The sequence below is a fragment of the Trichosurus vulpecula genome, chromosome 6, assembly GCF_011100635.1.
Source record: "Trichosurus vulpecula isolate mTriVul1 chromosome 6, mTriVul1.pri, whole genome shotgun sequence".
NCBI lineage: Eukaryota > Metazoa > Chordata > Mammalia > Diprotodontia > Phalangeridae > Trichosurus > Trichosurus vulpecula.
This window is the reverse complement of record NC_050578.1, coordinates 11,568,272-11,712,450: the sequence shown is the minus strand read 5'-3', so window position 1 is coordinate 11,712,450 and position 144,179 is coordinate 11,568,272. Positions and strand designations below refer to the sequence as shown.

At 37.0% G+C, this 144,179-nt stretch overlaps 1 pseudogene; it reads left to right on the top strand.

Annotated features, from left to right (window-relative positions):
• The first annotated feature begins 75,269 nt into the window (after positions 1-75,269).
• Positions 75,270-75,912, top strand: LOC118853312 (annotated as a pseudogene).
• Positions 75,913-144,179: the final 68,267 nt, after the last annotated feature.

Sequence of the window (144,179 nt, the reverse complement as noted above, 5' to 3'; positions counted from 1 at the left end):
ATCTCTTTTCTGGAGGTAAAAAAATCGTAATTGAGAGGATGCCCATCAATTATGGAATGGCTAACAAATTGTAGTGTGTGATTATGATGAAATAGTATTGTGCTTTAAGAAATAATGAGCAGGATGCTCTCAGAAAAACCAGGAAAAATTTGCATTACCTGATGAAAAGCAAAATGTATTATGTACAAAGTAACAACACTATTGTAAGATGATCAGCTGTGAATGACTTAGCTATTTTGAGCAATACAATGATCCAAGAGAACTCTGAAGGACTTATGATGAAAAGTGCTATCCATCCCCAGAGAAAGAATTGATGGTGTCTGAATACAGATTGAAGCATACTTTTGTTTTTACTTTCTTTATTCTTGAGGTTTTTTTGTCTGTTTTCTTTCATAACAAGACTATTATGGGTATGTTTTGACTACAATGTGTAATCTATATGGAATTGCTTGCTGTCTCAATAAAGGGGGGATGCAAGACAGGGGAAGGGAGAGAATTTGGAATTCAGTTTTAAAAACAAATGTTAAAAATTGTTTTTACATTTAACTTGGGAAAAATAAAATACTAAATGAATGTCATTTAACAATAATAAAAAAGAAGTCAAGCAGTTCTTAAAAGGTTCTGAACCTTTGATAGGTAGTGAAGGTCAGACCCGGCTTGTGGTGGATCTTCCTCACCTGGCTAGATCTCTAAATTGTGACACATGAAATTAACGCAATCCTTCAGATATAATCTGACCAGGGCAGAATTCATTAAGATTCTCCCTTCTCTCATCCTAGACACTTATGTATATATCAGACTTCTGTCTGATACTGCTTCCAAAATTGGTATTTATTGGAAATAAGTAATGATTTTATTGGCAAAGAAATAGGACAGATTTATGGAATGGAAAAGAGGTGGCAGACCCATATGGAATGAATTTCTTTGTGAAAATGTTGAAATCCATGGCATCTGGCATTACTTTCAGACATCTTATCAAGTGTTACCAAAACTAGGATTAACAATACGACATTTACCCACAGCTCCGTATTAGGAGCTTAATAAAGTGAGGTCAACAGTGGTTAGTAATGGTCTTTGTTTTCTGGTAGCTCATTGTCTGAATCAGTACCAACATATATAAAATACAAAAGAAACAAACTACTTACTATATGGCAGAAAGATACAGCTGCTGATTCCCCTCAACTCCGCATATGACAGGAAGAGGTTTGATAAGTAGCAGGACTACAGGTACTTAGGGTAAGAAGATTTATCCATCTCTCATTGGGAACACAGATACAGAGGTGTTGTATCAGGGCGCTGAATAGGAAGGAGAATAGCAACAAAGTGGTATACTTGAAGTGGGGGAGAGGGAATGATAGGAAGCAATAAGAAGCACAGCTTCTAGGTGTCTTATTCAAACAATAGCCTCCTCTACCTCTACCTGTTTCTGCTAAGCCAATCAGAGGCAACTGGAGCTGTAGTTTAGGACTGATAACATGATATAGTCTTTCTCTTACTGAGATGGGTCATCATTCATATTTGAGATCCAGTGATCTTCTCCAAAAAAACTTTCATGGGATTCAATGACTCAGTAATCACCATCCTCAGAGTTGGGAGATCTAGTGCCTTATCAATTCTCATGAGTCATGGTTCTTTGTTAAGAACCTGCCATGCATAGTTTTGGATACCAGAGTGTGAAAGTCATGCTTTCATATTTCCCTGCTCAAAGTGCAGGCAATTTAGATGTGAAGAATTGTGGAATTGACTTCAGTTAGTCATATTCTGAGGGGAAACTGTTGTGGATAAAACTGACTAGAGAATATGTGCAGCCACTTGTGTGAGAGAGCAGCTCTGATGCCTCTCTTAAAGTCCAATACTCATAAAGCCCCTGGAAAAGAGGGAAGCAGACTTACATGAGATGTGACACTGTATGCATTTCTAACTAACTGTACATATCTTCTCAAAGATTTTCCAAATTATTAGATGGTTGCGTTGTATATTTAATAGACAAGGAATCAAGACTACTTTTCTTCTGTCATGGAGTATGTGTAGTGAAAATGGAAGAGAGATGCCTGGTAGAATACACATCCACAGGAGTTTCTCCTTGCATATTCCATTTTATCAATTGCATTAAGTCTTAGAATAAATAACATCTTAATGACTCATGCAGTTTGGCTTATTGGAAAACAGAGGGGAACAATGGACAAACAAGTGCACGAAGAATGTGTATTATACCAACTAATATATGCAATTAGAAGGGCATATCCTAGATCTTGTCCAACAGCATGGTTATTTTGGACAGAATACTGCAGATTTGCAATGAGTTGGGCCAAAAATTAAATAAGAGGAAGAGAACAGTCTGAATTGCATCTGGGAAATTACCCAGTGCTTTCAATGCTGTGCTCCCTTGGAACACAATTCGTTAGCTAACACTGATATTCTTCTGGGATATCATGTAGTTGCAAGTTATGAAGCACTGTGATCTTCAAATAGGGAAAATATCTGGTTACCTACAGAGCAATAGAGAGACACAGAGTGGTCATGAATAAGCTGAAGCATTTACAGAGATCATGGAGGTTGGCAAGAACCAAAACTTTTACTCTCAAAATACTGTGCTTTGTTTCCTGAAAGCTGAATAGGCAGCAAAACCCTTATATACAAAATTAATTCATGTCATTCATTTTTACATGACTTTAGTGTTTTTCTATCCTTTAAAAATCTGATTTCATTTTCAACATCTCAAATATTTTTCTATACTTTCCCAATTATTTTTCTTTTTTCTTTTTTTAAATTTCTTTAATACATTTAGTTTTCAGCATTGATATTTACAAAAGTTTGAATTACAAATTTTTTCCCCATTTCTACCCTACCCCCCCAGTCCAAGATGGCATATATTCTGGTTGCCCCATTCACCAGTCAGCCCAACCATCTGTCACCCCACACCCCTCCCATTCCCCTTTCCCTTCTTCTCTTGTAGGGCAAAATAAATTTCTATGCCCCATTGCCTGTGTATCTTGTTGTATGCAAAAACATTTTGTTGTTGTTGTTGTTGTTTTCGAACGTCTGTTTTTAAAACTTTGAGTTCCAAATTCTCTCCCCTTTTCCCTCCCCACCCACCCTCCCTAAGAAGGCAAGCAATTCAACATAGGCCACATGTGTATCGTTATGTAAAACCCTTCCACAATACTCATGTTGTGAAAGATGAACTATGTTTTGCTCCTTCCTAACCTATCCCCCTTTATTGAATTTTCTCCCTTGACCTAGTCCCTTTTCAAAAGTGTTTGGTTTTGATTACCTCTTCCCCCCGTCTGCCCTCCCTTCTATCATCCCCCCTTTTTTATCTTCTTCCTCCTTCTTTCCTGTGGGGTAAGATACTCAATTGAGTGTGTGTGGTATTAACTCCTCAGGTCAAATCCTATAAGACCAAGATATACTGATTTCCCCTCACCTGCCCCCTCTTCCCTTCCTACAGAACCACTTTTTCTTGCCACTTTTATGCGAGATAATTTACCCCATTCTATCTCTCCCTTTCTCCCTCTCTCAGTATATTCGTCTATTATCCCTTAAATTGATTTTATTTTTTTAGATATCATCCCTTCATTTTCAACTCAACCTGTGCCCTTTCTGTGTGTGTGTGTATGTATGTATGTATATATATATATACACCTACATATATACATACATAGACACACATATATGTATATGTGTACACACACACACACACACACACACACACACATATATATATATATATATATACATATATATATTTGCATATTCCTTTCAGCTACAATGATATTGAGGTCTTGTGAATCATACACATCATCTTTCTGTGTAGGAATGTAAACAAAACAGTTCAACTTTAGTTTATTTTTTTTTTTGCTTTTTAAAATCATGTATTTATTTGTTTATTTTTAGTTTTCAAGCTTCACTTCAATAAGATTTTAAGTTTTAAATTTTCTCCATCTCTTTTTCCTCCTCCCTCCCTAATACAGCATGCAATCTGCTGTAGGCTCTACATATGCATTCATACTAAACATATTTTCACATTAATCATGATGTAAAGAAGAATTAGAAACAATGGTAGTAACTATGAGAAAGAAGAAAACAAACAAAACAACAAAAGAAAAAGCAAGCAAATAGTATGCTTCCATCTACATTCAAACTCCAAAGTTCTTTCTCTGAATGTGGATAGCATTTGCCATCATGAGTCTTTTGGAGTTGCCTTACATCCTTGCATTGCTAAGAAAAGCTAAGTCTATTACAGTTAGTCATTGCACAATGTGGCTGTAACTGTGTGTGATGTTCTGCTGGTTCTGCTCATTTCACTCATTTCATGTAAGTCTCTCCAGGTTTTTCTGAAGTCTGCCTGCTCATCATTTTTTAAAAATTATTTATTTATTTATTTAACATATTTAGTTTTCAGCATTGATTTTAACAAGAGTTTGAATTACAAATTTTCTCCCCATTTCTACCCTCCCCCCCACTCCAAGATGGCGTATATTCTGGTTGCCCTGTTCCCCAGTCAGCGCTCCCCTCTGTCACCCCACTCCCCTCCCATCCCCTTTTCCCTTTCTTTCTTGTAGGGCAAGATAAATTTCTACGCCTCATTGTCTGTGTATCTTATTTTCTAGTTGCATGCAAAAACATTTTTGTTTGTTTTTGAACATCTGTTTTTAAAACTTTGAGTTCCAAATTCTCTCCCCTCTTCCCTTCCCACCCACCCTCCCTAAGAAGTCAAGCAACTCAGCACAGGCCACATGTGTATCATTATGTATAACCCTTCCACAATACTCATGTTGTGAAAGACTAACTATATTTTGCTCCTTCCCATCCCATCCCCCTTGACTGAATTTTCTCCCTTGACAATGTCCCCTTTTGAAAGTGTTTGTTTTTGACTACCTCCACCCCCATCAGCCCTCCCCTCCATCCTCCCACCCATTTATTTTTATCTTCTTCCCTCTTCTTTCTGGTGGGGTTAGATATCCAATTGGGTATGTATAGTATTCCCTCTTTAGGCCAAATCTGATGAGAGCCATGTTCACTCATTCCCCCCTCCTCCGCCCTCTCCCCTCCTCCCACAGAACTGCTTCCTCTTGCCACCTTTATTCGAGATAATCCACCCCATTCTATCTCTCCTTATCTCCCTTTCTCAGTATATTCCCCTCTCATCACTTAATTTGATTTTATTTCTTTTAAATATCTTCCCTTCATCTTCAACTCACCCTGTGTCCGCTCTCTCTCTCTCTCTCTCTCTCTCTCTCTCTCTCTCTCTCTCTCTTCTCTCTCTCTCTCTCTCTCTCTCTCTCTATATATATATATATATATATATGTATACACACACACACACACACATATATATACATATATATACACACAAACATAGATATATACACACATACACATTCACCCATATACATACATAAACATATATGTATGCATATTCCCTTCAGCTACCCTAATACTACTGAGGTTTCATGAATCATACTTGTCATCTTTCCATGTCGGAATGTCAACAAAACAGTTCACCTTTAGTAAGTCCCTTGCAATTTATTTTTCTTGTTCTTTTTCTTGATTACCTTTTCATGCTTCTCTTCATTCTTGTGTTTGAAAGTCAAATTTTCTATTCAGCTCTGATCTTTTCACTGAGAAAGCTTGAAAGTCCTCTATGTTTTTGAAAATTCATATTTTGCCTTGGAGCATGATACTCAGTTTTGCTGGGTAGGTGATTCTTGGTTTTAATCTTAGCTCCATTTATCTGTGGAATATATTCCAAGCCCTTCGTTCCCTTAATATGGAAGCTGTCAGATACTGTATTATCCTAATTGTTTTTCCACAATATATAAATTGTTTCTGCCTGGCTGCTTGCAGTATTTTCTCCTTGACATGGGAGCTCTGGAATTTTGCGACAATGTTCCTAGGAGTTTTCTTTTTGGGATCTATTTGAGGAGGTGATCTGTGGATTCTTGCAATTTCTATTTTACCCTCTGGCTCTGGAACATTAGGCCAATTCTCCTTGATAATTTCTTGAAAGATGCTATCTAGGCTCTTTTTTTATCATGGCTTTCAGGTAGTCCAATAATTTTAAAAGTATCTCTCTTGGATCTATTTTCTAGGTCAGTGGTTTTTCCAATGAGATATTTGACATTGTCTTCCCTTTTTTCATTCCTTTGGTTCTGTTTTATAATATCTTGATTTCTCATCAAGTCACTAGCTTCCACTTGTTCCAATCTCATTTTTAAGGTAGTATTTTCTTCAGTGGTCTTTTGGACCTCCTTTTCCATTTGGCTAATTCTGCCTTTCAAGGCATTCTTCTCCTCATTGGCTTTTTGGAGCTCTTTTGCCATTTGAGTTAGTCTGTTTTTTACGATGTTGTTTTCTTCAATATTTTTTTCAGTATTTTTTTGAGTCTCCTTTAGCAAGTCATTGACTTGCTTTTCATGGTTTTTTCGCATGCTTCTCATTTCTTTTCCCAATTTTTCCTCTACTTCTCTAACTTGCTTTTCCAAATCCTTTTTGGGCTCGTCCATGGCCTGAGACCAGTTCATGTTTTTCTTGGAGGCTTTTGTTGTAGGCTCTTGGACTTTGTTGACTTCTTTAGGCTGTATATTTTCGTTTTCTTTGTCACCAAAGAAAAATTCCAAAGTCTGATACTGAAATCTTGGTGCATTTTCACTGCCTGGCCATGTTCCTAGCCAACTTACTTGACCCTTGAGTTTTTCCTCGGGGTATGACTGCTTGTAGAGCAAGGAGTACTTTGTTCCAAGCTTGAGGGGATGTGCCGTTGATTTCAGAGCTATTTCTATACATCCAGCTCTGTCACCCCAGCACTCCTCCTTCCTCAAGAACCACCAACCCGGACCTGATGCAAATCTTCAGCAGGCTCTGCCCTCCTGCTCTGATCCGCCACTTAATTCCTCCCACCACGTGGGCCTGGGGCCAGAAGTAACTGCAGCCATAGTTCTGTAGCTGCATCTCCCCCGCTGCCCCTGGGGCAGTGGCCAAACCCTCATTCTGTCTCCACAGCTTTTCCCACTAACCTTCTCTGTTGTCTTTGATGTTTGTGGGTTGAGAAGTCTGGTAACTGCCACAGCTCACTGATTCAGCGTGCTAGAGCCTGTTCTGCCCGACTCCTGGTCTGCCTGGTCCTGCTGCTTCTCATGCTGAGCTCTGTTCCCCTCCACTTTGTGCACGATAGACCTCATCCAGTGACCATCCAAGCTGTCCTGGGCTGGATCCCTGCTTTGCTCTGCTATTTTGTGGGTTCTGCTGTTCTAGAATTTGTTCAGAGCCATTTTTATAGGTTTTTGGAGGGCTGTGGTGGGGTACTCATGCAAGTCCCTGCTTTCCAGATGCCATCTTGGCTCCACCTCCCAATTATTTTTCTAGCTCCTGTTATCAGAAAATGTTAGTTAGGCATGGATATAGCAGCAGTAGTAACTAGCACTAATATAGCTTTTTAAGATGAGCAGTGTGCTTTTATGTTATTTATATCATGATCCAAACATAAAAGTAGAACAAATGTGGAATCTCAGAACTGTTCCAGGCACAACAATAAGGCATGAAATATATACCAAGGCACATGTGATGCTAATGATGCTGATGCTCACATTAATAGACATTTATAGTGCTAAACTTTGAGTCAGGAAGACTTGAGTTCATGTTCAGCATTTACATCATAAATTGTATAAAAATTGGTATCTCACTTAGCTTTTCTGAGCCTCAGTTTTCTCACTTGTGAAATGAAATAATAATGCTAGAAATATGTACCTCATTGATATGTTGTGAGTCCTAAATGAAGTAATTTATATAAAGATCTTTTCAAACTTTTAAATTACGTATAGATACATAACTATTTTATTATTAGTGAATAAATGAATTTTTTTTCATTTTACTGTTATTACATGGAACAAAATATTTACCTTTTGGAAAATGTTTTCTAACTTACTCCAACATTCAAAATAAAATGACTTTGGCCAGTGAAATGGTGACTTTAGCACCAAATGAGATTGAAAGTAAAATGCCTTTGTCAGATCTCTGGCCATTACAATGAATGATCAATTATGTCAGTAGAATACTGTTGTGAATTATGTTTCCAGTTCTTTATTGTCAAGCCAGGCCAGTGACTGCAATGTTAGATCTCTATCCCCAAAACATCACATAGAGTGATTCTTTTTAAACCAATATAGATGTGGAAAAAATATTTCAGCTGTGAAAGAAGCAACAAGGTTTACATAATCCCATAAAATGGCTGAATCAGTTATTGTTTATTATTGTATCATACAAAGGATAAACATGAACCATACAAGGAAGTGTACATGGAAGGACTTATATATGGAATGCAGAGTGAAATCAGAACTGGATCTCCCTACAGATTCATGATACTTCTATTTTTAAAAAGAAAAGAAAACAGAGGGAATGAGCGCTCTAGTTGGAGTCAGAAGACCTAGGTTTAAGACCTGATTCTGCCACTTATGTAACCTTGGTAAGTCAAGTCAATAAGGGCTTAATAATTACTTAATATGTGTCAGGCATTGTGCTAAGTTCTGGGGATGCAAAGCAAGGTAGAATTGTTGTTCAGTCATTTCTGACTCTTTGTGGCCTCATTTGCATTTTCTCGGCAAACATGCTGAAGTGGTTTGCCATTTCCTTCTCCAGCTAATTTTACAGATGAGGTCACTGAGGCAAACAAGGTTAAGTGATTTGATCACCATCACACAGTGAGTAAGTGCTTGAGGTTATCAGATATTAATTTAGGATAAATTTTTAACCGTGGCCTATCTTACTTAAATTTACATAAAATTTCCCATTTTTAGTGTCTTTGGGACATAGACAAAACTTTAAAAAATGTTCAAAATGTTTAACATGAACTTGGGGGAAAGTCATATAAAAAAATGCTATAAATCACTGTGCATTAGAAATTTGCAAATCTAAACAACTTCAAGGTACCACATCACACCTATCACATCAGCTAACGTGACAAAAGAGGAAAATGATAAATGCTGGAGGAGATGTAGGAAAATAGGTACACTGTTAGGTTGTTGGAGTTATGAACTGATCTAGCCATTCTGGAGAGCAATTTGGAACTATGCCAAAGGCCTAAAAAAAGTGCATATCCTTTGACCCAGCAATATCACTTCTAGGTCTGTATCCCAAAGAGATCATACAAATAGGAAAAGGACCCACACGTACCAAAAAATATTTATAGCAGCTCTCTTTGTGGTGGCAAAGAATTGGAAATTGAAGGGATACCCATCAGTTGGGGAATGGCTGAACAAATTGTTGTATATGAATGTAATGGGACACTATTGTGCTATATGAGTTGAGGAGGAGGCAGACTTCTGGAAAATCTAGAAAGACTTGAATGAACTGATACTGAGTAAAGTGAGCAGAATGAGGTTAACATTGTATACAGTAACTGCTATAATGTGGGATGAGTAACTTTGATAGACTTATCTTTTCCTAGCAATGCAAGGATCCAAGACAACTCCAAAAGACTTATGATAGAAAATGCTTCCCAGATCCAGAAAAAGAACTATCTAGTCTGAATTTAGATCAAAGCACATTATTTGATTTCTATCTCTTTTTTTGTTTCTTCTTTTTCTTGATTTCTCCCATTGGTTCTAATTCTTCTTTACATATTACATGCCATCTTGGGGTGGGGGGAAGGGAGAGATGCAAAGAAAATTCAAAACTCATAAGCCTATGGAAGTGAATGTCGAAACTAAAAGAAAAAAATAGAATATATAAAAATTACCATACACACACATACACACACACACACACATACACACATATATATTTTATTTTTTATTTTATATTATTTTTAATTTATTTTTTTTAATTTACAGTACCCAGTTACCCCAAATTTTTGAGTTCCAAAATTTCTCTCCCTCCATCTCCTCCCCCTTTTCCCCCTAAGATGTGATCATTATGATATAGGTTCTACATATAACTTCACATTAAAATTATTTTCACAATGGTCAAGTTGTAAAGAAGAATTATAACTAATGGAATGAACCATGAAAAAGAAGAAAGAGAGAGCAAATGTTTGCCTCAATCTGCATTCAGACTCCATAGTTCTTTCTCTGGATCTGGACAGCTCTTTCTATTAGGAGTCCTTTGGTGCTGTCTTAGAACCTTGCTGAGAGGAGCCGTCTGTCAAAGTTAGTCATCACACATATGGTGCGTATAATGTTCTCCTAGTTCTGTTTCCCTCACTTAGCATCAGATCATGTCTGCTCATCATTTCTTACAGCACAATAGTATTCCATTATGTTCATATACTACAACTTGTTTAACCATCCTCCAATTGCTGGGCATCCTCTTGATTTCCAATTCTTTGCCACCATGAAAAGAGCCGCTAAAAATATTTCTATGCATTTGGGTCCTTCTCCCACTTGTATAATCTCTTTGAGATACAGACCCAGAAGAGGTATTGCTGGGTCAAAGGGTATGCACAACTTTTTAGCTTTTTGGGCATAGTTCCAAATTGCTCTCCATAATGGCTGGATCAGTTCACAAGTCCACAAACAATGTAACAGTGTTCCTATTTTGCCGCATCTACTCCAGCATTTATCATTTTCCTGTTTTGTCACATTAGCCAATTTGACAGGAAAGATATGGTACCTAAGAGTCATTTTGATTTGCATTTCTCTGGTCTATTGTGATTTAGAGCATTTTTCATATGATTATAGATATCTTAATTTCTTCATCTGAAAACTGCCTGTCCATATCCTTTGATCATTTATTAATTGGGAAATAACTTATATTCAATTAAATTTGACTCAGTTCCCTGTATATTTTATAGATGAGGCCTTTATAAGAGACATTGGATGTAAAAATTCTTTCCCAATTTTCTGCTTCCTTCCTAATCTTGTTGGCATTGGTTTTGTTTGTACAGAAACTTTTCAATTTAATGCAACCAAAATTATCCATTTTGCATTTCGTAATGTTGACTATCTCTTTGGCTTTATTTTTGTATATGGTGTAAGATATTGGACTATGCTCAGTTTCTGCCATACTGTTTTCAAGCTTTCACTTCAGTTTTTTTTTTTCTGAAATAGTGAGTTCTTATCCCAGAAGCTGGACTTTTTGAGTTTAAAAAAATATTAGATTTTTATAGTTGTTTACAATTGCATTTTGTGTACCTATCATATTCCCCTGTCCCACCACTCCATTTCTTGGCCAGTCCCAAGAAATCATTTTGATGATTGCTGCTTTATAAAACAGTTTAAGAGCTGGTATGGCTAGGCCAGCTTCCCTAGCAACTCTTTTCATTAACTCCCTTGATAATATGGACCGTTTGTTCTTTCAGACGAATTTTGTTATTATTTTATCTTACTCTATGAAATATTTTTCTGGTAATTTGATTGGTATGACATTAAATAAGTAAAATTATTTAGGTAAAATTGTCATTTTTATTATATTAGCTCAACCTAACCATGAGCATCTGATGTTTTTTTTTTTTCCATTTATTTAGATTTAATTTTATTTGTGTGAAAAGTGTTTTCTGGGGGGGGGGGGGGTGTAGCCAAGATGGTGGCTGGAAAGCAGGGAATATCATAAGCTCCCCACCAAGTCCCTCCAAAAACCTATAAAAATGGCTCTGAACCAATTCTAGAACTGCAGAACCCACAAAAGAGCAGAGGGAAGCAGGGCTCTAGCCCAGGACGGCCTGGATGGTTGCTGGGTGAGTTCTATCACACATGGAGCTAGGAGGGGAGTGGAGCAGAGAAGAGCAGAGCCCAGCATGGGCTGCGTGGACCAACCAGACCAGAAGCTGGGCGGAGCATGCCCTAGAGCCCTGAATCAGTGAGCTGCAGCAGTTACCAGACTTCTCAAGCCACAAAAACCAAAGACAACGGAGAAGATTAGTGGGAAAAGCTTCTGGGGACAGGGGGGATAGAGTTCCGCATACAGCTATCACCCCAGGGGCAGCAGAGGTGGGGCAGTTACAGAACTACAGCGGCAGTTGCTTCAGGCCAAAGGCCCACCTGGTGGGAAAAATTAAGTGGCAGATCAGAGCAGGAGTACAGAGCCTGCTGATGATCTAAGTCCAGTCCGGGTTGGGGGCTCTTGGGGAAGGAGGAGTGCTAGTGTGGCAGAGCTGGCACATCCCCCCACAAACGTGGAACATAGAACTCATTAGTCTACAAGCAGTCACACTCCGCAAAAACTCAGGTAAGTTGGCTGGGAACATGGCCAGGCAGTGAAAACGCACCCACATTCAGTCTCAGACTTTGGAATCTTTCTTTGGTGACAAAGAAGACCAAAACATACAGCCAGAAGAAGTCAACAAAGTCCAAGGGCTTGGAATGCGATATTCCAGAGGTCAGTGGAACTAGGATTAAAACCAAGAATTACCTACCCAGCAAAGCTGAGTATCATGCTCCAAGGCAAAATATGGATTTTCAATAAAATAGAGGACTTTCAAGCTTTCTCTGTGAAAAGACCAGAGCTGAATAAAAAATTTGACTTTCAAACACATGAATCAAAAGAAGCATGAAAAGGTAATCAAGAAAAAGAAATCACAAGGGACTAACTAAAGTTGAACTGTTTTGTTTACATTCCCACATGGAAAGATGATGTTTATGATTCATGAGACCTCAGTATTAAGGTAGCTGAAGGGAATATGCATATATATATGTGGGTGTATGTGTGTATATATGTATGTGTGTATATATATACACACACACTCATATATATATGTATATATATACATATATATGTGTATATGTATATGTATATATGTACATACATACACACACACACACACACACACACACACACTATATATATATATATATATATATATATATATATATATATATACATATATACAGAGAGAGAGAGAGAGAGAGCACAGGGTGAGTTGAAGATGAAGAGATGATATCTAAAAGAAATGAAATCAAATTAAGGGATGAGAGAAGAATATATTCAGAGAGGGAGAAAGGGAGAGATAGAATAGGGTAAATTATCACACATAAAATGGGCAAGAAAAAGCAGTTCTGTAGGAAGAGAAAAAAAGGCAGGTGAGGGGGAATGAGTGAATCTTGCTCTCATCAGATTTGACCTGAGGAGGGAATACCATACACACTCAATTGTGTATCTTACCCCACAGGAAAGAAGGAAGAAGAAGATAAAAAAGGGGGGATCATAGAAGGGAGGGCAGATGGGGGAGGAGGTAATCAAAACCAAATACTTTTGAAAAGGGACAGGATCAAGGGAAAAAATTAGATAAAGCGGGGTTAGGAAGGAACAAAATATAGTTAGTCTTTCCCAACATGAATATTGTGGAAGGATTATACATAATGATACATATGTGGCCTATGTTGAAATGCTTGACTTCTTAGGGAGGGTGGGTGGGAAGGGAAGAGGGGATAGAATTTGGAACTCAAAGTTTTAAAAACAGATTTTCAAAAACAAAAAAAAAAAACTTTTTGCATGCAACTAGAAAATAAGATACACAGGCAATGGGGCACAGAAATTTATCTTGTCCTACAAGAAAGGAAGGGAAAAGGAGATGGGAGGGGAATGGGGTGACAGAAGGGAGGGCTGACTGGGGAACAGGGCAACCAGAATATACGCCATCTTGGAGTGGGGGGGGGCTGGGTAGAAATGGGGAGAAAATTTGTAATTCAAACTCTTGTGAAAATCAATGCTGAAAACTAAATATACTAAATAAATTAAATTTTTAAAAAAGAAGAGTGTTTTCTAATTGTGTTTATATAGTGGTTTTCTTGTTGCCTTGGCAGGTAGACTCCCAAATATTTTATGATGTCTACTGTAACTTTAAATTCAATTTCTCTTCCTATCTCTTGCTGTTGGAATTTGTTAGTAGTATATAGGAATGCCAAGGATTTACATAGGTTTATTTTATATCCTGTAACCTTGCTAAAGTTATTTCTTATTTCAAGTAGTTTTTTACTTGATTCTCTAAGTAAATCACCCTATCGTATGCAAACAGTGATAACTTAGTTTCTTCTTTGCCTATTTTAATTCCTTCAATTTCTTTTTCTTCTCTTATTGCGAAAGCTAACATTTCTAGTGCCAAAGTGAATAACAGTTAATGGACATCCTTGTTTCACCCCTGACCTTACTGGAAATGGATCTAACTTATTTCCATTACACATAATGCTTGCTGATGGTTTTAGGTAGATGCTTGTATTGGTAATTAAGATGGGCTTTTAGCACTCCAATCAAGTGTGATTGTTGTTTCTTTTTTTAAATTAGGAGTCCTTGATGACCTCCTTGCCTCAAGGGAAAGCCTAGATTACATGGGTTTGAGTGTCATGTTTGTGACATCAGAGGCTTTTAGACCACTTGGATTTAAGTTGAATTTTTGTGACAATTTTAGGTCACATGGGTGAGTCACACATGTGTCTCACCTTTGACCCTGAACAAGATATATAAACCCAGAGTTTGGTGTTCTCCCTCGGGGCTCTCACTCTTGGAGGTATATGATGTGGAGGCTCTGGGCAGCTATAGTTAAGAGCCCTCCAGTTTGTAAACCCAGATGTTGGGACTTTGTTAAATCCTGGTAAGTATGCACTGAGATTTGAATCAGACAAGGTCTGTATGCTAATGTTTGTAATTTTTTTGTATTTGCCCTAAAGTTCAGGGTGCTGGCTTTTTTCCCCTGAACTAAGTGAATGATATTTGTATGTTTGATTAAAGTTAAATTGTTAACCCCTTAACGTTACTTTCCTTAATAAAGCAGATCAAAGAACCTGTGCTGGCAGCCTTCTTGTTATTGGGCTTGTGTTGGTCTTTTACCCCCACAACAACTGCTAGCCAGAATTGTTGCAACAATGCTACTTATCATTTTAAGGAAGACTCTTGTATTCCTATGCTTTGTAGTATTTTTAACAGGAATGGGTATTTTGTTTTTTCAAAAGCTTTTTCTGCATCTATTGAGATAATCCACAGTGTCTAAAGAATAAAGCTTGCAAGTCTTTTAATGGCCAAAAGAAATACTCATGGTAATTATAAGGAGATTTAAGCATATTTCTAATGATGACCTATACAAAATATCAGAAGGGATGCCTTTGGGGAAAATGATTAGAAAAGGAGCTTAGAAAATCATAAAGGGGGGGGGGCGAGCCAAGATGGCAGCTGGAAAGCAGGGACCAGCATGAGCTCCCTGCCGAGTCCTTCCAAAAACTTATAAAAATGGCTCTGAACCAATTCTAGAACGGCAGAACCCACAAAATAGCAGAGGGAAACAGGGCTCCAACCCAGGACAGACTGGATGATCTCTGGGTGAGGTCTATCCCACACGGAGCTGGGAGTTGGGAACGGAACAGAGCAGAGCCTAGCTTGAGCGGTGCGGACCAAGCAGACCAGGAGCCGGGCGCAGCAGGCCCTAGCGCCCCAAAGTAGCAAGCTGCAGCAGTCACCAGACTTCTCAACCCACAAACACCAAAGACAGCGGAGAAGAAGACCAAAACATACAGACAGAAGAAGTTAACAAAGTCAAAGAGCCTACAACAGAAACCTCCAAGAAAAACATGAACTGGTCCGAGGCCATGGAAGAGATCAAAAAGGATTTGGAAAAGCAAGTTAGAGAAGTAGAGGAAAAATTGGGAAGAGAAATGAGATGGATGCAAGAAAACCATGAAAAACAAATCAATGACTTGCTAAAGGAGATCAAAAAAATACTGAAAAATACACTGAAGAAAACAACACCTTAAAAATTAGACTAACTCAAATGGCAAAAGAGCTCCAAAAAGCCAATGAGGAGAAGAATGCCTTGAAAGGCAGAATTAGCCAAATGGAAAAGGAGGTCCAAAAGACCACTGAAGAAAATACTACTTTAAAAATTAGATTGGAGCAAGTGGAAGCTAGTGACTTTATGAGAAATCAAGATATTATAAAACAGAACCAAAGGAATGAAAAAATGGAAGACAGTGTGAATTATCTCATTGGAAAAACCACTGACCTGGAAAATAGATCCAGGAGAGATAATTTAAAAATTATTGGACTACCTGAAAGCCATGATCCAAAAAAGAGCCTAGATATCATCTTTCAAGAAATTATGAAGGAGAACTGCCCTGATATTCTAGAGTCACAGGGCAAAATAGAAATTGAAAGAATCCATCGATCGCCTTCCTCAAATAGATCCCAAAGAGAAATGTCCTAGGAATATTGTCGCCAAATTCCAGAGCTCCCAGATCAAGGAGAAAATACTGCAAGCAGCCAGAAAGAAACAATTTGAGTATTGTGGAAACCCAGTCAGAATAACCCAATATCTTGCAGCCTCTACATTAATAGATCGAAGGGCTTGGAATACGATATTCTGGAGGTCAATGGAGCTAGGATTAAAACCTAGAATCACCTACCCAGCAAAACTGAGTATCATGCTCCAAGGCAAAATGTGGATTTTCAATAAAATTGAGGACTTTCAAGCTTTCTCAGTGAAAAGACCAGAACTGAATAGAAAATTTGACTTTCAAACCCAAGAATCAAGAGAAGCATGAAAAGGCAATCAAGAAACAGAAATCGCAAGGGACTTACTAAAGTTAAACTGTTTTGTTTACATTCCTACGTGGAAAGATGACATATATGATTCATGAGACCTCAGTATTTTGGTAGCTGAAGGGAATATGCATATATATACATATACATATATACATATATACACACACATATATATGTTTATGTATATATATATAAGTGAATGTGTATGTATGTATATATTTATATGTGTATATGTACATATATATATATATATATATATATATATATATATATATATAATAATAGAGAGAGAGAGCAGACACAGGGTGAGTTGAAGATGAAGGGAAGATATCTAAAAGAAATAAAATCAAATTAAGGGATGGGAGAGGAACATACTGAGAGAGGGAGATAGGGAGAGATAGAATGGGGTGGATTATCTCGCATAAAGGTGTCAAGAGGAAGCAGTTCTCTGGGAGGAGGGGAGAGGGCAGGTGAGGGGGGAATGAGTGAACCTTGCTCTCATCAGATTTGGCCTGAGGAGGGAATACCATACAGACCCAATTGGGTATCTTACCCCACAGGAAAGAAGAGGGAGGAAGATAAAAAAGGGGGGGATGATGGAGGGGAGGGCAGATGTGGGTGGATGTAATCCAAAACAAACACTTTTGAAAGGGGACAGGGTCAAGGGAGAAAATTCATTCAAGGGGGATGGGATGGGAAGGAGCAAAATATAGTTAGTCTTTCACAACATGAGTATTGTGGAAGCATTATACATAATGATACACATGTGGCCTATGTTGAATTGCTTGACTTCTTAGGGAGGGTGGGTGGGAAGGGAAGAGGGGAGAGAATTTAGAACTCAAAGTTTTAAAAACAGATGTTCAAAAACAAAAGAAAAGTTTTTGCATGCAACCAGAAAATAAGATACAGAGGCAAAGGGGCATAGAAATTTATCTTGCCCTGCACGAAAGGAAGGGAAAAGGGAATGGGAGGGGAGTGGGGTAATAGAGGGGAGCGCTGACTGGCGAACAGGGCAACCAGAATATACGCCATCTTGGAGTGGAGGGGAGGGTAGAAATTGGGAGAATATTTGTCATTCAAACCCTTGTGAAAATCAATGCTGAAAACTAAATATGTTTAATAAATAAATTTAAATTAAAAAAAGATAAAAGAAGAAAATCATAAAGGTTGAAAGAGAAATTGAATAATGCACTTTGACCCTTGAATGCTAAAAACCTTAGAGAGAGGCCTCCATTTTATTGGGCAGATATTTAGGGAGGATTTGAGAGGGAGTGTGAGGAAAAACAATTGACATGGATGGCTTGTAATTTGTACTGAAAGAGGAAACTAACATGTCTAGGAGATTATGGAATCATTTCATTATTGATAAGTGAAATGATAGTAATGCCTTGCATTTTTTACCAGAAAAGTTGTTGGGATGGTATTTGTGAAAATGCACCACTATATATACTAAGTTCAGTGGTATAAGAGTTACTCTTTAAAATCAAGTTCAGACAGCAAAGACCTCAAATAGAGTCCAACTATTTTTTTTTTAATGTGGAGATAATTAGGTATCTACTTGATAAGTCAAACTATTTGCATTCTCCATGTCTGAAGAATGGAAAGGAAAAACTAGAATTTGAACTTGACTAAGCATGTAGTAAAATCCTACATTAGTGTTTGAATATAAGTAATGAACTTCTGTATGATAAACTATTCCTGGTGATACTGTTTTTGTTGATGACAATGATATGAACAAACAAGTAGATTTTTTTTCAAAATTTGGAGTACTGTCTCATTTCTCCACCCCTAACACATATTAGCCTATATAGCCATGCTGCAATAAGGGTTTTTGTTATTGTTGTTGTTGTTTGTTTGTTTTATTTCAGTGGATTCACAATGCTGACTGAGAATATTGCAGTTGCTTACAATAAGCTTTTTTTCCACTAATATCTTTCTTACTGAAATGGCTATGGGTTTTCATATGAAACAACAGTTAAGGATGAGTCATGGGTGGTAGGTCCTACCAAGCTAATATGTCTCTGCATGTGGGACCCTTAATAGAACATGCATCTGTGTTCCAACAATCATTTTATCTCAGCAAAGAGAGACATAATCACTAGAAGATTGTCACAAAAATGATGCATGTTTCTTCCATGACAACTCATGAAATTTGGTGAGACTGATTCCTTTTACTGGTACAAAAAAGTACAGAGATAAAAATCATATATATTTTAAATTAGGAAGGTAGTATAAAAATGGACAAAAGAAAAAGGAAAACCACAAGAAAAAATGAAGGATTATTCATTTATCCCGGAAATTAAATAGCTAGTGCTGCATAAACCAGTGCTTATTAATAGCAAACGTAACTGGATACATGCAGTTATATCTCATAATTTTTCTGGTAACAGTGAAAAAAATCAAAACACTTTGGTGAAAGGATACAAAGAATGTCTGTTAAGAAAAATGTGCAAGGGGAAATAAAAAATGAGCAAAATAAAGGAAATCATATGATTATATGTCTAGATGAAATTAAATTTCTACCACCTTCATAAAAGTTGGATATTAGTCTGCTGGGAAGAAAGACAAAATGAGGAGTGGGGGAGATGGGGTTTATTCAGACAAGTAAAAGGGAAAGACAAGGCATGCATGGAACTCAAGATAATTTATGCTCTCTCGAAATCAAAATCTAAAAATGAAGTTTCTAAACAATAATTTTCAAATGCTTTAGTAGTAAGGACTAATAGTGGATGGGGACTGTGCCTGACACCTCCATCTCCTAGAATGGCAAATAAAATTTGAATAATCCTGGCCAATTTTCCATGGGGAAAACACAGTAGAATTGGAAACAATTGAAGCAAAGTAAACTGACCTCTTGAGTCTAGAAACATGGGGAGTTTTGACATAGGCCAGAGATATAGCACTATAGAGTCTGAGGAGAAAGAATTCAAGTTGTGAGGTCATCTCTGGTCAACGTAGAATTGGAGAAAAAAACTATTTCATGAAGTTCAAGGAGAGAATTTCCCTGTAGGGTCCGAGAATCATAGATTTAGAAGCAGAGCTTCCCATAGTGAACAATTACCCCCCACCCCCATGGTTTGTGGAAAGATCAGGGGTCAGAAGTGGGGTGCCATAGTAGCCTTGGGTTCAGTTGGGGTGAATTGAATAAAAATAAAGGGGTGATGAAAGCATAAGAAAAGATGAAGATAAGAAAATTTTGAAAAACCATCAGTACATGTTTCATCTGTTGTGTAACAGAGTTAAAGTCATAGTGATTGCATTATTTTCCAAATAAACACACAAAATGCAAGTTATAACTGATCAGTGGTCAAGTCTACAGACAAGTCTTACCAAGCAAGTGTTGGCAAGAGGAAGACCATCATACATCCACAGGAATATGTGTGTGTAATGACTTGTTTACAATATGGTACTATACAGTTACATGACATAATATTAAGTCATCAAAATTTCAATGCAGGGAAAAACCCCTGCAAATTCACAATAAATTATTATATTTAAGATGCATTATCTTTTTAAAAAGTATTTTTTTATTTTTCTAAAATGACACAAATTTTAAAAAAATTAAATGAAAGATTTACAAGAGGGTGTTGAGTGAATTTTTTTTTTGAAAAGTGGGTGGTAGGCCAAATAAGTTTGGTAATCTTTGATTCAGAGTTAGAAGAAACCACTGAGGCCATTTGACAGACTAGAAAATTGAGATTCAGGGCAATTAAGTGATTTGCCTAATAGTGTGACAAGTAGTAATCATTAGAGACCAAGTTTGAACACAGGTCTTCTGATTAAAGAAGCAATGTTTTGTCCAGGATCCCTAGGAGACCTTATCCATATCTGGTGTGGGGACATGGGAATCACAGCTTAAAAGGACTTAAAAAATAGTGTAATTTACTCACTGAAAGAAAGACAAAGGAAAGCTAAAGAAGACAGTAAATAGATAGCCACTATCTGCTGGAGGCTGAAAAACATGTGAGGAGCAACTGAAATTATTTTACCATAGTAGTACAATAAAGGCACCTGAAAAAGGAAGGAATGAAAGTTCTCTGTGTATAAATGTAGATATAGATGTATATATCAATCAAATATCTTCCTATAAAAACTCAGATCTGACTATGTTACTCAAGAAGTTTCAGGGGCTAACTCTTGCCTCTATGATAAAAGACAGACTCCTCTGTTCACCATTGAAAACCCTTCACAATCTGATTATAGATTGTCCTACCTTTCTAGAATTCTCCCATTACTCGCATGTTCACATTTACTCCATTCTCCCCCAAATATTCTTTGTTTCCTCAGCTTTGTCCTTGTATCAGCATAGTGCATGGCAGATAGTAGGGGTCTAATAAATGCTTAATAATTCATTTTTTCCAAATTAATCGTTAAGCATTTATTAAACTCCTATCATCTTCGACACACTGTATTTGTGCTGGGGATGCAAATATAAAATGACATAGTACTTAGGAAGCTTATATTCTATATCCCCCCCAACACATACTTGCCCTTCTTTCATTGCACTGAGCATATTTTGTCTTGTGCTATTGGAATAAACACCCCCCCCACCTAAACTTACTAGATATCATTTCCTTGGGAGCTTGGAAGTTGTGTTATTTAAATTGCACAGTACTTAGGTCAATTCCTCATGAATAGTAGGACTACATGCTGCTTGAATGGATGCCCAGGCCAAAGATTTTGAAATCAGCTAAATATACAGTGAAAAAGAAAAAAAAGTAAGAGTATTGTTGAATATATAATTATATAATTTGGAATTTTCCTTGACTTCTAGATGAAATCTCCATGCTAAATATAATCATATACAATCAGTATAATATCCTTATGCAACCTTATTTGGTTAGAAAAAAAGACATAAGTACAGTAGATAAGGTTCCCTAAAGTCAACCAAGTATTTATTAATCATTAAATTTGCGTTAGGCACTGTGCTAAGTGCTGGGGATAAAACTAAAAGCAAAACAAAAACAAAAACCAACAAGCCAGTCCCTGCCCTCAAGAAGCTTAGATTCTAATGAGGAAAGCCCATGCATAAAAGGTAGTTGTGAAATAGGGGAGAGTGCAAAAGGAAAACATACGTGTGAGGACACATAGTGCAAAAGCATGAAGAGTAGGGAGCAAAGCTGGAAGAAGAATAAAGGATGACTGCCTGGGCATCAGTAATTCATTAATGGGAAGAGCAATAAAGGAATTAGGCGGTAGGGATCTTCCTGTGTGAGCAGGCTGGAGGAGAAGATAGCTTTGCCAGCATGAGAAGGGAGCTAAGACATGGTGACAAAGTCTGGAGAGACAGGAGTTGAGTTTATACTCATTTTCACCCAATAAAGTCCTTCAATTTCAGGTTTATACCATGTCTGCAATAGAGAATCTTTTCATCAGAAAATAGATTAGGTCATCAAGACCCTAGAAATATCTGATATTACATCATGAAGGATTTAATTTATTAATAACTTTAGATATGAAGATATCAAGGCCCAAGTACTCCCTTTTGTTTTATTTTTGGCCAGGCCATCACTGCCTTTTAAAGAAGTAAACAACAAATATTGAGGCAGACAAATATAATTATCATAGATTAGTATGATAAAGCCAGAATTGCTATAAAAACAAATTCCAGAGCATGGTGCGAAAGGGAGCAAGACTAGGCAAAAATGCCTAATGCTTAAAATGTTTTAAAACTTAGCACATGATAAAGAAATTCAGTGGAAGAATTTGGAATGTGTTTCAGTCTACAGGGGGTCTACTTGGAGAGAAAGAAACTAATGTAGAGTAGACAGGAAAATGCTGGCTAAGAAATGATGTAGAAAAAATTGGATAGCTTTTGTTTAACATGAATATGCAATGTAATGCTTCAGGCAAAAGACAAACGGGGATTCTTATTGAGATTATATTATTCATATAATAGAAATACTACATAGAGGATAAAGGAGATATTTTTTTTTCTTAAAGCATTACCAATACCACTTATATTATGTGGGCAGTTTTCTCTTTACTTTACAAAAGACATTGTAAAGTTGGAGAGAATCCAATGAAGGGCAATAAAAATGATGCAAGGTTTAGAAAACCTGACCTAAGAAGGAAGGTTAAGAAAACTGTATTTGTATAGCCTAGAGGACAAACAACATATGGCACAATAATAGCTGTTTGTAGGTACCCAAAAGGAATAAACCAAAAGAAAGCAATGGGAACTATGTCAAAAATAGTGTAAGTGAGTCAGATAATCTCAGTTAGAAGGAAGCTCACAGATGCAGGTCAATGAGCTCCTCAAAGTATGAACCTCTCCTACAATTTTCTTCTAATATCCATCCCTGAATGCCTCAAAAAATCAACCACCACCACCAACAACAAAAAAACATATACAAGCCTCTCTAGACACAACCAGGAACAGAGAATTCCATCTCCACAAGCCACTATGACCTTTTCATGCATTAGTACATTCTTCCTTTTATTGAGCTATGCCATTTCCCTGTGATTTTGACCTTAGCCAAAAGCCTGGAAAAACAATACTCTCCCTGTAATTCTTATCCACTCAAATCCTTCTTCCATAAAATGGCCCTTCAAATATTTAATAAAAATTATCAAGCCTTGGTCATGTCTACCCTTCTCCAAGTTAAATGTTCCTAGTCTCTTCAATCAATCCTGCTATTCCTTCATCATGCTGATCACTCTTCTCTGGACATTCTCCATGTGGGCAGATTTTATACTTCAAAAGATCCATGATTCCAAGAGCATCATTTCCACCTCCTCTAAACCTTAGTAGACAGTCTTCGGGAATCCATGCAATGAAAAAGTCTCCCACCTCCTGGCTAGCCTTCTGGTAATGGCCTCATCTGACCTTTGCTCAGCTGGACTTTGGACAATGGATAAACAGTCTATAGCTGGGCAGACTGTAAAGTTTTTCCAGCTCTACAGGACATTTCAGGGCTTTTGTTTACCCTTGAAATCTTTAAGACACCCCCACCCAGAAATGGAGCAGCAGTCTAGAATTTATCTCACAGTCATACAACTTTAAAAGTTCATGAAATCAGTTCTAAATTGTCTAGTTATGGATAGTTCTGAAGATTTTTGTGAGACTAAACCAATACCACATTGGCAAACAGAGAGGCAAAAAACAAACAAAATTACATTTTTGCAGTCTATTTAGGGAGGGTGTTTTGGAAATGTTTGTCTGCTGAAGTGCTCCTGTTTGTCCTAGTAGTCAGAGATATTCAGCCAAGTTCTCTTCACCCCTGCAGAGCTCCCTAGGATGTGAGGTAGCTCACTGAATTCAGTGTGCATAAAAGAACTGTACAGTGGTGAGAAAGAAGATTGAATTGGGTCTGCTAGAAAACCTCTTTATACTGTTCTGTTGACAGCAACTGAGAGACAAGAGTTTGGTCTTACATAGCCTTTCATAATTGAAAGCATTTTAGAAGGCTCACTGCCAGCACCCATACACAGAGAGGGAAGAAATAACTTGTATTTGACTTATTAAAGTTTCATGCTGATAGAATGATGAATTATGATCCCAGGCATGGAGTGGTTGCTCATGGTCTCTTTGATTGTGGAACTTGGCAGGAGAGCTACAAAACTCCCTCCACTCCCTTTTTCAGTTCACATCAGCATGAGGCTAAAGGCCAAGTGATTTCAGTCCTAAGAAAAATGTAGCTATCTGCTGGAACTGCATTTTTAAAAGACATGGTATTGCTTTCTGAAATTTGTTTTTTGATGCTCCTTTGGTTGTAGTTGGAAGAGGTTATTTGTTGCCTTGAAAAAGTATTAATAAGCTTTATGTTACAGTCAAATGCATTTCATGAGCCTGTCTTTATTTTTTTTAAGATGCATTTACATCAAAGAAAAATGATGTTTTGAAAAGATAGCCATTTGTAACCTGGCACAACTGGAGACAAACAAATGTTCATTTGTAATATTTTTCAGGGTATTTGTATAATAGAGACTTGCCCCTAGCCAAACCACCCTTATTGCATGTAGGATAGAGAGCTGGCAGGACTCTTGCAAAGCATCTGAACCCACTGTTCTTTTTTAAAGTACCTAAAGCCACTTTCCTGATTTCACACAGGTAGATGAGTCAGGATTTGGAGCAATGGTGTTCTGGCAAAGGTTTAACAGTTGGCTCTCTGAAAAAAATATCTGACATACTTTTATGTTTAATCTGCATTATTAACTTTTTTTTAATCCCAATCACTGTTTTAAGTCTACACAATCAACAACACAATAAATCAAGTACCGATTGGTAGTCTTTGCAGATTTCAACACTGTAAGTGGTCACACAGAAAATTTTAAATCAACTCTTGGTTTCTAGTTGACTCTAACATACCCCTGAATAAATTGCTTATTACTCAATAATTATTGTTCTTTTTACTCTACCATCTTGCCTCTCTTCATATATATATATATACATACGTATGTGTGTACATATATGTATGTATATGAAATTACATATCTATCTATGCGTCACTAATAAATATATTGTTTCAACAATCCAGCTAGCAGCTACTGTGGGGGTGAAAAACCAACAACAACCAGCTTACAGAACGCTGCAAGCCCAGAATCTTTTGATCTGCTTTACTAAGGAAAGCAACGTTAAGGGGTTAACTTACTTTAATCCTGCATACAAACACCATTCACTTAGTTCAGGGGAAAAAGCCAGCACCCTGAACTTCAGAGCAAATACAAACAAATTACAAACAGACCAAATACAATTCAAATACAACCATCAACATCTGAGTTCAGCCAGAAGGCCCTTACAGCAGCTGCCCAGAGTCCCGCACCTCCAGTAGTGAGAGCCTTAAGCAGATAGCTCTGTTCTCTCTTTTTATACAGTTTCAGAGTCATCAAACATCATCTGAGCAACAAGAACTTAGGCTCCTATGATTGACTCTGGTGTTAGCACCTCCCTTCATTGGCCCCACCTGGAGCCCCACCTTAGTCACCAATTCACACCTGAATAGGCTTAGCACCTAGATAGGGGTTTAGGCTTGGGGTTTAGCACCTAGCAAGACTCAATCAAAGACACTGAATTAATCAAAGGAAACAAAGGCCAGACTCTTCAAGGATCCCCAATACATACATACATATATCTGTATGTATGTATATGTATATATGTATATATATATACATAGATATACACACTATATATATATACACACACACATACATATATACACATACACACTACATATATGTTACATTCTCCAACTTCTAGGTCTAATAACAAGTTAAGTGTTGCCTTGAGAAGGTCCTTTCAGGCTATGATTTCCAATTAATTTATACTTTCAGAGAATTCAGCCTGAGCAAGTTTATACAGCTTTTGGAGTCTTAACTTGGAAAAACTTTGAAAAAAGAATAGATTAGGCAGCAAATCAAATTGCTTCAAAAAAAAGCATTTATCACTATGGTAACCTAGGAGAAGTTTGGCCTTTCAGTTACAAAGGCCTAGGTTTCATATACTTGATGGCTGTGTGATTCTGTACAAGTCACTGAGAGGCTGATCTCTAAGGTTATAAGGCTAAAGAAGGTACTTAGCATTACTGAGAGAACTTCCATATCAGAAGCTTCCTCAAACCACGAAATTACAGATGTGAACAACTGAATAAAAAGTTCCATGTAAAGTTGTGACAACATCCCAAGGCATTAGAGGATACTTCCAAATTCTTTCTCTGAATAATCAAATCTCTAAGTTTCTCTGCAGCCAGACAGGACCAATTTAGAGCCTAAGATCAAATCTATCCACACCTCTCCACCTAGGAGAGGAGAGATCCATAAGGGAATTTCCCCAGGGTAGGTATGTATTCTTAATGGCAGGCAGGTGAGGGGAAAACTTCTGAGCAGTACAGGGCCTAGGACAGAGGTGAGCGTGAAGACACGAGGAACGAGGGTTGTGATAGGAGTCACAAAATAGGGAAGGGATGCCTAAAAATGATAGAAAATATCAAAAATACATTTTGTCTTCTTCATCATCACTTCCAATTCTACTCACTTCAGAGCCAAGGAGAATAACAGCAACTATATTCAAAGGGAGGGAAAACACTGATTTGTTTTAGAATTTAACCACCCTCAAGATCATTGCAAGTCACATTATGTCAGGATGGAAATGGAAAGAAAATAAAATAACTGGTCTGAAAATTATTCCAAGGCTTTCTAGCTTCTATAAGTATTAACAGTAATAGCTTTCCAGAACGATAAATTGTTATTTCTAACTCTACTGAATTTATGAGATATCTTGTCTTTGAGGTATTATTAGTCCCTTGGTTGGTCACAAATCCAAGAAAATCCATGGGATTTTCAGTCCTCAGCAATACTAGAATATTTCCTCATTCACCTTCAATTTTTAAAATGTGTTATTGATGTCATTTGTTTTCATATCACAATCATTTCTACATACGTCAGAGGAGGGATTATTAGGGAGTAAGGCATGTAGCTTCCTAGAGTTCAACATGCAAGGAATGGAGTGTGCATATTTCAGTATTATTTTTTTAAATGCACATGTCCTTAATCCACATTATATACATTGCATAACATACACACACACACACACACACACACAGAGTATGCATGTGTGTATATACATATAGTGCATGATACTGTGTATATGTGTTTATACACACACATTAATATATACACAAACATCATAGTCTTCACAAAGTTCTTTGCTTTGCAACTCTTGAATGCACATAATAATGTTTCTAGCAGTGTGTGAGGGAGCAAGCATTTAATAAACATCTATTAAATTCCTGTCACCTTTGACCAACAAAGGAAGAATGTTAAGGGGTCCCCTGAACTTATATTTTTGAGTTGCCAAATTTTCCAGAAACACCAGACCCAGAGTATGCAACAGGTCCTGAACATGTCAAGGATGAACCCCCACACCCCACAGCTGACATTATTTGTTGTTTGCATCCCAAGCTGGACTCTCTGTGTGTCCTTGGGAGTCAAGATCAGTCAGTCTGCACCAGACTGAGAAATTGCTTGTGCAGCTGGGATCCATGTAGATAAGGAGACCATCTTATCTTCCTTGTATAGCAATTCCCAAGGGAAAAGAATATGGCTTTTGCCATCACTTAGCTCCTCCCATTGGGAAGGGTTTAATTTTTCCCACTTCCCTACTGCTCTTTTCTTCTTCAAATACCTCTTCCATTTAGGAAGAGATTTCCGTTTTCTCCTCATTCCTTTGTTGTACTCTTATAAATATGCAAGCTTCAGTTTGGATTGTGAACTCTTTGCATTTGCATGGGGTTCCACATGCATATTCATTGCTCTTGTAATAAATCCAGTGGCAACTCATGTCTCATGAACTTTTAAAATTGTTTTCTGGTTAACATTCTAGAAAATGTGCCAAGTACTTCACAAATATCAGTTCATTTGATCTTCACAGATCCTTGTGAGATGAAGGCTACTATTGTTATCGCTTGTTGTTCAGTCATTTCACTCCAGTCTGACTCTTCTTGACCTTGTTGTGGATTTTCTCGGCAAATGTATTGAAGTGCTTTGCATTTCCTTCTCCAGCTCATTTTACAGATGAGGAAACTGAGGCAAACAGGATTAAATGACTTGCTCAGGGTCACACAGTACCTATCTGGGGCCAGATGTGAACTGATTCAAGGCATGGCACTTTATCTACTGTACCACCTAACTGCCAACAAGTGCCACTGGTATTTTTATCAACAACTGAAGGGAGGGGGCGGAGCCAAGATGGCAGCCGGAAAGCAGGGACTAGTGTGAGCTCCCTGCCGAGTCTCTCCAAAACCCTATAAAAAATGGCTCTGAACCAATTCTAGAATGGCAGAACCCACAACACAGCAGAGGGAAGCAGGGCTCCAGTCCAGGACAGCCTGGATGGTCTCTGGGTGAAGTCTATCCCACACGGAGCTGGGAGTAGGGAGCTGGGAGCTGGGAGCGGAGCAGAGCAGAGCCCAGTGTGAGCAGCGCGGACCAACCAGACCAGGAGCCGGGCGAAATGTGCCCGACCAATGAGACCAGGAGCCGGGCGAAATGTGCCCTACCACCCTGAATCAGTGAGCTGCAGCAGTCACCAGACTTCTCAACCCACAAACACCAAAGACAGTGGAGAAGGTTAGTGGGAAAAGCTGCGGGAGTGGAAGGAGTGCACGGTTCTGCTACCAGCCCCGGGGGCAGCAGAAGTGGGGCAGCTGCAGCTGCAGTTGCTTCTGGCCACAGGCCCACCTGGTGAGAGGAATTAAGGGGCGGATCAGAGCAGGAGTGAAGAAGCTGCTGAAGATCTAATTCCAGTCTGGATTGGGGGTTCTTGGCGAAGGAGGAGTGTTGGTGTGACAGAGCTAGCACCTCCCCCCCAAACGTGGAACATAGAACTCTCTAGTCTACAAGAAGTCATACCCCACTGAAAAACTCAAGGGTCAAGTTAGTTGGTTGGGAATATGGCCAGGCAGTGAAAACGCACCCAGATTCATTTGCAGACTTTGGAATCTTTATTTGTTGACAAAGAAGACCAAAACATATAGACAGAAGAAGTTAACAAAGTCAAAAAGCCTACAACAGAAACCTCCAAGAAAAACATGAACTGGTCTGAGGCCATGGAAGAGCTCAAAAAGGATTTAGAAAAGCAAGTTAGAGAAGTAGAGGAAAAATTGGGAAGAGAAATGAGAAGGATGCAAGAAAGCCACAAAAAATGAGTCAATGACTTGCTAAAGGAGACCAAAAAAATACTGAAAAATACACTGAAGAAAACAACACCTTAAAAATTAGACTAACTCAAATGGCAAAAGAGCTCCAAAAAGCCAATGAGGAGAAGAATGCCTTGAAAGGCAGAATTAGCCAAATGGAAAAGGAGGTCCAAAAGACCACTGAAGAAAATACTACTTTAAAAATTAGATTGGAGCAAGTGGAAGCTAGTGACTTTATGAGAAATCAAGATATTATAAAACAGAACCAAAGGAATGAAAAAATGGAAGACAATGTGAATTATCTCATTGGAAAAACCACTGACCTGGAAAATAGATCCAGGAGAAATAATTTAAAAATTATTGGACTACCTGAAAGCCATGATCCAAAAAAGAGCCTAGATATCATCTTTCAAGAAATTATCAAGGACAACTGCCATGATATTCTAGAGTCACAGGGCAAAATAGAAATTGAAAGAATCCATCGATCGCCTGCTCAAATAGATCCCAAAGAGAAATGTCCTAGGAATATTGTCGCCAAATTCCAGAGCTCCCAGATCAAGGAGAAAATACTGCAAGCAGCCAGAAAGAAACAATTTGAGTATTGTGGAAACCATATCAGAATACCCAAGATCTGGCAGCTTCTACATTAATAGATCGAAGGGCTTGGAATACGATATTCTGGAGGTCAATGGAGCTAGGATTAAAACCTAGAATCACCTACCCAGCAAAACTGAGTATCACACTCTAAAGCAAAATATGGATTTTCAACAAAATAGAGGACGTTCAAGCTTTCTCAGTGAAAAGACCAGAACTGAATAGAAAATTTGACTTTCAAAGCCAAGTATCAAGAGAAGCATGAAAAGGTAATCAAGAAAAAGAACAAGAAAAAGAAATTGCAAGGGACTTACTAAAGTTGAAGTCTTTTGTTTACATTCCTACATGGAAAGATGACGTGTATGATTCATGACACCTCAGTATTAGGGTAGCTGAAGGGAATATGCATATATATATATATGTATATATATATATATATATGTTTATGTATATATATATGTGAATGTATATGTATGTATATATCTCTATATCTATATATATCTATATATATCTATATATCTATATATATATATATATATATATATATATACAGAGAGAGAGAGAGAGAGAGAGCGGACACAGAGTGAGTTGAAGATGAAGGGAAGATATCTAAAAGAAATAAAATCAAATTAAGAGATGAGAGAGGAACATGCTGAGAAAGGGAAATAGGGGGAGATAGAATGGGGTGGATTATCTCACATAAAGGGGGCAAGAGGAAGCAGTTCTGTGGGAGGAAGGGAGAGGGCAGGTGAGGGGGAAATGAGTGAATCTTGCTCTCATCAGATTTGGCCTGGGGAGGGAATACCATACAAACCCAATTGGGTATCTTACCCCACAGGAAGGAAGATGGAAGAAGATAAAAATGGTGGAGTTGATGGAGGGGAGAGCAGATGGGAGTGGAGGTAATTAAAAACAAACACTTTCGAAAGGGGACAGGGTCAAGGGAGAAAATTCCATAAAGAGGGATGGGTTGGGAAGCAGCAAAATATAGTTAGTCTTTCACTACCTGAGTATTGTGGAAGGGTTATACATAATGATACCCATGTGGCCTATGTTGAATTGCTTGACTTCTTAGGGAGGGTGGGTGGGAAGGGAAGAGGGGAGAGAATTTGGAACTCAAAGTTTTAAAAACAGATGTTCAAAAACAAAAAAAAAAGTTTTTGCATGCAACTAGAAAATAAGATACACAGGCAAAAGGGCGTAGAAATTTATCTTGCCCTACAGGAAAGGAAAGGAAAAGGGAATGGGAGGGGAGTGGGGTGACAGAGGTGAGGGCTGATTCGGGAAGAGGGTAACCAGAATATATGCCATCTTGGAGTGGGGGGAAGGTTAGAAATGGGGAGAAAATTTGTAATTCAAACTCTTGTGAAAATCAATGCTGAAAACTAAATATGTTAAATAAATAAATTTAAATTAATAAAAAAAAAACAATTGAAGAGATTCAGTAAATGGAAATCCAGCGATTTTCTGAAGGTCATATCTCTAGTGAGCATCTGAGACTTGATTTTAAGTCTTGTCTTCTTGACTCCAGGGCCAGGGGATAAAGGGATTAAAATCTCAACTTCCCTCTGATACTGTTTAACCTACTTGTTATAACGAATCTAGATTGGCAGTATCACAGAATGAGAAGTTATGGGCACCTAAGAAGTCCTTTAATAGAACCCCTCATTTAATAGATAAGAAAGCTTAGGAACTGGGAAGTTAAGGATTTTCTCAAGGTCATACAATAATAAGTGGCAGAATGAGGATTCAAATTCAGGTTCTCACTTTATGAAGTTCTTCATAATATATACAGAATCACAAAATTTTAGAGAAGAAAAGTTTCTCATTTTACAGATGTCTCAAAAAGGTGAGACAATAAATCCTTGGGTGAATTCTTGTTCTTGGTGTCTTTGATGCCATGGGGCTTTCAGAAGTAAACTTGAAGTGCTAAAAACAATAGAAAAAATAGATCATTTTTGTGTTATTTGCTACATTACAACTAATTGGGAAATTGTAGCCTGAAAGGTCCTGCTAGTGGGGTCTCTTAACTTGTTATTAGTCCTAAAACTTGGAGAATGTTTTACATACGTAGACATATACGTATATGTGTATGTATATATGTATACACATGTATGTATGTATATGCATATGCATGTATATGTGTTTATATGTGTATATTCATATGCATACGCACATGCATATCCACACATATAATACATGCAATTTCATGTAATACACATATTTACACATGTGTATGTGTGTATATATATATGCAGAGAGGCAAGATGGTAGACTAAAAAGAATAATAATTTACAGAGCTCTGTGTTTTCATAGGATTAGCTGTAAGGAATGCAGGAAACTCTTCTTCTGCTAATGGGAAAAGCACTGGAGAAGCAGAAAAATCCTGAGTCACCCCTGTGGGAATTTAAATATAAAAGCCACCAATTCACCAGGCCTTCACCCTACCCTAAGCATGATTCAGTACTAGTCCTAAACCTTGACCTACACCCCAGGCCGAACCTTTCTATCCCTTGCCCCCAGTGCCTGGTCCTTTCTGACCCAGATTAGCACCCTCTAAAAACTTGTATTGCATACATTAACCTTTAATTCCCTCCCAGACCCTAGTGGATTGCCCTGTGTCTATCATCTCTGACTATCCCTTCACATAATATTTCCCTCAGTAAAGCTTTCTTGCTTAGATCTCTGCCCTTTCCCAATATGGGCTAGATATTGACAGCAGTTGTTCTGTTTCCCAACTATGACAATTGTTTTTTTTTTTTTTTCCATAGAAGCATTATTCATTGCCCAGGGCTGAGCTTAACATCTCAAAAACCTATAATTCAAGCCTAGGCTTAAGAAATGGATCAAGGAAGCATGTACCCCAACCACAGGACCTCCCTTCTCCCAATAAGCAGGTCTGTGACTAGGTGCCTTCCCTCAAACCTCATAACCCTCTTCCATTAAAACTGATGACCTTCCTTCACAGGCTTCACAAAGCATTGTGCTTTGCACCTTTTAAATGCACCTAACTATATTTTATAGCTGCATATATTGTCTGTGTCTGTCTCTTGTTTGAGTATATTGCAATGGAAAGATCACTGATTTTTGAGTCAGAGGATTTGGGTGCATATCCCACCTCTGCCTTTTACTACATTTTTGACCTTGGGCATTTCACTTAATCACCCTGGGCCTCACCTTATCTATAAAATGAGAAGGTTTGGAACAGATGGCCTACAAGCATCCTTTGAGTTCTAGGTCTGTCATCCTGTAATTCATTTCAATAGTTTTTTATTTATTACTTAGTATATGTAAAGCAATGTCTTGTGGAAACAAACAAAAAAAAACAAACAAAAACCAAGAATCCATTTGGAAATATGTTAGGAGCACAAAGTATTTTATAAGGTAAACTGTGAGAGACTCAAAGGAAAGATCCAGACAAAATATTCTTGGAAAATCTGAGGGAAACAAAACAAACAAACAAACAGAAAACACTTTACATTTTACTCTAATAGGGCAATAAATGGGCAGTATCAAAATGTTCTATTTATCCCAGTTCAAGGCTCAATGCTTTGCTCACAGTATATATTTAATCATTGTTAGGTAAAGGACATGAATGGAAGGGCTCTGAAGCTTTAAAAAATAACAGTACAGTCAACTAAGTATAACAAAGTAAATGCTCTTTTTTTATTCACCCAAATCAGAATAATTTAATTTTTCTTATTATAAACTTATCGCCCAACAAAAACTTACACATACAAAGAATAAGAGAACTGTACATGAAATTGTGAAATTTTGTTATAAGCTAAATGTATTAATAAGATAAAATTAAAATTGTCCTATTTATATCTTATGACTTTATTTTTGCCTGTGAATTTTAAAATGTTTTTATTAATAATTTTCTTGCATTTTTACTTTTTTCATTTCTATCATTAGCTAGTTCACTCCTAGGAAGAGAAGTCTTCCCTTGTAAAAAATGAGTATAGTCAAGTAAAACAAATGCATTTAATTTCTCTTTTTATGTTTGTATTGTAAGAATTGATGATATGAGAAATATGAAATCACTGATGTTCATCCTGAATGGCACTCAATCTGCCTTTATAAAGTATATAATGATGCTCAATAAATAAACATCAATTGAGGGAAAAGTTGTTTTCCTAAGTACATTATCCCATTTAAAAACATCAAAATAATGTTTGAACATTTAAAATTTACTGACTGCAAATGTTAAGGAAAATGAATGATTTGTTTAGGAAATGGGGCAAGTATAGAATATCCATTTTAAAAATTTTGCTTCACTATGCAGCCCAGTATCATTTAATAGGGAGAGAATTGCAGAGTATATAAGTGCCCTATCTCTTCCTACTTCCAGCTCAGAATTTCCATGCAAACACATTTATCATGGAGTAAACATCTTCAAAATAAACTTTAAAACAGAAGACTGTGAAACATTTTGGCTTTCTCTTCCTCTCTTTAAACTACCTCCTAATATGATTGACTTTTAGCTTAAATTATGCAGTTGATTCCCAGTTCTATATCCTATGTCCACAGTTCTGATCCCCTTTCTCAGTCCCCAGATCTGTGCCTCCAAATGCAAGCAATGTTTCCAAGTGGTCAAATTTGAACTCAAGTCTTTCTGACTCCGGGGCCCATGCTCTGTCCCTTCCCTTTATTTAAAAAAAAAAATCTACTATACTACAAATTCTTGTTCATTTGATCTTTGGGATATCTCTTGCATCCTCTACCCTCTATTCTTATTGCCATCACCCCAATACAGAACTTATTATGATCTACCCAGCCAATTAGAGTGATTTCCTGACTAGTCTTTTGACCTTTACAATCTCCCCTAATAAATTTCCCAAAATTTAAGTAACTTTTTTATTGCTTGTGTATAGTTTGAAGTCTTTACTTGCCATTCATCTTCCCCATCAGACACACTCTTATGTTTCCAGGTAAACTGGATCACACTCTTTCTCTTAAACATACCCTGTTCTGGTACTTCTCTATGTGCTTGGTTATACAGTTCATTTTGACTTTAATAACATCCCTACCAATGTTGCATCTATTAAGTATTCCTCACTTTTTATTACCCAACTTAAATGCTATTTCTTCCATGAAGCCTTTCCTAATTCCCCAATGAGGAATATTCCCCACGCATCCATAGATATTAAATAAAACTATAGTACTTTATTTTGGCTGATGCACATATCACATTATTATGTACCTTTCTGTGTCTTGCTCAATGATGAGACCGTGTCATACCTAAGCTTTATATCTCTCTCATTTTTCTAGCCCCACATTCTGTATATTGTAAATACTTAACAGATAACTACTGATTTTTATTTTTAAACCAATGGAATTTCTTAGATTAGGTATACCTTTGTTGTCTGCTGCCTCTTCAACATATTAGTTTAGCTTTAAGAAAGCCTCTTGCTTAGTCCAGAATCTGATTTATTTTTTCTTCCTTTTAGTGACTTCAGTCTTCCAATAAAGGAAATGTTGTATAGTTCAACTTTTCCACAAGTAAATCACGGAAGAACAAGAGACTCCCTGTACATCAAGGAATAAATTGTTTATTTGTATGGTGAAGTAAATTGTGAAACAATATCCTACATTTAACTCATTTTCAGAACAAGTGTCAGTAACTGGATTATTTACATGGCTTTTTTTTGGTTTGTTACATGTAATCATATGTGGAAGGGTCAATCCTAGGTAAGAATTTAGTAAGGAGTAGGTTTATTCTTTGTTTCTCTAAAATCAAATCTTTCTCCTTGCCCAACCCATCCCCTTCTCCAGTTGGAGCTCTGAATATTATCCCTTCAAGTGACAGATCTTTTTGTTTTCATTTTTCCCTATCCTATCTGTCTCCTCCTCAAGCCCCACTTACCCTAACCCCAGTAAAATCATCTCTAAGGAAAGGATCTGAGAGCAAACATTTATTTCAAGTGAATTTAGGTCAATATAAATTCAAGTGATTCTGAGGTTTGTCTTTATGCATAAAAGGTTGGTTTCCTATTAAGAAAATTTGAGGCAAATTAAGTACAGATATTTTCTGAAAGGTTGAGAGCCGGACACCTCTGACGTCAAATTAAAATGGGACTACTCACTCTCCCTAAATATAAAGCCAATATTGTCTGTCCTATGCCATTTTTTCTAGCTGGAAAAGAAAATAAAAATTAGTTGAATAAAAGTATACAAAATACACTATGAACATTTTGTGGACATTTAAATTCAATTCAGTAAATAAAATAGGCCAATTACTTGGAAGACTCCACAGGCAATACACCACAAGTTCTGTTGTGAGGCAAATAGCCAACAAGTGCTCCATGTTGGACATGAGGCTATACCAATGTTTGATTTCTAATTTGTTTAATAAATTTGTCAGTTAGATAATATGAGCAAATGCAAGATTCATTATTCCAGTTTGCCTTGTACCAATTCATCTGATTAAATTTGCATCTTCATTTATCCAAATTGGATAATTAAAAAAATAGGATATGCCATTTAAATAAGTTATATTTGAATTTAGTTGATCTGCCTCCTTGATTATAAGTCTGGTTAGACAAACATAACTGTGTATATGAATCATACAATCGTGCTAGTCTCCAAAGTTATTACAATGCGCTAGAGTTACTACATCAAATAATTATTACGTTATATAAGCATAGAAACAAATGTTTATGTCAGGTTTCTCTTTATGAACTTTTAAAAATAGTATTCAGTATGTCTGGAGACAATGGCTTATTTGCCTGTAGAATTATGATTTTCCGTATTTATGAAAATGGACGTCGGCCCATCATGCCCATCTCTAACAATTCTTTCAAACAGCTTGCATAAACAATCTCCACAATGCACAGATCGACTATGTCGCACCCTTACACACAAAGCTTCAGATTTCCATAATTTTACCCAATCCTACTTTTATATCTGGAGTCATAAGATCATATTTATGTCACTCAAAGATAAAAAATTTAGAAGGCATCAAGTCCATCATTTGTTGTGCAGATGAGGAAACTCAGGCCCAGTGAGGTTAAATTGCTTCTTTAAGCTTGCATAGGATATAGTACTGGGGTCGTGAATAATATTTCTCTGCCTCCAGAAATCCATACAGGTCTCTTGCATTATACCACCTACACCACCTTACACTATATCTAACCTCTTGATAGCAGAGTCTTTTTGAGCCTAGACATAACATTAACCATCCTTCCAATCACCCATAATTGTGACTTTGGAGCAATCCTGGCCTTTCCCTACCTTCCCCAACCTTCTCCCTCTCAATCATTTGCCAAACATTGTTGATTCTATCTCCACATGTCTCACTGTCTCCTCTTTATTCGCATGATTTCTGACCATTTTCACCTCTTAGCTAGACAATTGAAATAGCTTCTTAAAGTTTCCCTGCTTCTTGTCTTCCTTTTCTCCAAATTCACCTGAAACACAAATCAGACCACCTTTCTCTCCTGTTCAAAAATCTTTAGTAGTTCCCAAGTGTTTCTATGAGAAAGTGCAAAAAATTTAGCCTCATATTGAAAAGTCCTCCAAAATCCAGCTTATTTTACTTTACTGGTAAAATATAATATTATCTCCTTTTGTGACCTCTGTTTCAATCTAGCTGGCCTTTGAACTGTTCCCAATTGGAAGTGTTCCATCTCCAACCACTTTGCCTTTCTTGAGGGTTCTCTCCAAAATCTAGAATGTATTACCGTCTCACCTCAGCCGCTGATCATTTCTTCAAAATAGTGCCCTTTCTCTTGCTCTCTCTCTTTCCCTCTCCCTCTCCTTCTCCCTCCCTGTATATATACATATGCGTATGCATATGTATCTGCATGTATGTGTGTATGTGTACATGACTGTGTGCCATAGACCATCCTATGTGTTTTCTAGCCACCTCCTATGTAAGAGCTTTCCAAATATCTCTGGTTGTCGGTATTATTTCCCTATTGAAATATAGGTAGAGAAATGCTGGCAGTGTCTAGCAAGGTGCTTTGTATATAGCAGACACTAAAGAAAACAGCATTTCCTAGAGGGGGAGCCTTTGGTCTATTGTATTGTATGTAGCTTTTCGATTAACTTTGTTTTCCCAGTGCTTCCTCACCACCATGGTACTCTAGGATTTGATCTATGGGAACACTTTAGTGCATAATGGTTGAATCTGCAAGAAGCCTTTTTGGTAGTAGGAAGAACTGGCAGGTGTTGACAAACCAAACAAACAAAAGCTTTACCAATTCTTTCCCTGAGTGAATCAATTTGCTTAGGCATGGAGTCTCTATGAAGCTTTCTACATTAAAGTTTATCTGAGAATGTGTGTGTGTGTGTGTGTGTGTGTGTGTGTGTGTGTGTGTGTGTGTAGGGGTGGGGGGCAGAGGGAATCACATCAAGACCAATGTAACAGTTGTCTTGAAAGCTGCATCTCTTGGTGCCTGTGGTGCTGACAGGAATAACTCCAAGCTCCCTCCCATTCATTATTTTCACAACAGGTTGCTTAACAGACAGAGACATAGCTGGCTGGCAGAAAAACAAAGGTATCTTAGCCATGTTCCACTGCTTGACATTGCAGTTCATTGCAAATACGTAGAAAATGGAGCTTTTAACAAAGTGTCCAGCCACTGGGCAGGAGATTCTGAGTAAGTACCATACCCTCCATCAATCAGAGAGACACTGGAAGATCCATTCACTTCAACCTCCCTGTTTTCTTTTCTTGCTATAATCCTTTTTTGTACTGTGCTTGACATTGATTTGCAGCATGAACAATAAAACAAAAATAAGTAAAACCAACTAAAACACTTCACATGCACAGTATTATTTGCATAGTTTAATTTTATTTCTCTCACAGATGCACTTTTTGCAGGCTTTATTTGAACTATGTGAGAGGCAATGTAGACAGAGTGTTGGCCTCAAAGCCAAGATCTGAGTTCAAATATAGCCTCTGCCACATAATGGCCTGACAACTCTAAAACTATAAATTGTAAAGAAGACGCCAGCCTGTATTAGTAAGGGGAGTTTTCTTACCTAGTAGTTCCCTACAACAATAGGTCTATTCCCATCCCTATCTCTAGTTCAAACCTAGATCAAGTATTTAGAACTTGAAGTGATAAGAAATAGTCAGTCATTTAACCTGTTTGAAGATTTCCAGTGATGGGGCACTTAGCATTTCCCAAAGCCCCCCTTTCCATCTGGAGTCAGTTTTGATTTTTTGGAAATTTCCTGTTAATATTGAGTCAACATTTGGTGCTCTGCAACTTCTACCTCACCCTCCCCTGACTCCTCCCTGGGAATTAGTAAAATAATTAGCAAGTACCTGATTGGTAACCTAAGGGGAAGGCAAAAGTATTAGAAAGTACTACCTCCACCTATGAAGAGTTTAACTTATGAGGGTGGGTGTAAAAGGTAGGAACAAAGCAGGAATAGTTTTAAAGGAATCTATTAACATGCCCATCTAAGTAAGTGTTTGTGAAAGGGGTTCAAGAGAGAAATACCTGAACAGAGTGGGATGGTTTGAATTCAGAAAGGTTTTCTGGAGGTAGGGAATTTTGAGGTGGTTGTCGATGGAGCTCAAAATGAACCTTGATTGGCAGAGGGGAGGAGAGAGGACTGAGGAGTGTGTGCAAAGGTAGAGAGTTGTGGAATAACACGGCTTGCTTTGGCCAGACCAGAAGGGCTTTGAAAGATGATAGTCAATTAACATTTATTAAGCATCTACTATGTTCCAAGTATTATGCCAAGGAATCATTATACAAAGAAGCTAAAAGATGATCCTTACTCTCACAGAGCTTATACTCTAAGGGGGGAGACAATATGCAAAACAACTATGTATGAACATTCGATATAGAGGATAAATTGGAAATAATAAACAAAATGAAGACACTAGCATTAAAATATGTTGGGAATGGCTTCCTTTAAAAAGTGAGATTTCACCTGGGACTTAAAGAGTTCCAGAGAAGCAAGGTGGTAGCTATGAGGAGGGAAAACATTCAAGACACAGGGGACACACTGAAAATTGTAAGCTAAAGTTTCTAGTTTAAGGAACAGCAAGGAGGCAAGTGCCAGGAAGTGCCTTCTGGAAGGGGTGGGAGGAGGGACACAGTGGGAAATGCAGGTGAGGTTAAAGCAAAATATAGCAATAAAATTATTTTAAAGCAAAAGTTTGATATTAATATTGATAGTAGAAGAGAGAGAGGCTCTAGAAGCAATGGAAAGCAAGGAGTAAACTTCTTCTCCTTGTCCCCTCATTGAAGAAGTATGAAAAGGATCCACCAACTTTGGAGTTCATAGTAAGAAATTCATTATCTTTGAAAGAAACGTAGGGTTCACAAGGAATCTTAAAAATAAAAGCTCTGAATCCTGAAGACAGGCATACAGAAAAGGGAGGGTACAGTTGTTCTCCAGCAAGTGTGTTATCCTTCCCCCTAGCAACAGCCCACTGGACAGCTGGCTCCCAAACACAGCCTTCCAATCCAAAGGCAACATCTAGCCTTTGGACTGGAGAGATACAATCAGAATCCATATAAGACTAGCATTTGGCTCCTGGTCATCCTGGCCATCTCCATCATACAAAGAGTGGCTTATAAAGCTAGCAGTTACTATTGCACTTCAAATATTTAACTTTCTGTTTATTGAAAGACTCTCAATTCTATCCAAGTCCTAAGATAAAACTACCATGAAATTTCTGGTTCAGATTTCCTTCAGTTAGTAGCTCCAACCAGAATAATTTCCTCCCATTTAATTGTGCTTCTTACAGTAGGATTCTTGGATGAGAGGATACACAAACTTATTGGTCTCATATTTTCTACTCAGTAGCTCAGCTTTACATATGTCATGGCCATGTAAATTGTATTTTTCTACCATTCAAAAAGGTAAAAAAAATGTCTAATGTTTCATTTCCAAAGAAAAAGATCACAGTAGACCATGGATTCTTGCCCATTTTTGAAAATTTCTTGGAGCCTATAACCACAGATTTCAATGCCAAGATGAATTTCAGAGCTGCAGATATCTTGATGATTAAGCTTCTTCTGAGACTTCTGTGATGCACAAGTGTTCTGCCATCCTCTCTCTTGACTGTTTGAAGAGATGGAACCAGATGTACTTGTGCTATTTTAAAGCTGTTGCTCTTTCTCCTGATGACATCTTTATGGCGTTCTAACCATTTGTTCACCTTTAAGCTGCTCTCCCATACCCTTGATACGGTAACTGAAGTCTCTGACAAGGTTACAAAAGTTTAAGTAAAAATAATACCTGCCACTTATACAGAACTCCAGGGTCTACAAGGTGATTTACATCATCATCTTCATCATCATCATCACCATCATCATCATCATCATCACATTTATATAGTCCCCTAAGTTTTTCAAAATGTTTTCAGGCATTACATCATTGGAAGCTCACTACAGCCCTGTGAGATAGATGTTATTATTATACTCAATTTACAAATAAGGAAATTGAACCTGAATAATGTTGTCTGACTTTGTCTGGATGACATTATCAGTAAATATGAGTCAATCCTCAAACCCAAGTCTTTCTTATTCAAAGTAAAGCACTCTGTTCAGTATGTCAAGCTGCTGGTTTCTCAGAACTTTCCACTTGAATGGGGTGTTAAGTTTGATGTGTTTCTAGCCAAGTTAACAAGCATTCATTGGGTACCTACTACATTCTAGGAACTGTGCTAAGCAGCAAGAACTGTTTATACCTGAGTTAACAGTAACAGAAAATGATGGGGTAGGAGAGGAACAAAGAATGTTTGCTAAGACAACTGCTAACATGGAAGGCAGTAAAGAGATGAAAGATACAAAGATGGATGGCATAGAACTGTAGTTGAATTGAGGAGTAGAATGCAGAAGACTGACTGCCCTTTCTGGGCTGTAGAGTTCTCTGGAACATTTTGAATTAAACTAGTCTCATCTAAATCTAACACTTAATGCTTCTACTCTCGTGGAGGACTCTCTCTTAGTCATTATATTCTGATGGCATTTTCTTAGAAAATGGTACCAGGAAATAATGTGCCCCTATGCACATTATGTTTTTGATTTGAATAACTTAAAAATGTATTTCCATCAAATAATTTGGATTGTTTTACTGTGATGTGCAGATACTACCACAAGAACAGAGATGAAACCATGCTAAGATGGTGGAACTAATCCAAGCAAGTTCCTGATAATGTGGTAGCAAACACCACAACCCTTCAATCTGGCATTAGGTCCTGAGACCAGGTGCACATGTATTTAAAGTGCTTGTGGGTGTGTTAATTGGGTATAGTTTATTGTCTTAGAAAAGCCATCAGAAAATGGTGGTTTGGTCCATTAAGTATTACTTTTTCTATATTAAATTCAAGTTGATTTTGGTTTCATATTAACAAGTCAGGCAAATATGAAATGTGCCAGAAGCACTGTGAAGCACAATTTGATTTGATGCTTTTTCTTGAGAACTCTGATCTTGAAGTAATGAGATATCACACCTATGACTCTAGTTGTATGACTGTGAGAAAGTCACTTAACCAACCCAAGAATGTTTTCTCTTCTGTAAAATGGGAATAACTGTGGTACCCAGCTCACATGACTGCTGTCAGTTTCAAATATCTTCTAAAGGCTTAAAGTGACATATGTCTTTTCCATAATCATAATCATCACCATTATTATCTTGTATTCTCAATTTTTGAATGAAGATTAGATAGATAGAAAGATTCCTGGAATAAGTCAGCATCTTCTATTACTATTTTATATCTAGTGCTCTGTGGATTATTGCAAAAGTTGATTAAAATAGGGCAAAGGAACAATAGCTGAGGAAATTGAACATAATTGTTCAGTGGAAAAGATGCACATTCAATGAAATAGGGCACTTTCAAACTTCCATGATGAAAAAGCCAGAGCTGAACATGAAATCCAATCTTTAAATACAAGACTCAAGAAAAGCATAAAAACATAAACAGGAAAGAAAAAACAACAACAACATGTTGTTCAATAAGATTAAACAATTTACACCCCTTCATGGAAGATGATATTTGTAACTCTCGAGAACTTTATTTCTATTAGGGCAACAGGTTATGGATAAGTAGCATTTACCTTAAATCATCAGCACACATTATATGTAATGGGGATAAGTCAGAAGCATTTCCAATAAGATCAGGGGTGAAACAAGGAAGCCCATTATCACCATTGTTATTCAACATTGTAATGGAAACATTAGCTTTAGCAATAAGAGAAGTAAAGGAAATTAAAGGAATTAATATAGACAAAGAAGAAACAAAGCTGTCACTCTGAAGATGATATAATGATATGCTTAGAAAATCAAGGAAAAAACTACCAGAAATAATAACCTAATTTAGCAAAGTTGCAGGATATAAAATAAACATACATAAATCATTAGCATCTGTATATATTACTAACAAAGCCCAACAGCAAGAAACAGAAAGAAAAATTCCATTTAAAGTTATTGTATACATTGTAAAATATTTGGAAGTCTACCTGTCAAAACAAACCCACAGACTATATGCACACAATTCCAAAACTCTTTTCACACAAATAAAGTCAGATCTAAATAATTGGAAAAACATCAGTTGCTCATGGGTAGGCCGAGCTAATATTAATTAAATGACAATTCTAGAGAACTGAGTCAAATTTATAAGAATGCAAGTCATACCCAACTGATGAATGGTCAAAAGATATGAATAGGCAGTTTTCAGATGAAGAAATTAAAGGTACCTATAGTCATGTGAAAAAAAATTCTCTAAATTATTATTGATTAGAGAAATGCAAATCAAAATAACTGTGATGTACCACATCACACCTATCAGATTGGCTAACACGACAAAATAATATACATATCTGTATATATACATCTATATCTATATCTATATATAGTCATATGAAAAAATGCTTTAAATCACCATGCATTTGAGAAATGCAAATTAAAACAACTCTGAATTACCACATCACACTTATCATGTTGGCTAACATGACAAAACAGGGAAATGACAAATGATGGAGAAGATGTGGGAAAATTGGAACAATAATACATTGTTGGTAGAGTTTTGGATTGATGCAACCATTCTGGAGAATATTTTGGAATTATGTCCAAACGGCTTTAGAGCTGAGCATACCCGTTGACCCAACAAAACCACTTCTGAGTCTGCATCCCAAAAAGTTAATAGAAATGGGAAAAGGACCAACTTGTAAAAAAATATTTATAGCATCTCTTTTTATGGTGGTCAAGAATTGGAAATTGTGGGGAGGTTCATTAATTGGGAAATGGCTAAACAAATACTGACAAATTAATGTAATGGAATACTATTGTTCTACAAGAAATGATGAGCAAACAGACTTCAGAAAAAACCCAGAAAAACTTATATGAACTGATGGTGAGCGAAATGAGTGGAACCAGGAGAACATTTTACACAGTAACAACCACATTGTGTGATGACTGGCTTTGATAGACTTATCCCTTCTCAGGAATGCAAGGACGTAAAACAACTCCAAAAAAATCACAATGGGAAATGCTATCCACATCTGGAGAAAGACCATTGGAGTCTGAATGAGGATGGACACATACTATTTGCTGTCCTTTTCTTTTGCTGTTTTATTTTGCTTCTTCTTTCTCATGTTTCCTCCTATTAGTTCTAATTCTTCGTTATGTCATCACTAAGGTGAAAACGTGTTTAATATGAATGTATAAGTACAGCCTATACCAGACTGCACACCACCTTGGGGAGGGGGGAGGAGAGAGAATGGGGAGAAAATTTGAAACTCAAAGTCTTGTGGAAGTAAATGTTGAAAATTAAAATTAAATAATTTTTTTTAAAAAAGAAAAAAGGATAGGCAGTAATCCCATGATTTCATTCATTTATAGCTATGGTAACAAAATTAAATAGAAACTAGACCGCCATATGATAAGTGACGATCCCTGTGAGTTGCATATTGACTTAAAATACCACGTATTAACATTAGCCCTGATGAATTGTATTTTTATTCATTTCGTTAAGTACTTCCCCAATTGCATTTTAATCTGGTTCCTGCAGTGCTCAAGGATGTTCAGGGCCTTACATTTCTTCTGTAATTTAAACTCTTTTTATTTTATTTTTTTAACATTTTTTTATTTTTATTTTTTTTTTTTTAATTTAAATTTATTTATTTAACATATTTGGTTTTCAGCATTGATTTTCACAACAGTTTGAATTACAAATTTTCTCCCCATTTCTACCCTCCTCCCCACTCCAAGATGGCTTATATTCTGGTTGCCCTGTTCCCCAGTCAGCCCTCCCCTCTGTCACCCCCTACCCCTCTCATCCCCTTTTCCCTTCCTTTCTTATAGGGCAAGATAAATTTCTACGCCCCATTGCCTGTGTATTTTTTAGTTGCATGCAAAAACTTTTTTTGTTTTTGAACATCTGATTTTAAAACTTTGAGTTCCAAATTCTCTCCCCTCTTCCCTTCCCACCCACCCTCCCTAATAAGTCGAGCGATTCAACCTAGGCCACACATGTATCATTATGTATAACCCTTCCACAATACTCATGTTGTGAAAGGCTAACTACATTTTACTCCTTCCCAACCCATCCCGCTTTATTGAATTTTCTCCCTTGACCCTGTCCCCTTTCCAAGTGTTTGTTTTGATTACCTCCACCCCCATCTGCCCTCCCCTCCATCATCCCCCACCCTTTTATTTTTTTTTATCTTCCTCCCTCTTCTTTCCTGTGGGATAAGATACCCAACTGAGTATGTATGGTATTCCCCCTCAGGCCAAATCTGATGAGAGCAAGGTTCACTCATTCCCCCCTCACCTGCCCTCTCCCCTCCTCCCACAGAACTGCTTCCTCTTGCCACCTTTATGTGAGATAATCCACCCCATTCTATCTCTCCCTATCTCCCTCTCTCAGTATGTTGCTCTCTCATCCCTTAATTTCATTTTATTTCTTTTAGATATCTTCCCTTCATCTTCAACTCACTCTGTGTCTGCTCTCTCTCTTATATATATATATATATATATATATATATATATATATATATATATATATATATACACACACACACACTATATATATATACATATATATACATACACATATAAAAACACACACATATATATATACACATACATACACATACATACATACACACATAGATATATACATACATACACATTCATTTATATATATACATAAACATATATATACATATATATGCATATTCCCTTCAACTACCCTAATACTGAGGTCTCATGAATCATACACATCATCTTTCCATGTAGGAATGTATACAAAACAGTTCAACTTTAGTAAGTCCCTTGCAATTTCCTGTTTCTGGATTATCCTTTACATGCTTCTCTTGATTCTTGTGTTTGAAAGTCAAATTTTCTATTCAGTTCTGGTCTTTTCACTGAGAAAGCTTGAAAGTCCTCTATTTTATTGAAAATCCATATTTTGCCTTGGAGCATGATACTCAGTTTTGCTGGGTAGGTGATTCTAGGTTTTAATCCTAGCTCCATTGACCTCCGGAATATCGCATTCCAAGCCCTTCGATCTCTTAATGTAGAAGCTGCCAGATCTTGGATTATTCTGATTGGGTTTCCACAATACACAAATTGTTTCTTTCTGGCTGCTTGCAGTATTTTCTCCTTGATCTGGGAGCTCTGGAATTTGGCAACAATATTCCTAGGAGATTTCTTTTTGGGATCTATTTGAGGAGGCGATCGATGGATTCTTTCAATTTCTATTTTGCCCTGTGGCTCTAGAATATCAGGGCAGTTCTCCTTGATAATTTCCTTGAAAGATGCTATCTAGGCTCTTTTTTGGATCATGGCTTTCAGGTAGTCCAATAATTTTTAAATGATCTCTCCTGGATCTATTTTCCAGGTCAGTGGTTTTTCCAAGGAGATATTTCACATTGTCTTCCATTTTTTCATTCCTTTGGTTCTGTTTTATAATATCCTGATTTCTCATAAAGTCACTAGCTTCCACTTGCTCCAATCTAATTTTTAAAGTAGTATTTTCTTCAGTGGTCTTTTGGACCTCCTTTTCCATTTGGCTAATTCTGCCTTTCAAGGCATTCTTCTCCTCATTGGCTTTTTGGAGCTCTTTTGCCATTTGAGTTAGTCTGTTTTTTAAGGTGTTGTTTTCTTCAGTGTATTTTTCAGTATTTTTTTGGGTCTCCTTTAGCAAGTCATTGACTTGTTTTTCATGGTTTTCTCGCATCCTTCTCATTTCTCTTCACAATTTTTCCTCTACTTCTCTAACTTGCTTTTCCAAATCCTTTTTGAGTTCCTTCTATGGCCTGGGCCAGTTCATGTTTTTCTTGGACGGCTTTGGTTGTAGGCTCTATGACTTTGTTGTCTTCTTTAGGCTGTATGTTTTGGTCTTCTTTGTCACCAAAGAAAGAATCCAAAGTCTGAGACTGAATCTGGGCGCGTTTTCAGCTGCCTGGCCATATTCCCAACCAACTAACTTGACCCTTGACTTTTTCAGTGGGGTATGACTGCTTGTAGACTAACGAGTTGTATGTTCCACGTTTGGGGGGGAGGTGCCAGCTCTGTTAGACCCTCACAACTCCTTCCCCAAAACCCCCAGTCCAGACTGGGCTTAGATCTTCAGCAGGCTGTTGCACTCCTGCTGTGATCCGCCACTTCATTTCTCCCACCAGGTGGGCCTGGAGCTGGAAGTAACAACAGCTGTAGCTGCCCCACCTCTGCTGCCCCCGGGGCTGGAAGCCGAACTGCGAACTCCTTCCACTCCTGAAGCTTTTCCCACTAACCTTCTCTGCAGTCTTTGGTGTTTGTGGGTCGAGGGGTCTGGTACCTGCCGCAGCTCACATATTCAGGGCGCTAGGGCCCCCTCTGCCCGGCTTCTGGTCTGGATGGTCCACGCCGCTCAGGCTGGGCTCTGCTCAATTCTGTTCCCAGCTCCCAGCTCCCAGCTCCGTGTGGAATAGACCTCACTCAGAGACCATCCAGGCTGTCCTGGGCTGGAGCCCTGCTTCCCTCTGCTTTTCTGTGGGTTCTGCCGTTCTAGAATTGGTTCAGAGCCATTTTTTATAGGTTTTTGGAGGGGCTCGGGTACGGAGCTCACTCTAGTCTCTGCTTACCCGCCACCATCTTCTGTAATTTAAACTCTTAATAAAAATTTCCTATTTCATTAAGCAGTTCATTGAGTATACCCAAGGTCCCACAATCAATATGTGTCAGAGGTAGTACTTGAACCCACTTTTCCTGGCTTCCAGAATTACTATCTATTTACTAGCCAATATTGTCTCTCACTTTATTCTTTTGTAAAGATATTGACTTGATGTATAAAGAAACTTTCTCTGCAAATGCAGATCAGCAAGTGCATTATAACTTATAGTCTTAGTTCCAAGGTGTACTAATATGTTCAGTGATTTGTGTTAAGTATGTATCAGAGACAGGACTTGAACCCAATCTTTCCTGACTCCCGGGCTGGATCTCTATTCATTAGGCCATGCTGTCTCTCATCCTGATTATCAACTTCATCTTCATCATCAACAACATCAGTAGCAGAATCAAGCACTAGTCAAAAAAAAACAGTAGAAAGAGGAGCAGGGGTTTATGGAGAATCAGAACTTGCACAAAAATAACCTTTTCACTGTGTCCCAATCCCTTTTTAACTTAGATTCTACATTCAATCCTAGATATGGACACAAGGAAATAAAACCCAATGAACAAAGTGGAAGTAAACTACAATAGCTTCATATATTATATTTCTTATAAAGAAAATAAAAGCATATATATGATTTCATAAGAGCCCTGTTTTTTTTAAGTTCTAGGCCCAAAGAAGCCATATTGAGTTGATGATGCTTCTATGAGCAAATTTAAAAACCTTGAATTATTAAAATTTTTGTAGGAAACTTCAATTTTTAAGGCAAGATCAGTTCTCCTTTAAAAGAATATAGACATAAATAGACTATTGATTATTACTATTAATCTTGTTGCTGTATAATCCACAGCTAAGATTCTCATCCTTTTAACATTAAAAGTAGGTAGCTACTAAAGCCATTACATGCATTAGTTTGCCATTTTCTTTTCCAGCTCATTTTACAAATGAGGAAACTGTGGCAAACAGAGTTAAGTAAGTTGCCCCAGGTCACACAGCTAAGTAAGTGTCTGAGGCCAGATTTCACCATTTGAATTCAGGTCTTTCAGACTCCCAACATGGCACTCTATGTTGTATGTTCTCTCTCTCTCTCTCTCTCTCTCTTACATGGAAACATGTAAAGGAGCATAGTTAACCATGAATTCATGAGTATCTTCAGGAGAATAGGATAATTTATACTTTCAAACGTCATTCATGTGACACATCCCTTCCAAACAAGTCAGACTATTTTGAATCACAAGAAATCCACTAGAACAAAATAATGAAACAAGGTTCTTGTTTCAGCAATCCAGCTAGCAGCTGCTGTGGGGGTGTAAAACCAACAACAACCAGCTCACAGAACACTGCAAGCCCAGGTTCCTTTGATCTGCTTTACTCAGGAAAGCAATATTAAGGGGTTAAAAAGCTTACTTTAATTCAGCATATAAATATCATTCACTTAGTTCAAGGGAAAAAACGAGCACCCTGAACTTCAGAGCAAATACAAACACATTGCAAACATCAACAGACACACCTTGTCTGATTCAAATCCCAATTCATAGTCACCAGAGTTTAACCAAGTCTGAACATCTAGGCAAGCTGGAGGGCTCTTAACTACAGCTGCCTAGGGTCTTCACAGCAGCACACCAACAAGAGAGCCCTAAGCAAATAGCTCTGTCTTCTCTTTTTGTACAGTTTCAGATGTCAACAAATGTCATCTGACTGACCAGAACATAGGCTCCATCTGATTGGCTCTGGTGTGAGCACTTCCCTTCATTGGCTCCACCTGGAGCCCCACCTTAGTTACCAATTTGTATCCAAAGAAGTTTAGCACCTAGTAAGGCGTAAACAAAGACACCCAACTTAACTGATATTACAGTTGCTGGTTGCATTGAATACAAGTAATTCGTGATAGCGAACATGGGAATTTGGAATTTAGAATAGGAAGCCATGAGCCCTTGATCAAGGGTACTTCAGAAATCATTAATTTAGAATGAGAAAAGATCATCTTGTTTAAACATCTCTTTTCACAGATGTGGAAATTAAGGCCCACAGAAGTGATTTGTTTATTGTTACATAGGTAACAGTCAGATCTGGAATTTCAACCAAATTCGCTTTATTTTTGCTTCTTTTTTTACATTTTTTTATTTAATATATTTAGTTTTCAGCATTGATTTTCACAAGAGTTTGAATTACAAATTTTCTCCCCATTTCTACCCTCCCCCCCACTCCAAGATGGCGTATATTCTGGTTGCCCTGTTTCCCAGTCAGCCCTCCCTTCGGTCATCCCACTCCCCTCCCATCGCCTTTTCCCTTTCTTTCTTGTAGGGCAAGATAAATTTCTATGCCCTATTGCCTGTGTATCTTATTTTCTAGATGCATGCGAAAACTTTTTTGTTTTTGTTTTTGAACATCTGTTTTTAAAACTTTGAGTTCCAAATTTTCTCCCCTCCTCTCTTCCCACCTACCGTCCCCAAGAAGTCAAGCAATTCAACATAGGCCACATGTGTATCATTATGTATAACCCTTCCACAATACTCATGTTGGGAAGCACTCACTATATTTTACTTCTTCCTAACCTATCCCCCTTTACTGAATTTTCTCCCTTGACCCTGTCCCCCGTCGAAAGTGTTTGTTTTTGATTACTTCCACCCTCATCTGCCCTCCCCTCTATCATCCCCACTCTTTTTTATCTTCTTCCTCCTTTTTTCTTGTGGGGTAAGTCACCCAATTCAGTATGCATGATATTCCCTCCTCAGGTCAAATCCGATGAAAGCAAGATTCACTCATTCCCCCTCATCTGACTTCTCTTCCCTTCCTACAGAACCTCCCTTTCTTGCCACTTTTATATGAGAAAATTTAACCCATTCTATCTCTCCCTATCACCCTCTCTCAATATGTTCCTCTCTCATCCCTTAATTTTATTTTATTTCTTTTTAGATATCTTCCGTTCATCTTTAACTCACCCTGTGCCCACTCTCTCTCTCTCTCTATATATATATATATCTATATATATCTATATCTATATATACATATATAGATATATATAGATAGATATACATACATATATATGTACATACACTCAAATATACATATATATACATAAACATATATATATATATATATATATATATATATATATATATATATATATATATATATATATATATATGTGAATATTGCCTTCAGCTACTCTAATACTGAGGTCTCATGAATCTTACACATCATTTTTCAATGTAGGAATGTAAACAAAACAGTTCAACTTTAGTAAGTCCCTTGCAATTTCTTTTTCTTGATTACCTTTTCATGCTTCTCTTGATTCTTTTGTTTGAAAGTTAAATTTTCTATTCAGCTCTATTCTTTTCACTGAGAAATCTTGAAAGTCCTCTATTTAATTGAAAATCCAAATTTTGCCTTGGAGCATGATACTCAGTGTTGCTGGGTAGGTGATTCTCTTTTTAATCCTAGCTCCACTGACCTCCAGAATATCGTATTCCAAGCCCTTTGATCTCTTAACGTAGAAGCTGCTAGATCTTGGGTTGTTCTGATTATGTTTCCGCAATACTCAAATTGTTTCTTTCTGGCTGCTTGCAGTATTTTCTCCTTGATCTGGGAACTCTGGAATTTGGCAACAATATTCCCAGATTTCTTTTTGGGATCTATTGAGGAGGCGATAGGTAGATTCTTTCAATTTCTTTTTTTCCCTGTGGCTCTAGAATATCAGGGCAGTTCTTGATAATTTCTTGAAAGATGATATCTGGGCTCTTTTTTTGATCATGGCTTTCAGGTAGTCCAATAATTTTTTAAATTTTCTCTCCTGGATCTATATTCCAGGTCAGTGGTTTTTCCAATAAGATATTTCACATTGTGTTCCTTTTTTTCATTCCTTTGTTTCTGTTTTACAATATCTTGATTTCTCATCAAGTCACTAGCTTGCACTTACTCCAATCTAATTTTTAAGGTACTATTTTCTTCAGTGGTCTGTTGGACCTCCTTTTCCATTTGGCTAATTCTGCCTTTCAAAGCATTCTTCTCCTCATTGGCTTTTTGAAGCTCTTTAGCAATTTGAGTTAGTCTATTTTTTAAGGTGTTGTTTTCTTCAGTGTATTTTTCAGTATTTTTTGGGTCTCCTTTAGCAAGTCGTTGACTTATTTTTCATGGTTTTCTTGCATCCTTCTCATTTGTCTTCCCAATTTTGCCTCTACTTCTCTAGCTTCCTTTTCCAACTCCTTTTTGAGCTCTTCCATGGCCTGAGACCAGTTCATGTTTTTCTTGGAGGCTTTTGTTGTAGGCTCTTTGACTTTGTTGACTTCTGGCTGTATGTTTTGGTCTTCTCTGTCACCAAAGTAAGATTCCAAAGTCTGAGACTGAGTCTGGGTGCGTTTTCGCTGCCTGGCCATATTCCCAACCAACTAACGTGACCCTTGAGTTTTTCAGCGGGGTATGACTGCTTGTAGACTAAAGAGTTCTATGTTCCGAGCTTGGGGGGATGTGCCAGCTCTGCCAAACCAGCACTCCTCCTTCCCCAAGAACCCCCAACCCAGACTGGTGTTAGATCTTCAGCAGGCTGTGCACTCCTGCTCTGATCTGTCACTTCATTTCTCCCACCAGGTGGGCCTGGGGCTGGAAGCAACTGCACCTGTAGTTCTGTAGCTGCCCCACCTCCACTGCCCCCAGGGTGGTAGCCGAACTGCCAACTCCTTCCACTCCCGCAGCTTTTCCCACTCACCTTCTCTGTTGTCTTTGGCGTTTGTGGGTTGAGAAGTCTGGTAACTGCCACAGCTCACTGATTCAGGGCACTAGGGCACGCTCCGCCATGCTCCTGCTCTGGTTGGTTCACGCTGCCCATGCTGGAGTCTGCTCCATTCCCAGCTCCTTGCAGGCTAGACCTCACCCAGACACCATCCAGGATGTCCTGGGCTGGAGCCCTGCTTCCCTCTGCTATTTTGTGGGTTCTGCAGTTCTAAAATTGGTTCAGAGCCATTTTTATAGGTTTTTGGAGGGACTCAGTGGGGAGCTCATGCTAGTCCCTGCTTTTCAGGCACCATCTTGGCTCCACCCCCTGAACCAAATTCTTCTGACTCAAAATCTAGCCTCCTTTAGTTCAACCCTCTTGTTTTGCAGATGAAAGATATTGACTTTATCTGGATAATCATCCTTGTATATTTGGAATGGCATCATAATGTCATGGTAAGAGCTCTACATTTCAAATCTGAAATTTAGTGCTTTATTCACAGCTCCTCTGTTAACATATCTTAGTGCTCTGAAACTCATTTTCAATGTCTGTAAATGGGCTCAGTCTATGAAAAATTGTTGTGAGAAGCAAAGGAGTAATTGTATATACATTCCATGTTAACCAGAAGCCATTATCTGTAAATGTGAGTTATTGTTATGCTATTGTTAGGTGTTTTGGTTCTCATATGCATGGAAGTAAAAAGATGAACTATTTGAATGCAATGGAAATTATGATCTGTGAGATATCTGAGCATCTCAATATAAAATGATATTAACTTATTTATTTGATCATTTAACAATTATTTATTAAGCAACCTAATTCAGTAATTCAAAATTATTGTGTGATTTCTGTGATTTCAGCTGAGTAATAAAAAATTTCACTCAAAATCATTTTTAAAAATTTGCCCTGGGTTTCTATATATCCATAGGTATGTCTATCTATCTATCTATCTATCTATCTATCACCTGTATACATTATACATTATATATATATATATATATGTGTGTGTGTGTGTGTGTGTGTGTGTATAATATATAATGTTCATGTGTGTGTTTTTCTTCCCTTTGCATTCTATTTATATTTTTGCATATATATATAAAATACAAAACTGTATATATTGTTACACAGTGTTATGACCTTAGAATAGTTAGCATCATTTGCCACTGTATTAAAAGTATTGTTTTATTCAAATTAGATTGAAAATTATTAGTTAGGTAACTTTGTGATAGATAACTTTTGAGAGTATGTTATATGGACAATAAAAAAGGTTCTATTCAAGTGCAAAAATATGTTTGACTTGGTTGAAAAATTCAGTCTCTGAACTACCTCTTCTGTGCAAGGCACCATTCTTATTATTGACCACTTTTAGGATAGAATTTGAACCAGGAATTGAGAGGCAGCATAGTAGAGAGTCAGGAGAGGCATGGGACTTAGAGTCAGGAAGACATATTCAAATTCTGCCTTCTATATTTACTAACTGTATGTCTCTGGGCAAGTCTTTTAACCTGTCTCTATCACAGTTCCTCATATATGAAGGGAAGGGATCATATTTCATGACCTCCAAGGAAGCTTCCAGTTCTAAATCTATGACCTTGTGATTAATTAAATGATAAAAATTCCGTAGAGGCTATAATACTATCACACTAATTAGTAGAAGGATAATATATATAGATATAGATATATTTCATTAAGGTTTACAAAGAACTTTTTAATCACAAATACCCAGAGGTAGATAGCACAACAGTGGCTAGATTTCATTGCATAGGAGGACATTGAGATACAAATAATTTTATTATGCAGTCAGTAATATCAGGGTGACACTAGAATGACATTCTTTTTATCTAAGGCCAATGCTTTTTTCTGTTATACCACGCTGACTCTCATTTCAAGATCTTTCTATTTTCAGCCCACCGTCTGATAACGATCCATTTCACTGAATCTCTTCAACAGCTAGTCAAGGCCCTCCAATGAATACACAACTGCTCTATAAGAACCTGGTGTGGAGCCAGGTAGGCATATGGTAGACATTAGATTATGTTGTTGAATGGGACTGAAAAGAAAAGACAAAATAAAGAGGGTAGAAAATAACCTACAGTGAAACAAAGTAGAAGCTAAGAGGACTGTGATTGTGTCACTGTAGACAGTGTTTGCTTGTAGTCATGATGACCTGGGTATGAATCTTGCCTCAGTCCTTTACAACTGTGTGACTCTGGGCATATCATTCAACATCTGTTATTCTCAGTTTCCTCGTCAATAAAATGAGCATAAAACAAAGGGCTACGTGCATACCTTTTGATACAGCAATACCACTACCAGGTCTGTATCCCAAAGAGATTACAAGAAAGAGGAAAGGACCAACATGTACAAAAACATTTGTAGCAGCTCTTTTTGTGGTAGCCAAGAATTGGAAATGGAGGGGATGCCCATCAATCGGGGAGTGGCTGAACAAGTTGTGGTACATGAATGTAATAATACTATTGCTCCATAAAAAATGATGAGCAGGCCAATTTCAGGAAAAAAAAAAAAAACAACAAAAACGAAAAAAACAAATCTAGACTTAAATGAACTGATGCTGAGTGAAATGAGCAGAACCAGGAGAACGTTTTAAACAGTAACAGCAACATTATGCGATGACCAACTATGATAGACTTAGCTCTACTCAGCAATGAAATGTTCCAGGATAATTCCAAAAGATTTGGGATGGAAAATACTATCCACATGCAGAGAAAGAACTACGCAGTCTGAATGCAGATCAAAGTATACTATTTTAACTTTTTGTTTGTTTTTTTTCTTGTGGTTTTTCCCTTTTGCTCTGATACTTTTTTTACGATATGACTAATGTGGAAATATGGAAATATGTTTAACATGATTTTACCTGCCTAACCTGTATCAGATGCTTGCTGTCATGGGGAGGGAGAAGGAAGAGAGGGAGAAAAAAATTGGAATTCAAAATCTTACAAAAATGAATGTTGAAAACTATCTTTACATGTAAGTGGAAAAAATAAAATACTATCAAGTACAAAAATAAAATAGACATGATAACATTGTCTAGTTTCCAGGGTTATTGTAAGGACGAAGTAGTATAACATAGGTAAAGCACCCTACAGAACTTAAAGTCTGATAAAAATGTGAACTCATTATTATTATTGAATAAGGGGCCATGGTATTCTTTTCCATGTTAGAGTGTGTCGGCCAGAAGAAGGAGAGAAACACATATTGGAAAGGTTGGTGTGACTAGGAAGACTTCTTGTTATTGTTGTTTTTGAGTCACTTTAGTCGTGTCTCACTTTTGATGATACCATTTGAAGGTTTCTTGGCAAAGATACAGTAGCGTTTTGCCACTTAATTCTCCTGTTCACTTTTACATATGATGAAACTGAGACAAACAGGGTCAAGTAACTTGCCCATAGTCACACAACTAGTAAGTGTCTGAAACCAGATTTGAACTCAAGAAGATGAGTAGTTCTGATTTCAGGCCCAGCACATTAGCCATTACACCACCTAGTTGCTTGACCAATAAGAATAGAAGAAAGCAAATCAGGTCATTGAATATTAAATATACCCTATCCATGGTGGGTTTTATGATTGAGAATATCTGATGCCAATTGCTACCATGTAGGGCACATGAATTGCTGAAGGAGAGGCCCATAGAGCTGAGACAGTGGCAGGTCCTCCCATGCTTGAAAGGCTTTGCAAATATGCTGGTGAAGGACTGTCATTCCAAAACTAATCTCAGTAAGTTCAGAAATGTCCAGTTCAGAGCACTGGCTAACCAGGCCAAAACCTGCCATGATAGAAAAGCTCTTAACATATCTTGTGGCTTTTTCTCATACAGGTATGCACATAACTGAGCTAATAAGTGGAGGATTGCTGCAAACCTGTTCTTCAGCATAAAATATCATATTCTTATCACCTGTAAGGTGGGAAGAGAGGAAATGTGGTTTGTATAATGTAGAGGGGTCAAAGTGTGGGGTATTTAGGGCCCATGACAGTCTCAAGTGCAACCTGAACCAGATTAAAGTGTATTTGGGAAATATTTAACAAAATAAATGAAAATACAATAAAACATGGATAATGTCACTATGGGGATTTTTAGGTCAACATACTCCAGGAATCATTATGTATGGTTTCGTGACTCATCTTTCCATTTGAGTTTGACACTGTTGGACTGGATAGGGCAGTGGAGTTAGAGTCAGGAACACCTTAGTTCAAATTCTTTATCAGTACTTCCTAGCTCCATGTACCTGGGTAAGTTGTTTTCATCTCTCTCTGCTTAAGCTTCCTCATCTATAAAAAGAGATGGTGTTGAGCCAAGCTCCTAAATTTCCTTCTAGCTTCAAATCCATAATCCTACATGGAGTCAGTAGACCTTGGCACCTCTCCTAGCTGCTAGCTTTCCTACCTTTATGACCTGAACGAATTTCTTTATTTCTCTAAGATCTCATTTCCTCATCTTTACAAAGGGCATAATAATAATTATCTGTAGCACAGCATTATTATGAGAATAGCAAGTTCAACTGTTTAAGAAGTCGAAGTGACTATATTTGAAAAAGCGGGAATAAAGGCTGCTCTGTGTCTCCCTTCAAGACATCGAAATCTTTGGCTACATACCAAAGTTATAATGCAACAGGAGAGATGATAGAGCTATCCACAACTGGTGCCATGCCTGAGAAGGACAAGTAGAGAGAGGAGAAACACTAGGGCAAATGTCAGCAATTACTGAAGTAACAGGACACAGTCGACTCAGAAGAAAAACTGTCTCTCAGTGTATGGACATCTCCATATTGTTCAGAAAATGAGATATTACCAATATTATTATTTGATTTATAACTATTGTTAATTTTCATTAATAATAAAAGTTAGCATTATATAGGTTTATTTATATACATTTGCAAAGCACCAGGGAAGCTATATGGTGTTGCGGGTAGCTTGCTGGGCCGGTGTACCTACAAGGTTGCTAGCAGCTGCTGTGGCTGTGTAAGGCCAATGACACCACAGGAGGGCTGCTAGCATAGACTCTTTGGTCTGATTTTCTAAGGAAAACAACTTTAAGGGGTTAACAATTTCATTTTATTAAATATAAATATGCTATTCACTTAGTTCAGGGGAAAAGCCGGCACCCCGAACTTCAGAGAATATACAAACAGGAATGACCAGCATACATCGCACATAAACCCAAATCGGCAGATGGGCTTCTGGCTGCCTGTCCAACAATGCACCAACATCTAGGCTGCCAACACCAAGGGAGGCCCTTACGGCTACCCAGTGTCTTCCAATGAGCGTACGCCAAAGGCAAAACACCAACCTTTGAGAGTATAGACACTTCCTCAGCGTCAGAAGGCGTCGCTGCCATGCCACTCATGCCCATGTGAACCAGGCCTTCCCTTGACGTAAGCAGGCCAGCAAAGACACCTGATCCAATCAAAGACTCCCCAGTGCTGAGAAGCGCTCCGAAACAAAGACAACAAAAATCCACTTTGCTGGCACGTTTGAAACGGAAGATTCATCCAAGGCACTTGACTGCACCCTAATTACCATAACAGCCTAGAGTCACAGCAACCCTGGGGGGTATAATTAGCCCCATTTTACAGTTGACGAAGCTAATATGACATGACATGACATAATACAATGTAACAATATAACATAGTATAATATAGTGTAATATAATAGTATAGTGTAGTATAGTGCAGTGCAGTGTAGTGTAGTGTAGTATAGTATATAGTGTAATATGATGTAACATAACATAATGTAACATAATGTAATGCAACATAACCATACAACACAACACAATATAATATAATATAATTAATATAATACATACAATATGTTATACATAATGTACATTACAGTATACTATAATGCATATACTATAGTATACTGTAATATATCCTAAGATGCTACAAATTTCAATTCTTTGGAGAAAACAGTGGTCTGTGGCTCACAGCCATGCAGCGCCGTCCGATTATCAGCACTACTAATACTGAAACAGAAGGGATTTATTTTAGGAAGAAGTTTTTGTATCAAAAAATAATTTTATAATTTCTGAATGGCAACGTAAATTACTCGATTCTTCCCATTTATTTCTGGGTCCAATAGTAATCTGTTTGCAATATTTGTGAAGGTGCCAAGTGGCACAGCAGAGAGAATGCAGAATTGGAGGCATAAAACCTGAGTTCAAATCTAACCTCAGACACCTATTAGCTGCATGACCTACTTAACCTCTGTCTGCCTCAGTTTCCTCATCCATAAAATGGAGATAATAACAGCACCTACCTCCCAGGGTTGTTGTGAGGATCAAATGGGATAACATGATCAGTGCTTTACAAGTGCTAAAGCATTAAATGAACACTAGCTTCTATTATTTATTTCCCATTGTCCAAACAAATGGAATGGCCAAGCTCCTTCATGTAAAAAAGAAAAACAAAACAGCAGCAACAACAAAAACACAAGCAATTCTGAAGAAAGGGAATAAAGAATGTCAACAAAGAAATATATGATAAAAGAAGAGAGGTGGATAAAATGGCAAGGGTGCAAGATCGTAGTTTCGTAGTTCATACTACCTATTGGTATCTTGTTGATATCCAGAGAAAGCAAGGAAGGTCCCCAGAGCATTTGGGGAACTTAATGCTTGTGTCAAACCTATGGGAGACCATGAACAAGAATTTCGTCCCCTGAATAGGTCTGAAAGCATTGGGTTTTCTGTCCCTGTACAGAATGCTCACATTGATGACATTTCTGATCCATTTGGGTAAAATTTTATTATTCTGATAGAAAGCAAACTTTTATTTTATTTTTAGACAGATTGTGCCATCTCACACAAGAAAACAGAGCACTGGCCACTCGTGGGTCTGATCCCACTGATGATCAGCACAGGACTTTAATCCATCCTGTTTCCTACCTGGATTGCTTTGTTCTTCTTTTAGCAACCCAGTCAGCTCCTACTCCCAAGGGTTCATCATATTAATAACTCTGTTGATAAACGTTTATTTAGTGTTCACTTTGGGCCAGGCATTGTGCTAAATGCTGAGGAGAAAAAAAGGGGGAAAAGAGAGTACCTGTCCTCAGGGAGTTCAAATCTAATGGATTTGATCCTAGAGTTATCACAGACACTACTTTATAGTATAGTACTTAGTACAGTAGGACTTTAGTCCTACTGTAGCTCAGAATTTGAGTTCAACAAACTAATCTCCCTTCCAGTATAAGAAATTACATTTTTGCACCACCACATCCATCAGAAAGAAAATTTTAAATGAGAGGTAGCATAGTCACTGGTCAAATCACTTTATTTACACTATTTATATAATCTATGAAGCCCAGTTTTCTTTATAAAAAGGATTGAAGTGGGAAGAAAAGATTTGTCTTCAGAACACTTCCCGCCCTGAGGGTTCATGAAATTTTATCTATAAATAAAAATATAGCAAAAACAATATATTGACTTTTAGATTGGAATCAAATAGTAAAATTTAATTTTGACAATCCCTATAACAAATTTTCACTTATTTTATATATTTTTTCTTCTTAGGCCTTCTTTTTTGAGAACTTCATGAAAATTTAGCTTTTTCATTGGCTACTAACTGTATTATTGGCTTAAAAATCGGCACAGCAGAAAAATGTTGATATCAGGTCAATAGATAGTTTTGATATCATTCATTCTGCAGCCCATTCTTTGATTCTATTATATTATTTTACCCAAACTACCACCTTCCTTTTTTTGCTGATAGAAGAGGAAGAAAGGCAGGCAAAATTCACCTAATGCATCATTTTTGACATGTTGGTTGCTTAGTCAGTGGTGTGCAGTCTGCTATTTCTGATATAATAAATGTTTACTGTATTGATAGTTTAATGAATGCCCTGGGCTACAGTACTTGTTTGTGCACTTCAGTGGTATATATCTTTAGTGAGAAGAGAATGGCATTGTCTGCTTAAACTAATAGAAACCAAAACTGAATAGGAAAATAAAATAGATTCAAGTGCAGCTGCCTCAATGGATATTTCCTTGAGCATCAATAGAAAAAGTCTGAGAACATGGGGATTGTAGAGTGGCAGCTGTTGGGTCACTTAATTAAAGTGGTGGCAGTGAGTAAAAGAGTTTGAAGGGAGGCAGGTTTTCATTTTCAGTTGTTTAAATTCATTGCCTTGATGGTCAAGACACATTTTTATTTCATGACGTTAGCCTTGCTTGAGTGGGAGAGTGGGAGAACAGAGAGAGAGAGAGGGAGGGAGAGAGAAAGAGAAGAGAGGAGAGAGAAGGAAAAAAAAAACACTGTATTCTCTTTAGAATTTCTTCTGATTTAGAAGCCTATGTTATTAAGTCCTTGGAAAGCCTATTGGATATTTATCCAAATATGTTGCATGCAGATGAGAGCTGTAAAATTAACAAGGAACCTTAAATAATTCAGTGGATAGTCATTCTTTCAAGATTCCCTATAACAAAAGGAAGATTCGAAAAGACCATTCCTTAGAGGGCTCCAGCTCAGGGAAGTAATAATATTAGTGTTTTTAGAATTAAAAAATTTGGCTTCAGATCCTAGTTCTGCTGTACATTGCCTATGAAATTCTTGACACTTTTCTGAGCCTCAGCTTCCAGGAAAAAGAAGGCATCCAGGGGGTGGAGCCAAGATGGCAGCTCAGCTGGAAAGCAGGGACTGGCATGAGCTCCCCACCACATCCCTCCAAAAACCTATAAAAAATTGCTCTGAAAAAATTCTAGAACTGCAGAATCCACAAAATAGCAGAGGGAAGCAGGGATCCAGCCCAGGACAGCCTGGATGGTCATTGGATGAGGTCTATCGTGCACAGAGTGGAGGGGAGTGGAGCTTAGCATGGGAGGCAGCAGGACCAGCCAGAGCAGGAGCCAGGGAGAACAGGCCCTAGCACCCTGAATCAGTGAGCTGTGGCAGAAACCAGACATCTCAACCCACAAACACCAAAGACAACAAAGAAGGTTAGTGGGAAAAGCTGCAGGAGACAGAGTTCATGGTTCGGCCACCATCCTGGGGCAGTGGGGGAGGTGCAATTACAGAACTACAGCTGCAGTTACTTCCGGCCCCAGGCCAACATGGTGGGAGGAATTAAGTGGCAGATCAGAGAAGGAGTGCTGAGCCTGCAGAAGATATGAGTCAGGTCCACACTGGTGGTTCTTGAGGAAGGAGGAGGTCTGGGGTGGCAGAGCTGGCATATAGAAATAGCTCTGAAATCAACAGTGCATCCCCTCAAGCTTGAAACAAAGTACTCTTTGCTCTACAAGCAGTCACACCCTGACGAAAAACTCAAGGGTCAAGTAAGTTGGCTGGGAACATGGCCAGGCAGCGAAAACGCACCCAGATTCAATCTCAGACTTAGGAATCTTTCTTTGGTGACAAAGAAGACCAAAACATACAGACAGAAGAAGTCAACAAAGTCAAAGAGCCTACAACAAAAGCCTCCAAGAAAAACATGAACTGGTCTCAGGCCATGGAGGAGCTCAAAAAGGAGTTGGAAAATCAAGTTAGAGAAGTAGAGGAAAAATTGGGAAGAGAAATGAGAAGGATATGAGAAAACCATGAAAAACAAGTCAATCACTTGCTAAAGGAGACCCAAAGAAATACTGAAAAAAATATTGAAGAAAACAACACATTAAAAAATAGACTAACTCAAATGGCAAAAGAGCTCCAAAAAGCCAATGAGGAGAAGAATGCCTTGAAAGGCAGAATTAGCCAAATTGAAAAGGAGGTCCAAAAGACCACTGAAGAAAATACTACCTTAAAAATTAGATTAGAGCAAGTGGAAGCTAGTGACTTTATGAGAAATCAAGATATTATAAAACAGAACCAAAGGAATGAAAAAATGGAAGACAATGTCAAATATCTCATTGGAAAAACCACCGACCTAGAAAATAGATCCAGCAGAGATAATTTAAGAATTATTGGACTACCTGAAAGCCATGATCAAAAAAGGGCCTACATAGCATCTTTCAAGAAATTATCAAGGGGAATTGCCCTGATATTCTAGAGCCAGAGGGTAAAATAGAAGTTGGAAGAATCCACAGATCGCCTCCTCAAATAGATCCCAAAAAGGAAACTCCTAGGAACATTGTTGCCAAATTTCAGAGCTCCCAGATCTAGGAGAAAATATTGCAAGCAGCCAGAAAGAAACAATTTGAGTATTGTGGAAAAACAATCAGGATAACACAGGATCTGGCAGCTTCCACATTAAGGGACCGAAGGGCTTGGATATGTTATTCTGGAGATCAATGGAGCTAGGATTAAAACCAAGAATCACCTACCCAGCAAAACTGAGTATCATGCCCCAAGGCAAAATATGGATTTTCAATAAAATAGAGGACTTTCCAGCTTTCTCAGTGAAAAGACCAGAGCTGAATAGAAAATTTGACTTTCAACACAAGAATCAAGAGAAGCATGAAAAGATAAACAAGAAAGAGAAATCATAAGGGACTTACTAAAGTTGAACTGTTTTGTTTACATTCCTACATAGAAAGATGATGTGTATGATTCATGAGACCTCAATATCATAGTAGCTGAAAGGAATATTCATATATATATATATATATATATATATATATATATATATATATGTATATATATATACACACATATGTGTGTCTATGTATGTGTATATGTAGGTATAGGTGTGTGTATATATATATATATATATATATATATATATATACATACACACACACACAAAGGGCACAGGGTGAGTTGAATATGAAGGGATGATATCTAAAAAAATAAAATCAAATTAAGGGATGAGAGAGGAATATATTGAGAGAGGGAGAAGGGGAGAGATAGAATGGGGTAAATTATCTCACATAAAAGTTGCAAGGAAAAGTGGTTCTGTAGGAAGGGAAGAGGGGGCAGGTGAGGGGGAATGAGTAAATCTTGCTCTCATCAGATTTGACCTGAGGAGTGAATACCATACACACTCTATTGGGTATCTTATCCCACAGGAAAGAAGGAGGAAGAAGATAAAAAAGAGGGGATGATAGAAGGGAGGGCAGACAGAGGGAGGAGGTAATCAAAAACAAACACTTTTGAAAAGGGACAGGGTCGAGGGAGAAAATTCAATAAAGGGGGACAGGTTAGGAAGGAGCAAAACATAGTTAATCTTTCACAACATGAGTATTGTGGAAGGGGTTTACACAATGATACGCATGTGGCCTATGTTGAATTGCTTGCCTTCCTAGGGAGGGTGGTTGGGGAGGGATGAAGAGAGAGAATTTGGAAATCAAAGTTTTAAAAACAGACATTCAAAAACAACAACAAAAATTTTTTTGCATGCAACTAGGAAATAAGATACACAGGCAATGGGGTATAGAAATTTATCTTGCCCTACAAGAGAAGAAGGGAAAGGGGGATGGGAGGGGAGTGGGGTGACAGATGGGAGGGCTGACTGGGGAACAGGGCAAACAGAATATATGCCATCTTGGAATGTGGGGAAGGTAGAAATGGGGAAAAAATTTGTAATTCAAACTTTTGTGAAAATCAATGCTGAAAACTAATTATATTAAATAAATTTTTAAAAAAAGTGAAAATGCAAAAAAAAATGGATGCATCCAACTAGAGACAGGTTTCGTGTGTGCCATGGACCAATTTCCTAGTCTAGTGAAGTCTATGAACACTTTTCAGAATAATATCTTAAATCCGTGAAATGGAAAATGTAGAATCACAAAGGAAAGCAATTATATTGAAATCTATTGATCTATATATATATGTGTGTGTGTATGTGTGTGTGTGTATGTATGTATGTACATGGAGCACAGATAAAGGAGCCCTGAAATAGATGATCAATAATTTTAAGGCCCTTTCCAACTCTGAATACTAGGGTCCTCAGTCATGCCCTATTGAAGTTTCCATGTATACACCTCAGAAATTTTTAATTTATTCATTCAAAAAGCAGTTGATAGCCAAATAACATGCTGACAAGTAATAAGAATATATATATATTTCTCTGGACAAAAATCTAAGAGTGGATAGCAAAAAAAAGAGATTTTATAACTCTCAGACTCCAAATTAACTCATTTCTATAGGCATTAGTTTCCTCATCTATAAAATGAGGGGATCTTATATTTCTAATATTTTTTTCTTGCTCTGATGTTCTAAGATTCTCAGATCAATATGGTTGTCAAGACAGGAAGCATATGCAAGATGGAGAAAATAAATAAATGAAAGGCTATGGGATACCAGGTGTATAAAAAAGCTCTGAATCTGCCTCTCTTTCTTGTATTTCTTGGGCCACTTTTTACTTTTGACATCTACATTTTTTTTCTTCTACATTCAGGTATTTGAATTTCCATTGACACCTGCAGACATGGCTTTACTCCAATCATAGCAGTAAAAACTTCTAGTCCTTAATTGCTTAGATCTAAAGTGGGAAGGGACCTCAGAGTCCATTTAGTTCTACCTGAATCTCAAATGGATGAAGAAAAATAAGACTTTCAGATTCTCTGATAGTCTCAGGGAAATAAGATGAGATTTTTGTGAATAAAGTTTGTTTTATCTTTTCATTAGCTTAGAAAACTATTTGCAATATTCCTTAGTCTATATCCATGTCCATGGAGGTAAAATCATGCTAATTTAATCAAATAATTTTTGTTTGGTTTGTGTGTATGGGGACAACAAAGGGAGGTCTGATTAGAGAGAGAGGCCCAGGTCCTTTAACTAATCAAGTGTGAGGGCCCAGGCTAGTTAGCAAACTAGTTAGTTTGAGAGAGGTGGGAAGCCCTCAGGGCCCTAAGGGGAGTTGCTAAGACCAGAGCCAATGGTATATGCCTGAGCTTTAGTCAATCCGATGATGACTAAGGACTGTATGAAAAGAGAGAACAGAGCTTTGAAAGGAGCAGAAGCAGCAGGAACTGAAAAACAGAGGACCAGAAGGGAGAAGCTGAAGAAACTGAGAAATGGAGAGCAGCAAGATTCAGGAGCTGAGGGCCAGATTCCAGAGTGTGAAGAACAGAGAGTGCTGAACATAAGAGGGAGGTTTGGAACTCAGAGTCAGTGGAGCCACAGGATAGAGAGTGCTGAACAGGGACTTAAGATTTGTGAGTGATTTTCTTATACTACTGCCCTAGCATTGAGGGGAAGCATAAGTATGATCTAGCTTTCTGCTATAATATTTTGTGGTAAACTCCTTATTACTACAATGAGGTGGGCTTATTGTTTTAGGAATGTTGTTGCCAAGATATCAAATTGGGGCATTGGTCCTTGGGTCTTATCCTTTGGAGTCTAAATAAATGGTATACTTCCTCTGCTTTCTACCTAGAATTCATTATATCATATGATTCCGAAATATTCAGGCATGCTCATGGTCCTCTTCAAGGTCATAAATTTTGCCTTAATGATATACACTGCTACATATAGCCTTGTACAAGTGGAAGGGATCTGAAAAGCCATTTAGTCCTTCATCTTCATTTTAGAGATTAGGAAACTGAGGCACATGAAAGTGAAGCAATTTGTCCTAGGTCACGGAATAGGTTTAGGTCAGCTCTGGAATTAGAAGACAATCTCCTAATGTCCCATGTAGTGACTCATGATATTTAATTATTTCGTTTGTTTCATTGAATCCATTCAACATTTCTATTGTCTCTTAAGTCAGTTTGTATGTGTTAGTCTAGGGTGCTTTGTTTGTCTGTTTCCTACCCTATCTCCCTTTCCTTCCACCCCACCAATGCAGAGAAACACTTCACCTTGTACAGTACAGTGGGATGAAAACTGTGTCTGGGCTTATGTTAGGATAATAGATCTAGAAGGGACCTCAGGTTCACCTAGATCCTCCCACCCACATATTTTACAGTGGAAGAAACCGAGGACTATAGATAGTATGTGACCTGTCCAAGGTCTCACAGCTAGTAAGAATCTGAGCTAGAATTTGAACCCAAATCCTCACTTCAATGCCAGTGTTCTTTCCACTATTTCAACATTGAATCCTTAATTTCTTCTCAAATACTAGGTATGGAACAAAGTTCCAGAGCCAAGTAAACTTGAATATTCTTTTTTCCATGTCTTTATTTTTTAATTTATTTAGTGTTTTATTTTTCCCAATTACATGTAAAACAATTTTAACATTCGTTTTTTAAAACTGACTTCCAAATTCTCTCCCTTCCTCCTTCCCCACACCTCACTGAGAAGGCAAGAAATTAGATATAGGTTCTACATATGTAGTTATGCAAAACTTATTTCCATATTAATTATGTGAAAGAAAACAGACAAAACTGTCAAAAATAAAGTGATATATATAATATGCATATATATATATACACACATACATACATATATACATACACACACTTCTTAATCTATATTCAGGCATCATCAGTTATTTCTCAGGAGATGGATAGCATTTTTCATCATAAATCCTTCAGAGTTTTCTTGGATCACTGTATTGCTAAATCATTTACAGCTGATCATCTTAGAATATTGCTGTTACTTTGTACACAGTACACTTTACTGTGCATTAACTCATGCAAGTCTGTCCATGGGTTTCTGAGAGTACCCTGCTCATTATTTCTTATAGCACAATAGTGTTCCATCAGAATCACAAAACACAATTTATTCAATCATTTCCCAGTTGATAGGCATCCCCCAAATTACCAATTCCTTCCACCAGAAAAGAGATGCTATAAGTATTTCTGTACATATAGGTCTCCCCTCTTTTTAAAATCTTTTTGGATACAGACCTAGTAGTGGCACTGCTTGGTCAAAGGATATGCACAGTTTTATAGCCAGTCCTTTGGACAGAGTTCCAAATTGCTCTAAAGAATGGTTGAACCAGTTCACAACTCCACCAACAGTGTATTAATGCTTCATTTTCCCCATGTCCCTTTGAACATTTATCACCCTCACTTTCTGTCATTTTAGCCAAACTAATAGATATGAGGCAGTACATGAAAATTGTTTCAATTTGCAATCCTTCAGTCAATTGCGTATTAGAATATCTTCTCATATGGCTATAGATACCTTTGATTACTTCATCTGGAAATTGATCATATCCCTTAATAATTTATCAATTGGAATATAGCTCCTTTTCAAAATAAATTTAAACTCAGTTCTCTATATAATTTGAGAAATGAGGCCCTTTTTCATAGAAACTTGCTTCAAATTTTTTTTCACAGTTATTATGGCAAATGTATTTCCCTCTATCCTACCGCCAATCCCAGCTATTGTATTCTGTGACCTTTCACTCTGTCCTTCTTCAAAAGGGCTTTACTTCTGAATATCACCTCCCCCAATTTGCTCTCCCTTCTACCCACCCCCCTCACTTTTTCTTAACTCCTCCCCTCCTACTTTCCTATATGGTAAGATAGATTTCTAGACCAAGTGTGTGTGTATGTTATTCCTTTTTTGAGCCAATTCTGATGACAGTATAGTTCACTCACACACACACCGAGTTCCTGTATCTTCTGCTCCACTGTAAAAATTTTTCTTGACTCTTTTGTGTGAGATAATTTACCTGATTCTATCCTTCCCTTTCTTTTTCTCCCAGTGTGTTCCTCTTTCTCGCACCTTAATTTTTTAAAGATATTAGCCATTCATATTCAATTCACACCTGTGCCTTCTGTGTACATATACAGAAAGTTTTTTTAGGAATTACAAGTATCATCTTCCTATGTAGGAATATAAACAGTTTAAATTTATTAAATCCCTTATGATTTCCCTTTTCTGTTTGCCTTTCTATGCTTCTCTTGAATCTTTTTTTGAAAGTCAAATTTTCTATTCAGTTATGGTCTTTTCATCAAGGATGCTTGAAAGTCCTGAATTTCACAGAATATCCACTTTTGCCCCTGAAGAATTATACTTAGTTTTGCTGGGTTGTAATCCTAACTCCTTTACCCTCTGGAATATCGTATTCCAAGCCCTCCTATATGATAATGTAGAAGCTTCTAAATCTTGTGTTATCTTGACTGTGGCTCTACAATACTTGAATTGTTTCTTTCTGGTTGTTTGCAATATTATCTCCTTAATCAGCTCTGGAAGTTGGCTATAATATTTCTGGCAGTTTTCATTTTGGGGATATCTTTCAGGAGGGATCCATGGGTTCTTTTAATTTCCATTTTACCCTCTGGTTCTAGATTTTCAGGGTAGTCTTCCTTCATAATTTCTGGAAAGATGATGTCTAGGCTCTTTTTTTGATCATGACTTTTAAGTAGTCGAAGAATTTTAAAATTATTCCTCCTGGATCTATTTTCTAGGGGAGTAGTTTTCCAATGAGATACTTCATGTTATCTTCTATTTTTTGGTTTTATTTTATTGTTTCTTGATTTCTCATAAAGTTATTAGATTCCATTTGATCCATTCTAATTTTGAAATATTATCTTCAGTGAGCTTTTATACATCCTTTTTCATTTAGCCAATTCTGCCTTTTAAGGCATTCATCTCCTCATTGAGTTTTTGTATGTCTTTTAACATTTGGTTATTCTGTTTTAAGGTATTCTTTTATTTAGTATTTTTGTGCCTCCTTAATTATTGAATTTTTTCATGATTTTCTTGCATCACTCTCATTTCTCTTCTCAATTTTTCTTCTACCTCTCTTTCTTCATTTTCAAAAATCCTTTTTGACATCTTCTATGGCCTGAGACCAATTCAAATTTTTCTTGGAGGCTTTGGATGCAGGAGCATCCAAAAGGAGTTATCCAAAAATAACTTTGTTATCTTCTTCTGATTGTGCGTTTTGATATTCCTTGTTTCCATTATGTCTTTCTATGGTCAGAGTTTTTTTCTATTCTTTGTTCATTTTTTCTAGTCTATTTCTTGACTTTTAACTCTTTGTTAAAGTGGGGCTCTACTTCCAGGGTGGAGGGTGGTTTGTCCTAAGCTTCAGTGTTTTTGTTCAATTGTTTTTTGAGATACTGTTAGGGACGTGCAAGTTTTCAGTTCTTCCAAGTTGGTATGATCTAAGGAGAGATACATATACCACTCTCTTGGCCTTTAGTCTCATCTGTGAGTGACCACAAACACTCTTTTCTGCCCTGGAACTTTGATGAGGATTGCTGCTCCAGTGCAGCTACAAGCTCTGGTGTGCTAGAGCTCCTCTTCTCCCTGGGACTGCCACCCTGGACTGCAACCTGGATCTGAGTATGAACAAAGCAATAGAGCCTGCCCCTAGTGCTAGCACAGAGAACCCTATAGTCTCCATCTGATTAGTTGTTCAACTCCCTTGCTGTCTCATGGGCTGAGAGTTCCAAAAACAGCTGCTGCTGATTGATTGGCTTCCAAGGCCTACTCCTGTTTGCTGGACTGTGCTCCACCCTCACCCAGGTGTGATAGACTTTTCCTGCTATCCTTCTAAGTTGTCTTTGGCTTGAAAATTATTCAACCCTGTCCTTTTGTTGGTCCTGCCACTTCAGGAATTGTTTTATGGCATTATTTAAAGGTGTTCAGAAGTGTTTGAGGGAGAGCTCAGTTGCCCTTTCTCCACTATCCTGGCTCTGACACCATCAAATATTCTTCACTCTGCTTATAATTGGGAATAATTTGATTTCCAAAGACTCTGTGCATTAGAATTCATAATAGCTGTATAGGAAGTCTATTACAATAAGATCTGTACTCTGAGAGTCTGGGAATTAGTTGGCATGAAAGAAAAAAGTCAAATTAACATCTATTTTATTTTATTATGCTAATGCATAATTATGACATTTCATAGCACTCAGTGACACAAAAAGAAGGAAAAATGTAGAATGTTATGGCAACATGTACTTTGAGATTTAGCAAGCACAGAAATTAATGACAGATACACACACACACAGTACACAAGCACACTCACAAACACATAATTGACCACAAAGGATGAAATCTGAAAAGAAGGCTTTGCATTCTTTCCAACATTCAACTGTCTTCCCTCTCTCCCTATATAATATGTAGGATCTGAAGCTCAGGCTTACCTTGTGAAAGTGACTGCTTTCATGATATGTAGTGACAGATGTGAACCATGGTACTTTTACACAAAAACAATTCATGATTAAAAAGTCATTTGATGCGGTAGCATATTGTAATAGAAGGTGTGCGGCCTTTGGAGTCAGGAAAATTCTGGGTTTAAATTGTGCCCCCAACAACCCATACTGTGCTCTCTGTACCAGCTGGTGTTGCATTATATTTTATTGAGCTTCTCTCAAGGCAAAGGAGGCCAAACATTGAATCTCTGGGTGTTTTGACTGCTGAATGTACTTCTAATCCTAAATGTAGGTGGCAGGCCTGAGGATCATAATCAAAATAATCATCTATTATGCTTACTCCTAGATACTATATAGATACTTGGCACACCATTTCCTCTTCTTTCTCCCATATCTAACCGTATAAAAAGAATTGCATTCCTGTTTGTTCTATAGGACTTTTCATTAGTATAAATTATTTACCCAAAGTAAAATCAAGAATAGTTAGCAAAAACAAAATAAATATGAGATTGAGAACCTGGAGGAAAAGTAATGGGCACATGTACTCATCAAAGCTATAAAACAAGCATAAAACACCTAGCCAGTTTGAACTTTTTAAAGTATCTCAGATAACTCATTACTATTTGATTAAGCATTCTTATAGAAAAAATAATCATGTACTTAATCTTTCTACCTATATAAAAACACATAATAAACTTTCTTTTATCTGACTCAAATAATTGCGTGTTTCGATGAGTGATTTTCACATTAACAGAGTTGACACAAATTAAAAATATTTAGAAGAAATTAAACCTATTCAATATTTGATTTAATCTTCCTTCATGATTTTTTACCTTAAATCTAATGATCCTCCAATCTTCAGTATTTCAAAATCATTGCAATCCTCCTAGTCACCCATGTTCAGGACATTATTATCTTCTTTAAAAAGTGGGGTGGGTGGAGCCAATCGGGATTACGTGAATTGCCTATGGCCACACAGCTAGTAAATGTCATGTGTCAGGTCTTCCTGCCTCCAGGGCCAGTGCTTTATCCATTGAACTACTTGCCTACTCTCTCTCCCAAACCCACCCCTCCACCCCCACCTTGGTTTTTGAGATTTATTTAGCCCTTTATTCTTTGGGAAACACTTTACATGTGTTATATCAAGTGATCCTCACAACTACCCAGGATGCTAGTTATTAAAGGCATTATTTCTTATCCCCATTTTATAGATGAGGAAATTAAGGCTGAAAGAGATTTGTTGTTTTCTTTATAGTTACACAACCAGAAAATGTCAGAGATGGGATTCCAGCTTTGGTCTCTCCTGCGTTCAGCACTTTTCCATAGCACCAAATGACCTTTGACTTATCCCTTTAATGTTTACAAAACTCTGAACTTGCATTATTTCATTTCCTTTCCAAGATAAATCTGAGTTGAATGTATTGTAGCTATTATTGCTCATCTTTTATATACAAAGAAATTAAGGCTATGGGATATTTTATGGCTTGCCAGTAACTGGCAGAGGTAGCATTTGAATCCACATCTTTACCTGCTTCTGTAGTCTTTTTAGGGTACCACATCAACTTTTAAAGACCACAGAGCACTGAGCAGCGATAACACTGTGTTTTAACCAAGCAAAGCGCTTTTTGAAAGGCAGGTGCTGTAAGTGAGCATTGTCAGTAGGCAGCTTTGGGGAGCAGAGTACTCAGATTTGTGTTTTTACAGGCAACTATGTACTTGAACAGGACCCACCAACAGGGATTGGTGTTAGAAAAGTTTGCAAAGTCTTGTATTAAAAGAAGGTTATCAAAATCAGTCTAGAATCATTACTCTAAACTTGTCTTTGGTATTCAATGAAGTAATACAATGCATTAGATCTTTTAATTCCCTAAATGTCCAAAGGTTTTCAAGCCAATACTCCTTCTTCTTATGACAGCTACAGATTGATAAAGGAATTTCAGTTTTACAGAGATAACTTTTTGTTTATGCTTTGGTATCCGCCTTTTAGATCTACTGTACCTTCCAGATTCCTTAAATGGTAGATGGCCCATCCAGTCAGCAATTGCTTTTATGGACCTTTACAAGCCAGCACATCAAATCCTGCTACACATCAGACTAGGCTACAGAAGAAGGGGGCCTGTGCATTGGCTAGCTGACATCAGTACACTTATCAGAAAAGGTTCAAGGTTAAAATCGCTTCACCTATAAGTGTGAAATACTTCAACTATTGTTAGCTGAACTTCTGAAACCAACAAGGTTTTTGGCCACTAAAACTTGGTCAGGTTTTTCTGGGCAACATAGCCCATTAAGAGCCAAACTATTGGAGAGTCTGCCTTCCATGCTTATACACCTCTGTAAAGCACGACCATTAAGTCATGCCTGGGAAGGGGAATGGAGGGCTTATGATAGGTGGGAAGATTAAAGAGATTAAAGAGTTACATATTTTAATATTAATCTATCCATCCATTGACTTGCATCTACTGCATGCCAGATGCTATGGTTGGCACCAGGAAATAACATCAAAAGATGCCATAATGGAATTATTTGTTTGATGTGTATCCCTGCCATATAGCACAGTGTCTGGTACATAATGGGCACTTAATAAGTTCTTTTGGATTGATTCTTTCCATTGAAAACCAAGATTGTTACTTTTACTAGGACATCTCAACATCCTAAATAAGTAGGTGATTATAACAACAAATATCTTTGTAATTCAGATCTTGGTATAATGGAAGTATATCCATGCCTCAGGGATGGCAAACTCAGTGAAACAGTATTTGATATTACAGAATAGCCATACTGAAAACAAAATTGATACATCATTTGGAGTTAATACAGAAGGATTTGACAAACAAGTATCTCCTTCTCCTGCCTATCCCCATCCCCTGACATAGAGAAAATCTACTTTTAGGCAGGAATATTTTGGCGGTTTCAATCAATCAATCAATGAGCATTTAGTAGACAGCTATAGAAGTATTTAGCAGGAACAGGGGTAGATGTTGGGGATATAAGAAGTAAAATCAAACATTTTATGGAGGGGGTACTAAAACATACAGATATAAATATACAGGTTATCCCCAAAATATCAGTGAAGCTTTAAAAACTTCATGAAGACTTTTTTAGATGTCTTATATACAAAATAGATACAAGGTGATTTGGGAGTCATGGGCTCTAGAATTGTAGGAAACAAGAAAGGCTTCTAGTAGAAATTATTAAATTTGGTCACCATCTTGAAGCTTTTGAGATCCTGTACAGACAATAAGTTTTAGTACCTCAATTAGATAGTATGGACTAGTTGGTCAGTTTAGATCACACATTGTAAATAAGCTCCATTACATTGCTAAGTTAATTTTTCAATTTAGCATAATCGATACCATCTTGTTTTAAATCTTCATTTGGAGTTTAAACTCCCTTGATTAAGTGTTTTTCAACAATATGATTAACCCAGAAGTTTTTGTTTAAAAAGAAACAAACAACAACTGATTAGTATATAGGGACTCTGTTAAGCCTGACCATCACTTAGAAAATTTATAAACAACTTTAAGAGAAAAAAACAACAACTACATATTATCCCAATCTTCAGGCTGTTCCTCATTCCAGAGTAGGGCTGGCCTCTTCATTAACAGCACCTGAGACAGAGAAAGTCTCGGTTGTTCAGGGGCAGTGCTCATTGGTGGACTGAGATCTTGGAGCCAAGCCAGAGATCACCCAGAGGGAGACAAATGGACTCCAACTGGCCTGAGAGGGAAGCTACTTTATTTTCTGTAAGACAGGAGTCTATCCAAACCTCTGAAATATCAGAGTGGAGGTCATCTGTTTTTGGAGCATATTGTTCTCATGCTTTGGTTAATAAATTTATCCCTTCCATATTGCAATTTTCACCACCACAGTTTCAATAACAAGAAATTAAATGGGATTTTGGGGGGAGTTTTTTGTAAGCCATACACAGAAGGCCAGCAGATGGCACAGAAAAAGTGCTTTTTCATAGAGTACCTTTACTTAACATTGACCTACATATAGCCTTTGACCAAATGCTTAACCTGAATTTTTAAAAAGATACTGTAAACACTCCATAAAAGAAAAAGAACAAAAAAAGACTTCTTCTGTGATACAAAGGGAGGGCAAAAAATAAAGTATGCAGATTTTCCAGATCACAAGGTTGCTAAGCCCCTAATCCCTTAGATGTGGAAAAGATAATTCTAGTATTTCTGTCATGCTACTTTACATACATGAGGCTGCAAGGTAAATTATAGATTCTCTAGAAACATAGTCAAAATGCACTTGTTAAACTACCTAACCTGGTCTTATCTCTGTGGCTCTTTCTCTCATCTCTTTCTCTTTTTATTGCTTTTGACTTTATATCCCCAGTGTCTAACACAATTCCTGGCACACAGCAGTTAATTAATAAAAGTCTTTGATTAATTGAAAAATTACTTTGAGGGCTCCTGACAAAGGGACACAATTTTTTTTTGTTTCTAAATGATATAGAAAGTGAAGATAAATCCACATAAACATGAGCTATTAGATTCCTGACCAAAATTTATATTATTTGAATGTTTTATTACAAATCATTTAACAAAATACATAGATTCCTAATAGTGGTGGAACAGTCTAATCTTTTTCCTAACATAAGGGATAATCCCTTGTCCACCCACTGTTAAAAATTCAGCCGTGAGATGATGTTAAAAGAAAAGGTCAACTATTGTCTCAGGCAAAGAGAAGCTCCAAGAAGATAATTATACTATAGAAAGTTAAGACTTTGTTCCACCTCTATACCAGAAAACAAACTGATTGATGGGGATGGATGAACCAAATAAAAACAGTTTCTAACTGTTCATTCACAGATTTTTTTGAAAAGCTAAATAATCGGTGTCACGTGAGTGCCCAAAATGGCGGCACCCAGGCGTGAGCACCGGGACTCTCAGTGAGCTGACTGTCATGGTCACAGCATGTGGAGATGTACGTGAGGGCTACAGGATGGCACCTCATACGTTTATTCAGTCAGATCCTTCCCCAGAAGAAATAAAACTCATAATATTAACAACTACTAACTTTGTGACAAAAAAATTTGTAGCGTCTATCCAAAAAAGAATGGATCACATATACTTATGGACCACTGTATATCAGGACAACTTCCTCTTTTTGTAGATTCTTGGCAAACTACCTTTTCTGGCATTGTATGAAGGTTAAACAGCATCCTTTTCAAGCGTTTGTGCCATTGTCTGCAATTCCGTTTTTGACCACTGCAGTAACTTATAAGTTCCTTGTAACAGATCCCTTAATTTCTGGTGATTTAACCATGGACATGTATATTCTGAGAGGTGCCTTTGTTTCTGCATTATGTGGCGTCTTTCTCTACTTTGGACTTTTTTTTAAAAAAAATGGGCGTGTGGCAGTCAAGTACAAAACTGTTCCATTACCTCCAAGAGGAAGGAGTTTATGCCACCGGACTGTATTTTGCCAATCTGCTGCAAAGCTAATTATAATTCCTATGATCATACAGACTATGTATGGAGGACATCTTGCTTTTCTGCAAAATAAAATATGTTGCAGAATATTTGAATTGCTTGAACATGACTGAATTAAAAATTAACCTTTCAATGTATATGATGCAGTTTGGAGCCTTTCATGAAAGAGTTAAACGTAAATCATAAACAAGCAACATAATGTATAATACATGGGCAAATAAAAATTACATGATGTTCCTGACTAAAATACAGACTCTATGAGAGAAAGGATTAAGAATGATGACAATAATAGCAACATTAATATGGCACTCTGAGTTTTACAAAGAGTTTCGCAAATATTATCTCATTTGATCCTTACAACAACCCCATGAGGTAGGTGTTATTTTTATCCCCATTTTACAGATGATAAACTTGAGGCTGAAAGAGGTTAAGTGACTTGTCCAGGGTCACATATCTACTAAGTGCCTGATCCTGGATTTGAACTCATGTCAATCATGACTCCAAGTTCATCACCCCATCTATTGCATTACTTAGCTGACTTTTCTATGTATATGTTTTCTTTAATGCCTAAAATATCTCACTGGGGGAGAGTGTTGTTTAGTTTTTTGGTTTTTGGTCAAAATTATTTTTAATAAATTAATTTTCTCTCTCAACTACCCCCCCATAAAAAGAAAAATGAATCTTTTGTGACAAATATACATAGTCAAGCAAAACTAATTCCCATATTGACCATATTCAAAATACACACACACACACAGACACACACACACACAGACACACACATACACACACACACACACACACACACACACACGTTTCTCATTCTGCACTCTGAGTCCATCACTTCTTTGTCAAGAGGTAAGTAGCAAGCTTTATCCTCAGTCTTCTAGAATCATGGTGGGTCATTGCGTTGATCAGGGTTCTTGAGTCTTTCAGAGTTGTTTATTTTTACAGTGTTGTTGTTATTGGATAAATTTTCCTTTTTCTGTTCATTCTTCATTAGCTCTTACAAGACTTAGCAGGTTTCATTAAAACCATCCCTTCCTACCCATCAGTTGGGGAATGGCTGAACAAGATGTGGTATGTGATTGTAATGGAATACTACATAGTGCTATAAGAAATGGCAAGCAGGATGATTTCAGAAAAACTTGGAAAAATTTAATGTGAACTTACACAAAATGAAGTAAGCAGAACCGGGAGAAAAGTGTACACAGTAACAACAGTATTGTGGGGATGATCAATTCTGGAAGACTTAACTACTCTGATCAGTACAGTGATCCAAGGCAATTCTGGACTCATGATGAAAAATACTCTCCACCTCCAGAAAGAGAACTGATGAACTCTTAGTATAGATGAGGCATATTGTTTTTCACTTTCTTTATTTTTCTTGGGTCTTTTTGTGCAATATGACTAATATAGAAATATGTTTTGCATGACTTCACATGTATAATGAGTATTGTATCGTTACCTTCCCAGTGGGTGAGACAGGGGCTGGAGAGAGGGACGGGATTTACAACTCAAAATTTTTTTAAATGAATGTTAAAAATAAATAACATTTAAACAAAAAAAGAAAAGCTAAATAATGAGATTAGCATTAATAATATCAAACCACTAGATATGAAACTGCCATTGCTCCTTACCCAGAGTACATCCAAGACTGTAGTCTTCAATTCATATGTATCTCTGATGTTCTAGGGAGAAGTTTTACAAAAAAAGTAAGAAAACAAGGTGGAATCTCTCAACAATTTTGTAAAAAATGCCATATTCTTGCCAAGTGTGATGCCAATCAGTGATTAAAGATCTTTCCCAGCCCATTCAATTGGCCTCAGGAGGGACTAGTTAAGGGAAGTTTAATTAGAGGTTTGTTTGGTGACAAGCCTTACACACTTTACTTACTAGGCACTAAGTCCCATGCCTTTTGCTGATTGGGCATGAAGCCCTCAGGCCCTAAAAAGAGTATATATACCCAGAAGGTAGCCATTGTAAGGTCAGAATTCAGAATTCAGCCCAAGGAGAAGGAGTAAGAACTCTGTGTCAGCGGAACTGCAGAGAGAGTGCAGAGTGGTGAGTAGAAACCAGGGAACTGTGGAGACCAGAGAACTGAGGGGGCAGAGAATGCAAGCAAGTAGAAAGGATTCATGAGTGTTTACAGGAAGGCCCCAGCAGGGAGGCAGGTTAGAGAATGATTTGGTTCCTTGCTGTAATACTATGTTATAATTTCCTTGTTGTTACATTTAGGTGGACTTAATGGTTTTTGGAATATAACTGTTGCTATGTTGTATTGGAATGACTGGTTTTGGGATTTGATCCTCTGGTGTCTAAATAAATGTTATACTTCCTCTGCCTTCTACTTAGACGATCTCTTATACTTTGCGATTCTGAACTATACAGGCATGTTAATGGTTGTCTTCAAGATCATGAATCTTACCCTACTCATATGCCAAGTCAATTAATTGTGAGTCTAAGGGTAGTAATGTGCTTCATATATCCTGAAACAGGTGCCATTTTTTTCTTTAAAATTTAATTGATTCGTTTTTTGTTTACATCACAGTAAGTTCTAGATATAGCTCCTCCCACTCCAACTTGTAATGGAAAAAAGTTCATCAAAACAAAACCACACAAAGTTATCTCAATAAATGCAAAGGAAAGAAGAGAGGTTATCATATCTTTTAGTGGACTTCAAATACTTATGAAATTCACTTAATTCAATAGTCATTTATCAAGCTTACAAGACACTGTACTAAGAGCTAGAGATTCACATAAAAAAACCAAAAACAGCCTCTACACACTATCACTTTTTCCATTAGTTACATCATGAAATAAAAAGAGTCAATAAAACTTAAAAAAATTCTGAGCTCTAATTTAAGTAACTGAAATCAAAAGACTATGCTTTCAGGCAAATCTGCACAAGTTGGCTGTGCGTAAGACTAAAATTAAAATAGGCTAAACTTTGGGTGAAAGATAGGTTAGACTAGACACAGACTGACAATGGTTGTTTGCCGTGGGTCACGTGACAAACAGGAGTGTTCATTGGCAACCCTACATTTTTCCCAGGCCACTCAAAATCCTTTGGTGGGCCTCAAGCAGCCTGCAGGTTGTGTTGTGCAGGCCTACTTTAAGGCAGAGACCTTTTTTTTTTTCTAGATGTCTTCTAGCTGAACCATAGAAACACTCCTTGGAACATTATCTTTTAAATAAGTTAATCTGGAAAATCTTTAGAACACCTTTTCCCTGCCCCTCACATAACAACATTCCATAACCTGTCTTTGCAACAGAGTGACTCACCTCTTAAAATGCCCAGTGTTCTTCAAAATTCCATTCAAATGCCATCTCCTACATGTATCCTTTCCTGAATCCCCTTCCCACTTGCTAGTCATGCAGGGGTTGGGAACCTGCAGCCTCAAGGCCACATGTGGCCTTCTAGGTCCACAAGTGCAGCACTTTGACTGAATCCAAACTTCACAGAACAAATCCCCTTAAAAAAAGGATTTGTCATTTGGGTGCAGTCAAGATGGTGGAGTCAAAGCAGGAACTTGCATGAGCTCTCCCCTAAATCCCTTCCAATGCCTTTAAAAACTGACTCTAAACTAATTCTAGAGTGGCAGAACCCAAAAAGAAACAGAGTGAGGCAAATTTCCAACCCAAGACAACCTGGAAGGTGGATAGAAAGGGTCTATTGTACCTGGATGAGAGAGCAGAACAGACTAGCACAGCCCTCACCAGCACAGATTTGGCCCCAGCAAAACTGGAACAGACCTCAGGGGACAGAATCACTGGCAGCAGTGGTGGTTTCCAGACTTCTTATCCTACAGACTCCAAAGACAAGTTAGAAGGTCAGTAAGAGGGTTCTCTCAGAACTGGGTGAGAGAGAAGCACAGTCCAGGGCAGGGTGTACCTATACAGCCCTGTCACAGGTAAAGCAGAAGTAGGCCTTGGGAGTGATTGAATCAGCATCAAAAACAGCAGCAACAGCAGCAGCAGCTGCTCCCAGAGCTATTGGTCCACAGACAGAATGTGTGAAAGTCAGATATTTTGACTTCCAGAAGTCAAGATAGTGGAGTAAGCAGCAAGTCACTCTTACCTTCCCTTACTGACCTTGAAAAACCCAGAGAATATTGCCCCAGGAAAAATCCTGAAATAGTTTAGCCAGCAGAAAGATGAGGTACAGCAGTCTTTTAGCTCAGGAGGCTAGGGGGATTAAGGGAAAGTTCCCTCTTCCTTTGGCTGAAGGAAAACAGTACAGAACATGAGGAGTCCCAGCAAGCTAGCAGCAAGTCCCACCTCAACAAACCAGAGGGATATCCTGAGCCACATGTTGGTGGAGCAGGCAAGTATCAACACCGGGCACATACCAGCCACCACTACCAGCTCCAGCATAGCACCAGGTAGGCTATCAGCCTACAGCTGCCAGCACCTGAGTCCCCAGCACAGAAAATCAGTAACCAGGCATAGCACAAGAAGCCTGAGAGTGTGCCCCCTGTGCCCCAGAAGAAGAAATCAATTTTAAAAGCCAGAAAAAAAAGGCAAACATGAATAAAAAGAAACAAAGAAAAACAATGACCATAGAGAAGTATCTTGGTGACAGCCAAGATAACAACTACAAATTTAGGAGAAGACAACATTGTCAATATACCCACATCTAAAACCTCAAAGGGGAATATGAATTGGTCTCACTCCCAACAAGCCTTTTTGGAAGTGCTCAAGAAGAATTTTCAAAGTCAAATAAGAGGGGTAGAAGAAAAGATGAAAAATTGCTCAAAAAGTACAATTAACAAAATGGAGATGTATACTGAAGAAAATGACTCCTTAAAAATAGAATTGGCCAAATGGAAAAGAAAATCCAGAAGCTAACTGAAGACAACAATTCCTTAAAAAGTAGGATTGGGCAAGTGGGAGCTAATGGCTCTGTGAGACACCAAGAATCATTCAAACAAATGAAAAGAATGAAAAAATAGAAGAAGATATAAAATACCTCATTGGAAAAGCTATTATTCTGGAAGATAGATCCAGGAGAGATAATTTAAGAATTATTGGTCTGCCTGAAAGATGTGATCAAAAAATGGCCTTAATATCATCTTTCAAGAAATCATCAAGGAAAACATTCCTAAGGTCCTAGAAGTAGAGGGTAAAATAGTCATCAAAAGAATTAACCAATCACCTCCTGAAAGATATCCCAAATTGAAAACACCAAGGAATATTGTAGCCAAATTCCAGAATTCTCAGATCAAGGAGGAAATACTGTAAGCAGCCAGAAAGAAACAATTCAAATATCATGGAACTACAGTCAGAATTACTCAGGACATTGCAGCTTCTATATTAAAAGACAAGAGGGATTGGAATATGATATTCTGTAAGGCAGAGGAGCTTGGATTACAACCAAGAATCATACTGGATTAGTACTGGAGATATTTTTTTTATGGATTACTCAATCTTCCCCTCTTTGACCTAGATAAATCTAAATGTAACATAAAGTAGAAAGAAGTTAAGGAGGTGAATAGAATTTTAGAAAAGTTACATATGATAGACCTCTGGAGAAAAGTGAATGGGAATAGAAAGGAATATACCTTTTGTCTTAGCAGTATATGGTACGTACACAAAAATTGACCATGTACTAGGGCATAAAAATTTCACAATCCAATGCACAATGGAAGAAATATTAAATGCATACTTTTCAGATCATGATGCAATAAAATTATGTGTAATAAAAGGTGATGGGAAGATATACTAAAATTATTTGAAAAATAAATAATCTAATTTTAAAGAATGAGTGGGTCAAACAACAAATCACCAAAACAATAAATAAATTCATCAAAGAGAATGACAATAATGAGACAACATACCAAAACTTATGAAATTCAGTGGAAGTGATTTTTAAGGGAAGTTATATATCTCTAAATGCTTATATGAATAAAATAGAGATAGAGGAGATTAGTGAAATGAGTATGCAAGTAAAATACCTAGAAAAAGAACAAATTGAAAATCCCTAATTAAATACCAAATTAGAAATTCTGAAAACCAAAGGAGAGATTAATAAAATTGAAATTAAGAAAACTATTGGACTAATAAATAAAACTAAGAACTAAGAATCATCATCCATATTCTTTCCTTTGAATGTTGATATCTTGCAGGACTCTGTATTATACCCTGTACTCTTTTCTCTATATATCTTCTTTCTTAATGATTTAATTAGTTCCTATAGGTTCAATGATCATGTCTTCTGCATACAACTCCTATATATCCAGTCCCATTCTCTCTTCTGAACTGCAGTTCTACATCAATAGGTTCACATTCAACAATTCTAAATGGATATTCTGTAGCTGTATCAAAGAATGCATAACTAGAACTCCTAAGTAGAATTCCCTAAATTTGTCCTAAACAGAGCTCATTGTTTTCTCCCAATACACTTATTTCCTAATTTATCTACTTCTCTTTAGAACACAACTGTCTTTTCAGATGCCCAGTTTTATGATTGTGGAGTTATTCTAACAGAAATTAATATTAATAACAATAATATCTAGAATTTATATAGTGCTTTAAACTTTACAAAGTACTTCACAACCATTACCCCCTTTTATCCTCATAACAATCTTCAGAGATAGGTGCCATATTATCCTTACTTTACAGACACAAAATTGAAGCAGAAAGAAGTTAACTGGATTGTCTGGGGTCACATAGCTGCTAAATGTCTCAGGCTGTATTTGAACTTAGGCTTTTCTGCCTCCAAACTATTATTACATACAGCATAGTTCTGACCATATGACTTCCCTATTTAAAAAAAAATCCAGTGGTACCCTATTCCCTCTAGAATAAGATATAAACTTCTTTATTTGGCATATAAAGTTCTTTGCAATCTGGCCCTAGCCTACCTTTTTGTGTTGATAACACTATTCCTCTTCATATATTCTGCGTTCCTGTTAAAATGACCTACTTGTTGTAACTCACAGTCAAAATTTCCTATCCCAGCTCTGTGCCTTTTACAGGCTCTCTATCTCCAAGGACGTCTGGAATATATTTCTTCCTTACCTCTGCCTCCTTGACTCATTGGATTCCATAACAGTTCAGCTCAAGTCCTTCTTACGTGAGGCCTTTTCTAATCCTCCTAATTACTAGCATCCTAATCCTCACAGGATTATTTAATATTTACAGTGTTTATATTTTGTGTATGCTTTAGTATATATGTTATTTACCCTAATAGAACATAAACATCTCAAGGGCAAAATATGTTTTCTTTTTCTCCTTCTTTCTGTGGTAACGATTTCCTTTCAAAGTAGTCCACAGGTAATGGCAGATGCCAATCTTGTCTAGCCAATTAGCTTTCCAGACTGTTCCTGGTGACTTGTTTTAAAGTCTGAGAAAACACTAGTCAATATATTCTCTTTATTCTGGGAAACTGCTAAATTTTATCAAGAGACTCTTTCACGGGACTCCAAATCTCACTCTGAAAGACACAGAATTTTACAAATTCTCTCAACTCTAAATCATCCCCTTCTTCCCATACAATACTATACCCAAGCAGTAGCCCACACAGTTTAACAATGTGGATCATCACTAGCTTTATCACATTTGCCAATTTAAGAAATAAACTATTAAACATGAGAGGCTAAATGTCTCCTATGTCTCAAAGGAAGAACCAGGTTTAAAAGCAGTGTGGTTATCTCTTAGGGAGAAAGAAGGCAAGAAAAGGGGAAATTGAAGTTCACTGGGCTGATTTTCTAGTCCAGTCTTTGGGTTTATTTCAACATGAAGGACCTTCCCTGGACCAAAGTTCTACCTCATCCCTAAGATTCAACACTATGCAGGTTTAAAGATCACTGAGAAATTATAGAAAATTGGGAATTGGAGTTTTAATTGGGGATACATAATGATGTTGGCTACAGGTAGCTTATAGCAAATTGCCTATGATGACTTGGGCTTGGAGGGCTGGAAAAAGCATCATCCCACAAGGAAGACAAAACAATTTCTGAGATTCTAACTTGTATTGAAAGGTATAGTATTCAGAACACAAACAACAATAATTCTATAGTACACTCTACTCTTGACAGATCATATTTGGAGGTTTGTGCTCAGTTTGTGTCAGTACATAGGAAGTACATTGATAAGCTCAAGGTTCTAGACAATGGTGATCAGGATGGTGCAAAGACTTGAATGCCAAATGAAGATATGCTGAAGATATTTAGTTCAGGAAAGGAAAATTTAGGGAATGCATGAGTTTCTCAAAATATTTGATGACTGGAAAAGTAAACTGCTTCAATCAACTCCACATGGAAGTGTTAGTGACAGAAAGGTAGAATTTGAACAAAGGAAGAGTTAATTTTACTATATAAAACTTCTTAACAACTAAGGCTATATAGAAACAGAAATAGAAAGTGATTTTCAAATTTAAAATTCTATGATTCTGTGAAAAAGAGTTGGATGAGTCATTCAACCAGAGCAAAGAGTAAAAGGAAGATAGACTATATATTAAAAGAACTAGTGCAAGGGTGGGGAACCTGTAGCCTTGATACCACATGTGGCCCTCTGAGTCCTCAAGTGTGGCCATTTGACTGAATACAAACTTCACAGCAAAAATCCTTTTATTAAGGGGATTTGTTCTATGACATTTGGATTCAAAGGGCTGCACTTGAGGACCCAGAGAACCACATGTGTCCACAGGGCTGAAGGTCCCCTACCCATGATAGTGGAAAGAATCAAGGGAATTGAATCAATGCATCATGAAGGATATGAAGAAAAAACGGAAAAGAATCACACAGAATATAAAGGACCAAGTGGGTTTTAATCTGAGCTAGCGTAAAAGTGCTTTTAATGATGGGGACACACCAATGCCTCTATGAATTAAAGTATGAGGAATCAACTCTCCAACAAATACTGTCAATCAGTTATTTGAGGAATTAGAAAACAACAGAAAAGAGTACTAAATTAGGGCCTCTATGGGGGGAAATATATTAGAAAAGTGTTGGGTACAAGGTGCTTGGGAAGAGAAAGCATGAAAGAACAAATTAAGAATGTAATAAGAAAAAATCATCACTAAATTTACACAAGATTTTCCTTGGGCATACATGTAGAAGAGTATACATCTTTCATTGAGTATTTCATAATAAACATTTAAGTCAAATATTACAGAGAAATAATGAAAACAGGTTCAACTTGATTCAGAAGTATCTTTCCTTAGTAGATTTGGAGGACAGTGTGGATTTCCATTCAAGATTTTGTAATCTGAAAATATAGGAAAAAACAAAAAAAAATCAAAAAAAGCAGCATTTATTGACAAGGAAAGGTGGGATTTAAAATGTTAACTTACAAGAAACCTGGTGTCCATTTTAGAACTTATTGGGTGGTCAGGAAAGATGTATGCCTAGGATGCAAGATACCAGGCAATAAAGTCTTCCTCAGAGCCATCTGTCTGAGTCAAAATGCCTTTTACTTGTTAGATCATTAGAAGTGAGATAAGGAGACTAGGAAATATTTAAAGATACTAATCAAAAATGGAAATACAAACCAAGTATGAACAACAGACAATTATATAAAATTACAATTGAGTCAAGTAATATCTTGGCATGGCCATTGCAAGGAATTGCACAGCAGTGAAATGATGTTTTCTGTGTGTGTGTATGTGTGTGTGTGTGTGTGTGTGTGTGTGTGTGTGTGTGTGTGTGAATGCATGCATGCATGTGCACACATTTGTGTAATAGGAGCAACATTGGCATTTCTCCCTAGGGCAATGCTTCCAGAAAATTGGAGAAGAGACAACTTCTAGTGAAGCATATCTATCTTTACTCTCCAAATTGACTCTCCCATTTGGACACACGAGAGAAAGAAGTTAACAGTAGGCAAAGCTAGAGGGCAGGGGGTGGTGGTGGAATGAAGATGCTGTTTCTAGTAAGAATAAATAGTAGCTTTTTTGAGGGAGGGTGAGGGAGGGGGGCACCTTAATCTTATGTAAGTTGGCAAAATAAATCCTCTAGTTCATAAACGCTTTCCTATTCATGTCCCAATGTCAAGTCATTTGCTGGTTTTCCACCTGAATTATCCAGGTTTAGGGCCAATATCCAGTTCAAACTTCATTTCTATACACTATCACAGTGTTTCTTGTGGTTTTATGGAAGAAGTAAGATTGATGGATCAAGACGGATTCCCCAGAATTCATTCTTGTCTCAGCCCTACCTCCTCGATCAAAAGCTCCTCTGGATTTCTAGACCTAAAACCTGGTTTACCTTCCACTCTCCCGCAATGCTTCCAGGTTCTTTATGAGCCTTCTCAGACCCTAGATTTTCCCACTCAACTTATTTCTATTTTTCTTGGTTTGCTACCTTCTTCTCTTACCACTTCATTGGTTATAGACCCACAAAATAAACATCAGAAATGAAATCTATGGGACGTTATGTTGAAAACACTGTCAGATGAACATCTTAAGCAAATAACATCACCCTAAGGGAACTGAGTAGTTTTAAATAAGTTTTAGTCATCCAATTTTAAATACAGAAAGATTACCGCATTGTAAAGTGATATCCATTGCTGGCTGTATTCAAGCTAACAATGGACAAAGGATAGCTGAGGGATAGATAGACAAATATAGATAGATAGATAGATAGATAGATAGATAGATAGATAAAATTTGCTTGCAGATCCAGCTTCAGAGTGAGGCTTAAATTTAATGCTGCCTTAAATAGTAAATAGCTGAAAGAAGACTTCTGGGAGCCAAGATGGTGAAGTAAAAAGTCTCTCTTACTTTCCCTTATTGATTTCTAAAAACCCAGAAAATATGACCCCACAAAAAACCCTTCAATAGCTAAGACATCAGAAACATGGGCTGTAGCAGTCTTGTAGCCCAGGAAATTTAAAGGATTAATGGGAAAGATCAATCTTGCTCTGGTTGAAGGGGAGCAATACAGGACTATAGGCATAGCAGCAAGCCAGTAGCAATTCCCACCTCTGCAAACCAGGGGAAGATCCTGAGCCCCAGGTTGGTGGGGCAGGCAAGAGACAACATGGGGGCCCCTTGAATTCCTTGGCAGAAGTGGGGGAACTGGTAGACTACAGCTAAGAAAACCAACAAGTGTGCCACTGGGCACACATCCTCCACCAGCCAAACCTCCCTGTTCTTCAGCGGAGCTCCAAGAGGCACAGCTCCAGGCAGGCAAGCATTGACCAGCAGCCAAACCTTAAATTAATACAAAGTAGCCAAGGTTAGCAGGCATCCTGCAGCAGCCAGACTCCCCACTCCCACCCTGACAGCTCCAGGATTGTTGACCTCACCTCATCACCAGGTGAGCTGCCAAAACCTTAACAGCCTCCAGCTGCCAGTACCTGAGGCCCCAGCACACAAAGCCAATGACCAGGTCCCTGGCTCCCACCACAGGAAGCTTTGGTCAGAGACCTCTATGCTCCAGGAGGAGATCTCAAGGCAGGAAACAGGCAAGCAATGTGAGCAAGAAGCAGAAAGGGACAACGATGTTAGATTCTTACTATGAGGACATAGAAGATCAAAACACAAATTCAGAAGAGGACAACATTGTCAACGCACCCACGTCTGAAAACTCAAAGGAAATATGGACTGGCCTCAAGCCCAAAAAGTCTTCTTAGAAGAGCTCAAGAAGGATAAAAAAAAAAACAAATAGAGAGTCAGAAGAAAAATCAGGAAAAGAAATGAGAGGTATGCAAGACAGAGTCAATAACTTGGAAAAGGAAGGACAAAAATGGAGTGTAGAAAATAATTCTTAAAAATACAATTGACCAAATGGGAGAAAAAAAAGTACATGGAAGGAAAGAACTCATTGAAAAGTAGAATTGGCCAAATGGAAAAGGAGGTAGAAAAATTACTGAAGTCAAGAACTCATTAAAAAGAAAAATGAACCAAATAGAAAAGGAGGTATACAATCTAATTGATGAAAACAATCATTTAAAAATTAGAATGGGTGAAGTAGAAGCAAATGACTCTATGAGACATCAAGAATCACTCAAAAAGGGGGTGGAGCCAAGATGGCCACATTACTAGAGCTCTCTCACAAGTTCTGTCAGATACTCCTAAAAAAGTGAATCTGAGCAGATTTGACCAAGTTAGAAGCCACTAGTAGACTAAATGGGGCAAATTTCCAAGCCAGGGGAGTCCAAAAGGTGGATTGGACAGATCTGTAGGCTGGGAGAGCACTTGGCATGCAGAGTTGCACAGGACAGAACCAAAGTGGAAGCAGCTGTGGGGAACCAGCCAGTGATCCGGGCTGGGAGAAAGCTGGGCACCCCAAACCAGTAGAGATCCCCAGGTCTCGCAGCACAGGATGGGAGTCTGTTGAAGCCATGGACGGCAGCAGTGCAATGCTTGCAGCAGTGAGGCATGCACTCCTGAGGCTTGCAGCCCAAAGATTTGAAACTCGCCTTCTTGAACTTCCAGGAGACATAATGGCCAGGATAAATGGCTCTCATCCCTCCCTTCCTCCCCTCACTGACCCAGAGAATTCCTGGGGGAAAATTGCTGGAATAGAGGAGACAGAAGTGGGGCTTCAGTAGCCAAACAGTGGGAACTTCTGAATCCTAGAAGTGCAGAGCCAGCAAGGGACAACATGCGGAACCCAGATGTGCCTTTGCACAGCCAGGGGAAGTGGCAGACACCAGCACGGACAACAGGTGAGACCACTGGTGCTGGAGAGCACCCCCGGGGGAAGAGGAGACTTCCAGCACCCAGATGACCCCTTCCCCATACCTCAGTAAACCAAAATCATAATACACAAAGCCAGTAACTAGGCTCACAATTCCTAGAACAAGAAACCTGGCACAGAGATCCCTGAGTCCCAAAAGCAGAAACCAACTGTAAAGCCAGGAAAAAAGCTAACCAACATGAAGAAGAACATGAAAAAACCTAGGGCCATTGATTCTTTTTATGTAGACAGGGAAGATCAAAATATGAATTCAGAAGATGACAGCATTGACACTATACCAATATCTGATACCTCAAAAGGGAATGTGAACTAGTCTCAATCCCCAAAAAGCATTCCTAGAAGAGCTAAAGGAGGATTTTAAAAACCAAATTGGGGAGATAAAGGAAAAAGTGGAAAAAAACGCTGATGAGATCAAATATTTAAGAAGTAAAATTGGCGAAATGGCTAAGGAGATTCAGAGTCTAAATAGAGAAAATGACACCCTGAAAGGTAAAATCATCCAATTGGAAAAGGACACTCAAAAGGAAAATGAAGACAGCAACTCATTAAAAATTATAATTGAGCTATCTTCCCTTCATCCTCAACTCACCCTGTGTCTGCTCTCTTTCTTTTACATATATATATATATATATATATATATATACACATACATACACATACATACATATACACATAGATACATGCATACATACACATTCACTTATATATATACATAAACATATATATATGCATATATATATGCATATTCCCTTCAACTACCCTAATACTGAGGTCTCATGAATCATACTCATCATCTTTCCATGTAGGAATGTAAACAAAACAGTTCAACTTTAGTAAGTCCCTTGCAATTTCCGTTTCTTGATTACCTTTTCATGCTTCTCTTGATTCTTGTGTTTGAAAGTCAAATTTTCTATTCAGTTCTGGTCTTTTCACTGAGAAAGCTTGAAAGTCCTCCATTTTATTGAAAATCCATATTTTGCCTTGGAACATGATACTCAGTTTTGCTGGGTAGGTGATTCTAGGTTTTAATCCTAGCTCCATTGACCTCCGGAATATCGCATTCCAAGCCCTTCGATCTCTTAATGTAGAAGCTGCCAGGTCTTGGGTTATTCTGATTGGGTTTCCACAATATTCAAATTGTTTCTTTCTGGCTGCTTGCAGTATTTTCTCCTTGATCTGGGAGCTCTGGAATTTGGCAACAATATTCCTAGGAGATTTCTTTTTGGGATCTATTTGCGGAGGCGATCGATGGATTCTTTCAATTTCTATTTTGCCCTGTGGCTCTAGAATATCAGGGCAGTTCTCCTTGATAATTTCCTGAAAGATGGTATCTAGGCTCTTTTTTTGATCATGGCTTTCAGGTAGTCCAATAATTTTTAAATTATCTCTCCTGGATCTATTTTCCAGGTCAGTGGTTTTTCCAAGGAGATATTTCCCATTGTCTAAAATGAAATTAAGGGATGAGAGAGTAACTTACTGAGAGAGGGAGATAGGGAGAGATAGAATGGGGTGGATTATCTCCCATAAAGGTGGCAAGAGGAAGCAGTTCTAGGAGAGGAGGGGAGTGGGCAGGTAAGGGGGGAATGAGTGAACCTTGCTCTCATCAGATTTGGCCTGAGGGGGAATACCATACATACTCAGTTGGGTATCTTACCCCACAGGAAAGAAGAGGGAGGAAGATAAAAAAAAAATAAAAGGCAGGGGGATGATGGAGTGGAGGGCAGATGGGGGTGGAGGTAATCAAAAGAAACACTTTGGAAAGGGGACAGGGTCAAGGAAGAAAATTCAATAAAGCGGGATGGGTTGGGAAGGAGCAAAATGTAGTTAGCCTTTCACAACATGAATATTGTGGAAGGGTTATACATAATAATACATGTGTGGCCTAGGTTGAATTGCTCAACTTCTTAGGGAGGGTGGGTGGGAAGGGAAGAGGGAAGGGAATTTGGAACTCAAAGTTTTAAAATCAGATGTTCAAAAACAAAAAAACTTTTTGTATGCAACTAAAAAATAAGATACACAGGCAATGGGGTGTAGAAATTTATCTTGCCCTACAAGAAAGGAAGGGAAAAGGGGATGAGAGGGGAGGGGGGTGATAGAGGGGAGGGCTGACTGGGGAACAGGGCAACCAGAATATACGCCATCTTGGAGTGGGGGGGGGAGGGCAGAAATGGGGAGAAAATTTGTAATTCAAACTGTTGTGAAAATCAATGCTGAAAACCAAATTTGTTAAATAAATAAATTGCATTTAAAAAAAAAAGAAAAAAAAATTATAATTGAGTAAGTAGAAGCTAATGACTGTATGAGGCATCAAGAATTAGTCAAACAGAAACTAAAGAATGAAAAAAATAGAAGAAAACATGAAATATCTGATTGGAAAAACAACTGACCTGGAAAATCCAGGAGAGACAACTTAAGAATTCTTGGTCTACTGTAAAGCCACGAGGGAAAAAAGAACCTGGGCAGTATCTTCGAAGAAATTATCAAAGATATCTGCCCAGAGGTAATAGCACAAGATGGGAAAATAATCATTGAAAGAATCCACCGATCACCCCCTGAAAGAGATCCCAAATTGAAAACTCCGAGAAATACTATAGCCAAATTTCAGAATTTCAAAGCCAAGGAGAAAATACTGCAAGCAGCCAAAAAAAAAAGCAATTCAAATATCATGGAACTACTGTCAGAATCACGCAGGATCTTTCAGCTTCTACATTAAATAACAAGAGAAATTGGAATATGATATTCCAAAGGGCAAAGAAGCTTGGACTACAACCAATGATCAACTACCCAGCAAAAATGAGCATATTTTTCATGCAAGGTCATGGACTTACAATGAAATAAGGGAATTACAGACTTTCCTGATAAAAAATCCAGAAGTCAATGTAAAATTTGATCTTCAAATACAAAACTCAAGACAGACATAAAAAGGTAAACAGGGGAAAAAAACCTACCACAAACCTTGTTAATCAATAAGGGCAAATTGTTTACATCCTTATATAGGATTATATATGTTATATATCTATATCTATATACATATATCTGTATATAATTATATCTATATTTATGCCAATCTTGAGAATAGCACAGTTATTATGACAATTGAAAGGGATAAACATAGACTGGGTGTCAGTATAAAATAACTGATATAAGGATAAAAAACCTAATTAAGAAATGTAGAGGGAGAGTTCTGGGAGAAGAGATAAGGAGGTGGAAGAAAAGGATAAATTACATCAAACGAAGAGGCATAGAAACACATTATAGTAGAGGGAAAGACAGGAGGGAGAAGAGTAGCATATGAGCTTTACCCTCATTAGATTGGGATAAAGAAGAGAATAACATGCTGAAAAATATAGAAATCAAACTTGTCCTACAGGCAGTAGGAGGAGAAAGGGGAAAGGAAAGGGCGGGGGTGGTGGTCAGAAGGGAGGGATGAAGTAGCACAGGGAAAAGGGTAAGATAAGAGAGGGAAATCAAGAGGGAGTGTAAATTGAGGAAGCCAGTGGACAAAAGCAAAACTCTTTTGAGGAGCAGAAGAGGGGAGGGAGAAATAAAAGCATAAATGGGGGGAAACAGGATGGAGAAAAAGACACAGCTTGTAATCATAACTGTGAATGTGAATGGGATGGATTCTCCAATAAAATGGAGGTGGATAGCCAAATGGATTAAAAACCATAATCCTACAATACATTGTTTGCAAGAAACACATTAGAAAAAGGGGGACACACACATGATCAAAGTAAAAGGAGAGAATAAAATATATTGTGCTTCAGCTAAAGTAAAAGAAGCAGGAGCAGCATTCCTAATCTCAGACAAAGCAAAAACAAAGATAGATCTAATTAAAAGAGATAAGGAAGGACATTATATCTTGCTAAAAGGCACCATAGACAATGAAGCAATATCATTATTTAACATATATGCACAAAGTGGTATAGCATGCATATTCTTAGAGGAGAAGTTAAGAGAGTTACAAGAAGAAATAGACAATAAAACTATGTTAGTGGTGGACCTCAACCTCCCCCTCTCTGAACTTGATGAATCTAAACTCAAAGTAAACAAGAAGGAAGTTAAGGAGGTGAATAGAATTTTAGAAAAGGCAGATATGATAGATCTCTGGAGAAAACTGAATGGGAATGAAAAGGAATAAACTTTTTTTCTCAGTGATACATGGCACATAATCAAAAATTGACCATGTACTGGGCCATAAAAACCTCACAATCCAGTGCAGAAAGGTTGACATAGTCAATGCATCCTTCTCAGATCATGACAAAATAAAAATTATTTGTAATAAAAGACCATAGAAAGATGAACTAAAAATTAATTTGAAACTAAATAATCTAATCCTAAAGAATGAGTGGACCAAAGAAGAAATAATAGAATACAATTAATAATTTCATTCAAGAGATAGACAATAATGAGACTGACAATAATGAGACAACTTACCCAAAACTTATGGGACGCAGCAAAAGTAGTTCTCAGGGGAAGTTTTATATCTCTAAATGCTTACATTAATATAATAGATAAAAAGAAGATGAGTGAAATGGGCATGGAACCGAAAAAGCTAGAAAAACAACAAATTGAATATCCCCAACTAGATACCAAATTAGAAATACTGAAAATCAAGGGACAGATTAATAAAATTGAAATCAAGAAAACTATTGAACTAATAAATAAAACTAAGAGCTCATTTTATGAAGAAACAATAAAATTGATAATCCCTTGGTCAATTTGATTTAAAAAAGAAAGAAGAAAACCAAATCACGAGTATGAAAAATGAAAAGGGTGGATTCAACTCTAATGAAGAGGAAAATAAAAAAAAAATATGAATTATTTTGCCCAATTGTATGCCCATATGTTTTATAACCTCAGGGAAATGAAGGAATATTTACAAAAATACAAATCGCTCAGGTTAACAGAAGAGGATGTAAATTACCTAAATAACCCCATGTCAGAAAAAGAAATTGAGCAAGCCATCAATGAACTCCCTATGAAAAAGTCTGCAGGGCCAGATGGTTTTACATGTGAATTCTATCAAACATTTAAAGAATAATTAGTTCCCACACTTTATAGACTATTTCAGAAAATAAGAAAAGAAGGAGTCCTACCAAATTCTTTTTATGACATATTGTACTAATACCTAAACCAGGAAGAGCCACAACAGAGGAAGAAAATTATAGACCAATTTCCCTAATGAATATTGATTCAAAAATTTTAAATAAAATATTCACAAAAATTGCAGCAACTTATTAGGGCAATAATACACCATGACCAGGAGGATTTATTCCAGGAATTCAAGGCTGGTTCAATAATAGGAAAACTATGAGCCTAATCAATCATATTGACAACAAAACTTGCAGTAACCATATTATTATCTCAATAGATGCAGAAAAGCTTTGATAAAATACAACACCCATTCCTATTAAAAACACTAGAAAACATAGGAATAAATGGAGTCTTCCTTAAAATTATAAGCATCATCTACCTAAAACCAACAACAAGCATTATATGTAATGCAGATAAGCTAGATGCATTCCCAATAAGATCAGGGGTGATCAAGGGTGAAAGAAGGTTGTCTATTATCACCCTATTATTCAGTTTGGTACTACAAATGTTAGCTTTAGCATTAAGAGAAGGAAAAGAAATTGAAGGAAATAGAATAGGCAAGGAAGAAACTAAATTATCACTTTTGGGGGATGATATGATGATCAACTTAGAGAATCCTAAATGTTCAAGTAAAAAACTACTTGAAATGAAAAACAACTCTAGAAAATTTGCAAGATATAAAATAAACCCACATAAATCCTCATCATTCCTATATATTACTAACAAAGCCAACAGCAAGAGATAGAAAGAGAAATTCCATTTAAAGTTATTGTAGATACTACAAAATGTTTGGTAGTCTACCTGCCAAGGCAAACCCATGGCCTATATGAATATAAATATGAAACACTTCTCACACAAATAAAGTTAGATCTAATTAAATGGAATAACATGAGTTGCTCATGGTTAGGCTGAGCTAATACAATAAAAATGACATTCAGTGCCATACCAATCAAACTACCAAAAAATATTTTACAGAGCTGGATAAAATAACAACAAAATACATCTGGAAGAGCAAAAAGTCCACAATATCAAGGGAATTAATGAAAAGAAATGGTAAGGAAGGAGGCCTAGCCATATCAGATATCAAACTGTACTACAAAGCAGCAGTCCTCAAAACTACCTGGTAGTGGCTAAGAAACAAAGTGGTAGATAAGTGGAATTAGGTTAGGTACACAAGACTCAGAAGTCACTGACTATAGCAATCTATCCTTTGATAAACCCAAACAACCCAAATTCTGGGTTAAGAATTCACTATTTCATAAAAAAAATGCTGGGAAAATTGGAAAATAGCATGGCAGAAACTGGGCATAGGCCCATATCTTACACCATATACCAAAATAAAGTCAAAACGGGTACATGATTTAATAATAAAGCCTGATACTATAAGCAATTTGGGAGAGCAAGGAATAGTTTACCTATCAGATTTATGGGAAAGGGAAGCATTCATGACCCATCAAGAGATAGAGAACATTATAAAATGCAAAATGGATAATTTTGATTATGCTAAACCGGTAAGTTTTTGTATAAACAAAGCCAATGCAACAAAGATTAAGAGCGAAGCAGAAAATTGGGAAAAATCTTTACAACCAATGTCTCTGATAAAAGTCTTATATCTCAAATATACAGGGAACTGAGCCAAATTTATATGAATACAAGTCATTCCCCAATTGAGAAATGGTCAAAGGATATAAACAGGTAGTTTTCAGAGGAAGAAATTAAAAATATCTATAGGCATATGAAAAAATGCTCTAAATCACCATTTATTAGAGAAATGCTAATCAAACCAACTCCTAGGTACCACAAATCTCCTGATAGATTGGCTAACATGACAGAACAGGAAAATGATAAATGTTGGAGAGGATGTGGGAAAATTGGAACATTAATATATTGTTGGTGGAGTTGTGAATAGATCCAGCCATTTTGGAAAGCAATTTGGAACTATGCCCAAATTGCTATAAAAATGTTCATTCCCTTTGGCCCAGAAATGCCACTCCTAGGGTTATATCCCAAAGAGATCACACAAGTGGGAAAGGGACCAGTATGTACAAAAATATTTGTAGCTGCTATTTTTGTGGTGGAAAAGAATTAGAAATCAAGGAGATTCCTGTCAATTGGGGAATGGCTGAACAAGTTGTGGTATATGAATATAATGGAATATTATTGTGTTATAAGAAATGGGGAAGATATGGACTTCATAATAACCTGGAAAGACATACATGATCTGATGCTGAGTGAGAGGAGCAGAACCATGAGAACATTATACATAACCACAGTCACATTGACTCTGTGATGACTAACTTTGACAGACTTGCCTCTCCTCAGCAATACAACGTTCAAGGACAGGTCCAAAGGACTCATGATGGAAAAATCCATAGAAAGACCTGTGGAATCTGAATATAGATTGAGGTAAACTATTTGCTCTCTCTCTTTTTTTACTTTTTCCTCTTTTTGGGGTTTTGTTTCTTCTCTCTCATTATTCATTCCGTTGGTCAAAAATCTTCTTTGCAACTTGACTATTGCATAAATAAGTTCAATGTGAAAGTGTATGTAGAATCTGTATCTGCATGCTGTCTTGGGGAGGGGGGAGGAGAGGAGGGAAGGTAAGAAAATTTGAACCTCAAGAACGTGTGAAACTAAGTGGTGTAACCTAAAAATAAAAAATCTAATTAAAAAAAGAATTACTCATAAAAAAATCATTCCATTTTTTAAAATAAAAAATATAAGAAAACATAAAATACCTCAGTAAAAAAACAAGTGACCTGGAAAATAGATCCAGGAGAGATAATTTAAAAATTAGTGGTCTTCCTGAAAGCCAAGATGAAAAAATGAGCCTGGACAGAATCTGTCAACAAACCATCAAGAAAACCTGCCCTGAGGTCCTAGAACCAGAAGGTAAAATATTTATCAAAAGAATAGACTGATCACTTCCTGAAAGAGATCACAAATTGAAAACACCTAGGGATATTGTAGCCAAATTCCAGAATTATTAGGTCAAAGAGAAAATAATGCAGGTATCCAAAAAGAAACAATTTAAACAAAATAGAACCACAGTCACAATTACCCAGGACTTTGCAGCTTCTACCTAAAATGATCTGAGTGTTTGGAATATGATATTCTGTAAGGGAAAGGAGCTTGGAATACTACCCTGCAAAACTGAGCATAATCTTTCAGGATAGGAGATGAACATTCGGTGAAATAGGGGACTTCCAGACTTTCCTAATGAAAATACCAGAGCTCAACATAAAATTTGATTTTCGAATACAAGACTCAAGAGAGGCATAGAAATTAAACAGGAAAAAATAACAAAAACATGTTATTGAAGTAAGGGAAAACTGTTTACATCTCTATAAAGCAAGATGATACTTGTAACTGTTGAGAACCATATCTTTAGTACAACACTTGAAGGGGGTATACATAGACAGAGGGCTTGGGTATAAGTTGACTTTATGTAATTGTAACATCTATTTAAGTGGTGGAAAGGGATTGTACTGGGAGAAGAAGGCAGGATGAGGCAGAAAAGTGTAAACTGCATCACATAAAGAGGTGCAAATACCTATTACAGTAGAGGCAAAGAAGAGAAGGAGAAGGGCATTGCTTCAACCTTATTCTCATCATATTTGGCTCAAAGACAATAGGTATAGAAATCTAACTTACCCTATAGGAAATAGGAGGGGAAAAGGGAAAGAAAAGGGAAGGGGTAGGTAGAAGAGTGGGACGAAGTGCTAAGAGAAACAGGAAATAAAAGGGAGGGGGATTGTAGAAGGCAAAGCAGATGGAGGGAGGCAGTTGTAAAAAGCAAAATTCTATCAAGGAGAGAAAGAGAGAAGGAAAAGAGAAAAGCATAAATGGGTCGCAGGGAAATAGGATGGAAGGACACAGATAGTTATCATAACTGTGAATGTGAATGGGATGAATTCTCCCATAAAACGAAAGTGGGTAGCAGATTGGATTAAAAGCCATAAACCTACAGTATGTTGTTTACAAGAAACAAACTTGAAGCAGAGGGATACACATGGAGTAAAGGTGAAAAATTGGAGCAGAATATATTATGTTTCAGCTGAAGTAAAAAAAAAGAAAAACAAAAGGAGTAGCAATCTTGATCTCATACAAAGCAAAAGCTAAAACAGATCTAATTAAAAGAGATAGGGAAGGAAACTACATCACACTAAAAGGTACCATGGACAATGAAGTAATGTCATTATGTGCACCAAGTTGTATAGCATCTAAATTCTTAGAAGGGAAATTAAGAGAATTACAGAAATAAATAGACAACAAATCTATACCAGAGGTAGACTGCAACCTCCCCTTCTCTGAACTAGATAAATCTAACCACAAAATAAAGAAGAAAGAAGTTAAGGGGATGAATAGAGTTTTATAAAAGTTAGATATGGTAGATCTCTAGAGAAAATTGAATGGCAGTAGAAAGGGATATAAATTTTTCTCAGTGGTAACCTAGACAAAAATCGACCTTGTATTAGGGCATAAAATTCTCAGAATCCAATGGAGAAAAGCAGAAATATTAAATACATCCTTTTCAGATCAAAATTACATGTAATAAAGGTCCATAGAAAGACAGATTAAAAATTAACTGCAAACTAAATGATCTAATCCTAAAGAATGAGTGGGACAAACAACAAATCATAGAAACCATCAAAAACTTTCCAAAACAATGTCAATAATGCAACAATATACGAAAACTCATGGGATGCAGTGAAAGCAGTTCTCGGGGGGGGGGGGGGAGTTGAATAGCTCTAAAATCTTAAATGAATAAAACACGTCAATGAATTGGGCATGCAACTAAAAAATTCAGAAAAAGGCCAAATAAATAATTCCTAATTAAATACTAAATTAGAAATTCTGAAAATCAAAGGAGAGATTAATCAAATTGAAATTAAGAAAACTATTGAACTAATAAAACTGAGAGGTGGTTTTATGAAAAAAAAAACAATAAAATAGATAAATCTTTGGTTGATTTGATAAAAAAAATTAGGAAGAAGAAAAACAAATGACCAGTATCAAAAATGAAGAGGGTGTAGTCACCACCAATGAAGAAAAAAATTTAAAAAAAATAATTAGGAGCTATCTTGCCCAACTGCACAACAATAAATATTAAAATCTTAGTGAAATGGGAGAATATTTACACAAATATAAATTAATGCGATGAAGAGAAGAGGAAAAAATAGTTAAATAACCCTATTAATATATTAATTATTAAATAACCCTATTAAATAAACCCTATCTAAAACCACGACAAGCATTATATGTAATGGGGATAAGCCAGAAGCATTCCTAATAAGATCAGGGGCAAAAAGGAGGTCCATTATCACCACTGTTGTATCAGAAGTGTTAGCTTTAGCAATAAGAGAAGAAAAAGAAATTGAAGGAATTAGAATAGGCAAAGAAGAACAAAAAACTATCACTTTTTGGAGATAATATCATGATATACTTAAAGAATCCCAGAGAATCAAGTAAAAAAAAAGTGAAATAATAAACTATTTTAGCAAAGTTGCAGGATATAAAATAAACCCACAGAAATCATCAGCATTTTTGATATCCCTAACAAAGCCCAACAGGAAGAGACAGAGGAAAAATTCCATTTAAAGTTACTATAGACTTTATAAAATATTTTGGAATCTACTGCCGAAAGAAACCCAGGAACTATATGAACACAATTCCAAAACACTTTTCACACAAATGGAGTTAGATCTAAATTATTGGAAAAAAATAATAGCTCACGGGTAGGCCAAACTACTATAACATAAATGACAATTATACCTAAATTAATTTACTTCTTCAGTACCATACCAATCAAAATACCAAAAAAAAATAAAGAACTAGAAAAATTAATAACAAAATTCCTTTTGGAAGAACAAAAGTTCCAGAATATCAAATTAATGAAAATAAATGTTAGGGAAGGTGGCTTCACTTTACCAGATTTTAAATTGTAGTATATAGCAGCAGTCATCAAAATTACTTGGTACTGCCTAAGAAATAGAGTGGTGGATCAGTGGAATAGGTTAGGTACTCAAGAAACAATATTCAATGACAGTAGTAATCCACTGTTTCGTTAATCCAAAGACTCCAGCTTCTGTGATAACAACTCAGTATTTGATCAAAACTGCTGGGTAAACGGGAAAATAATATGACAAAAACTAGGCATAGACCAATATCTTATGCTGTATACCAAGATAAAGTCAAAATGGGTACATGATTTAGATATGATGACTGATATTTTAAGCATACTAGATAGAGAACATTATGAAATTCAAAATTGATGATTTTGATTACAATGAATTTAGTGGGTTTTGTACAAACAAAACCAATGCAACTATGATTAGAAGGTAAGCAGACAGCTATGAAACATTTTTTAGCCAGTGTCTCTTATAAAGACCTCATTTCTCTAATATATAGGACACTGATCCAAATTTTTTAAGAATACAAGTCATTCCCCAATTGAAAATGGTCAAAGGATAAGAACAGCCAGTTTTCACAGAAAGTAAAGACATCTATAGTCATATGAAAAAAATGCTCTAAATCACTATTGATTAGAGAAATGCAAAACAAAACAACTCTTAGGTACCACATCTCTCCTGTCAGACTGGCTAACATGACAAGACAGGAAAGTGATAAATGGTGGAGAACATGTGGGAAAGTTTGAACACTAATTCATTGTTGGTGGAGTTGTGAACTAATCCAGCCATTCTGGAAAGCAATTTGGAACTATGCCCAAAGGGTTATGAAAATAGGCCTCTCCTTTGACCCAGAAATAACATTTCTAGGTATCTATCCCAAAGAGATAATAAAATAGGAAAAGGACCCACTTATGCAAAAATATTTGTAGAAGATCTTTTTTGTGTTGTCAAAAAGTAGAAATTGGAAGGATGCCCATCAATTGAAGAATGGCTGAACAAGTTGTGGTATATGAATGTAATGGAATACTACTGTTCCACAAGAAATGATGAGCAAGTGGAGTTCAGAAAAACCTCTGAAAATTTGCATAAACTGATGCTGAGGGTAGTGAGCAGAACCAGGAGAACATTGTGCACAGTAACAGCCACATTGTGCAATGACTAACTTTCATAGACTTGGCTTTTCTCAGCAATGCAAAGATCTAAGACAACTCCAAAAGTTCATATTGGAAAATGCTTTCCACAACCAGAGAAAGAATTGTGGAGTCTGAATGTAGATCAAAACTTACTATTTGTTCTCTTTTTTGTTGTTTTATTTTGCTTCATCTTTCTTGTGGTTCTTCCCATTGGTTCTAATTCTTCTACAACTTAACTAATGTGACATATGTTTAATGTGAATGTATATGTAGAGTCTTTATCAGATTGTACTCCATCTGGGGGAGGGAGGGAGGTCTGGAGGGGGAGAAAATGTAAAACTCAAAATCTTATGAAGTAAATGTTGAAAACTAAAATTAGAAAATATCTCTATGATATAAGGCAATTTACTCTTTATTTGGGAGGGGTGAAGACAGAGGTTATGTGACTTTCCTAAAGTCACACAGCTAGTAAGTGTGTCAAATGTCTGAGGCTGGATTTGAAGTCAGGTTCTCCTGACTCCCAGGCTAGTGCTCTACTGACTGCACCACCTAGCTGCCCCAGCAATTTACTTATTCTCTCTGAACTCAGTTTCTCTTGTTTCTTTCTCTTTCTTTCTTTCCTTCCTTCCTCCTTTCTTTCTTCCTTTCTTTCTTTCGTTCTTTCTTTCTTTCTTTCTTTCTTTCTTTCTTTCTTTCTTTCCTTCTTTCTTTTCTTCCTTTTTCTTTCCCTCATTTTGTTTCTTTTCCTCTTTATTCCTTCCTTTATTTATTTGTTTCTTCAATCCTTCATTCTTTCCTTCAATCCTTCTTTTCTTTCTTCCTTCTTTCCTTCCTTCCTTCCTTCCTTCCTTCCTTCCTTCCTTCCTTCCTTCCTTCCTTCTTCCCTCCCTTCCCCCCTCTCTCTCTTTCTCTCTCTCTCTTTATTTTCTTCTTTCTTTCTTTTTTTCCTTCTTTCCTTCTATATATTTACTAGTCTGTAAATATGTTGTACACCAACCCTAGCCTCCTTGCCTACTTATCAGGCAAAATATGAGCTCCACAAACTCGGGCCTGCCTTGACTTTATACTTCTGTCAAGCACACAGTTGCTGCTTAATATTAAAAGAACCAGATATTGTAACAACAATGTTGCTTGCACCTGATGACTGTGTAAGGCCGATAACACCAGCACAAAGGAGGGCTGCTAGTACAGGGTCTTTGAACTGCTTTTCTAAGGAAAGAAACTTTAAGGAGTTTACAATCTCACTTTAATTAAATATACATATACCATTCACTTAGCTCAGGGGAACAAGTCAGCACCCTGAATTTCTAAGCAAATACAAACAGAAATTACAGAGAAAATCTAAATAGAGCAAATAACACAAATCAACAGACAGTCTTCTGTCTGACCATAGTAATACATACATAGTTACCAGGGACAGAAGCACCAACATCTAGGTTTTCAAAGTTGGAGGGGGCCTCCTTAATGGTTACCCAGAGTCTCTATGCCACACTCTTCCAATGAATGAGCCTCAAAAGCATAAGGCTAACCTCAGAGCATATATATCCTGTTTAGTGATCTGAGGCTTAGTGCCTACTTAGTAAAAGGGTGTAGGCCTGAGGTGTAGCATCTACTTAGCAAAAAGGTGTGGGAAAGATCTTTAATCACTAACACCACATATAAATGTTTCCAATCAATAACTCTTGATTCAAACAAAAGCAAGTATCATCAAAAGCACTTGACTGCCTTAGTGCTGAGAAGCACTCTAAAACAAGAGACAACAAAAAGTCCCACCCTGCTTACCATCACAGGTATGTAAACTGACACAAATTAAATTTCACTTTGAAATAAAAATTTTCATAATACTATCTCTACGGGGTATTTTTTGTCTCATGAATAAAAAAAAATCACTATGTCCATAGATGCATCTTAATCCTTTGTTCCTTTTAAATAATTGTTCTTCTGTATAGATTTGCTCATTTGAAACTTTGAGTTTCACATCATCTTGATTTTTGTGGTTTATAGTCATAAACTTTTGCTAAGACAATATTAGGGAAAAATTGTAATGTTACTAAAGACCTAAGCATTTTGCTACTATAGTAGTCTATTTTTTTAATTACCAATACTATTCTGGTTTTACTGCATTTTAAAGTCTTTCATTTCAAATTATGCCTTGATTTTCTAAATCTAGTTCTGAATAATATTTTCATAGTTAAAAATCCTTATTTGGAAAAATAAATCATCAAGTCCTCCAGTCTGCAATAGGATTCTTGTGAATACATAATTGATTAAAACTAGAGATATATTCATTCATCTTTAGAATTATGCTAACCAGAGAATTCTATCTCCTAATAATGAGCAATTAGCTAAAGAGTTTGTATAGTCAGAAAGCTGGAGGCTTAGTTACCCTTCCTTGGTGAAATATTGTCAAATAACTTGCATAATATTGATTTCTGTCTAAATTCCAGGTCAAAGATGAATAACTATTCAAGTTTAGGCAGACAATTCAATAAACAATCTGTGAACCTCCATGACAGGAAGGATAGTATCCTACATTCATTCATAGAAAATGAAGGCTAAATTTTTGTTCTTTCATTTAAATAAATTTATTTTTTTTATGATGTAGAAGTACTCTCTGGGGTCTTTAACAAGATTTTAAGCTTTAATGTTTTATTTGACCTCTAACTAATGAAAGTAATTTAAAAAGGGCATTTTTCACATAAAATTTATTTTCTACTGATTTTGTTCAAAATCCTCTAGCTGTAAAGAACTTATATGAAGAGATTCATATCTGATATTTTTTTTTTCTCTTCCCAAATCAAACATAGCAATATAGTATTTGTTGAAAATTTTGTAGGAGATAATATATATATAAAAAGGAGAATAATGATCTGAGAATTTCAAAAGTATCCTGAAAGGAATCTTCAGAATATATTTCTCCCTCTCTCCTCTGTTGCCTCACCCCAAAAGATTTCCTTAATTTTTCTCGGTATAGCTTATGTGAGAAACCCCCTGCCCATTGTTTCAACAATTCGGCTAGCAGCTGTTGTGGGGGTGAAAGACCAATACAAGCCCAACAACAAGAAGGCTGGAAGCATGCTGCAAAAACCCAGGTTGTTTTAATCTGCTTTACGAAGGAGAGCAACATTAAGGGGTTGACAAGCTTATTTTAATCCAGCATACAAATATCATTCACTTGGTTCAGGGGAAAAATCCAGCACCCTGAACTTCAGAGCAAAATATAAACAAAGTAAAAACATCAACAGACTGACCTTGTCTGATTCAAATCCCAATACATAGTTACCAGAGTTTAACAAAGTCCCAACATCTGGGTTACGAGCTGGAGGGCTATTAGCTACAGCTGCCCAGAGGCATCAGCGGGCACCACCAAGAGTGAGAGCCCCTCGCAAATCGCTCTCTCTTCTCTTCTTATAGCATTTCAGACGTCATCAAACATCATCTGAATGACCAGAACTTAGACTCCTATGATTGGCTCTTGAGTTAGCACCTCTACTTAGTACCCTAGGAGCTTCACACCCACATAGGCTTAGCCCCTAATAGGGGTTTGGGCCTGGGGCTTAGCACCTAGTAAGACTCAAATAAATGTACTGAATTAATCAAAGGAAACAAAAGCCAAACTCTTCAAGGGCACTTGGTTGAACTGTGTGCTAAGAGCCCATTTTACTTACCAACACACCCATTCAAAATAACTGATAGAGGGGAATGGGAAGGTCTCTCCTGAGGCTCTTCAATTGATACTCATAGAAGTCCATGTGACAACCTGAGGCATAGCTCTTGTTGGAGGTTATGTCAAAGAGACCTTGTGGAAAACTTCTTTAGTTACTTTCTATTCCTCCTACCCACTCTCTTCTGTCTGGACACCCTACTGTTCAGGCATTTCCTTACTAGGCATCTGGAGTGGGAAATGGTGCCCCCCTTATTACAATCCCATATGATTACAGTGAAAGGTCCCTCTACCTTATTAAACCCAGGTTGATGGGGTCATCATGCCTACTATAGTGGTCCAGGTGTCAGCATTCAGGACACGAATTCAGGTAAATTCAAACATGTTAGACAAACAAGAAGGGCTGGTGATGATGGGATGGAAGTAAGGGCACTGAGGTACCATGATAGGGGGCAGAATTGAGAGAACATTAAGGGCCTAGGAAAATAATAATTTGGCAGTAATGGTAAAGGTGGGGGGTATGTGGGTGTGGAGAGGGAAATATACGTGTGTGTGTGTGTGTGTGTGTGTGTGTGTGTGTGTGTGTGAGAGAGAGAGAGAGAGAGAGAGAGAGAGAGATTCATCCCTACCCCCACCCCCACCCCCAACCAGAATCTGGCCTCAGATCTTTACTATGTGACCTTGGGCAAGTCATGTAACCTCTGTTTGCCTCAATTTTTTCATCTGCAAAATGTGGATAATAACAACTACCCATCCCCCAAATTGTTGTGAAGATGAAAAGAGAGCATAATTGTAAAGCACTTAGGACATAGTCTGGCACATACTTGCTTAACACTATATAAACATAATGAGTACTATATAAATAGCTATTAGCTGTTTCTTCACCTCCTCTCAAACAGCCTGCCTCTTCATCCCCCGCCACACCATTCTCTGACTTCCGGCTCAGCATTCCATCTAGATAACTAAGAACATTTCTTCAGTTCATCTAGAAGTCGGAATCTAAAGTAAAAGAATTCTCAGATGGATTTGACGTCACTTCTGTTTGCAGATATTATCCTACTCTCTTTTCAAAGGAGTTATTTTTCTACTCCAAAGAGGCATTGTCTAAAAAATCAAATGGATTTTCTACTTTAAAAATCTTACTAAAACCTAGTTCTAATGTAAATTTGTCTGCTACAAATTCAGTGTACTGTTTCATTAAAGTGAAATTCATTCTAATTAATTTCAAAGACAAAGCTTCAGTCAAGAACTCCTGCTCTAGTCTAATGCATTAAGGCTGATTTCTTTTAACTTTTCTTTCTAAGTTTTGTGTACCAGGTGTTTGAACATTAAGCACATTGTCCATTATCCTAGATTTAGTTTTATTTTTATGCAGCAAGAATCAAATTTCCTGGCAAAACATCATCATTCTTAAGATGTAAGTTATTTTATTCAATTTTATAGCTTAGATCTCTAAGGGATATTTTTTTTGAGAATACACTTACTATACCTGCAACTTCTTTTGTCTGGGATGCATGATTACCCAATTAAATTTTTATAATGCATTTTATATATTTTATAATGAATTATATACACACATATTCAAAATTTAAAATAGGTATGTAGATAAGGAAAAATCAATAAAATCAAAAAGTCCAAATAGTTCTTGGAGAATTTGGCAAAGATTGATGTCAAAAGTTCCCAAAAATATTATCATAACTCTCTGGCTACTTCCATCACTAGTATAAACTGTAAATCCTTCATATCACAGTATAGGATCTTTAATAAAATACCACATAGCAAAAAAAGTCATCATATGAAGTCAATTTAGTGATAAGCCAGTTTCTTAGGAATATTAGTCTTATATAACTATGTAGTTTAATACACACATATCCTATGTGTACGTCTTACATATAATATGCCTGTGTGTACATATACATACATATACATATTTATGGCAAGAGATGAAGTTTATTTTTCAATAGTTGCTGACCTGAAATGGAGGAGAAAATTTCCATGCCTGGAATTCTCTACCCTGCCGAAAACAAAGGTCCACACAAAAATTATTCACAGTATGGCAACTTAGTACTTTCCAAAACTTGTAAGATATATTTATATTCATAAAATTTTTCTTTGGTTAGATATCTTTAAAAAATGTGCCTATTACTATTACTCCAACAGTTGTGGTCCAAAAAGGCACTTGAAATATCAGGCAGCCCATGTCCAAATAAGATTTTAGAATGTCTTACTGCTGCATAAAGGATTTTATGGCTACATTAGAATGTAATTTTCATAAAAGATAAATATGCAAAGAATACACATTTCAAGTGGAATATATAGGTGAATGAGTATGTGATTTTATGTGTGTGCCAGAAATCATAAGTCAAATGCCTTCCTGATGAAGCCATTTCTCTAGTTGACAACTGTCAGAGACATCTCAGAAACCCATGAATATTAAAGCCCTGTTCACTGGCACATTTGGCATTTTGAAGTCAGGCAAATAGAACTCATGAAATATGAAAGGAGTGCTCCATGTCGCTTTGTAGAAAATGTTGCCATTAAGATGATGTATGGGGAAATTCACACCTTCATCTGCTGGGAGTGCTCAACTGTATTTTCCATCAGCTGCATTACATTCCTTTGATAGCATTAGTGGTGGATTATAGTCTTTCTCTTGGCTTCAGGATCCCTGAGAAGCTATGGTTAGATAGGAGGTTTTAAACACTTTCATAGCTAATATATGTTTTAAACAAAAGTGCACTGCTTTACTGACTTTATACTTTAACTGATAATAGATGCCATATTCTTTACATCCTCACTAATAAAGTAGGAGTCATTTTTATTCACACACCCCCATTTGTATTTGCATAACTGTGATAATTTGACACATTCAGAATCAAACTGTTATTTTTTACCCTTAATCTTCCCTTCCCTTCAGGAAATTTTGTGCTTTGCTATACTTCTCTTCATATTAAGTAATATTACAAAACTTGCCTTTTGCATTTGAAAAACCTGCATTCCTCCAAAGTCACCATGTTATCAAAATTAAGCACCGCAAAAGTAAATCTCTTCATTTGGAATTATTTGAAAGACAACCTTAGCTATCAGGTTTGTTTTGGAATCCATCCTCCAAGATATCAAGGAAATAAGAGAATTTCCATTTATATCCCAGGAAGATGAGTTAAAGTGTGCTGTAGACTCATTAAGTACCTGTGATTTTAGTTGGTTATTATCTCTATGAGCATGAATACTCCCTCCACTTTGGTCTTGGCTTGTAGTCTTTTTTCAAGTTGAAGAATTTACCATCAGTGCTTTAGCTGACTGTGATGTCATGTTGATCATCATTGAAAGCATTTGACAGCATGGATGAAAACATAATGCTAAAAAGCATGGGGGCAAGCACACAGCCTTGTTTCACTCCATTGCTGACTGGGAAAGCAAGAGAACATTGTCCATTTTCCAGAACAAAGGAAAGCATGCTGTCATAAAATTGACATAAAATATTAATGAACTTTCTCTAGGCAACCAAATTTTGACATAATTCTCCTCATGACAAGCAGTTTCAAAGGCCTTAGTCAGATCTACAAATGTTGTGCACAGACCTCTGTTCTGCTCTTGGAATGATTTTCTGTTTGCAGATGATTGTGTGCTCAATGAAGCCTCTGAATGAAGCTGAGATGCAACAAAATACTAATCAGTTTTCTGCTTCTTGTGCTAATTTTGGCCTAACAATTAATACCAACAAAATCCAGGTGCTCCATCAGCCACCACCACGCCATCCATAGGTGGAACCATCCATTACGCAAATGGAGAAATTTTGAATGCTGTGGATAATTTCACTTACCTTGATAGTGTACTTTCCAGGGATGCACACACTGATAATGAGGTTGATGCATTTAGACTGACTACAAACTGAAGGTCTGCAGAGCTTTTGTGCTGACCTCATTGTTGTATGCCTTCAAAATTTGGACAGCGTACCAGCGCCATGCCAGGAAACTGAATCCCTTCTATTTGAATTGTCTTAGGAAGATTCCGAAGATCACCTGGCAAGATAAGGTACCAGACACTGAGGTCCTTTCTCAAACTACATGGCCAAGCATTCAAACCCTGCTTTAGAGGGTGCAACTCTGATGGGCTTGCCATGTTGTTCAAATGCAAAACATATGCTTGCCAAAAAGACTAATGGAGAAATCAGACAGAGCAAGTGTTCACATAGTGGTCAGAAGAAGTGATATAAGGATACTCTCAAGGTCTCTCTTAAAAACTTTGGAATTCATTGTATGATATGGGAGACACTGACACAGGACCACTTCGCATGGCATGACCACATCAGAGAAGGTGCTGTGCTCTATGAGCAAAGCAGAACCGAAATAGTTCAGAAGAAGCACAGGGTGCACAAATTTAGAGAAAACATCTCAAATGTTCATATGGACTATTTGTGCCTGACCTATGGTAGAGCATTCTGAGCTCATATTGGTCTGGTCAGCCACAGTCAGACACACTAAAACTTGACTCTAGCATGGTGATGTCATTTTGGTCCTCTTTGAGAACAAAGGGCAACAACCAACCAGAAAACATCTCTATGAGCAAAAGGGATTGCATCAAAGCTATCATAAGGTGATATGGTTATGATGGCATCTGAACTATGGTTTTGTTTGTACTATAAGGAGATATGAAGACACAAAGAAACATTGTTTCTAGTTTTCCATTGTAGACTCTGTAGCCCTTCTCTTAAGATGTCTGAGTATTTCAGATTAACACTTTTTTAAATAATCACATTCTTAGTTAAATATCTCAAGTCAGTGCCCCTAACATGCTTATAACAGTACACAAGGGGTTTGTTGTATCACTGAATATATATTTTTATAAACCTTTCTCCAGAATCTTTTCCCTACTATAACATCTATTTACGCCTTTTGTTCATAATTGTTATACTGATCAAAAATTTTCAAAATCTTCAAATGTAATCCATACTTCCAAAGCCATTTGCATAATGATCACATTTTTGGTGGAGATTAAATTAATTACTTAAAGTTTCTTATCTGTGTGGGAGTGAAGTCGATAACAATTAGAGAGAAGAGACATCCTAGTCTATTGGCTTCCATCTACACTATTCCAGCCTCTCATCAGGTCCCTAAATAGAGAGAAAGACTGTAAAGAAGCCAATATGTAGAGATGCTGGCAGTCTCTTATCATGTCCCTATTCCTAGTTTACTACACTGGGGACTTCAAGAAGTTTTTTGTTGGGTTAAATCTGAGAATATGTCTCTTGGTTTAGCTGAGTTTCTCCAATGGGATAGCTCATTCACTTGGTAGTGCCTGGTATAGATTCTCCTACTTAACTTCCTCTGATTTTTGTTTGTTATCTGTTTGGATAATATATATTTATTTGGTATTTGTTTTATGTGTTTATTGTGAAATTGGTATTTGGTGAGAAGGGGGTCAAACTTTAGATATGGAGCTTTTTGGATGCTTCTTTCCTATTAAGGGACGTGACGTGATCAGGTATAGAGCTTGAATCTAAAAATTATATCCCCTAACAATATTTAATGGGGTAGAGAGATAGACATTATATATATATATATATATATATATATATATATATATATATATACACACACATATATATATATACATACATGTATATATGTATGTATTTTCCTAGCCTGACACCTCTCTCTACATATAAAGCAGAGTGCCCAGCATCTGCCCTTAACCTCATGCTTTCCCTCTTGTCAAGAATCAGTTTTCTTTATAGAACAGTTGGAGGAGGAGACTCTAGATACATTTATTCTTGCCAATATGAGAACCACATCTAGACAGATCTATCTGGACGACCTCAACCTACATGTGCAAAATAGCGGGACTTCTACATAGATAAAATAGACTGGGAGAATTTGTCCTTTCCAGAGGTCCATGAGCTTGTTAAGAGTGATTTATTTTGGAGAAATGAATTGCCCTTTAGAGGGATGGATAAATATAAAATGATATTCAATGTTTAAATAGCTAACAATATGTTGGGCAGTCTCATTTTTTTTTGTGTATGCATGTGTTGAGTGTATGTGATTGATATAATGGATGCAAAGAGTAATCATTACAGTGTTAAATGTTGTCTTGAAGGTTGGTCTTCCTGTTTTATCATTGTTGTTGCTGCTGCTACTGTTTTTGTTCTTTTTGTTGTTGTTGTTGTTATCATTATCTGACCAGATGATTTATTTGTTATGGAGAATTCTAGGTGAGGAAACTCCCTCTACAGATATAGGAGAGCACCTATTCTGTAACATTGTTTTAGAAAATCTCCTAGGGCACAAGAGGGAGACCTTTAAATTGTTTGCCCAGTGGGGTCATACAGCCGGTATGTGTCAGAGATATACAGGTCTTCCTGACCTTGAGACTAGATTTTTATGAACTTTAACACTTGGCCTATGTTGTTTACTAGTTACATTTTAAATCAGTAACTTGGATGAAGATATAAATATCATGTTCTAAAATTTAGAGGAGGCATAAAACTGAAACAACTAAATACATCGGATTGCAGGTTTTTGATGAACATTACTGAGCCAAATGAAATAAGATGAAATGTAATTGGATTAAACGTAAAGGCTTACAGCTGGGCTTAGAAGAATTATCCTCATAAATCCAAGGTGCAAGAGTTATGTCTGACATCAATATAGGTCCTTAGTAGTTTTCCTCTTCAACAATATGAGTGAGAAGTATGATAGGCTAGGCAAGAATTAAATGCAAGCTTCAATTTCATTTAAAGAGGCATGCTATCCAGGAAGGAAAGTTGTTGTTCTTTCTTTTTAACTTTGCTTGGAAGCTTTTTTTTTTTTTTGCTTGCACATTTGGGTACTTGGTCCACTTCTGAATATTCCATTTTGGGAAGTAGAATGATGTGATGATTAAGGGTCTGAAAGTGCTATGTGTGTATTGGTTGGTTATTCTGGAGAAGGGAACATGTGAGAGGGAAGCACACTTTCTATCTTTAAATATATATAAAGCTGCCACATGAAAGGGCTTGTTCTGTTTGGTTCCAGAAAGCAAAAATCAGAATAATGTGTGAAAGCCACAGAGGCAGTTTTAGGTTCTCTGTGAGGGAAAAAAAAAAGAAATAAAATTCCTAACAATTAAAATTATTGACCAATATGTCTTTTACTTATTTTTCCTTCTATTGAGTGGCACTCTGCTAGATAGTGGGGATACAAATACAAAAGTGAGACAGATTCTGTCCTCAAAGGGTTTATATTTTGCTCAGGAGGTATACCAATCACAGATAAGTGAATGTAGGATAGATATCAAATGAGTTATGGGGGCACTAATGATGGTGGGAAAGAGGTTTGGGAAATGCTTCTTGAAGCTTAAAAGACATTTCAAAAGGTAAGGATGAAAGCAAGGATACTATTTTAGTTATTTGAGGCAACCTGTACAAAAATTCTTTGTGGGGCAGCTAGGTGGAGCAGTGAGTAGAACACTGGCCCTGGAGTCAGGAGGACCTGAGTTCAAATCCGGCCTCAGACACTTGACACACTTATTAGCTGTGTGACCTTGGGCAAGTCACTTAACCCCAATTGCCCTGCCAAAAAGCAAAAATAAAAATTCTTTATAATCTGGAGCAAGTCACTTAACTTTACTAAGCCTCAGTTTCCTGAAAAATAAAATTAGGAGGTTGAAGAGCATTGCTTCTGAAGGCTCTTCAGCTCTAGGTATACGGGCTTGTTGTTCAATGGGATAGAATGTCACATTTGTGTAATAGCAAGAAGGCTAGTTTGCCTAGAATATAGACTGTGTAAGACAGACCAACATGTAATTAGTGTATAAATTAAGAGTGCAGCCAGACTATACTAAGAAGGTCTTTGAAGGCTGAGTGTGAGTTTGACTTTTATCCTAAGGAAATGGAAAGTCACTGCAATTTCTTGAGCAGAGGAGTGACATGGTTGGGTATACACTCACTACTACTACTGCTATTACTGCTCCTACTACTCCTACTACTATTACTACAGATAATAATAATATTCATTATTCTTATTCTTATAAAGAATCCTAATTTGGCAACTATGCACAGGAGACATTATGAAGAGAAGTGACTCAATGCAGGGAGACTAACAATGGAGTGGGCTGGGCTATTATCACCCCACCTCTCCAGCCATTAGAAGTCTTCAAAAAAAATTTAGGTGACCACTTAAGTAGGTTATTCATATACAAGATTCTGAGCTTCATTTCAATTATAAAACTTATAATTTGGTAATATTCAGGCTTTTAACATTCCCTAAGAAATCAACAGACAAAATGTTTATTTATAGCTTAATGTATATTTATGGGCTGAGAGTCTACAGGGACCTTGGTTCACATCCCATCTCTTGCACTATTAGCCATGTGACTTTGGGTAAGTGACTTTAAATCTCTAATCCTCCATTTGTTTATCAGCAAAAATGTGTATAATAATATTGCCTCCCTCACAGGGTGTTCTGAGTAAAGTGCTCTGCAAATCTCACAGCATAATAAAAGTAGTCATTGTTATAACAGGTGATCTGCTGAAAAATCCTAATTTAACCATTCACTTTGTATACAAAGAGAATTCATTAGTTATGAAGTAAATTTGTCAAACCAGTGATTATATTTTTCTTTTTTAAAAAAGAATTTAACTTGTGTATTTATCTGTCAGTAGAATGTAAGCTCCTTGAGGACAAAGATTATTTTATTTTTGTTTTGTATCTCCAATACTCAAAACACTGCCTAAAAGATAGTGGTTGTGTAATAAGTACTTGTTGGTTGATCTTTGAAACAGTTAAATACTTGCACATAGTTTCCATGTTGGGGTTATCAGCACTCTATTGGATCCATGAATTTACATAGTGTAATGAGAAATGGGCTGTATACTCAGGACCACAGACAGAAACTTGGGAAACATAAACAGTAATCCCTACTTCAGGGGCTTACATAAAACAATGAGGATGACTCTTTAGAGTTTAAAACTATGCTACATAATCCTATTTCTCTAATACAAGTCTGGTAAGCTTTGGTCAAGGTCCTGGAAAAAAATCCCCTTAAAAATTTATGTAACATGTTTTGTAATTAAAGGGGCTGCCATGAGCTATCCTTAGAAATATTGTTGATCCAAAAAAAATATTGCTGAAAGAATATCACTGAGCAACAGGTATCACCATGCTAACAAACATTCACAGAAATACAGAATCCAAGGCAGTAAAAGGAATGGCAGTTGATATTTATGTAGCATTTTAAAGTTTACAAATAACTTCCTTCAAAATAACTCTAGGAAGCAGATAATGCAATGTAAAGGGAGTAATGTTACTACCATCTAACACATGAAGAACTCAAATTTAATGAGTGTATGGATTACCTAAGCTACTAAGGGGAGAAGCTGTCAGTCGACAAACATTTATTATGTGCCTGCTATGTGCCAAGCACTGTGCTAAGTACTGGAAATGCAACTATAGAAAATAAAGACAAAGCATCAAAGAGCTAATGGGAAGAGACACACAAAAATAAGCTGAAAAGGAGTGAGGGGTGAGAAAGGCGGTGTCTGGCATAAGAGCATGATGGAGAAATACAAAGGAGTATGGCCAGGTAGAAAATGAAGAGATGGATGGCATGAACATTCACCTCATATGGCAGATAAATAAAAGGTGCTCTACATTCTACATTCCAATTAGAAGCTGTAGGTTTTATCCAGATTTTCAGAAAGCAACTACAGTCCTAGCCTGTTCTTTTATACATTTTGCTGATAGATGCCTTTTATCTTTACCCATTTCTCCCCTTCTCTTTCTCTCCCCTCAAGATTGAATCATCCTTTGTGACAGAGTGAAACAAATAAGCAAAACCAAACACAATGTGAAGACCGTTTCTGACTATGCACACAATGTTCTGTTTTAGTAGTCCCCCACCTCTCTGCAGGTATTTATTCTCTGAAGCCCTCATTAATCTTTTTGATTGCTCAAAGTTTAACTTTTTTTGGTAAGCTTTATATAGTATTCTCTACTTTTTCTTTATTTCACTCCGTACAAGTTCAAATGAAGCCTCTCCATTTCTCTGAATTCATCATATCCATTATTTCTTTCTTTACAATAATATTCCATTACATTCATATCACAATAGTATCTTGTACTCTCCATTGTTCTGGGCACCAAGAACATTTAAGGACGTCATCTAAGGTGTGGTTATACACCTAAAGCAACTCAATACATTTCCATTAATGGGATATTTTATTGCCTGAAGGTTTGGATCATACTCTACCAAACTTATATGGTAAACCCTAATATTTATACAATGTATATGTCAATACATTTATGTATCAGTATATATGTATGCATTTATGTACGTAGGTATGTATGAATATACTATAAGAGAAGATCAGTGTAAAAGATAGAGATATGACCTTGTATTCAGGATAACATCAGTTCTAATCCCACCTCTAACATATTGGCTATGTGATCTTGGAGAAGTCTTGATGTTCTAAACACCTTTCTAAGACTGAGTTGGAAAACTGTTGCTCATCTACATCACAGAGAGAACATTATCATCTGGGAGTCCTCTAAATTAAAAAAAGAGAAATTTTGCCCCCGTCCCCTCATAACTTTGTCTCCCAGGGGAAACTAACAAACAAAAAAACCCTTTCTATCTGCCCCAGGTGACCTGGGGGAGTTATTTTCACAGAAATAATGGCGAGGCCTTAAATGATCTCTAGAGATTATAAATTAATACTGTAAACTCTAACTGAGGCATTGAATCCCTATAAGTGTATGTGGCTTAGGAAAAGACCATTTAATATAAGCATTTTGACAAGTGTGCTATTTTGGCAGTCAAATAAAGGAAAAATATAATACTTCACTGTACAAGCATCCCTAGGATAATGGCAGTTGTTATATAACTTAAAATGATATTACAACACAAATTAAGATGGGAATCAAAGGCAAATATGAAATTCAAATTGTAATGAAACTCAGTTAGCCTGCTAAACAGATAAGAATTTAAAATCAACAGTGCCAAAGCCCCAATTGCACCTTATAAATCTGTGATGGGAAAAGTACTTTTCTGAAATAAGAGGAAATGGAGAAAGATAAGTCTGGGGAACATGAATGGAATTGTGTGATATTGAATGACACTCCTGATTCATCACAGTCTTGGTAATGTCTTCATTTCAATGATCATTACTTTACCATTGTCTGATGAAGTTTACCTTTCCCTTTCTTGGTTCTTTGCTCTATTATAATAAAGATTTCACCTAAAATTCAAATAAGAGCAAAATTCTTGTTATGATAGATTTGTGATATCTTTCCTCAATGGGACAGTGATCTTAGTAATAGAAAACTTTGGCTTATTATTATCAACAACAATCAATAATAATAATAATTGACCAGCTGCTTCTTCACTCTGAATTCCAGTTCCAGTGGTAATAATTATATGAAATAGTCTTTATTTAATTGATTGCAATATATTTCCCTGTGCATTTTTCACTGTAGGTCTTCATACATTGTCCTTACATTTGCTACTAATTTCTTAAGCTAATAGTAATGAAAATGTAATATACAGTTATCAAAGACAGATATAAAGCAACTGTTTGGCTTGATAAACATGTGGTTTTAACATGATGTTTTTTGAGATTTGTAATTCTATTTGTCTTGTTCAGAAACTGACTTCCTGATTTTAGTTTGGGGATGGGATTTGAATAAAGAACATTCCTGGCTCACAGATTTGGAAGGCAAAAGGTAATTAAAGTTATTATATAAGCTGACATTTGTGTGTTTCTAAAAACCCTCTGCAGAAAGACTTATGTGGTTCAGTATTGAATTTTGGCATTGGACAAACCTTAATTTCATTTTTAAAGAAAAAAATCCTCAGCTTATTATATCCAATCTAAACATCTATCTAAGGTACTGCATATACAAATTATTACTCTGAAAAGAACTGGAATTAAGGTTCAGCATGTTTGAACAGAATTTCATTTCCTTGAAATATGGAGGAAGAGTAATTCAAGTGAATAAGATTCATCTTTACAACAAGGCAGGAAAACTGTAAGCTTTGAAACTTCTCTGCCTATGGAAAAATGGAGATGATTTGACATGTTAAAAAATAGACAAGCCAAAATCTTATATAGAAACACATTTTATAAGCTATTGACTGTCACTCAATAAAGATAATCTACACCTCTTGAACAATATAGCTTTACAATTCTCTGGTTTAAACCTCTTTCAACAAATTTTAAATACAGACAATATTACTAAAGGGAGCTATCTACCCAGAACATTTTCTGAAAAATTCTAGCTTCACGAAACTTAAATGTCCTTATCGACATATATGTATATTTGTATGCATGTATACACAGGTATATATGTATGTACATAAACATGTATAAGCAAAATTCATGTGTGTGTTTGTGTGTAATATAGGTATGTGTACATATGCACATATGTGTAGATGCATATATATATATATACATATATATATATATATTTAAATACACACACATACATTCTGCTCGAAATTTAGCCAGTCAATGATAAAAGATTTATTAATAGGACATCATGATGGTCTTTTGGGTGAATGAGCAATGCTTTGCTTCTGTGCGGCAGTTCCTAATTGTTGTAAGGTCCTAGAATCACATTACATTTCTCAAAATGAAGATATGTTATTATTTAGTAAGTGAGACTTGGAAAGTATAAATGAGACGTTTACAGACTTTTCTGTCAGGACCCACTTAATACTCAAAAATATTGAGTAGCCCCAAAAGCTTTTATTTATGTGGGTTATACCTATTTGAATTTATGGTATCAGAAATTAAAACAACTTAGTAATGCTATGAAAATAGGTTTTACCTCATGGAGTACCTTAAAAAGTTTCAGGAATCCCCAGTGTACAGAAGGCCATACTTTTAGAACTGCTGAATGGTGTTTAAAGTGCTAGAATTGGTAACTAGACTTAGGCTTGAATCTTGCTTTAAGATTACAAGTTGCTTGACTCCGAGCGAGTTATTTAGCTTTCTTACACTCAGTTTCCTCTTCTGTAAAATTCTGTAAAACTTCCCTATAGAATCATCTTCCTTGCTATTTATATCTTAAAATGTTTGTTTTTGAGGATTAAGTGCACAATTAGAAAAACAATAATTTTTAAAAGTAAAAGTGCTCTATCACCCAATATTTCCAACCCATTATAAACACAAAATAATTAAATAAATTATTTATTTTATTTAGTATTGATAAAATCCTTAATATAAAAAAGCTCATTTCAAAGAAAGCAATCTTTTAAACTAACATTTCATGGTCATAGGGACAACAAAACATAGTGAGGAAAGTACCATATTTTGAATCAAAAAGAATTGGTTTGCTGTCCAACTCTGCAACTCACTTTCCAAGTGACTTTAGAAAAGCAGTCTTGGGGTGGAGCCAAGATGGCAGCTGGAAAGCAAGGACTAGCATGAGCTCTCCACCAAGTCCCTCCAAAACCTATAAAAATGGCTCTGAACCAATTCTAGAACCACAGAACCCACAAAATACCAGAGGGAAGCAGGGCTCCAGCCCAGGATAGCCTGGATGGTTGCTAGGTGAGGTCTTTCGCACACGGAGCTGGGAGAGGAGCAGAGCACAGCAGAGCCCAGAATGGGTGGCACGGACCAACCAGACCAAGAGCCGGGCAGAGTGGGATCTAGCACCCTGAATCATTGAGCTGCTGCATTTACCAGACTTCTCAACTCACAATCGCCAAAGACTGCGGAGAAGGTTAGTGGGAAAAGCTGTGGGAGTGGAAGGAGTTCACGGTTTGGCCACCGCCACGGGGGCAGCAGAGGTGGGGCAGCTACAGACCTACAGCTGCAGTTGCTTGTGGCCCCAGGCCCACCTGGTGGGAGGAATTAAGTGGCAGATCAGAGCAGGACTGAAGAGCCTGCTGAAGATCTAAGTCCAGTCAGAGTTGGGGGTTCTTGGGGAAGGAGGAATGCTGGTGTGGCAGAGCTGGTGCATCCCCCCCCAAACATGGAAAATAGAACTCTTTAGTCTACAAGCAGTCATACCCCACTGAAAAACTCAAGGGTCAAGTTAGTTGGCTGGGAACATGGCCAGGCAGCGAAAACGCACCCCGATTCAGTCTCAGACTTTGGATTCTTTCTTTGGTGACAAAGAAGACCAAAACATACAGCCTAAAAAAATCAACAAAGTCATAGAGCCTACAACCAAAGCCTCCAAGAGAAGCATGAACTGGTCTAAGGTGATGGAAGAGCTCAAAAAGCATTTGGAAAAGCAAGTTAGAAAAGTAGAGGAAAAATTGGGAAGAGAAATGAGAAGGATGCAAGAAAACCATGAAAAACAAGTCAATAACTTGCTAAAGGAGACCCAAAAAAATACTGAAAAATGCACTGAAGAAAACAACACCTTAAAAAATAGATTAACTCAAATGGCAAAAGAGCTCCAAAAAGCCAATGAGGAGAAGAATGCCTTGAAAGGCAGAATTAGCCAAATGCAAAGGAGGTCCAAAAGACCACTGAAGAAAATACTACTTTAAAAATTAGATTGGAACAAGTGGAAGCTAGTGACTTTATGAGAAATCAGGATATTATAAAACAGAACCAAAGGAATGAAAAAATGGAAGACAATGTGAAATATCTCATTGGAAAAACCACTGACCTGGAAAATAGATCCAGGAGAGATAATTTTAAAATTATTGGACTACCTGAAAGCCATGATCAAAAAAAGAGCCTAGATATCATCTTTCAAGAAATTATCAAGGAGAACTGCCCTGATATTCTAGAGCCACAGGGCAAAATAGAAATTGAAAGAATCCATCGATCGCCTCCTCAAATAGATCCCAAAAAGAAATCTCCAAGGAATATTGTCGCCAAATTCCAGAGCTCCCAGATCAAGGAGACAATACTGCAAGCAGCCAGAAAGAAACAATTTGAGTATTGTGGAAACCCAATCAGAATAACCCAAGATCTGGCAGCTTCTACATTAAGAGATCCAAGGGCTTGGAATGCGTTATTCCAGAGGTCAATGGAGCTAGGATTAAAACCTAGAATCACCTACCCAGCAAAACTGAGTAACATACTCTAAAGCAAAATATGGATTTTCAACAAAATAGAGGACTTTCAAGCTTTCTCAGTGAAAAGACCAGAACTGAATAGAAAATTTGACTTTCAAACACAAGAATCAAGAGAAGCATGAAAAGGCAATCAAGAAACAGAAATTGCAAGGGACTTACTAAATTTGAACTGTTTTGTTTACATTCCTACATGGAAAGATGACATGTATGATTCATGAGACCTCAGTATTAGGGTAGCTGAAGGGAATATGCATATATATATGTTTATGTATATATATAAGTGAATGTGTATGTATGTATATATCTATGTGTATGTGTATGTATGTATATATGTGTGTGTGTGTGTGTGTACATATATATATATATATATATGTAAAAGAGAGAGAGCAGACACAGGGTGAGTTGAAGATGAAGGGAAGATATCTAAAAGAAATAAAACAAAATTAAGGGATGAGAGAGCAACATACTGAGAGAGGGAGATAGGGAGAGATAGAATGGGGTGGATTATCTCGCATAAAGGTGGCAAGAGGAAGCAGTTCTGTGGGAGGAGGGGAGAGGGCAGGTGAGGGGGGAATGAGTGAACCTTGCTCTCATCAGATTTGGCCTGAGGAGGGAATACCAGACATACTCAGTTGGGTATCTTACCCCACAGGAAAGAAGAGGGAGGAAGATAAAAAATTAAAAAATAAAAGGGGGGGGGATGATTGAGAGGAGGGCAGATGGGGGTGGAAGTAATCAAAACAAATACTTTGGAAAGGGGACAGGGTCAAGGAAGAAAATTCAATAAAGCAGGATGGGTTGGGAAGGAGCAAAATGTAGTTAGCCTTTCATATCATGAGTATTGTGGAAGGGTTATACATAATGATACACATGTGGCCTAGGTTGAATTGCTCGATTTCTTAGGGAGGGTGGGTGGGAAGGGAAGAGGGGAGAGACTTTGGAACTCAAAGTTTTAAAAACAGATGTTCAAAAACAAAAAAAAAAGCTTTTGCATGCAACTAAAAAGTAAGATACACAGGCAATGGGACGTAGAAATTTATCTTGCCCTACAAGAAAGGAAGGTAAAAGGGGATGAGAAGGGAGGAGGGTGATAGAGTGGAGGGGTGACTGGGGAACAGGGCAGCCAGAATATGTGCCATCTTGGAGTGGGGGGGAGGGTAGAAATGGGGAAAAAATTTGTAATTCAAACTGTTATGAAAATCAATGCTGAAAACTAAATGTGTTAAATAAATAAATTTAAATTAAAAAAAATATTATCCTCTTAAATTCAGCCTGAAAATCTAGTCCGTCAAGTTCTTTTTGAATATTGACTCTTCTATAAATTGTGTTAATCCTTCCTCTCAGTTTTGAGTCATAAGCAAATTGGAAATCTCTACCTTTATCCAAGGAAATACATGCCAAAATTGAAATAATAACAGTGTTATATAGCACAGAGACAATCATACATCCCTGTTCCACTTCTCTAGATTCTTGCTGTCCAGTTAACAGTGAATCAGTAAGTCCTACGCTTTACTACAACTCTTCAAATAGTTAAGATTTCACCTGTGTACTGTTGTGTTATAAGTATTTCTATACCATGCCTAAGGACGGGGGGGTGCTTAGGATAAAACTTTTGCAAAAGTATACCTAATGTATATCTATACCATTTCCCTGATTATTTGGTTGAAAACACATCAAAAAAGGAAATTGTTCTGGTCTGAGGTGTTTTCAGTGAAGGGAAAAGAATTATTCTGTTGTTGTTGTTATTTGTGTTTCCCTTTCTATAATGTTTACTACCACTCTTTTTTTATTACACATTCTCAATTTTGCCTGGAATTAAAGTCAAGCTCACTCTTGTATAGTTTGCAGACCAGAATGTATGGTGAATTCAAGGAGGACTAGCAATGGCTTGTGAGGGCTTGGAAGCATTTTTCAGGGCTGCTCATCCACTTTTGGGGTCTACCTGGCACTCAGCACCCACCTGTGGCTCCAAGAAGTTGTAGCATATACAGTGGCCCCACCCTGGTAAACCATCTCAGCAAGTAAGCTAAACCAGGTTACAGGTAACCCTCAAGCCTCAAACTCATTAGAGAGTTAGCGATGTGTCTACCACAAGCATGCGAAGACATCCCTCAGAGGAATGGGAAGATGAGAACAGTTTGTTCCAATGGCCATGAAGGCAGCTGAAGAAGGCTCTGCATGTTTCTTGGTCAGACATCGAAGACACAAAGGTAATGCACAGCATTTCAAGCCATTGCCAGTAATCCTGACCTTTGTCTTTGCACTGGACTTTGATGAGTAAGGAGAGAGTAAGGTCACTGTCAACTTCAAATCATGTCATCATCTCCCTGATGTCATAATCCTCTTTGAAAATGAAGGACAAACACAACCTGTGAGTAGTCTGAACTGCCTGAACAGGGAACCAGTCAGTTGGGCAACTCGGTCTGCCCTCTCACTCTGCCTTTCCCTCTCCCTCTCCTTCCGTTCTCCAAAAGAAGGTAAATTTTGATGACTGAAAGCTGCCCAGTTAACTTGAGGTTTACTGGATAGATTCCTTCCTTCCTTCCTTCTTTCCTTCCTTCCTTCCCCCCTCCCCCTCCCCCTCCCCCTTCTCTCTCTCTCTCTCTCAATCTCTCTCCCTCTCTCTCTCTCTCTCTCTCCCCTCAAAGACCAAACCTTAAAGCCATTTCACTCTGGAGCTCATAGATTGCACAACAATAGCTCCCTGCCCAAGCATCACTTAAAGGCGATATTTTGGGCCCTCCTGGCTCAGTAAACATAAATAGTAACTTTCCCTTTTGGCCAGCAACCCTGAGGGTTTTCCCCTCTCATTTTACTTTTCTTTTTAATTAAAGGGGCCATCCCTTGACTCACTTCTTAAAGAGGCCTATGAGGCCTGTTCACTGAATGGGCTTTACCTCACTCAAAGAGAGAACCCGAAAAAACATTAGCCTATAAGGTCCAGGGTCTTGCATCATGGGCCATCTCCAGTTTTCTTGATGAATATCTGGCCAGTGGACCCAGATGGCTCTGGAGGGGAAAATGAGGCTGGTGGCCTTGCACAGCCCTCCCTCACTCAAATCAAAGTCAACTGGAAGTCATGTCATCATCTCCCTGATGTCATGGTCCTCTTCAAAAATGAAGAACAAACAATACACCTTAAAGCCAATTCACATGCAAGTTAAGACATCACTCTGATTGCATTGGTCCTCTTTGAAGATGAATGACAAACAATAACAATAGTTGATTTCATTCTCCTTTAAAAAAATTATATGAGCAGCTGCCCTTTTCTATTCCTGCAGACTCTCTTTAGTCTCCAAAATCTTTTGGCATATCACTGATGGTAACTTAGCACTCATACCTGCCAGTTCTTTAAGCAACTTAATATCTAATTTTTAAGCCCAGTGACTTGAATTCATCCGGGTAATGCAGAGGTCTCCTACTATATCCTTACTTATCATGTTTTTCAAATTAGTCATTTTCAATTTGTCCTTTTCAGTCCAAAGACTATCATTTTTGGAATAAAAATAAAAAGGATAACAAGAATCGAGTTGTTTTTCTCGCTTTCCATCATTATCATTCACCAACAAAAAACCATATTATTTATTATCCTTAACCTTCATTCTGAGTTTTGTGTGTCAATGACACTTTGTGCAATACTTTTGTAATCATCCTCTTTTACCTGACTTTGCTGTCCTTTCCTATGTGTATATTTTCCTTCCCATAATCTTAGGTGGTTTGTAAGTTCCCTGAGCATCCACATCAATTCCCTTGGAGAACATCTCTTCTATCTTTTAAAATCCATGTATCAATTATGGTCAAATCTTATCTGCTTTGTACAAAAAAAGCAGTGGCTGATTAGCTGTCACGTTTTTCCCCTCCAAGAAGCTCCCATGTTCTATCAGAATTCTTCTGATGGGGAAGTTAGTCTAAGATAAAACCCTCGGGGATGTGGAAGTTAATGATAAAAAGTACTTTGTTAAAAAAGTAAAATCTGTGAGCTCAAAAATTTCTTATTTAGAGTATGATAAATATTAGAAGCAACAACATTGTGAAGTCAAGGAGAAATCCATCCACTAGGGCAAGTAGGTTATATGTCTGCTAAATGCTGTAAGTTTTCTTAAAGGAGAGTGATTATAATAATTAAGGAAAAAAAATCACTGTACAGCTAATTGGCCAAAAGTTCAATGACCTGGACGGGGTATCATCTAATTGAGTCTCATAAAATTAAATAGGTTGGTCGCCATTTCTGTTGAAGTCTGAAACTTCTTGCTTTTGTTACCTCCAGATCAATATCCTACCCCAGCAATAAGGATTTAATTAAGATAAACAGGCTGTTAAATATTTGTTTCTTTATCTAACTGATTTCCCCTTAAGGATTTCCAATGACTTTCTGAAGCATCCCTAAATATTAGGAAATAAAATGAGCCAAGAAAGACCTGCTTATTTATTCAGAGAAGTGCTGATGTACCTTTGTATAAATTAAGGTAATATAAGCCAACTATATCTTGGGAACAAAGGAACTAATATAGTCAACTAATATTTAGCAGTTAGATTATTAAGTACTTATTGCATGAGTGGTATGTTGTGGTATATTGCACGCGTGATTTCAATATGATAGGTATCAAAATGCAAATGTTCTTGCTTATAGAAAGATAGGCAAACTCCTTGAAATTTGGGATTGTTTTATTCTTTGTATTTGCATCCCCAATGTTTAGCAAATAATGGTACTTTGTCAATGTTTGTCAGTTGACTGATGCCTAGATATAGGACTGCTTGCATCTGCTTGCAACCTTTCTGTGTGTAATAAAATGATTTGTAATAAACATTTAACTCTTTCTTAAATCTTTTAATAATTCACTTGAAAAAAGCCAACAATAGCCATAGGCAATGATCTATTATGATTAATGACAGGAAAAAAATGGCTTTCGTGTAAAAATGTTGTACTGGTTTTCAAGGTCGTTATTTCTTTTATAAAGTTCAGCTCAAGTTAAGTAGCCATAAAATATGACCTAGTTTTATTGGAGGTCCCATCCTTGTTGGCTCATGGTAAAACATTACCATGAAAAGGAACGTGAAGAAAGTTGAACTTCATAAAAGTACCATGCAAAATCAAAATGAGGGTCCCATTATATAGCCCTTTTGACTACTGGAGGAAAATAAGAAAAGTTTTAAGAACTGTCTATTATAGAGAATATGCTATCCTTTACTAACATTATCCACAAGAGGCAGAAGCCGCATTAAATTGTCTGTGCTCCAGTCTATTATCAGACTGAAGTACTAATAAAAATCAAGCTGTGAAGCATAGAGGGTCACCTTAAGAATTGTCTTCCTGCCTACTCCCATATTATTACTCACTTTAATAGACTAAGCTCACTGATGTTGAATTTTTTGCTCCAAGACTTTGCATAGCAGAAATCTGAGATTTAAGCAAAACTTACCCTATATTTGCCTTGTAGAGAGCCTAATAATTTCCTTTTTTTAAATGGAGTCTTGCATTTTTTGCAGTGCAATTATTTCTAATCTCCCCTGCCTCCCCTCCCCCCACACAATTAATTCTTTCCTTGTGATGTCTCTAACGTGTTTATGGTAGATTTTTTTTAGCTCCTTAAGCGTTTCCCAATCCTGGGTATTTAGACTATTAACCCAAGTGGCCAAATTATATGGTACTAGTTCCTTCCATGAGGTAATTAGGCCAACCCTGTAATTGGCACCAATTAGTCAAAATGCATTTTCTTGGAAAGTTGAGTAAATAAAATTGTTAATTTCAGAGTAGGTTTATCTTCACTTTTGATTGAATTTCACTTCACAATGGCTTCTAATGCTCCAGTTTTGAGGCCCTTTGTCCTACTTCTCTGCCCCACTTTGTATCTTCTTCCAATAGTTAAGAAAACAGGGAAATTATTTAAAAGGAAGCCTTGGCCATTGTTTTTAATCGTGAAAACTATTTCTGTAATGTGAATAATCATCTCTTAAATTTATCCACTCTTATTCTGCCATTTGAAATAATTGAGTGTTTTTTTTTTTCTTTTTTTGCTTGTTTGTTTGTTTACTTAGAGTAGAATCTGCTTGGGGGAAGAACAACTATTTTAAGTGTTGGTACTTTTTATTTTCCATCTGAGGGTTCAGTTGGTTTTGACTCCACAAATGTCAGACCTCCCACAGAAAAAGCTGGTCATCTGAAATCTTAACATCATACTGATTGACTGATACATTCAAACTCAACACGTTTTCAGCTTCCCTCAGTTTCTTCTCCCTTCTGTTTGGATCAATGGAAGGTAAAGTAATAAACACCTCCCAAAAACCTTCCTTTGTAGAGGGTGGGGATTTCAACATCCCAGGTAATTCTGTACTTCTATCAGAAACTCTGTTTGATGTAGACTTTATAACTCCACTCCAGTGACCCCAATTGGCACCCTGCCCCAGTTCAGCTTTCTTTTATTTTTACCCATTAGATTGTAAGCTCCTTCAGGGCAGGGACTTTTTTTAAATTTTAACATCTATCCCTAGCACTTGGCACAGTGCATGACACATAGGGGCTTGAAACATGTTTATTGAATTAGTACATTTGAAGAAGTAAAATCTTTAAAATGGCTGTCTGTGGGCCATTTAAAAGGCTTAAAGGCACTTCTAACTATTCCTATTGCCACCAATTCATTTTTGTTTCCCAGTCAAAGTGATCAGTAAGAGTAAGTTATCTAAATTGAAAGTAGGGGATAGTAAAGGAAGTAAAAATCCCTAAAAATGCATCTATAAGATATCTAAAACCTGGACTAAAACAACAGAGGCAAACCATGGGGCACCACAGTAACAGAGAGCTAGCTGCAAGAGCCATGGGAGGTGGGTTTGAATTGCTAATAGTGCTACATGCCACCTGGATAAGAATGGGCAAGTTTCCTAGCATCATGGGCCTCACTTTCCTCACCTATAAAACGAAAGCATGAGTATTAGTTGGCTTGTGGAGTCCATTCCAACTCTAAATCCACGATCTTAGGTACATATTTGTGAAGTTCACTTACTTTTGTGATAATGAGATAGGAGAGACATCTAAAGTCATCTATGCTAGTTTCACCCAAGTTTTCAAACCCTGAGTTTCTGCATTTACAAAAAAAGAGTTGTATAAAGTTCTTCTCTACTTCCTCTTTTCTGATTTAAGAGTTCTATGTTATCTTCCAGTTTTGGTAGATTGATTATGGAAAATACTGAACCACTGGATATAAATTAGGAGACCTGGTTCCATATACTGACTCTGCTAATTATTACCTGTGTGACCTCTAGTAATTTGCCTGATGTCCCTGAGCCCCAGTTTTCTCAACCGCAAAATGGATGATACCACTGTACTCCCTACCTCACACTGTGAGGCTCCAAAAATCTTACATTAAACTTTTTTGGATGTTGGGGAGCTATTTATTTATTTCTGTTTTAAGCTTTTATTTAGCATTTTATTTTTCCCCAGTTACATGTAAAAACAATTTTTAACATTCGTTTTTAAAACTTTGAGTTCCAAATTCTTTCCCTTCCTCCCTCCCCACCCTATTCTCCCATTGAGAAGGCAAGCAATTGGATTTAGGTTATACATGTGTAATCATGCAAAACATGAAGTCATACAAAACATAATAGTCATATTGTGAAAGAAAACATAGACGAAAATACTTAAGAAAAATAAATTAAAAAAATAAAAAGCATGCCTTAATCTGTATTCAGATTTTCCCTGGGGACTGACAGCATATTTCATCATAAGTCCTTCATAGTTGACTTGGATCATTGCATTGTTGAGAACAGCTAGATCATTCACCACTGATCATCTTACAATATTGCCCTTACTTGGTACACAGTTGTGATGGTAATTAGGGTGGGACTTTTTGCTGTTGAGCTTTAATGATCATGACCTTTGTTTGGGTGGGGCAGATAAAGTGGGATGTTTTTGTATTTCTCAGCTCTGAGATGGTTGGGAGTCATTGATTTGTATCTGATATGATGTTGGGGGTGGGGAGCTTTTCCACACCCAGCCTGGGTGAGGTCAGGGCACTCAGGGTCCTGAACAGGATATATAAGCAAAGAGGTTAGTGTTCTCTCTTAGAGCTCTAAGCCACAGCACAAGTGGTGTGTGACTCTGGGCCAGCTGTTGTAACGAGCTTCCTGGCTGAACACTCAGATGTTGATAACTACGAATTGTATTTGGTCTGTAATTCAGGGTCTTGTTTTTTTTTTTTTTTCCCTGAAGTAAGTAAAGAATATTTGTATGCTGGATTAAAGTAAGATTGTTAACCCCTTAATGTTGCTTTTCTTAGTAAATCAGATCAAAGGGACCTAGGCTTGCAGCACTCTGTGAGATAGATGTTGTTGGTTTTACACCCCCACAGCAGCTGCTAGCTGGATTGTTGAAACAACAGTACATTTCACTATGCATGAGCTCATGTAAGTCTTTCCAGGTTAGAGCATCTGGCTCATTATTTCTTATAGCACAAATTTTTCCATCACAATAACATAGTACACTTTGTTCGGCCATTCCCCAATTGATGGGCATCCTCCAAATGTCACCAGAAAAAAAAAAAAAACAACCTGCTATAAATATTTTTTTTGTATAGATCCTTTTCTTTTTTTTTCTTTTTATCTCTTTTTTTTTGATACATATCTAGGAGTGACCTTGCTAAGTCAAATAATATACATGGTTTTATAGCCCTTTGGGCATAGTTTCAAATTGCTCTACAGAATGATTGAATCAGTTTACAACTCCAAACAGTACACTAAAGTCTTATTTGTTCCCACAGTCCTGCCAATATTTGTCATTTACTTTTCTGTCTTATTAGCCAATCTAATAGGTATGAGGTAGTACTTCAGAATTGCTTTAATTTCCATTTCTCCAATCAATATTGAGTTTGAATTTTTTTTCACATGGATATAGATAGTTCTTCTGAAAACTGATTATCTATTTTGATCATTTATAAATTGGGAAATGTCTCTTATTTTTATAAATTTGACACACTGCTATTTGAGAAATGAGACCTTTATTAGAGAAACTTGATTGAAATTTTATTTCACAATTACTATTGATAACTGTATTTTCCTCTATCCTATTCCCCCCATCCATTTATTCTATTCACTCTCTTTTCACCCTGTACTTTCCATCAACAGTATTTTGCTTCTAACTATACCCTTCCCCAATTTGCCTTCCCTTCCATCACCACCCTCCTCTTCTCTTATCCCCTTTCCCTCCTACTTTCCTCTAGTGTAAGTAAGATAGATTTTTATATTCAATGGAGTGTGCACATTATTCCCTCTTTGAGCCAATTCTGATGAGAGTAAAGTTCACTCATTACCTCCTTCTGCTCCCCCCCTTGCTGTCCCCTTCAAAAGCTTTTTCTTGCCTCTTTTATGTAACATAATTTACCCCATTCTGTGTCTCTTTTTCTTTTTCCTAGTACATTCCTCTAACACTCCTTAATTTTATTTTTTGGATATCATCCCTTCATATTCAACTGGCACCTATGCCCTCTGTCTATACATATTCCTTCTAACTACCCTAATAATGAAAAAGGTCTTATTAGTTACAAATATCATCTTCCAATGAAGGAATGTTAACAGTTTAAACTTATTAAGTCCCTTATGATTTGCCTTTACTGTTTACCTTTTAATGCTTCTTTTAAGTCTTGTATTTGAAAGTCAAATTTTCTATTCCGCTCTGGTCTTGTCATCAAGAATACTTGAAAGTCTCTATCTCATTGAACATCCATCCCTTTTTTCCCCTGAAGGATTATACTCAGTTTTTCTGGGTGGGTGTTTCTTGATTATAATTCTAGTTGCTTTCCCTTCTGGAATATCATACTCCAAACCATCTGATCCTTTAATGTAGAAGGTGCTAAATCTTGTGTTATCATGACTGTGGCTCCATGATACTTGAATTGTTTCTTTCTGAATGCTTTCAATATTTCCTCCTTGACCTGGGAACTCTGCAATTTGGATGTAATGTTCCTGGAAGTTTTCATTTGGGGATCTCTTTCAGGAGGTGATCAGTGGATTCTTGCAATTTCCATTTCACCCTCTGGTTCTAGATTATCAGAGTAGTCTTTCTTGATAATTTCTTTAAAGATGATGTCTAGGCTCTTCTTTTGATCATGGCTTTTAGGTAGTCCAATAATTTTTAAATTATCCCTCCTGAATCTATTTTCCAGGTTAGTTGTTTTTTTTTTTTTTCAAAGAGTTATTTCACATTGTCTTCTATTTTTTCATTCTTTTGGTTTGTTTTATGTTCCTTGATTTCTCATAAAGCCATTAGCTTCCATTTGTTCCGTTCTAATTTTTAAAGAATTATTTTCTTAAGTAAGCTTTTATACCTCCTTTTCCATTTGACCAATTTTGCTTTTTAGGGCTTTCTTCTCCTCATTGGTTTTTTGGACCCCCTTTACGATTTGGCCTAGCCTGCTTTTTATGGTGTTATTTTTGTAACTATTTTTTGAAGGTTTCTGTTAGCAAGCTGTTGACTTGTTTTTCATATTTTTGTTGTATCACACTCATTTCTCTTCCCAATTTTTCCTATACTTTTTTACTTAATTTTCAAAATCCTGTTTGAGCTATTCCGTGGCCTGAAACCAATTCATATTTTTTCCTTCAGGCTTTGGATGTAGGTGCTTTGACTTTGCTGTCTTCTGTGTATTTTGATCATTCTTGTTATCATAGTGACTTTCTATTAATTAAACTATTGCTCAATGAGTTGGCATGGGGACATTGTAAGAGAGGAAAGGCAGTCATCTTAACACAGTGCTCATTTCCTCAGATTATTATTTGACATTTAACTCTTTATTAAAGTAGGGCCCTGCTTTCAGGGTGGAGGGTGCACTGTCCCAATCTTCAGTTGTTTTGTCTAGCTGTTTTCAGAGAGATTTCTTGGGACCTATACCTTTTCAGTTCTTCCAAGGTGCTGTGATCCAACAAGAGGTGTTTAGCACACTCCTGGCCTGTGATCTGGTCTTTGAGTGACCACAAGCACTCTTTTCTGCCCTGGAACTGTGAGGAGGGTTCTTCCTCCACTGAGGCTGCAAGCTATGCTATGCTAGGGTTCCTCCTGGCCCTAGGACTGCTACCCAGGACCCAGATCTGAATAGGGGCAAAGCAACAGAGTTCTACAAAAGGACCCCTGTAATCTCCTTCTGCCCAAACATTCAACCCCTTTACCATAAATTGGCTGAGAGCTCTTAAAGCAGACACTGCTGCTGTCACTGCTGATTCGATTAATCTCAAAGCCTGTTCCTGGTTTGCTGTGCTGCTGTGGCCTATGCTGAATTTTGTTCCACTTTCACTCAGGTGGAACAGACCTTTCCTGCTGATAGTCTAAGTTGTTGTCAGCATCTCTGGGCTGAGAGGTCTGGAAACTTCCAGTGCCATCAGTGATTGAGTCACCCCGAGGATTGCTCTGAGTTTGCTGGGGCACGGTCTATGCTGGCACAACCTATGTGCTGCTCTCCCACCCTTCCTCACCTCATGTCAGACCTTCCTGCCAACCTTTCAAGTTATTTTGTGGTGGGAATTTGTTTCTCTCCATCTTTTTATGGATTCTGCTGCTCTAGAATTTGTTTAGAGTCACTTTTAAAAAGTATTTGGAGGGGTTTGAGGGAGGGTCCAGGTGAGTCTCTGCCTTTACTTGACCGCATTGATACTTTTAAGGTAAAAGTCTTAATGTAAGATTTTGGGGACACCCTATATCAAGCCTACACAACATATGGCCTCCAGGGTACTTGTGGCCCACCAAAGGATTTGTGGCAGCCCTGGAAAAATGTAGGGTTGACACTGTGAATTTTTCTGTTTCTCATGTGACCCACAGCAACCAACCATCATCACTCTATCTCTAGTCTAACCTGTCTGCTGCCCAAAGAAGTTTACAAATAGTGCAGGTCTGCCCTATATAAATGTCAGTAATGGTTATTCTTGAAATAATGCACAAGAAGGAAGTCAGGTGGTGCTGTGGACAGAGCATATGGTGTAGGAGTCAGGTTTAAGTTCATTTCAAATCCAGCCCAGGACACTTACTAGTTGTGTGATCCTGACCAAGTGACTTAGGCCTCTTTGCCTCAGTTTCCTCATCTGTAAAATGAGCTAGAGAAGGAAATGGCAAACCACTCCAATATCTTTCACAAGAAATCTCCAAATGGCATCATGAAGAGCTGGAAATGACTGAACGACAACAACAACAACAACAACATATGGATTGATAGTAGATATTCCGGAAACCTGAATTTCTCCTTTTGATTCCTTTTCCTTCACTCGATTCCCTTCATCTCTTACATAAGTCCAATGATATATGCCCTCAGAAATCTTCTTCCTTAACAAAACCTGTCCCAGAAAATGATGCAATAGATTTATTTATATGAAAATATAAATGATCAGTAAGTCAGTGTATTAGAATCAGAAAGTCTTAGCTTCAATCCTGTCTCATACACTTTAATAGCTGTAAGTTGCTGGGGAACTCACTTAACTTATCCATATGATACTTTAACAGTCAAAGAAGTGTTTCTTGATGCAATCAAAGAAATGCAAGCCCAAACCATTGTCTCTGGGTATCTCTCTTGCTCTGTCTCTGTCCATCTTTGGCCCCATCTCTGCCTCTCTGTCTCTCTGTCTCTCTCCTTCCCTCCCTCCCTCTCTCTCTGTCTCTCTTTCTCTCTCTCTGTCTCTCTGTCTCTCTATCTCTCTCTCCCCCCTCCCCCATCTCCTGCAAATTGTATAGGATCATAGATCTAGATCTGAAAGGAAACTAAGAAGAATTCTAATTTGAAAATTCTCCTAAGATGAGGAAACTGAGGGTGGGAGAAGTGATTTGCCCAATGTCCACTAAAGTGATGATTGACCTTAACTCCTTTGACTACATCTGTCTCTCTTTTTATAACATAATGCTGTCTCAATATATTTCCATGTCATTACAAGCAGTACCAGGGTCTACCCTATCACATAATCCCTGTACACCTTGTGGGCCAAGGACTAGGTCTCAAAGTTCCTTGATTACTTCTTGGTACAGTGACTTACATTAATTGGTGACAGTATAGGGTGACAGTTAACTATTTATTAATTAAACTATTGCTCAATGAGTTGGCATGGGGACATTGTAAGAGAGGAAAGGCAGTCATCTTAACACATTTAAAATCATACCACCTAGGTATGCCTGATCTTTTCAGTCTGATCCTTTCTAATTCTGGTCATCAGATAAATTCACCCATAATTTCCCATTCTCTGTGGAAAAGTACATTTCTGTTGTAATTTTTTCCCACCTATTAGTGGGAGACCCAAGGTATGAAAAACAGAAATGATTTTGTATGTCAGCAAGGTTAAAGAACATTTCCCATAAAAGTTGTATTGCTCATTTTTACCCAATGCTTTATCAGTAGATGTATTCAAAGTCAAAGCTCAGTTCATACTTTCCAGACGATGATCCAAGAATGTTTGATACACATCATTTATACTCCCACTAGTCTGTGGGGTTAAGCAGTATCTAAGTTTTAATGAACACTTCTCTGAAAAAAGGCGACCTCAATGCTGCACTCATAGTAGTCATTTCCCCATGTTAGCCTTCACATATAGTAGCTGGTGCTTTTATGACTGTATAAAATATTTCATTCTTCTTCTGTAATAAAGAAGCTAAATTCCTTTTCTTTTCCCACTAGAAAATAAGTGTAATAAAGGGACAATTCAGCAAACAAGAACCCTCCTACTTGATGAAAGATACCAGGTAGGGGACCAGAGTGAATTTTGCTGAGAGAGAGAGTGGGGGGGAGGCAAGGAGAGAGAGGAAAGAATGGTATTCTCTCAGTAATTGTTTGATTATTCTGCAAAGTTCCAAGAATTTTGATATCATTTCACCTCACCTTCTAGTTTTCTTTCTTAATTGAAAGAATCCCCTAATCACCTCTGGAAAGAGATTATCAAAAGAAAATTCCTATGAATGTTGTAGCCAAATTTCATAGTTCTTAGGTAAAGGAGAAAACATTGTGTATAGTCAGAAAGAACCAATTTGAGTATTGTGGAAACATAATCAGGACAACAAAGATCTAGCAGCTTCTACATTAAGGGAATGGAGGGCTTGGAATATAATATTTCAGATGTCAAAGGAGCTAGGATTAAAACCAAGAATCACCTTCCCAACAAAATTGAGTATAATCTGTCAAGGAAAAAACTGGGTATTCAATAAAATAGAGGGCTTTCAAACTTTCTTGATGAAAAAACCAGAGCTGAAAAGAAAATTTGACTTTCAAATACAAGAATCAAGAGAAGCATGAAAAGGTAAACAGGAAAGAGAAATCCTAAGGGACTTATTAAAGTTGAACTACTTACATTCTTCAGTGGAAAGATGATATTTGTAACTCATGAGACCTTTCACAGTATTAGTGTATTTGGAAGGAATAAACAAATAAACAAACAAACAAACATTTAGATTTATGTGTATGTTTATATGTGTATGCATGTATGCATATATATATACATATATATATATACATACATACACACACACACACACACATATATATACACACATATGTATAGAGGGCACAGCGTGAGTTGAATATGAACAGATGATACATAAAAAGTAAAATTAAAGGGTGAGAGGAATATATTGGGAGAAAGAAAGTGAGAGATAGAATGTGGTAAATTAGCTCACATAAAAGAAACAAGAAAAAAAAAACTTTTACAATGGAGGAGAAGGGGGGGAGGTGAGAGGGAATGAGTGAACTTTGCTCTCACTGAATTTGGCTTAAGGAGAGAATAACGTACATTCTCGATTAGGTACCTTACCCTACAGGAAAGTATGGGGGATGGGGAGAAGATGGGGAGGATTGTGAAAGGGAGGACAGATTGAGGGAGGGGATAGTCAGAAGCAAGCCCTTTTGAAAAGGGACAGGGTCAAAGGAGAGAATAGAATAAATGGGGGGGGGGCAGGATAGGACAGAGGGAAATATAGTTTGTCTTTCACAATATTACTATTATGGAAGTGTTTTGCATGCCTACACATCTATAACCTACATTGAATTGTTCATCTTCTCAGTGAGGGTGGGTGTAGAGGAAAGAAGGGAGAGAATTTGGAACTCAAAGTTTCAAAAACAAATGTTAAAAATAGTTTTTACATGCAACTGAGAAATCAGATATACAGGCAATGGGGTATAGAAATCTATCTTGCCTTACAAGAATGTAGGGAGGAAGGGGATGGGGGGTGATAGATGAGAGGGCAAACTAGGGGGAGGGATAATCAGAATGTATGCCATATTTAGGTGGGTGGGGAAGCAGAGAGATTGGAAGCAAATTTGGAACTCAAAATCTTGTGGAAATGTATGTTGAAAAATAAAACTAAATTGATTACTTAAAAATTAATATAGAGTTTTTTATAATACCCTACATTCCCTATGGTAAATCCCCCTTGAGTTATATTTGTATGAGATGATAGCCACTTTGGGGTCATGTTCTTCAGTGGCAGTCCCCTCACCAGTAAAATCATAAATCCATTAAGTAACTATTGTACATATATAAATTAAGACCATCTCTCATTCTCTGTTTCCTCACTTGTAAGATTTGTAGAGTTCAAGTCTATGATCCCATGATCCTAAGAAGAAATCCATGCATTCATGGTACTTAAGACTTAGTAGAGAAAGTTAGAATAGTGAGTAAAAATAATCTGGACTTTATTTGTTATGTAGATTTACTAGATTTAGGAAAATAATGAAAAAAATTAATAATACAGATTAAGCTTAAATGTGTGTCATTATAATCCCCCACAGAGAGTTGGTTGTTAAACATTTAACTACATACCACTGTCTGAGAATGTACTTTTTCTGAAGCTAATACAACAAAGCAATTTGAATAAAATAAATGAATATGAAAATATAGATTATTGACTCAGAAGGAGGAACTAGAAGAGACTTTGACCATCACCTAGTTCAAGCCCCCATTTTGCAGGTGAGAATACTGAAAGCCAGAGAAATCAGCTGTTTGAATGGTTTTACAACCCCAGTTGGAAAAGTAAAAATATTTATGTTCAGCCAAAAAAAACTTTCAAGATTTTCTAATTTAAAAAAAAATGTTAGTTGAACCTGCAAAAGATTTTTGTTCTTTTTGTGGTTGGGTGTTTAACTTTTGAAGTAAAATCAATTGCATTGTTTTGGAGGGAGAGAGAGAGAGAGAGACAGAGAGAGAGAGAGTGAGAGAGAGAGAGGGAGAGAAACATTCTGAGTCATAAGGATATCATTAGTAGAAGATGGATAATAAAAGAAATAGATGATAATGTATGAGCATGTCTAAACATGTCACTTAGCCCTTACGCTCCTTGGGTTCCTCATGTAGAAAGTGAGAAGGCCAGAATAGGTCTGCCATTTCTAACAACCTAAGTTTTAACAAATTAGCATTTACTAATCATCTATTGAATTGGAGCCACTGAATGATGCAGTGGCTAGAGTGCTGAAAGTTCAGTTAGGAAGAGCCATTGTCCTGATTTCAAATCTGGTCTCAGACACTTAGTAGCTGTTTCACCCTGGGCAAGTCACTTAATCCTGTTTGCCTCAGTTGCTCATCTGCAAAATGAACTGGAGAAGGAAATGGCAAACTACTCCAAATATCTTTGCCAAGAAAACAACAAAGAGGATCATGAAGAATCAGACATAACTGAAATGACCAAACAACTACTAAGTTATGAGGAATATGTTGAGTTCTCGGGGAGATACAACATTCTGATTATAGCCTCTGCCCTCTTGTGACTTATAGTCTATTGGGGGTGAGGTGAACATCAATAAAAACTGAAATCATAATGCATAACAATAGATAAGTGGAGAACAGTGGGAATAGCTAAAAGCTATGTGAGATCCAGAAGAAAAACGTAAAGTTATGTTGAGAAGAAAGAATTGGGGAAGGCTTCCTGGAAGAGGGGACATTTTAGATGGATGAATAAAACCGTAACAGATATCATGTTCCAGGCACAGGGATCAGCTTGAGTGAAAGCATGTAACATATCAGAGCAGAAAGAATACAATGACTCTAAAAGAGCAAGTTGTCTAATGTGACTGGGACATATATTGCATTAGAGGAAGGCATAGAAAAGAAATCTGACAAGGCAAGGTGGTGCCAGCTCATTCTATGAATGATAAATTACATTTATGAAGTCTAATTTCACCATGACAGAAAAGGTCTGGACCCAGAGAAAAATATCACAGTTGTGGAATGAATGGGCGCTGTTCCAATGTTCCAGTGCTTGAAAAGAAGCTCATAAATAGATCAGCAAGTTACAAGCTGACTTTATTTTATTAAAAGCTGTTATCTCCGATACCAGGGGGAGGGTTTGGGGGTTAGGGAGGGACAGCTTTAATTAAAGGACAGCCAAAGAAATAAATATATGTGCTATAGTCATTTTTGTCTTGTCTAACTCTTTGTCATCCCATTTATGGTTTTCTTGGTGTGTGGTGTGGTGTGTGTGTGTGTGTGTGTGTGTGAGTGTGAGTGTGTATTTATCTCTTTATCTGAACATAGAGATATATGTACATATATGTGTGTGTGATTAAAGGAATATCATTGCTCCGGCAAAATGGAATGTGTGTTCATTAAAATAATTTGATACTCCACATTCAAATGCCTAGAACAGAGGTTTCACTAGGTCAGTGTCTTATTGGCATTTTAATTGAATAATTGGTCTATATTCTAACCTGGGAATTGAAATGACAATCTTATTCAAACAGAATAACTGAGGTCACTGAATGACTTTTAATTGAATTGTTAATTGAATTTTCTTTAATTCTTTGGACGATTGATTACAATTCATTTGATTGCTAAGGTTGTTCATCGCTGTTGCCACCTGCTTCCAAATACTGCATTTCACAGCCTTGCCATTTCTCTATATTTACCATTATCATTGCTGATTTTTTTAATGGTACTGAACTGCTGTAGTGGACTGGTCATGGCAAAGGGCTGCTACAGCTAAGCTATATGCATATTTTGGTGTCATGTCTAGTTTCTGATAACCTTTAGAATCACTGTGATATTTTAAAATTTCACTATTAGCATATTTTGCTCAAACATGAAATGGAGTTTGCATTTCTGACTAAATAGTAAGCATAATAGAGCTCATTTATATGACCAACAATGTTGTGAAAGCAAAGACAGAGCAACTATAAATCTCTGTAATCATTTAAAATTACAAAATTGTGGACTGAAGTTCTGTTAAATGGGTATAAATACAATTTATATACATATGTGTATATATATATACATTTACATATGTATATATACATATTATACAGCATACCAAAGTATATGGAGCACATGAATATACTACTTTGTTGAGTCACATATGTGCCCTAAAATCAATATGCAATATCAAAATTTTGCTTATCTTTTTATAGCTTTAAATGGCTTGGAGAAATTGTTTAACTAGTCCATGTCTCTTTAAAAAATGGTAAAAATATCCACCAATGCCTTCTTTTATCCCCAATGCAATCAGATCCTCCATAGCAAAAGTATTCAAAATGATCCCATTAATGTTGGAAATATGACATTGAAGACTCTCTAAAGTTACCTGCCATTGACATTAGATTACACACTCATGCAATAGTGAACTCTGAGTTAGATGAATAAAGGGATAGACAAAAGAGCTAGAAATTCATAAGTAAGAGTTTCAAAATGCATATGTGACCTAAACTTTTAAGAGTTGTATAGAAAAAGTCTATACTGAATGTGATTTAATAAATATTTGGTATTTATACATACCAATCATTGGTCTGTAAATAGATACTACTATATCATGTAAGGCTGAGGGAACGTAGCTTCAACGTCACTTAATTCAATGCATTCATTTTGTTGGATTTTGTTACTCATTTTACAGATGAAAAAATCAAGGCTCAGAGGGATATTGTGATGGACCCAAGGTCATAACATTAGTGACCAGCTATGGAAGCTTGCCAGATTCTTAGTCCAATATTCTTTCTCTATGCCATAATGCCTCATGATTCTAAGTGTTTGAAAATAAATTGTCTTGAATAGTTTAAATATTTATTTTATAACAATTTTATCCTAATTGAATAGCAGGGGCACACTGTTTTTATAGATAACATAAAATAAACTTAAGATCAGGCCTAATTAACAATTAAATAAGGATCAACATAAATGAAGCCTTATTTATAAAGTTCTTAGTGTACAAGTATCAAAGGACTACAAAGTATATATTAATGAAAGTTGGGTGCATTCAATCAGAAAATGCTTCCTGATTGGCAGGCAAAAAATCTAGTTTGATATTTGTTGTTGTTAAGTCATTTCAGTCCTGTCCAACTCTTCATGACCCCATGAGGAGTTTTCTTGGCGAAAATACTGGCGTGGTTTGCCATTTCCTTCTCCAGTTTGTTTTACAGATAAGGAAACTCAAGCAAACAGGGTTAAATGAATTGCCCAGGGTCACATAGCTATTAAATGTCTAAAGCCTGATATGAACACTGAAAGATGAGTCTTCCTGATTCCAAGCATAGTGCTTCATCTACTGTGCCACCTAGCTGCACCATTTTGATCTTAGTTTACATAAAAAGCAACATGCTGGAATATGCAGGATCAGTCCTCTGCTATGGCCAGTATCCCTACAATATCCCTGGAGTCTCATGCTCTGCTTTGAATGCCACCTTTACAGCTTTTGTTATTTTTTTTTGTCTACCACATTTTAGGAAAGCCATTAATAAGAAAAAAGAGAATCCATTGGAAGAGTATTGTGATGGGGAAGGGATTCAAGATCATCTCATGTGAAGATCAGTTGAAGGAACTAGGGACATTTTGTCTGGACAAGAAAAGATATGTATTGGCGGGAAACAGAGAAGTGATAGCTGTCTTTCAATATTTGAAGAACTGTCATGCGGAAGATGGATTAGACACAGTCAGTTTGTTCCTAGAGGAGAGAATCACACATAATGGTTGAAGTTTCAGAGGTGGAGATTTCAGTTTAATGGGAAAACAAACAATAAAGAGTCCCTTCCACCTCCACCATTCTGTTTCTACAATTCTCTGTTCCCCAGAGGTGGAATATTTTAAAATGGTTTTGTTTTGGTTTTTGGTTCATTTTGTCTTCCAGAAAGAGGAAGCCAAGTGTTTTAGAGCATATGCTGTATAGAGAATATCATTTGCAGAGGCAAGGAACTGAAAGAGAATCAAACTGGATTCTGAGGAAGGCCAATGTATTTGCTGATCTAAGAAAAGAACTTGATGAAATGGGATGAAGGTAACTCAACTAATTGGTTCTATTTAGGTATATTTGGAGCTACATCCTATTTGAGAGCCAAAACATTTTCATGGCTCTATGTGGTAATGAAAGGATGAGTCATTAAGAACATATTTAAAAATAGGGAGCCATGTCACTTTATAACACAATGGCCTTTGTGTATAGATGGTACATTGAGAGATATGCTGCATTTGAAATCATAGGGGTTGGAACCTAGTATTTCACATAGTAGCTATATGACCTTTGCTCAATGCACTTAACTTATTTGGGCCTCAATTTCTGAATTTATAAAATGAAAGGATTGTACTATATAACCTCTAATAGCCCCTCAAGCTCTAAATCTATGATCCTATGTTCCTATGATATATATTTTAATTAAGCATTTGTCTTGCTCAGGAAATGATAATACAAAAGATATAGTTGTTCTGGGTTTACTTTCTCCTCTGATGAGAAGCACTATTGAGTTAACAGAGAGCAGGTAGACATCCTTGAACCTCACCAGGAGTCCATTATAAGGTTTGATTGAGGCTACCTAAAAAAATGAAGTCAAGCACTACTATTTGATCTTATCTCTATTTGTTTTAATAGTGTGGTGTTCTTTGGTCATCCACAAGACCCTTTTTATCTGAAAAAAAATCATTTTGTACTCTCACTCCATCTCTTCTCAATAGGAAGCTAAAAGCTCAAAATTAAAAGTTGATTCAATTCAATTAAATGATAACTTTATTAAATATTTACTATATACCAGCCACTGGGCTATGTACTAGAGATGATGATGAAGTAAACAGTTGCTCATTTCAAGAGGCTTATCTTCTAGTGGAAGGAAATAACATGTGTTCTTATAAGGAAATATAAACTAGGAATAAGGAATTGACCTTTTTATATCCTTGCTAAAGGGAACTCATATGAAAATACTCCCTCTACCAATGCAAACCAACACCTCAAACTTATATTCTCGCTTGCATATGACAGAGAATTTAAGTGATTTATTGAGGTTAACATAGCCATGGTATGTCAAAGATGTGGCTTTTTTAATTCAGGTCTTTCTAATTTCAAGGCCACCTTGCTATGCCTTGTGCTATATTGAGTTTTCATAGTCAAATACAAAATATTTTGGGGCCAGGGGATGGCAGGGAGTTAAAACTAAATAACAATGTAAGTGTGTTAACATTAAGTGGTTCCAGAGGGTACAATGGAACTTAAAATAGTACTCACTGGTAATATGATAGGTCCTGGAAAAGTAAGCCCTGGCCAGTGGGTAATCCACCTGGGCTACCAGTGGGTAATCTGAAAAGACAAAATGGATACTTATCTACCATTACGTCCTGCCTAAGGTGACTACCTTCAGACTGTGGGCAGAACAAATTCCGATTCATTGTTGCCATCCTTATTTTTGACAACATAAATGTCCCAACACACAGATCTCATATGCTTCCCTCCTTTCCCTTTCCTACATGCCTATAATAAGGGTTGGTCTTTTTGCTTTTTCACTTAGTCTTTCCTTTGCACAGTCTCTGAAGCTCTTGCCATCTGGAATAGTCTTCCTGTATCTCTCTGCCTCATCAACCTCCTATTTCTTTTGAAATTCCATCATAAAAGTGATTTTCTCTCTCCCACCTGGGCATCTTCATTTCCCTCTCTTTTAGTCTCATGCCTACATGACTGAAATTATTTACCATATAATCTTGTTGCACTGCAGCTTTCTGTGACCCACACCAGAAGAAGATGTGTCATCTAAATATGTCACTTTGCTATGCAACACATTTTGGGCCATAGAGCATGTCAAGAATGTGGTATATCATATAGTAATGAACCACACAGAAGTCTGAAAGAGACTACTTTTTTCTATGTGGATGTACTTGTGAAAATATCAATTCCTCATATGCAAAATCATCTTTCACAATGCAGTGAAACATGTGATCATGAATAGAGAATTACTTTCAACAGCACAATGAGCACAAGCTTCGTTTATCTCTACTACTTTCTGAATAAGTTTGATGTTAATATTGACCTTAAATGAAAAGTTTCATTGGAGAAGATGTCATTAAATCAGGCAATGTCAATTTTGTAAGTGAATCAATAGCTCTGTATCAAATATCAGCACCTCTTTCCTATCCCTTAACAATTTTTATGTAATGGCTATTTATCATCTCCTATGTACAGAACATCTGGCCATGTTCTGGAGGAAATATAATGATTAAAAATGAGCTCTACTTTAAATGGCTTTACAATACAGAATGAGGAATAGGATGCACATATACAAATAGATACATAAATAGATGTATATATATATACATACATACACACATATATATATATGTAATGAGGGATGATAAGCTTAAAACCAATGGATTTGATTGTGGGGAAGATGTCTGCTGAGTGGGATGATTCAATTCAACTTACCAAATGCTTATTAAACACTCAATACATGAAAGTTACTATGCTGGGTGCTAAGGATTAAAAGACAAAAAATGAAAAAAAATCCTCCTGCCCTTTAGAAGCTTCCATTCTCCTGAGGGATTGATTTTTATGGAAGAGATGGTATTTTAGGATGGTCTTAAAGGAAGGCTGGGTAGTGCTTCAATAGGTCAGGAATGGTGTTGGGTCATTCCAGGTATAGTGAACAGCATGAGTAAAGATATGGTGAAAAGACAGCATGGCATCTATACAAGAATAGAAATGATAGGATTTAAATCCAAAATGAAGAAATTGAATCCTCAAAAGGTAAAGTGACATCTCAATTCAGAAAGGCAGGAAAAGTAGTCGATTCAAAAGTGGTAGGTTCAAATTGAGATCTTAGATCTCCCCCAGAGAGCAAATTATACAGTTTAGTATAAGTATCTAGCACACACATGTTCATGGGAATAGCATTAACTAAGTGCCCAAATAGTCAGACTTCACTACTTTATATGGATTTTTGTCATTTCAACTAAATGTCTAGCCAAGAATTTGTATAACTCTAGTACAAGCCTGTACAACCTGCAGCCCTCAGGCCACTTCCAAAGGATTTCAGGAAGCCTGAGAAAAATACAGAGGAAAACATCCTTTGTATGTAGAGGAAATCCTATCAGGATGCCTAAATGGCACCTATTGAATTAGAAAAAAAACACGCATATTGACGTTACCTATATTCTATCTTATTTTTACTTATTTTGTTAAATATTTCCAAATTACATTTTAATTTGATCCAGCTAGACTGGGGAGTGTTGCAGGCCCCACATGGCCCTCAGTCTCATGTCCACTTTAGGCAAATCACTAAGAATCTCAGTTGCAAAGAATGTCCTGAACTCAATAGGCAGATGGAGTTTTCTAACCAGGAAATTCCCAGCATCAAAAAATTACAGTTGTAGTCCCAGACTAGTCTCTAACTTTTCTTTGTATAACATCCAATTTTTACCACTAGTCTCATTCAATGATCTGGATGAATTTCCATTCCTCTTGGCTTCACCTATTCCCCTTCTGGTCTTGAATTTGCTAAATATCCTTGTAATAATTTTAGAAATATGTTGAATAATCTGGTTGCTTGGCTAAACTCAGCACATTAGGCAGTGGTGAAATAGAAAATGCTACATCTTTTGGAGCCGAAGTTGGCCCTAAAGGTAATGGAATTGGAAGAGCTCTCTAAGCACTTGTCAAATCAAGTTGTTTCAGTTTAAGAAAATCCCCACAGCAAACAAGTGTCATGGACTCATAGATTTTTAGTCTTTGGCTCATATCATTTTGTTTTGCTTTGCCCCACAGTCAGTCCAAAGTGATCTCTTTGTTCTCATCCCTACAGTTGATGCATTTTCTCCTCTTCTGGAGGCGAATTTTGTAAGCTTTTTCTCTGCTCCCATCCAACAGAAAAGAAAAAAAAAGGTAAAAGTAAATTTGGTCTCAAACTTTTCGCCCAGGATAAACATTAATCTTGATAGTTGCCTGCAATTAGGAAAGAAAGGTATGAATGGACAAGAAGCCATAAATAACTGTGCCAGGAAGGTGATAAGCATTTAAGTCAGGAACTTAGAATTGTCTACATAAGATGTTACCCATAATCACCTAATTAGTTCTACCTTGTTTGCTCTGTAAATGCTTTCACCAGATATAAGGATCAAACATAGCCTTGACAGGGTTTATTCCTCATGTTCTTATCATCTTTGGTTATTTCACTGACAAGGTCACAGATATGCCCACAAATAAATCAGTGAAAGAGTTATATACACTTCCTCAAAATAAGATAATGTAACTGTGCTTTACACTTTAAAGCACTGGATAAAGGTCAGCTATCACCACTATTATGAGGGGCAGCACTGCATAAGGGGGTAATGTGATAAACTTGGAGTAAGATGTGAGTTCAAATCCTGCCTCTGAAACTTCTAAGCTATGTGATTCTGGGCACTATCTCTGAGGTTCAGTTTTCCTTCAGTTGTCATTTCCATTGTCCTGTGTTTTCTTAACATCTAACTTAATTCTGTTGGAACACAAGGGTTAATGATACCCTTCCTACAGCATAGGTCTGACATAGAAAGCCATAAACTACCAATCAATGCCCTCCACAACTCAACTTCAATTGCCCTTGCAGCCTAATTTCATGTAACTGCCCTTGCCCCTGGCTTCATACCACCTCAGTCCTACCCAAATAGGATCATCGGTTATTCTCTAAATTCAACATATCATCAAATCACCTCTTTGCATTCAAATAGGCTGTCCAACATACTTGGAATCTC